This window comes from Nicotiana tomentosiformis, chromosome 2, assembly GCF_000390325.3.
Source record: "Nicotiana tomentosiformis chromosome 2, ASM39032v3, whole genome shotgun sequence".
Classification (NCBI taxonomy): Eukaryota; Viridiplantae; Streptophyta; class Magnoliopsida; order Solanales; family Solanaceae; genus Nicotiana; species Nicotiana tomentosiformis.
In genome coordinates, this window is record NC_090813.1 from 143,561,112 (window position 1) to 143,705,290 (window position 144,179).

General features: G+C 38.7%; 5 protein-coding genes and 3 long non-coding RNA genes across 8 annotated transcripts; 5 read left to right on the plus strand and 3 right to left on the minus strand.

Moving 5' to 3' along the window:
* The first annotated feature begins 37,166 nt into the window (after positions 1-37,166).
* Positions 37,167-37,721, plus strand: LOC117273269 (uncharacterized). Its single transcript, XM_033652384.2, has one exon. It carries the CDS (start codon positions 37,167-37,169, stop codon positions 37,719-37,721), a length of 555 nt encoding a protein of 184 aa, XP_033508275.2.
* A 50-nt stretch (positions 37,722-37,771) lies between these two features.
* On the plus strand, positions 37,772-40,797 carry LOC138905773 (uncharacterized). Its single transcript, XM_070194293.1, has 6 exons — positions 37,772-37,955; positions 38,024-38,403; positions 38,491-39,015; positions 39,272-39,408; positions 39,493-39,586; positions 39,700-40,797. The coding sequence occupies exons 1-6, from the start codon at positions 37,772-37,774 to the stop codon at positions 40,795-40,797; spliced, it is 2,418 nt and encodes an 805-aa protein (XP_070050394.1).
* Positions 40,798-41,745: 948 nt separating this feature from the next.
* LOC138905774 (secreted RxLR effector protein 161-like) lies at positions 41,746-42,336 on the plus strand. Its single transcript, XM_070194294.1, has one exon. It carries the CDS (start codon positions 41,746-41,748, stop codon positions 42,334-42,336), a length of 591 nt encoding a protein of 196 aa, XP_070050395.1.
* Positions 42,337-50,129: 7,793 nt separating this feature from the next.
* On the minus strand, positions 50,130-51,320 carry LOC108945639 (uncharacterized). The gene is made up of 3 exons (XR_011414298.1): positions 51,120-51,320; positions 50,943-51,039; positions 50,130-50,862 (listed from the first exon to the last, which is right to left on the minus strand). It is a non-coding gene; the product is annotated as an uncharacterized lncRNA (long non-coding RNA).
* Positions 51,321-51,788: 468 nt separating this feature from the next.
* LOC117277425 (uncharacterized) lies at positions 51,789-81,809 on the minus strand. Its single transcript, XR_004507715.2, has 4 exons — positions 81,696-81,809; positions 52,519-52,833; positions 52,185-52,432; positions 51,789-51,868 (listed from the first exon to the last, which is right to left on the minus strand). It is a non-coding gene; the product is annotated as an uncharacterized lncRNA (long non-coding RNA).
* A 26,187-nt stretch (positions 81,810-107,996) lies between these two features.
* Positions 107,997-111,292, plus strand: LOC138905775 (uncharacterized). Its single transcript, XM_070194295.1, has 6 exons — positions 107,997-108,638; positions 109,185-109,389; positions 109,761-109,767; positions 109,855-110,021; positions 110,124-110,801; positions 111,114-111,292. The coding sequence occupies exons 1-6, from the start codon at positions 107,997-107,999 to the stop codon at positions 111,290-111,292; spliced, it is 1,878 nt and encodes a 625-aa protein (XP_070050396.1).
* Positions 111,293-116,860: 5,568 nt separating this feature from the next.
* On the minus strand, positions 116,861-120,428 carry LOC104096414 (3-hydroxy-3-methylglutaryl-coenzyme A reductase). Its single transcript, XM_009602774.4, has 4 exons — positions 119,271-120,428; positions 118,997-119,178; positions 118,128-118,474; positions 116,861-117,575 (listed from the first exon to the last, which is right to left on the minus strand). Exons 1-4 carry the CDS (start codon positions 120,314-120,316, stop codon positions 117,333-117,335), a joined length of 1,818 nt encoding a protein of 605 aa, XP_009601069.1. The 5' UTR covers positions 120,317-120,428; the 3' UTR covers positions 116,861-117,332.
* LOC138906713 (uncharacterized) lies at positions 118,458-119,965 on the plus strand. Its single transcript, XR_011414299.1, has 2 exons — positions 118,458-118,588; positions 118,626-119,965. It is a non-coding gene; the product is annotated as an uncharacterized lncRNA (long non-coding RNA).
* Positions 120,429-144,179: the final 23,751 nt, after the last annotated feature.

A 144,179-nucleotide genomic window follows, 5' to 3' on the forward strand; every position in this document is an offset into this window, starting at 1 on the left:
CAACTTGTTCTGATTTATACAGTATATAGGTGTGAGATTCGGGTCTTGTAAGGAATTCTGGATGATGGAAATTGGGTTCTAAGGCTTGCGGGCTAAGGTTAAAGTAATGATCTTCAATTATGTGGTGTTGTCTGATGTCGTCCAAATCCACTACTAAAAAGTAAATGGACACGGTCCTATGCAATATAATATACCCAACTATGAGTCGGGGTCGAATCCAACAGAAAATAATATGTAGGCGATTAGGCTTGTAAGAGAATTATCACTTATTATGTTAAGCCAAACACTTAGAAAGGTTTTGAGAAAATATTTATAACTAAATGCTAAAATATAAACTAACCTAGGCATTACACTCAAGTAACGATCCAATGTATTTTATGATTTTACAAATATGAGCGAGTTTATGTTAATTAGCTGCAGTTAATAATTCTTTATTAGCTTTTTTCGAAGACTAACAGGACTTCCTAATTGAATTATCCCTAAAACACTAAGAGATTAAGATCACCCGATTATGGCTACAAGTTGTTCAATCCTATCCCTAGGTAGAATCTATAAAATGAGGGTTAACGCCTCAAGTTCTTGTTAATTAATCTTTTTCAACCCCAAATTATCTTTTCCAAAATTAATTCGAAGTTAATGGGTGAGTCCTAGGATTAGCTAATCCCTTTGGAAACATTAAAGAACAAGAATAATTAAAGAAACAATAACTCAGTTCAATATTGTGGTGTCCGACATGTGCTGATGAAGCTTAATTCATTATTAGTTGGCCCAGCTTAATAGAACCCCATAGTTTCTTTATTTACTCATTAGTCCTTAAGTTGCATAGGATATAGTTAAGTCCTTTTGTCATTTTTCTAGTCTTTTACTCTTTCTTGAAGGTGGACACTTGTCTACTAATGAGGTAGGTTGTTACAATTCCTTAGCTGGCCCTTTTTTCTCTGAACACTATTTAGGATTCCAATCATTGTAATCAGAGATATGAATGAAATGAATCCCTTTTTCCTTATCTAAATTCTTTACTATTTTATTGAATTTTTTATTTTCCTTTGAATCAGTAGCGAATCACTACAATTTTGGTATCAGAGCCCCGTTCTTGGCAACAGGAAATGGGGGATAAACAAAATAATTTAACCCCTGATGATGGGTTGAAGAGAGTCAAAGCTCAGTTACAAGTTTTCATGGAGGAATCGATGAAACGGATGGATAAATTAGAAGATAAGCAAGAGAATTTTGAAAAAAAAATGATGGAATTTTCAGGCTCTACCAAGCGAATAGAAGAAATGCTCTTAGCTATGCACAACCAAAATCAAGTCGGACTTGGACCATCGGAAAAATTAGACGTCGCCGGAATCCATGGTGGCTCACCGTCAGAAACGGGCCAGTCCTCTGTTGGAGGTAACATACGAAACCAAACCCCACCTTTCTCTCCTCTTCAGATTGGTAGTGCTCCAGCTCACTCTAAAGCTTCTAATGAAGTCTCTTTTAGCACACCCCTGAACCCTTCAGTCGCAGCATTTCGACCACCTATGAGATCCAACCCAGTAAATACTCAATCCTCAATGCCACACCTTTCCTCTACCACCACCCAACCTTTTGTTTCACAAATGGGAACCTACCCTGTTTCTACCCAACCTTTCTTTTCTCATATGAGTTCGTACCCAATGTCGACTCAACCATACCTTCCCCAAGCCTATCCTATGTTAAACCTTAACTCCGCTAATTCCTTAAATCAGCCCACCACTTACCCCCTGATAATGAACCCAATGGAACAACCCTTTTCAGTACCTCTTGGATCTTTCCAAATGGGATTTATTCAGCCCACCCCCTTAGGAGGAATTTCACACTCTAACACGGGCCCTAGTTGGAGTGGGTTGCAGTCCAAACTTCCAAAAGCTAAGCTGACCTTCCCCGAATTTGATGTAAACAATCCAAGGAGTTGGCTTCGTCGTTGTGAAAAATACTTCGATTTGTATCAAGTGGTGGATAATGAAAAGATCGATTATGTGGCAATCCATTTGAAAGATTTTGCAGATTATTGGTTGGATGGCTACTTAGCTGACCAAGGTGGCTATGTTTCATGGGCCCAGTTTTGTAGTGATATTTGTGAACAATTTGGAAATAACATGCCCATCAAAATTGTTAAAGAATTCAATCGCCTTGATCAAACCACTGATGTTGAGAGTTATAAGCGCATGTTTGATGAGCTTAAGTGCCTCATGGTCCTAATTAACCCTGTTTTAAAAGAGCCACATTTTGTATCATGCTTTATTGGCGGACTTAAGCCTGATATTATGCCCTTAGTACAATTTGTCAGGCCCAAAACATTGTTAGAAGCTTATACTTGTGCGAAATAACACGAAAGTTCCTGCAATGCACTTTACCAACAAATGGACAAATAATTATCCTACAAACCTCCTCCCAGAATAAATCAACCACCCTACAAATCCAACGCTTCCCACCCTCCACCCAAAAACCCTACTGTTGTAAACACCCGCAACCCAAATCAAAAGAACATGACATGAGAAATGATACGAAAAAAGAATTTGTGATACAAATGCCTTGACAAATATCACCCGGGGCACCAATGTAAAAACAAGGCCATTAACACCATGGATATTGAGGAATTTGTAGATGCTCATGAGAAAGTCCTAGAACTGAAAATAATTGAGGTTGTGGACACTGACCAAGCAGAAGTTACTCTAAATATGATTCTTGGAAGGAGTAAAACCCCTTCAACTATTAAAATTATGGGCTGGATTAAGGGTCAGCAAGTTGTAGGGTTAATTGATAGTGGGTCAACCAACAGTTTTATTGACCCTCAAGTGGCAAAGACAAGTTCCATTTTTGTGGAAGAGTTGGGCCGGCCCATGCGAGTTAAAGTGGCCAATGGGCAGTATTTGTTGTGCAAAACAAAGTGCCATAATCTGGGATGGAAAATGCAGGATAGGGAATTTAAATTCAACTTTGGGATTTTAAAAGTAGGTGGTTGTGACATGGTGTTGGGCATGGATTGGGTTGACACCGTATCTCCAATTATACTTCATACACACTCATTGAGTATAACATTCCTTCACAATAAGGAATGGGTTACTTTATGGAGTTGTCCAAATGATGGTAAGGTGTCCAACGTGGAGACAAAGGTGATATCCAAGCTGATGAACAAAGGGCAATGGAATTTTATGGCCCAAGTGTTCTTAATGGGTTGTTCTCGTGATGGTAAGGAGGCGATACCTCCACCAGTGGAGAAATTATTGGGCCGCTATAATGAATTGTTCCAGGAGCCCAAGGAATTACCTCCCAGTAGAGAATGTGATCATGCGATTGAGCTTGTGCCGGGTGCCAAACCCATTAACTTAAGACCTTATCGCTATTCTTTTGACCAGAAGAATGCTATTGAAGAGATTGTGGCCGAAATGTTCAAGGCCCAAACTATAACCAAGAGTGTGTCCCCTTTTGCCTCCCAAGTTCTCTTAGTAAAAAAGAAAGATTCGAATTGGCGAATGTGTGTTGACTACAGGAAATTAAATGATATTACAGTCAAAAATAAGTATCTTATACCGGTTATGGAAGACTTATTAGATGAATTACACGGGGCTCGATTTTATTCTAAGTTAGATTTAAGATCGGGTTATCATCAAATTTGTATGAAGAAGGGAGATGAGTACAAGACAGCTTTCCGCACCCACCATGGGCTTTGGGAAGTTAGAGTCATGCCCTTTGGGCTGACTAATGCGCCGGCAACATTTCAAGCCCTCATGCATCAAATCTTTGGGCCTTTTCTAAGGCAATTTGTGCTAGTGTTTTTCGATGATATCTTAGTATATAGTGCTTCATTGTAGGAGTATCTTAAATACTTGTAGCTCATATTCGACTTATTAAAGGCCAATCAGTTGTTTGTCAAGAAATCAAAATGCAGTTTTGGCCAAGATAAAGTTGAATAATTAGGTCATATCATTTCAAGTGAAGGAGTTAGCACTGATGGTGCTAAGGTTGAAGCCATGCTGAATTGGTCAAGGCCCAAGACCGTAAAAGAACTACGAGGATTCCTTGGCCTTACAGGATATTATCGAAGATTTATCAAAGACATTGCTATCATTAGCAAACCTTTGACTAATCTGTTAAAGAAGGGGGGATTCAACTGGACCATCGAAGCCACTCAAGCTTTTGAGGAGCTAAAACAAGCAATGTCTAGGGCACCTGTGTTAGCCTTACCTGATTTTTCATCACCTTTTGTAGTGGAAGTGGATGCTAGTGGTAAAGGAATTGGAGCAGTGTTGATGCAAAATGGTAGGCCCCTTGCATTCATCAGTCAAGCATTAAGTCCTAGATATTTGGGACTTTCTACGTATGAGAAGGAATTAATTGCTCTATTTCATGCTGTGGAGAAGTGGCGTCACTACTTGCAACCTAACTATTTCATCATTAAAACAGATCATTTCAGCCTTAAGTTCTTAAAAGATCAGAGAATCACTACTTCATTATAGCATAAAGGGATTACTAAGTTGCTTGGGCTTAACTATGAAATTCAATATCGCAAGGGTGTCAAGAATGTAGCTTCTGATGCACTTTCTAGACAATTCGAGGAAGGGGAATGTTATGGTATTACAGTAGTTCAGCCCAAATGGATTGAAGAAGTCGTAGACAGCTACCAAAATGACCCAATAGCACAAGAATTTATCACCCAGTTGAGCATTGATCCTAATGGAATTCAAGGGATGCAACTGCAAAATGGGATTCTCAGACAAAATGATAAAGTTTGGGTTGGTAGCTACGGTTCTCTTAGAAAGAAATTGATTGATGATATGCATTCCACACCTTGGGGTGGCCACTCAGGCATACTTGGCACTCAACAGAGAATCAAGGCACTATTTTATTGGCCCACTCTATTGCAAGATGTCAAGAAACAAATTACTGAATGTGAGACTTGTCAAAGAAACAAATAAGAAAGTGTAGCTTATCGTGGACTTCTACAGCCCCTGCCTACACCATCAAGAGCTTGGGAACATATTACAATGGACTTTATAAGTGGGCTGCCTAAATCGAATGGGAAGGACTCAGTGCTTGTAGTGATCGATAGGTATACTAAATTTGTGCACTTCTTTGCCTTGACTCATCCTTATTCTGTGAACCAAATTGCTCCGTTGTTTCTAGCTAATGTTTGCAAGCTACATGGTATGCCTAGTTCAATTGTTTCAGACAGAGACCCAATCTTTGTAAGTAATTTTTGGAAGGAATTATTCAAAGGATTGCAAGTCCAGCTTAAGCCTAGCACTGCTTACCACCCCCAAACCGATGGACAATCAAAGAGATTAAATCGATGTTTGGAAACCTACCTTCGATGTATGACAGGCCATAAACCTTCAGATTGGAACAGATGGTTGTCACTAGTAGAATTTTGGTACAATTCTAATTTCCAATCGGCAATATGCATGACTCTGTTCAAAGCCTTGTACGGTTATGATCCACCACAACCCACATTTGATTTGATAGCTCAATCTAAATTGGAAGTGGCAGATGTAATCTTGAGGGAACGTCAGTTGATGTCCAAGATATTGCACGACAACCTCTCAAAAGCACAAGCACGGATGAAGCTGTATGCTGATGGTAAAAGAAAAGAACGAAAGTTTCAAGTGGGAGATTGGGCGTTCTTTCAAGAACGAAAATTGCAGCCTTACCGTCAATCGTCCGTAGCAGTTCGCAAAACTCTGAACCTCTCTGCTCGATTCTTTGGGCCATATGAGGTCATTCGAAAAATTGGAATTGTAGCCTATGAACTCAAGCTACCAGAGGGATCAAAAATCCATCCCGTCTTCCATGTGTCACAATTGAAGAAGAAAGTCGGGAAAGAGCTTTTGTGACCCAGGATCCCCCTTACTGCACTTCTGATGGGCATATTTTGACAGAGCCTTTGAGGATTCTAGATCGTCGGATGGTAAAGAAGAGGAACAAAGTAGTCGCTGAGGTTTTGGTTCAATGGGCTAATCTTTCTCCTGAAGAAGCAACTTGGGAGGAGTATTCATTTCTAAGAAGTCAATTTCCAGATTTTTATCCTTGATCAAAATTCCTTAAGGAGAGTGGAATGTGGTGTCCGACATGTGCTGATGAAGCTTAATTCATTATTAGTTAGCCCAGCTTAATGCCATAGTTTCTTTATTTACTCATTAGTCCTTAAGTTGCATAGGATATAGTTAAGTCCTTTTGTCATTTTTCTAGTCTTTTACTCTTTCTTGAAGGTGAACACTTGTCTACTAATGAGGTAGGTTGTTACAATTCCTTAGCTGGCCTTTTTTTCTCTGAACACTATTTAGGATTCCAATCATTGTAATCAGAGATATGAATAAAATGAATCCCTTTTTCCTTATCTAAATTCTTTACTATTTTATTGCATTTTTCATTTTCCTTTGAATCAGTAGCGAATCACTACAAATATAAATAAAAATCATTTAATATATAAGCACAATAAGATATTTAATTCATATTTTAAATACGAATATTCCCATAAACAAGATTTAAGTGTTAGAAAAAATACTACACTTAGATATACAATACAAAGTAAGGAAATAAAGAAATGAACATAAATGAGTAAGAAATTCTCAACCAAAGCTTCAAATCTTCAAGACCCAAGTGTGTGTGCAAGAACCCTAGCTTCAAAACTTGTCTTCTCTAGTCAAGAGACTGAAAAATAAGCCAAAGATATCTTACAAATGAGCTAGGTCGTGTATTTGTGGGTTTGGAATGGAGAAAATGTGAAATGCCTAAGTTGCCCAGGTGTGATGCCCGTTGGCCCCCCAAGTGCGGTTCCGCAGAAGCGGATTCTAGCTCGCAGAAGCGACAATGAGTAGACAATTGGAGTTCTGTAGACGCAGACGATGAGGCGCCGAAGAGCATGCGCAGTTGCAGACTATTTTGCACAGGAGCGCTTCCGCAGATGCGGATAACCTAACGCAGATGCGATTCCAGCGGAGGATTGGGCTTTCCGCAGATGCGGCCCTATACTTGCAGATGCGAGCTCGCAGAAGCGAACAGTGTTCCGCAGATGCGGAATCATTGAAGGAATTTATGCTTCTTTAACTCTTTTTTGCTCAATTCCACTTCAATTGACTTTAACTCTCTTCATGACATCATTTACCTAAAAATCTAGCAATACACAGCATAAACAATCTCATATTATAATTAAAGGACACAAAAACTAAAGAAAAGAGACTAAAATAAATGGTAAAATCATCACTCATCAACACCCCCAACTTAAAGCTTTTGCTTATCCTCAAGCAAATTAAAATCAAATACTCAATGAGGCTCTACCATTTAAATCTCAATTAGCATCTCTATCATCTTCAATTCACATTCTCCAATTAAGCACAATACTTATGATTTTGGTTGATACTAATAATTAGGCTCAATTATGTGAACTTCAACCAAACAACTCCCTCATTTAAAACAATTTGAAGAATACAATGGAGTTTTAAAATAATCAAGTGACAACAGCCAAGACTCAAGAACTGACTCAAAGCACTAGTCTACTACATATGCTCAATTTACTCAATTCAGAATCTATCAATGTCACCAATCCATCATAATCCATGTGTCCTCACAAGAAAGAAAGTCCCAAAATCACTATATTTATAATAACAACACAAGGGACAAATGCACAGAGACACTCACTCTCAACAAAGAATTTCAAGTGTTATAAAATATCATGCCATAAGCTTGCCCTTATTTTAATTCGCCACCTATTCAAGAACATTCGGTTGGAGATTCCATAAGGACTTTTTAAGCTTATAATGTAGGCTTAGGGAAGGGTAGGATAAGTATTTGGGATACAACTGACAACACCCTCCTTGAACACTACTCACATTTATCTTTATTTTTACACTTTGCTTCTTTTTATACCACATAGCCCTTATTGACATCTAGTTACCAACATAGAACCACCTTAAAGTACCTCTCTAATTTTCTCAAGACTCAGTATTTTTTTTAGACAACTATTTTCTTTTGGAGTTTGAGTATCTTCATATAAATAACTTTGAGATATATGTTTCTACACACAATGTACATCTTCACCATTTTCCAATTAATACCAACACCCCCAACTTAGGCTTTTAGCCTTATCTTCAATATTCAAGGAGGGACAGGTTAAAAGGAGGAAATTATTTCACAAAAAGGGTAAAGGTTTGTAATGAGGTAACTAAAGAAAAGGTTAAAGGCTCAAATGGGGTTAACTAGTGATAATATTTATGTAATGGTAGGCTCGAAATGCTAACGAGACTTTTTCAAAGATCACAAAGAATGCCTAAGGTCATTCCTCCAACCAAACATAATTAACATTAGCATTGAAAGATAAACCGGGTAAGTTCTAAATGATAAAAGTAAACAGAAGAATTATATTTAACAAAAACTATACACACATGGAACATGAACTAATCAAGACAGATCAGTTTCACTTTTTAATAAGACCAATTAGAGCAATATCATGCCAACTAGTTGACAAAGAGTCACAAATGAGCAAAAATGTTATCACAAAAATTATTCTTCCCCATGCAACTTACTTTTTTAATTTATAACCAAAATTCGGAAGGGTATTCTTAATTCACACTTCACATACAAGAGACTAGTTTTATTAGTACCAAACAATCCAAAAGTCTCCACATAACAAAACAAGACTAATTCCCTTAAGAAAGTCATCACGCCATCCATCATAGGGAAAAGTCACCCGGTTCAACACAAAAATATTCCTCGGAAAAGAACCGTAGCACAAAGAAAACCCAAAAATATTTATTGAAAAGTATATTAATACTAAAGATATAAAAATAATATAAACTAAAAACTACTAAAGAAAATAAAATAAACACTAAAGGAATTAAAATAAAATAACTAAAAACTACTAAAGAAAGTTAAAAAAACAAAAGCAACTAATACTAAAGGAATAAAAATAACATAAACTAAAACTACTAAAGAAAATAAGTAAATAAAAATAAAATAGAATAATAAAAGCGACTAATCCGCAATTATCACATGATAAACAATAGTAAAACAAGCCCGGCAAGGGCACACAATGTCCATACAAAAGCATAAGCCCGACAAGGACACAAGTTAAGCATCAATGTATGAATAAAGTATACTCCCTAAAGCCACTCCCAACTAAAAACACTATAGTGTCCTCACTGCACAATGTCAAGATAAAATAAAAGTAGTTTGAGGGTCTCCCTGAGGTCTGCATCAGACTAGCAGAATGCGGGAAAAGGCTAATCACTGTCGTGTAGTGCTCTCGGCCTCATCATCATCAGTATCATCAGTATTAACATCAACAACATTCGACAAGAAGTAATACTCTTCACTATCATCTTTCTCCTCGACCAGTATCTTTCTATTCGGCTGCCCCCATTTGAAGATGGCCTTGATGCCTCTCCACATCGTTATCATGAACTTGCCCTTCTTCTTGTTTCTCTCTTTCTCATTTTGGAAGTATGCCTGAAGATCTAGATGTGCCTTGGCCATATTACCATAGGCTGCCTCGAGCCTGCTAATAGAAGTTGTCAACTTCTCATGAGACTCTGCCTGGTTTTTTTGGCCCTCCAGGTAGGTCTTCATTTCTTCCCTGGTAAAATAGTCGGGCATAGTCTGGGAGTGTGAGGGATCACTAGGGAGCTGTGACACTAAGTCACGAATGGAAGCAAGATGGGAATTTAGCATCCTAAATGGTCCCTCAGCCCGAGTAGCTTGTGAGGAGGATCCCTCACCTACAACAATCTCCATTTTCCTCTTCTTGCTCTTTACCACACTGCCTTCTCCTGTCACTCTCAATGGGTGGAAGGGCTTGTCCGCAGGTATCATATGATCTCTATCCCATTCCTCAACCTTCACACGCCGGCACAACTGTGTAATCAATGATGGAAATATCAATGTCGAGCCACCTTGAAGCACATACTCCTTTAGCTCCTGAACGATGTAGTAACCGATATTCACTGGAATGACATCAAGGATGCAAGCAATTATCAGGTCCCTAGTATATGTGATATCAGACACGTTCCCACATGGAGACACTCTATTCGCAATGATATACAACCATATTTTTTCTTCAGCCGTGAAATCACCACATTTGATGCCTATTGTTTTTAGCCCAAGTCACTATTTGACCTGTAGGACAAAGCTTTGAGACTAGCCAATCACCATTTTCGCATGTATCTCTTTCTCGCATTGGCTCGAGCGGATGATTTTGAAGTCCATAGACATCATTTATCTCTTGAACTCCAAATTTCACAATCTTTACCCTTATTGTAAGTTCATGATTTTGGAAATGTGTACGCTTTAAGTTTGCATAAAATTTCCGCACCCATTCCTCATTTGGCCTTGTATGGAGTGGGGATGAAATAGGTCCAGCCGCTTGAAACTAGCCGGCCATGGAAATCCGGAAGGAGCTCGACCACTGTATTATCGGCAATTCCTTTCTCAAGTTTGAGCTTCTTCGTGAGGAGATTATCATAATACCGGTTTTGACAATCGGAAGACATAAATCTGCTGGTATCATAGTTCAAATCTTCATCCACTTCTTCAATTTCGTGATCAAACGCCGCATTTTTATTCATGTTCGGATCCATTTTAAGCTCAAAATACCTTAAAAAATCAAAACAAAGTTAGTCGGGAATTAGAGTTATGTTAAGCAATTAAAAACACATAAAGTAGGCTAAAGAACCGAGCCAAACGGGCCCAGCAAGCCAAAGTTGTATAGCTACTATTTTTGCAAAAACTGCCCAGTCACCGCACATGAAGAAAAACCATCGCAAGTGCGGTTCCGCTTCTGCAGAAATTTCTTTGCTTCTGCGAACATTCACAGTTGACCAAACATCGCACCTGCGGAAAGGGCATCGCAGGTGCGAGGCCGCATCTGCGGCCCTTTTTTCGCTTCTGCGACTGTGCATCAGGGTTTTCAAAATCCCAGCAACTGCAGTTTGTTTTTTCAATTACAAACATTATTTTTGCACAAAATTTATACTCAAGACTTCTAAATTAGTGCACTACATGAACATACGACTTGATTCCTCATGATGTTAAGGCACATAGCAGCAAAAGTTCTTTCAGACAATTTGTCGAACATATGACAAGCACAAAGTGATTTTTGATTATTTGAAGCAATTGAGTACTCGGACTTCCCCAATTCTTTTCAACAATAACAACACACAAAACTACACTCAACCAATTTCCTTCATCCCTAAAATGCATGTTGATTAAATCGGGGGGAGGGGGACTATGGAAATTCTGCCATGGAGAAGAGTATATGATGATGAGAGAAGAAATCAAGAAGAAGAGAGAGCAGTTAAGAGACATAAGGAACAAGATGATTACCTGATTTCCTTGTGTGTGGGCAATAGGATTCGAGCAGTAGTGATGAGAGGGGTTTTTGAGTTTGGGGGAAAAAGGTTAGAATGTTACCTGTTTAAGAGAGGCCTTTTCTTTAAACTTACCCGATAGGTCGCTTCTGCGGGATTTTAACCACTTCTGCGACTATGCTTTTGCGGCTGGTGAATCGCTTCTGCGATGTTTCCGCATCTGCACTTCATTTGTCGCTTCTGCGAGGCCACATCTGCGAGCTAAGTTTCGCAGATGCGGTTGCACCGGATGACTGATGCACACACTGGGCAGCCACTATTTTTGTTCACTCCAACACTTCAAACTCCTCAATTCAACTCCAAAAAAATCTGAAACTTTGCATATTAGTGAAAAGCAATATACTAAACTATTCTAAAAAAGAAAATTTCAAAAACGACTTCAAAATTTGAAAATGATGGTTGTGTGCTTGGCCAATGTGCGGCCGCATTTTCGGTCGCATAACCATTATGCGGTCCACAGAATTTGCATTCCGCCGCATTTTTGTGCGACCATAGCTTACGAACTTCTGACTCATTCCATGACCAATATGCGGTATGCATAATCACTATGCGATCGCATTATTATTTCCGCAGAGAAGCAAGCTTAGCCACTTGTTCTTCCTGCACTCTAAGACACACTCATATCAAAATGTTCAACAAAAATAAATAACCTGCAAACATAAAAATCTAACAACAACATTTGAAAAGGATGAGTTGTCTCCCACCAAATGCCGTATCTAACGTCATGGAGCGACACGAATCAACTTTACCTTTTTTCTCTCCATTTGGAAGATATGTATTAGGCACCTAACTTGGAATCAAGCTTGTGACCACGAGCGGCGGGGGGTGGTAAGTAGATGATCAAGCCAAACTTTAATTTCCTCATTTTGTATTTCTTGGCTTTCATGTGAGGACTGTCATTTTGCCTTCTTGTAACTTCAAATTGTAAGATGTATGGTCCTTGCCTCTCCTCTTCGCAATGCCTCATTAACTCGTATAGTTAAATTCCCATATCACCACACAATTCTAATGTTGAGAAATGCTTAGAATGTGACATCAAGCCTCCTCTTGGTCCCCCAAACTAGAGTCAAATTCAACCATTTTTTCAACTATACCGGTTGACTCTAATTCTATTTTTTCCTCGGCATCACCAACAAGCATCAAGTCGGTTGGCGGATGTTCAATTCTTGATTCCTCAAAATAAAGCTCACTTTCTTCCTCGAAGTTGGACTCTTCTTGACCTCTTTTCACACTCTCGAGTTGGTGGGCATAGTGAGCCTCAACCAATATTTTCATTTGATCTTCCAAAGTACAGATATTCTCATCATTTTGAGTCAAAACTTGTTTCATTTCCTCGAGTACCAAGTTGTGCTTCTCCTCATTTTCAAGAATGGCCTCCAACATCAGCATCATCCTCTCATTTTGAGCATTTGAGAGTTCTTCTTGGTGTTGATCAAGTGCCAAAGAAAGATTTTCGGCTTCAACCTATATGGAAGGTTCTTGGCTATCATTCACTATCGAGGCTTTTTGAACCTCTAAAGCTTCAAGCATGTCTCCCATTTGTGAGTTCAACCTTTCAAGCGGCAAATCATTTTGGTGACTATTTTTCAAAAGCTCCTTCAAGGCATTTTGCTCTTTGTTTCCTCCCTCAAGTAGGCATTCAATCATGAGCTTAAACTCTTCATTTTGACCATGCTCAATTTCTTCCACTTCCATATCCCTATAATTGTCATCACAAAAAGAAGAATTATATAGCGGGGGTTGGGGGAAGGGAAGGACAAATATGCACAATTAGCCCAATGGCCATTTTGACCACCACACTTCTCACAAATACTTCATTCATGGATTTGAGATTTTGTGCACAATCCGCCCCTGGGAGAATTTAAATAATTTTGCCACAAGTGTGGTCCTCCACAATAAGAACAAGGGTCATAGAAGTAGGAACAACTACCATCCGACCAATTTTTATTACATGATGCCATTTTTCAAAAACTAAGAAAATATACAAGAAAATCAACAAGAAAACAAACAAAGATAAGAAAAATAACTATACAATTATTCATAAATTTGGACCAAAGCACGTACGCTTACTTCTCAAACAACCTAAATACGCCAAATTGTTCCCCGGCAACGGCGCCAAAATTTTATAAGCTCAAATTACACCTATATAAATGGTGTAAGGCGGTCGATGTCAAATATAATAAGCCAACTAGGTTGGGGTCGAATCCCACAGGGAATAGGTGTGAAAAGGTTACTTAAATAGTGTGAAACTTGACTTAAGCCGTAGTTCTACTCCTTTAGTTTAAAAAGAGTTTTGTAATTGTGAATTGCCAAGAAAAGCTATTTTGTTAAGAGAATTTGATTAATTTGATTAAGAAACCAAAGATGTTTCTCCATTAATGGAATGTAATGCTATCAGTGTTAATAGGATATATTTCTAATAGAAGGTCCTTTGATATGCAAATGGTTCCTAAATAACTACCCAATATTTACCAATAAATAGGTAGTATTTCCTCTTTATGATTTTTCCAAATATAAAAGAGTTACAATTGAGAACAACCAATTTATGCCAAGTAAAACCCACTTATCCCTAAGCGATTCTATTAAACAAGGTTTAAAGCCTTGAGTTCTTGCTATTCAATTCTACCAAACCCTCACCCACTTTTCCAAGTAAAGATAGAGTGAAATGGCACTAGTCAATATTTGCAACCATCAACCATGAATGAAGCATGAGAAATGAATAGAAATCAACCAACCATTATATATATATATTCAATGGTAAACACCCATTAACATTACACCCACTTAGGGTCCACAACCTTAGTATTTAAAGTTAGCTATTCATACTAGAATACAAGAACAAAGTAATAAATAAAGTTATAAAACTTACAAAGGGGACAAAGTCTTGGATTCTCTCTCCAAAGCTTCCAAAATAATGGTGTATTCAATGCTCTAAGTGTAGCCTCTTTTTCAGACAAGATGGTCTACAAAAATCCTAGTCATTCTATTTATAATGGTCCAAAAGTCGTGGACAAAAAGTGACAAATATGATCCTGCTTATAAAGTCTGCGACCGCAGAATGGGCCACAGAACGCATTCGCGGTCCGCACATCTCCCTTTTTCATCGCATATCTGATCACAGAGTTTTCCAGTTGTTCGTCGCATTTTGGTTGTGCGGTCCGCATGTTGGTTTCGCGGCCGCATATTGTACCGTAAAATCATCTTCACATGAAACCCTTTTACATTTGTGCGATCACTATGCGGTCCGCATATAAATTGTGTGACCGCAAAATAAATCGTAGATTTGACTCTCAGATACTGGTGTGGTCTATTTCACTCTGCAATGGGTCTGCGGTCCGCACATCACTTTTGCGATCGCAGACCTACCGCATTTCTACCTTTCCATGGGTTTTTGTCATATTTTTCCTGTTCTTGGTTCTTCAAGTCCGGCTTCCTGCAAAACACCAAAACTACATAAGAAATGACTTATAATGTTTTAAAAGATGAGCTAAAGTCTATGTAATTAGCATCAAAAGTGTCGCATTTCTACGACATAACAACACCCTCAACTTAGACTCTTACTTGCCCTCAAGCAACTAAAAGGAAATACTAATCTACTTCCGACTGATCACAAAACAGCAATGACTATGGATGGTGCTAAATGTTAGCTAACAAGCATGTAAATTCCTTTATTCACCCTTCTTTGAAGACAAAGAACATTTAACTGTTCAAATAATCAGTTTGTGAGCGTCGAGCCTCAATAGCAATGACAGAGTGCTACCAATAGCTAGATATGAACTTGTATCCTACTTCAAGAAGCCTAACTTCTGCTAAATCTTATAATTCAAGCATGATCACTGCAAAGAAAATCCCCAACTCAACAAATATGTATAGGGGATACAATCAAACACTCTTGCACTCAGAAAGAAGGCTAAGTGTTTGTCACGACCCAAAACCAACCCGTGACACCTATCATGGTACTAGGCAAGCCGACTATTCAGACATTTCTAACACTTTAAATCTTTGAAAGATACTAAAAAAATTTAAATAAAGGAAAATCTCTTAAAACAGGATAGGAAATTATAACTCAATACATAAATTCTTCCCAAAATTGGGGTGTCACTGAGTTTATAAGCGTCTATACAACACAAGTCTGAAAATACTATCTGTGAACAGATGAAACTAAATACATAAAACTGAAAGATAGGAAGGGAAAGTCAAGGTCTGCGAACGCCGGGCAGCTACCTTGAAATCTCCAAATGATCAGGCTGCGGATAATCAACACCCACCGTGACCAAAAGCACATGGATCTGCATATGAAGTGCAGGGTGTAGCGTAAGTAAAACCAACTCAGTAAGTAACAAGACTAACTATTGGTCTGAAAGTAGTGACGAGCTTCACAGATGCAGTTCAATTTATAGAAAATATAATACATGAAAAATAGGCATACTTCCAAGTTTTACATTTAAAGCCAAAATAGTTAATTCATATCAAGTTCAATTGAAACATGATATAGTATCTCTCAGAAATTTCATGACAGTGATATATGCCAGCTGAAGTACAACAATAATGAAATCAAGTGCATATACTCAGAGTAACAGTCACTAAGTCCTCCCATTCACTCCAACCTCACAGTCACGCATTCCTCGCAATCTCTCATTTTTCTGTGTCGGCACTCGCACTCGCGCTTGGCACTCGCACTAAGTAGGTACCTGAGCTCATTGAGTTGTACAGACTCAGGAGGGGCTCCTTCAGCCCAAGCGCTATAACAAGCCAATCATGGCATAAATCAATAAAATATATTGCGGTGTGCAGCCCGTTCCTATAAATATCCTCACAATCAGGCCCTCGGCCTCACTCAGTCATCAATATCTCCAGTCTCCCGGGCTCTCAATAATCATGATAATTAGCCCAAACAACGATGATATAATGTATCAATAAAGAACAATAGAGACTGGGATATAATATGTAAGTAAAATTGTGACTTAGTACGAAACAATAATTTAGCAGATAATTCAATGTGTACCATGACTTCTTTGGGTCCCTGCAGTACCAACACATAGCCTAAACATGATTTCTAACATGATTTTGCAGTTCAATTTTGATAACACATGGAAAGTATACGGATAACAACAGATTATTCAACTATATGGTTCCAGGGAATTGACCAAGTCACAAATTCCAATGGTGCACAGCCACACGCCTGTCACCTAGCATGTGTGTCACCTCAAAACCAATCACATGACACATAATACGGGGTTTCATACCCTCAGAACCAAATTTAGAACTGTTACTTACCTCAATCCGTGCAAATCCCTACTCCAACACGCCCTTGCCTCACGAATCGGCCTCCAAATGCCCCGAAACTAGCCACAAACAGTTCGATACAATCAACACGAGCTAAAGGAATCAATTCCGTAAGAAAATACTAAGTTATTAATCAAAAGTCAAAAGTCGACTCAAAAGCTGGCCCCCAGGCCCATGTCTCGAAATCCGAGAAAATCATAAAATACGAAAGCCCATTCAACCACAAGTCTAACTTTACCAAATTTAGCAAAATCTGACACCAAATAATCACTTAAATCCCCAAATTAAACTCTCAAAATCCCTAGCCTCAAACTCCCAAATTATACTTGAAAACCACACAATCTAAGTGGGAAAATCAATGGATAAACATAATTATTGAATGAATTAAACCACAAGTGACTTACCTCAAGAATCCTTTCGAAATCCCTCTCAAACATCGCCTAAGCCCGAGCTTGAAATGTCCAAAACGAAGAAAATCTCGGAAACCCTCGAATTTAAACACTGCCCAGTACTTTCGCACATGCGGCCAAATATCTGCACCTACGGTACCTCTTTTGCAGTCATCCATCCGCATCTGCGGAAACCACTTAATGTTGACCAACTACTTCTGCGGTCAGAAATCCCGCTCCTTCGCGTGCGCATCTGCGGACTAGTGACTCCAAGCTCCTCTCCGCTTCTGCGATCCTCCACGCGCAGGTGCGAGTCTACACCTGCGGAAATGCTTCTGCATCCACGCTCCACAGCCCCCAATCCAAACTCCGCTTCTGCGCTTCCCAGCTCGCACCTGCGATCAAAGCTCCGCAGGTGCGATTACACCAGCAGACTCCCAAACTCTAAATTCTATCAGTTAACCATCCGAACTCCACCTGAGGCCCCCAGGACCTCAACCAATTATACCAACAAGTCCTAAAATACAATACGAACTTAGTCGAGCCCTCAAACTACATCGAACAACATCAACAACATGAATCGCACTCCAATTCTAGCCTAATGAAAACTAAGAAATTTCAACTTCTACAAACGATGCCGAAACCTATCAAATCATGTCCGATTGACCTAAAATTTTGTACACAAGTCACAAATGACACCACGGACCTACTCCAACTCCCGGAACCCCAATCTGAGCCTAGTATCTACAAAGTCCAATCTCGGTCAAACTTCCAAATTTCCAACTTTTGCCATTTCAAGTCTAATTCCACTACAGACCTCCAAATCACAATCCGGACATGCTCCCAAGTCCAAAATCACCCAACGGAGCTAACAAAACTATCAAAACTTCATTCCAGAGTTGTCTACACATAACTCCACATCCGGTTAACCTTTTCAACTTAAGCTTTCGACCTTATGACTAAGTTTCTCAATTCATTTCGAAACTTTTCCGGATCCGAACCAACTACCACGACAAGTCATATAACAACTGTAAAATACAAAATGAGCAGTAAATGGGGGAACGGGGCTACAACTTTCAAAACAACCAGCCGGGTCATTACATCCTCCACCTCTTAAACAAACGTTCGTCCTCGAACAAGTCTAGAAATGTACCTGGAGTCTCAAATAGGCGTGGATATTTGCTCTGCATCTCCCGCTCGGTCTCCCAAGTAGCCTCCTCAACTGGCTGACCTCTCCACTGCACCTTCACTGAAGCTATGTCCTTTGACCTCAGCCTTCAAAACTGCCGATCCAAAATAGCTACCGGCTCCACACCATAAGTTAAATCACCATCAAACCAAACCGTGCTGAAATCAAAAACATGAGACGGATCATCGACATACTTCCAGAGCATAGAAACATGAAATACTGGATGCACACTCGACAAACTAGGTGGCAAGGCAAGCTTGTAATCTAACTCTCCAATCCTTTGAAGTACCTCAAACGTCCCAATATACCGAGGGCTCAACTTTCCATTCCTCATGAATTTCATAACATCCTTCATGGGTGAAACCTTGAGCAATACCTTTTCTCCAACCATGAAAGCAACATCACGAACCTTCTTATCGGTGTAACTCTTCTGTCTGGACTGCGCCGTGCGAAGCCGATCCTGAATCAATTTAACCTTGTCCAAAGCATCCTGAACCAAGTCAGTACCCAATAGCCTAGCCTCACCCGGATCAAACCAACCAACCAGAGATCGACACCGTCTCCCATACAAAGCCTCATACAGAGCCATCTGAATGCTCGACCGGTTGCTGTTGTTGTAGGCAAACTCCATAAGCGGCATAAACTGTTCACAAGAACCCACAAAATCTATTACACAAGTGCGTAGCATATCCTCCAATATCTGAATAGTGCGTTTGGACTGTCCGTCCGTCTGAGGGTGAAATGCTGTATTCAACTCAACATGGGTGCCCAACTCTCGCTGCATGGCTCTCCAAAACTGCGATGTAAACTGCGTGCCCTGATCTTAAATGATGGACACATGCACGCTGTGAAGGTGAACAATCTCCCAGATGTAAATCTCAGTCATTCGCTCCGAAGAATAGGTAGTCCCAACTGGAATAAAGTGCGCGGACTTGATCAGCCGATCCATAATCACATAAATAGCATCAAACTTCCTCGAAGTCCGTGGGAGCCCAACTACAAAATCCATAGTGATACGCTCCCATTTCCACTCTAGAATCTCTAGCCTCTAAAGCAATCCACCAAGTCTCTGATGCTCATACTTCACCTATTGACAGTTAAGGAACAGAGCTACAAACCCCACTATATCCTTCTTCATTCTCCTCCACCAATAATGCTGCCTCAAGTCCTGGTACATTTTCGCGGCACCTGGATGAATGGAATACCATGAACTGTGGGCCTCCTCAAGAATCAACTCACATAGCCCATCTACATTAGGCACACAAATCCGACCCTGTATCCTCAACACCCCATCATCCCTAATAGTAACATCCCTGGCATCACCGTGCTGAACTGTGTCCTTAAGGACAAGAAAATATGGATCATCATACTGGCGCTCTCTGATGCGATCATATAAGGAAGACCGAGAAACCACACAAGCTAGAACCCGGCTGGGCTCCGAAATATCTAATCTCACAAAATGGTTGGCCAAGGCCTGAACATCAACTACAAGAGGTCTCTCACCAACTGGAATGAATGCATGGCTACCCATACTCACCGCCTTTCTACTCAAGGCATCGGCCACCATATTGGCCTTCCCGAGATGATACAGAATAGTAATATCATAGTCCTTTAGCAACTCTAACCATCTCCATTGCCTCAAATTTAGATCCTTTTGTTTGAATTAAGTGTTGGAGGCTCCGATGATCCGTAAATACCTCACAAGACACACCGTAGAGATAATGCCTCAAAATCTTCAATGCATGAACTATGGAAGCCAACTCCAAATCATGAATAGGGTAGTTCTTCTCATAAGGCTTCAACTGACGTGAAGCATAAGCAATCACTCTACCTCCCTGCATCAAGACGCACCCAATACCAATCCGAGAAGCATCACAATACACTATATAAGAACCTGAAGCTGAAGGCAAAACTAGAACTGGAGTTGTGGTCAAGACAGTGTTGAGCTTCTGAAAGCTCTCTTCACACTCATCTGACAACCTAAAAGTAGCACCCTTCTAGGTCAATTTGGTCAAAGGCGATGCAATAGACAAGAAACCCTCCACGAAGCGATGATAATAACCGGCCAAGCCAAGAAAGCTCTGAATCTCCGTAGTTGAGGACCATCTGGGGCAACTCTAAACCGCCTCAATCTTTTTCGGATCCACCTGCATCCTCTCACTGGACACCACATGCCCCCAAGAACGCCACTGAACTAAGCCAAAACTCACATTTGGAGAACTTAGCATAAAGCTTCTCCTCCCTCAACCGCTGCAACACAATCCTCAAATGTTGGGCATGCTCCTCCTGGATACAGGAGTACACCAGGAAATCATCAATGAATTCTATGACAAATGAGTCGAGATAAGGCTGAAATACACTGTTCATCAGATGCATGAATATTGCTAGGGTATTGGTCAGCCCAAAATATATCACAAGGAACTCATAATTACTATAACGGGTCCTGAATGCTGTCTTTAGAATATCTGAGTTCCGAATCTTCAACTGGTGATACCCAGACCTCAAATCAATCTTAGAGAACACCCTCGCTCCTTGAAGCTGGTCAAATAGATCATCAATGCGCAGCAAAGGATACTTGTTTTTAATTGTAACTTTGTTCAACTGCCTATAGTCGATGCATATCCGCATAGTGCCATCCTTCATCTTCACAAATAGAACTAGTGCACCCTAAGGAGACACACTAGGCCTAATAAACCCCTTAACAAGAAGTTCCTGAAGTTGTTCTTTCAATTCCTTCAACTCAGTCTGTGCCATACGATACGGCGGAATAGAAATGGACTGAGTGCCCGGCACCAAGTCAATACCAAAGTCAATATCCATGTCGGGCGGCATGCCCGACAAGTCTGCAGGAAACACATCTGGAAAGTCTCGTACCACCGGAACAGAATCAATAGTAGGGGTATCAGCACCAACATCCCTCTCAAAGGAAAAATAAGATAAACAACCCTTCCCAATCACCCGTTGGGCCTTCAAATATGAAATTACTCTGCTGGGTACATAGTCTAAAGAACCTCTCCACTCGATCCTTGGCAACCTCAGCATTGCCAACGTCACGGTCTTAGCATGACAATCCAGCATAGCATGACATGGAGAAAACTAATCCATACCCAAGATCACGTCGAAATCAACCATACTAAACAATAAGAGGTCAACTCTAGTCTCCAATCCCTCAATAGTCACTACACATGACCGATATACACGGTCCACAACAATAGTATCACCCACTGGCATAGATACGTGAACAGATGAGACTAAGGACTCTCAGGGCATGTCCAGATAATGATCAAAATACGATGATACATACGAATAAGTGAAACCAGGGTCAAATAATACAGAAGCATCCTTGTGGCGTACTAAGACAATACCTATGATCCATGTATCTGAAGTAATAGCATTTGGCCTGGCAGGAATAGCATAGAATCGGGCCTGACCGCCACTTGATCGTCCTCCCCCTCTTGGGCGACCTCTAGCTGCCTGGGCCCCACCCCGAGCTGGCTGGGCGGTTGGTGAAGTAACTGGTGTAGAAGTCAAATTCTGACTCCTCTGCTTCACTGAACCTCTCGGGCGACGAGGACACTGCCTCCACATATGCCCAAACTCCCCGCACTCGAAGCAACTCCCCGGTTGTGGTGGTGGTGGGGACTGAACGGGGCCCCGAGTACTAGAATAACTACTAAAAGGAACTGACATAGATGAACCCTGAACCGATGTAGCACGGGACGAGCTCTGAGCTGGAAGGGAATTGAAAGATGACTGACCCTAACGAGAACTATATGAACCATGGCTGGATGATTCACCATGAGGAACTGGACGGGCTATCTGAGCGTGCCTGTGAGGATGACCCCTGCTGTGGTAGAACTGACCCCCAGAAGGAACACCGCTGAAACCACCCAATCCATGAGGCTTCTTGGCCTCCCTCTCCTCACGCTACTGATGACGGACCATCTCTAGTCACCGAGCAATGTAAACCACCTCGTCGAACCGAGCACCAGATACACTCTCCCGAGTCATAGCAAAACGTAAGTGGTAGGTGAGGCCATCAATGAACCTCCTTATCCTCTCCCTCTCAGTGGGAACTAACCAAACTGCATGACGAGCCAACTCTAAAAACCTCATCCTGACGTAGCTGCTCGAACTGCCTGCGCAGCTCCTCCCTGCAGGTCGGTGGCACAAACTTCTACAAGAATATCACGAAGAACTCGTACCACGAAAGTGGTGTAGCACCGACTGGCCTGCTCTTCTTACAGGCCTCCCACCATCTGAAGGCAGCCCCAGCTAACTGAAAAGTAGTGAACGAGATCCCACTGGTCTCTAGAATACCCGCGGTATGAAGGATCTGCTGACACCTATGCAAAATATCCTGGGCATCCTCTGCCTCATCCCCATTGAATGATGGAGGTTGGAGTCTCCCAAACCTCTCAAGTCTCTTCTGCTCATACTTACTTATAACGGGATCCACCTGGGCCTGAGCAGCTGCAACCGGCTGGGCTGGTAGCACTCCTGGTGTCTGAAGTCCCTGCATCACCTGTTCGGGAGTACGGGCGGTGAGAGTCTGAGTACCTCCCCCAGCCTGAGAAGTGGCTAGCGCAAGCTGAATAGAAACTGTCTGAGCAAGGCTAGTGCACACAGTCAAAATCTGAGCCAAAGCCTCCTGAAGGCCTGGAATCACAATGGGCACAACTGGTGCCTGAGCTGGCCCTACTGGCTCAACCACATCTGGAACCTGCTCCTAAACTGGAGCAACTAGTGGATCTGCAGGTGCTGCTCTAGCTGCTGTACGAGCTGCACCTTTGCCCCTACCGCGACCTCAGCCTCTCATGGCCCTAGCTGGTGGTACTGGTGGCTATCCGTCCTGTCCGACAGCATATGTCCTCACCATTTGTGAGAGAATAGAACAACAAAAGTTTAGTTTCCGGAATCAACAAATCCGCACGACAAGCATACCAGAATGTGAAGTTTCGTAAGGGTTTGGTAGCCTCTCGAAGATATGTACAGACATCTCTGTACCGATCCGCAAAGACTCTACTGAACCTGCTCATGACTCGTGAGACCTATGTAACCTAGGTTTTGATACCAACTTGTCACGACCCAAAACCAACCCGTCGTGATGGCGCCTATCATGGTACTAAGCAAGCCGACTATTCAGACATTTCAACCACTTTAAATCTTTGAAAGATACTAAAACAGTTTAAATAAAGGAAAATCTCTTAAAACAGGATAGGAAATCATAACTCAATACATAAATTTTTCCCAAAACCGGGGTGTCACTCAGTACATGAGCATCTGTACAACACAAGTCTGAAAATACTATTTGTAAAAAGATGAAACTAAATGCATAAAACTGAACGATAGGAAGGGAGAGTCAAGGTCTGCGAACGTCGGACAACTACCTTTAAATCTCCAAATGATCAGGCAGCGGATAATCAACACCCACCGTGACCAGAAACACCTGAATCTGCACACGAAGTGCAGGGTGTAGTGTGAGTACAACTAACGCAGTAAGTAACAAGACTAACTATTGGTCTGAAAGTAGTGACGAGCTTCACGGATGCAGTTCAATTTACATAAAATACAGTGCAGGAAAAATAGGCATGCTTCCAAGTTTGACATTTAAAGCCAAAATAGTTAATTCATGTCAAGTTCTATTAAAATAGGATATAGTATCTCTCAGAAATTTCATGATAGTGATATATGCTAGCTGCAGTACAACAATAATGAAATCAAGTGCATATACTCAGAGTAACAGCCACTCAGTCCTTCCATTCACTCTAACCTCATAGTTACTCATTCCTTGCAATCTCTCATTTCTTCCTGACACTCGGCACTCGCTCTCGGTACTCGCACTCGCACACAGTAGGTATATGCGCTCACTGGGGGTGTTCAGACTCCAGAGGGGCTCCTTTAGCCCAAGCGTTATAACAAGTCAATCATGGCATAAATCAATAAAACATGTTGCGGCATGCAGCCCGCTCCCATCAATATCCTCACAATCAGGCCCTCGGCCTCACTCAGTCATCAATCTCTCCAGTCTCTCGGGCTCTCAATAATCATGATAATCAGCCCAAACAGCGATGATATAATGTATCAATAAAGAACAATAGAGACTAAGATATAATATGTAAGTAAAACTGTGACTGAGTATGAAATAATAATTTAGTAGATAATTCAACATATACCACGACCTCTGTGGGTCCCTACATTACGAACACATAGCCTAAACATGATTTCGAACATGATTTGCAGTTCAATTTCTATGCCACATGGATATATACGGATAATAATAGATTATTCAACTATACGGTTTCATGGAATTGACCAAGTCACAAACTCCTACAGTGCACGCCCACACGCCCGTCACCTAGCATGTGAGTCACCTCAAAATGAATCACATGACATATAATACGAGGTTTTATACCCTCAAAACAAAATTTAGAACTGTTACTTACCTCAATCCGTGCAAATCCCAACTCCAACATGCCCTTGCCTCACGAATCGGCCTCCAAATGCCCCGAATCTAGCCACAAACAGTTCGATACAATCAACACGAGCTAAAGGAATCAATTCCGTAAGAAAATGCTAAGTTATTAATCAAAAGTCAAAAGTCGACTGAAAAGCCGCCGCCCCGGGCCCATGTCTTGAAATCTGAGAAAAATCATAAAATCTGAAAACCCATTCAACCACGAGTCTAACTATACCAAATTTAGCAAAATCCGACACCAAATCATCACTCAAATCCCCAAATTAAGCTCTCAAAATCCCTAGCCTCAAACTCCCAAATTACACCTCAAAACCACACAATCTAGGTGGGAAAATCAATGGGGAAACATAATTATTGAATGAATTAAACCACAAGTGACTTACCTCAAGAATTCTTTAGAAATCCCTCTCAAAAATTGCCTAAGCCCGAGCTTGAAATGTCCAAAATGAAGAAAATCTCGGAAACCCTCGAATTTAAACACTGCACAGTGCTTTCGCACCTGCGGTACCGCTTTTGCGATCATACATACGCATCTGCATAAACCATTTAATGTTGGCCAACCGCTTCTGCGGTCGCAAATCCTGCTCCTGCGGGTGAGCATCTGCGCAAATCCATCCGTATCTACGGACCAGTGACTCCAAGCTCCTCTCCGCTTCTGCGATCCTCCACACGCAGGTGTGAGTCTGCACATGCGGAAATGCTTCCGCATCCGCGCTCCACAGCCCCAATTCATACTCCAATTCTGCGCTTCCCAGCTCGCACCTGCGATCAAAGCTCTGCAGGTGCGATTACACTAGCAGACTCCCAGCTTCAGCAATCATCCAAACTCTACCTAAAGCCCCGGGACCTCAACCAATTATACCAACAAGTCCTAAAATACGATACGAACTTAGTCGAGCCCTCAAACCAAATCGAACAACATCAACAACACGAATCGCACCCCAATTCAAGCCTAATAAAAACTAAAAAATTCTAACTTCTACAAACGATGTCGAAACCTATCAAATCATGTTCGATTGACCTCACATTTTGTACACAAGTCACAAATGACACCACGGACCTACTCTAACTCCTGGAACCCTAATGCAATCTCGGTATCCACAAAGTCCACTCTCGGTCAAACTTCCAAATTTTCAACTTTTGCCATTTCAAGCCTAATTCCACTACGGACCTCCAAATCATAATCCGGACACGCTCTTAATTCCAAAATCACCCAACGGAGCAAACAGAACCATCAAAACTCCATTATGGAGTCGTCTACACATAAGTCCACATCCGGTCAACCTTTTCAACTTAAGCTTTCGACCTTGAGACTAAGTGTCTCAATTCATTCCGAAACCTTTCCGGACCCGAACCAACTACCCCGACAAGTCATATAACATTACATATGCTTGCCCTTATTTTAACTCATTGCTATCTCAGGAATAATTGGTTGTAGATCAACACGGACATTTTACGGGTTGTAGTGTAGGCTTCGGGACAAGTTGGATGAATATTTGGGTTTATAGTGACTGTACCCTCCTTGAACGCTACACACATTCTTCCTCGAATAGAACACAATGCCCTTGTTGATATCTAATTGCTACTATCCGCCCACCTTGTAGTTCATGACAACTACCTAGTTGCTTGCTTACCATTTTCTCTCACCACTCCATTTTCTTTTTTTTTTTTTTTTTGAAGTGAGTATTTCATGGTTTAAGGGAACATGAAGCATTTTATTTTTTGGGTACGATGGCTCTAGACTTAGCCGTTCGCTTCACACGCCACAACCTCAAAAAGCTTATCTTTTCCACACACTACCTTCTTCTATTGTTTCCCAATTTACATCAACACCCCCCAACTTGGGCTTAAAGTCTCATTCATAAAATTCAAGGAGGGATGGGTTCAAAAGAGGGAGTAATTTCACAAAAAGGGTTAACGATTTGTAATGTGATAACCAAAGGAAAGGTTAAAGGCTCGATGGGGGACAACTAGGATAATATGCACCAGGGAGGTCAATTTGGCCAAACATTAGTTAGCAATCACAAAGATAGCCTAAGATCATTCAACAACCTATTATCAACCTGAAACTTTCATTAAGAAACCAACCGGGCAAGTTCTAGACATTACAAGTTGAGCACATGCATTATTTAGACAAATTCTCACCACTCACGACACATGAAGTGCTTGAATCAGCATAATTTCAGCCCTCAAATGAATACAAGGCAATTCAAAGTTTCATCACATGATATTTGAGATTTTAAGTAAGCACAAAGTCAAAGAGTGAGCCTCGATTTCACAAAAATGACTGACTATTTATTTACAAAATTTGAAGGGTGCAATTTTTTTCACAAAAACTTATCACATGCTTGAATCTAGAACAAAAGCACTAAACAAGTCAAAACGCTTCATGCTACGGCTAGGGGTGTACATGGGTCGGGTTGGTTCGAATTTCCTAATTACCAAACCAAACTAAACCAATTGTATCAAGCTATTAAATCTAAATACCAAACCAAACAAATAAAAGTCGGGTTTTTTAATCTCGAATTTTTCGGGTTTCGAGTTTTTTTGTTTTTTTTTCTTCATAAAGTCTTCATAGCACAAAGCGTAAAATTTGTGCTCCAAATATTTCTTTAATCCTAGTAAGACAGAACTATATAAGGTATTTTTTAATAAAATAGCATAGATATGAGATGAATCATGGCATTGTACTCAAATATTCAACAATAAAAATAATAAAATCACATAAAATAAATATTATTAATAAACCATAATGAAAACAAACATAATTTAAAATTATGACTCATAAGTACTATTATTTATATGACTAACTACTAAAAGAAAAATAAGTTATACATTTTATCTAAATCATAGAAAAACTAAAAAATAGATATCCAACATTATTTTTATCCATAGTACAGTTGAATTGAATGTCTTTTATTAGCATTATTGTTGATTTGATTTTGGTTTAGGATTTATTTGAGTTACTAATATTTATGGACTATAAAACTTATTGGAGCATCCAAAAATTATAAGCCCAAGCTTGAAATAATACGTTAAAAGATAAAACTATGAAAAAGCATAAAAATATTTATAAACTACACTACCATAAATATTTTTATGTATTAAATATATTTAAAAATTCTATACATATAATGTCGGGTTAGTTTGGTTTCGGTTTGACTTTTTTTAGTTAAAACCAAACCAAACCAAATATGGTCGGATTTTTTTTCCAACACCAAACCAAATCAAACCAAATCATAGTCGGATTTTTTTTCTCGATTTGACTCGGATTATCGGATTGGTGCGGTTTGTCAGTTTTATTTGTACACCCCTAGCTACAGTCATGGTTCTACTATTACACCCTTGGAAAAGAACCCGACAAAGAAAAACCATGGAGAATTCATTACTATATACAAATCTACACTATTAAGACTAAGAGTTTCTATACAAGTTGCAAAAGTCGACTTGCTACCCCACCCCCAACCTAAGAGCATGCATTGTTCCCAATGCATTGAAAAAGTAAGAGCAAAGTTTAGGGGCTTCCTGGGGCGCACTAGGCGCTTGGATGGGTTGGAATGTCTGAGGCGGTCGTGAGGCCGGGAGCTGACAATGTGGAGGCGGTAGGTGGATCCTCTTACTGGGCTGTGGGTGGAGCCTCTGACTGGAAAGTGGTGTCTGAGACCAAAGTAGGAAGCTCCTCCAGTTGCGGAGCCGAGTCCTGGACCTGGGAGCTGTTGGCCTCACTTGATGATAGTTGTGTGGTCGTGATGGTAGCCCTGACAACCATATCTGCAAGGGAGTGTGCGATAGTTGTCTGCACACCCGCCTCCTCATCCAGTTCCTCTGTAGAAATAGCAACTTGTTTTCCTCTGTTGTCCCTCTGATCATCACCCTCCTCCAATATCTGCTCCTCATCTGTCTCATCACGAGACTGTCCAGATTCCTCATCTGAATGATCATTGGTGTGTGCAACAGAATCCGAAGCTTGTGAGATGCCAGTACCATATGCCTCCTCAGCTGACAGAAGGTTTGTGAAATCCATATCAAGGCTTGGTATGTGGGAGGTGCTGATGCCATGCTCCCCCTCCATCGGAAGAAGGGTGGTCAAGTTAAACTCCAGTGTCTACATCTTATGCAGCTCCAACTTGAGCTCAGCTACATCCCTTTTTAGTTGAGGCATGTCCCAAGCTCTACCTCACTCAACCTTCTCAAGGCGAGCTTCAAACTTCTTGAGTCGATCCTCATATGATAGATGTTGCTTTTGAAGATCACTTACGGAGGTTTGAAGCGGGGCCAATGCTTGCCGGATGAGCGATAGAAGTTTTTTTGTCAGTTTGTCTACTTCGGCATTTGCATGTTGTGCTAGTAGACCAAGCTTGGAGAGTGCGGGCAGTGAGACAGGTGGTGTCGTAGTGGCTGGTCTAGGAGTAGATGTGGAGGTAGCTGGTGTAGAAGAAATGTCTGGCACTGATGAGGTAGCAGGTTCTGCTTAAGCAGACGAGGCCGGAGGGAGAGTGAGTGATTGCTCTGGTGGATCATCGACCACCTTCTCTGAAGCATCATTGTGCCGAGTGATGTCAATGTCCTGAACAACATTTAGTATGCGGTCATGTTTGGGGAACGGAGGAACCTCTGTGTCTTCAAACAAAGCATGGATTAAGCATGGAAAAGGGAGCGAGGTTTCTTTCTGGTTTGCCCAGACCCCAATCTCGGGGAATATGAGCTGTCCCAAATCAATCCTGATACCCAACATGATGGAATCAATGAGAATCTCCTTCTCTAGACTAATGTCGGTCTCATTTCTTGTAGGTATTTTACGAGAACGGACAAAACTTAGCCAATACCTGTCTTCTAGGGTGAAATCCCTCTTATGAATCTTCTTGTGTGGTGCAATCCGGGGTGGAGTTCCCTTGGCTATGATAGAGGCTACCCAAGCACGCTCAGATTCCTTATTTTCAATCTTTGCATCAAATTCTGCCATGTCTGGTTCCCAAGATTTGATATATGCATCATTGATTGATTAGGGATCACAGAATATTTCAACTCCTCGGACTGTGACAGAGTTCAAGTATATACGATTTCTCTTTTGTTCTGAGGTCCTGGATGCGACATATGCAGCATAAATTCCCTAACAAGTGTCTCATGGTACTCCCTCGGAACCTTAGTGAAGAACTCCCATCCCCTCTTTTGGATGTTTTCTAGCACATGGGGGTAGTGTTCTTTAAGACCGTTCAAACTCAGCTGCTTTTCTTTGAGGATTTTTCTTTTTGCCAGGCCATCTTTGTACAGAGTCCAAGAGCCGGTGATCCTAAACCCGATGCCAATTTTGATGACATCCAAATCCACTACTAAAAAGTAAATGGACACATTCACATGCAATATAATATACCCAACTATGAGTCGGGGTCGAATCCCATAGAAAATAATATGTAAGCGATTAGGCGTGTAAGAAAATTATTATTTATTATGCTTAGTCAAACACTTAGAAAGGTTTTGAGAAAATATTTATAATTAAATGAGAAAATATAAACTAACCTATAAAGCAAGTGAAATGATCAATGGCTACAAGCATGGATGCAATGGGAATTACACTCAAGTAACGAGCCAATGTATTTAACGATTTTACAAATATAAGCGAATTTATATTAATTAGTCGCGGGTAATAATTCTTTATTAGCTTCTTCTGAAGACTAACAAGACTTCCTAATTAAATTATCCTTAAAATAATTTAGAGATTAAGAGCACCCGATTATGGCTACAAGTAGTTTAATCATATCCCTAGGTAGAATCTATAAAATGAGGGTTAACGCCTCAAGTTCTTGTTAATTAATCTTTCCCAACCCCAAATTATCTTTTTCAAAATTAATTCGAAGTTAATGGGTGAGTCCTAGGGTTAGCTAATCCCTTTGGAAACATTAATGAACAAGAATAATTAAAGAAATAATAACTCAGTTCAATATAAATAAAAATCGTTCAATACATAAGCACAACAAGATATTTAATCTAAATTTTAAATACGAATATTCCCATAAACAAGATTCAAGTGTTGGAAAAAATACTACACACTTAGATATACAATACAAAGCAAGTAAATGAAGAAATAAACATAAATGGGTAAGAAATTCTCAACCAAAAGCTTCAAATCTTCAAGACCCAAGTGTGTGTGCAAGAACTCTACCTCCAAAACATGTCTTCTCTAGTTAAGAGACTGAAAAATAAGCCAAAGATATCTTACAAATGAGCTAGGTCATGTATTTGTGGGTTTGGAATGGAGAAAATGTGAAATGCCTAAGTTGATCAGGTCTGATGCCCGTTGGCCGCACCTGCGGAAGAATCCCCTCAAGTGCGGGTCTGCAGAAGCAGATTCCAGCTCGCAGAAGTGACAATGAGTAGACAATTGGAGTTCCGCAGTAGCGGACGATGATGCGCAGAAGCGCATGCGCAAATGCGAACTATTTTGCACATGAGCGCTTTCGTAGATGCGGATAACCTAACATAGATGCGATTCCAGCAGAGGATTGGCTTTTCCATAGATACGGCCCTATACTCGTAGATGCGAGCTCGTAGAAGCGAACAGTGTTCCGCATATGCAGAATCACTGAAGGAATTTTTTCTTCTTTAACTATTTTTTTGCTCAATTCCACTTCAATTGACTTCAACTCTCTTCATGACTTCATTTACCTGAAAATCTAGCAATACACACCATAAACAACCTCATATTATAATTAAAGGACACAAAAATTAAAGAAAAGAGACTAAAATAAATGGTAAAATCAACACTCTTCATTGTTAGACTTACATGGATTGGGGTGACGTGGGATCACCCCGGGTATGTGCATAGTAAGGTTACACCGCGATTTGATGGCTTTGGAATGACTCTTGGCACATTCGAGGACGAACGCATGTTTAAGTGGGGGAGAATGTAATGACCCGACTGATCGCTTTGAGTATTTGCATTCCGTTCAGTAGTTGAAGTCTTGCATAGCTTCATTTGATGTATTATGACATGTGTGTATCATCAGTTTTGGTTTTTAGGTGATCCAAAATTGATTTGGAAGAATGATTCTCAGCTAGGAGCTTCAAGTTGGAAGAGTTGATCAAGTTTAAATTTTGAGTATTTGACCTCAGATCAGAGTTTTGATAGTTCTGTTAGGTCCGGATGGTGATCTTGGACTTGCGGATTTGCATTTGGATATTTCTAGAAGGTTTCGGCACTAATTGGCAAATGTTAGCAATTTGGAGGTTTGGAATGTTTATAAGTTTGACCGAGAGTTGACTTTGATGATATCAGGTTTGGATTGTGGTTCCAGGAATTAAAATAGATTCGTTATGTCATTTGGGACTTGTGTGCAAAATTTGCGTTTATTTCGAGTTGATTTGATAAGGTTCGGTACGAGTTTTGGAAGTTGAAAGATTCAAAGTTCATTAAGTTCGATTTGAGGCATGCTTCATGATTTTGATGCTGTTATGTGTGATTTGAGGCCTCGAGCAGATCCGTGTTATATTATGGGACTTGTTGGTATGTTCGGACGGGGCCCCGAGGTTCGGATCATTTTTGGTCATGTTGGCAGTTCTGGTGCTCGTTCTTCGCACTTGCGCATATTTGGCCGCAGGTACGGATGCGCTTGTGCAATTTCTCGCTTCTGCGAAGAGGAGGTGTTGTGGTGAGTTCCACTTCTGCAGAGGGGTAAGCGCAGATGCGCAAGCGCTTCTGCGGAGTCGGGACGCTTCTGCGAGAATGGGTGCGACCTGGGTGTCCGCTTCTGCAGTAGGGCAGGCGCTTCTGCGGAGTCGCAGATGCGGAAGATGCTCCGCAGGTGCGGTCTTGGTTCTTTAAGTTGTAATCGCAGATGCGACGTTTTGGCTCGCGAACGCGAGGCCGCAGGTGCGGTAATTTTGTCCGCAAATGCGAAAAGGTATATATAGAAGCATATATTTCGAGGGTTTGTTGATTTATTCACATCTTGAGTTGGGGAGCTCGGATTTGGGAAATTTTGGAGGCGATTTTCACCACATGGATTGGGGTAAGTATTTTCTACTCGGTTTTTATTTTATTTCATGAATCTATCAGTGTTTATTGCATTTGGATAATGAATTTCAAAGAGAAATTTGGGGGTTTTGTCTAAAGGTTCATAAAGTGATTTTTTTGAGTTTTGAACATCGATTCAGAGTCGGATTTGAGTGAAACTAGTATGGTTGGACTCATAATTGAATGGGTTATTGGATTTTATGAGTTTTGTCGGGTTCTGAGGTGCGGGCCTGGGTTTGACTTTTTGGTTGACTTTGGGGCTTTTGATTAAAGGTTCAACCTTTATTGATTGGGTTTGTTTCCTTTGGCATTATTTGATGTACTTTTGGCTAGTTTCGAGATGCTCGAAAGTCGGTACGCGCGGGATGGCATTTCTAGAGTATTGTTTGGCTTGCTCGATATTGGATTCGGCTTGTTCGAGGTAAGTAACACTTCTAAACTTGGTGCTAAGGGTATGAATCCATGAATATATGTGATGAATCCATGAATATATGTGTTATGTGTTGGTGTTGAGGTGACGCTCATGTGAGGTGACGAGCGTATGGGCGTGCACTATGTGAATTAAACTCGGTTGATTCTATGGTAGTTTGTAGTTACCCAATATTGTTTCTATCCATGAAATTTCTACGTGCTACAGTAATTGAGCCGTGATCCATGTTAGAAACGATGTTTAGGCAATATGCTTATTCTGTTGGGACCCACTGAGGTCATATTTGTTTGTTGAGTTATTTGCTTAAATTGTAATTACATACTCAGTCATATTCATTCATTTGCATATCATATCTCAGTTTCTATTATCATTTATTGCTACATCATGTATCATTGTTTGGGCTGATTGGCATATGATTTGTGAGCCCGAGAGACTTGAGAGATTGATGACTGAGTGAGGCCGAGGGCCTGATTGTGAGTGATATTTATGGGATTGGGTTGGACGCTGCAACATGCCATATTGGCTTATATTTAGCGCTTGGGCAGGATCCGCCCCTTCGGAGTCTGACATATATCAGCAGTGAGCGCATACCGAGTGCCGAGTGCAAGTGCTGAGTGATTGAAAGTGCTGAGTAATTGGGAGGTGCTGAGTGATTGAGAGTGTTAAGTGATTGGAATGTGCTGAGTAATTGAGCGTGCTGAGTGAGGTTGAATACTCCGAGAGCATGAGTTTATCACTATGGTGCATTACATTTGACATGCATACTTGGCATGTAGGTATAGAGATGCATTTTCTCATGCTATACGGTATTGTGACATTTATGACTTCTCATATACATTGACATGTAGGCATAGAGATGTCCTTTCCGCATGTTATCTGATAATGGGGCATCTTATCTGTTGTTGAAAGTTTTTGGGAAAAATTACAGTTTTTCTGACATACTCACATTTTGGTGACTTCGGTAAAAGATTTAGATTTTACTGTTATACCTGAAAAGCATGCCTATTTTCCATAACTATAAATGAGTTAAGCATCATATCTTTGAGTATTACTTGTACTATTTTTATTATATTGTTATGGGTTGTTCTTGACTGTTGGTGTTGGACTTTGACCGTTGTCCAAGCTCGTTAATACTTTCAACCTAAGATTAGGTTTGTTACTTATTGAGTATATGGGGACGGTTGTACTCATACTACACTTCTGCACCTTGCGTGCAGATTTTGGAGCTGATGTTGTTGTGTATGGCGGAAGCTGGTATTGAAGATGTACATGCATTATGATTGTAGCTGCCTCTTGTTTAAGGTAGCTTTAGATTTACAAAAAATTATTTATGTACATTTCAAACAGATGATGTATTTATTTCATACTAGCTTGTAAACTCTAAATCATAAAAGCTCATGATTTATACTACCAGTCCTTGGGGAGTTGTAAAACAAATTCAGTTATTTCATTCTTGACTCTTATCATTATCATTATAATGTGGTTTATTGTTAATTGGCTTACCTAGCGGGTTGGGTTAGGTGCAATCACGACTAGTTGGATTTTGGGTCGTCACAGTTTTTAGCCCAGCGTTTAGTTTGTAATTAAGAAACACAACAATATTACTTCATTAACCTTAAAAATCACTTGTATTCATAAGTGATCTTGTCAGCCAGTGATGCTACAATATTCAGTTTATTACCATGCATACTCTAAACACTTCCACTATATGTCGAGCCCTTATGAAGTGGTCAAGCAATAAAATATGACAAAGTAGGCATCATGCAATCTACGTAGTTCTCTATGAAAAGGATTGACAAATGATTGGAAAAATGTTAACAAATTCAATTGCAGATGCGTTGCTCATTTGTTTCAAGCTCCTAGCTCTTTCACCCTAACAAACAGACTGACTTAGAATTTGGGTCTTGGAACTCAACTTCCCGACATTTCTTCTTTGTTTTGACATTTTGATATTTTACAAATTTGCTTCATAGTCGTCTATATTGTTTATATATACAAGTGACAGTTTCCTAGGGTTGCCACTTCATGATTAACGAGAAATGTGATGTACGTACAAAGGACCTAGACCTTTTAGTTAGAGCTGACCATTATTAAAGAAATACGAAAAAAGAATATTAATTAGAAGGGAAATAGTCGTATCGTGAGCTTGAAGAAGGTAACCTACATCATACTCATACATGTGCTTTGAGGTTAGACTAATATGGTATTGATTCTCTCTCTCTCTCTCTATGTTATCGTTACGGCTTACCACTTTGAATTTCAATTTTCACCGCAAAAATTCATGACTTGGTCGTTCACTTTGTTTACAAGTTAGAGAAGTGAGTTGCATGGAGTCTTGCAAAAAGTAGATGATCGAATATGTTAAAGGAGTCTAGCATTGAGACGTGGAATAGGTCTTCTTATATTATCTTGGATAATTCTATGCTCGTTTTGAGGTTAAATTATGTCCAAGATCTAATTCTTATATAGTATCAAAGTCAGATTCATCTCAATACTTAATTTATCCGATATGAGGCCCCATATTATATTATTTATGTTCTAGTTGGCAATATTATATTGCTAATACTCCAATTAGCAGGATTAAACGTGCAATTTTTACCCTATAAGCTAGTTAATTAATTTGGGCTTAATTTAGGCTCAAAGTTCTTTACCGATTCTAAAATATAATTGTAGGTGAAGTTATAAAGTCATAAACACATGCTACTACGTCGTCAGATGAAATCAACAATTGTAAATGCTTGCAGAAAGATTGACCAACTCTTGTCAACCGGCTATGAGAATGTGAAGTACACCATACATGTTAATCATTAGTACTCTTTGTAGCAAAGATGCAAACTTAATGTATATAAATACTTTTTCCTTATTGGAGTAATTAAATTATAAATGTAATTTTGACCAAGAAGTAATGAATGAAACCTCATTGTTAATATATGTTAAGAAACAGCCTAGGGAACAAGTTTGAAGATTAAAGCATGCAGCTTGCTTGCATTTGTCACATAGCTTTTCCAATTAATTACTGATTAAAATTGATGGGTTTAAAGTATCTTAGATTTATGTTTTGATGATCTAACAAACTCATTGTTAAGAACAAGATAAAGGACATGATGTACACTTGGTATATATCTCTATCAACGGACTCAAGCTAATGTGTGTTGTATGACTTCAGACAGAAAAGAATCAACTCAGGGACCTGATCCCTTTGAGTTTCCCTGACAGCAGTACGAAGTCAACTCTACAGTTGAAAAGTGACTGCCTGTATTGTACATGCTACAGTGCAGAAACAGTGCAGCATTCACTTCCCATTGGGAAGGGCTTTTTTACCAACCAAGTGTTTACATCATCCAAGTGATGTCATCCAAAGGATATTAACAAGAAGCATTACAACAATACATCAATTGAACACTTGTGAAATAATTCAAGCACTCAAGATCTGATAATCAAGCATTGAAGTCACAAGTGCATCAAGAACAAAGTACAACACTACTATGGACCAGTTCCTACAACAAGTCTTTTGTATGTCATTAGTTGAGTTGTATCTTTGTATTAGTTTTTCATTGTAATTCCTACTTTGCTTATTTAGAAGCTTTTACTAGGAACCTCCAAAAACCATAAACCCTTAGAGTTTGTGTCGTGACTAGAGTTAGTCATGAGTTGAAGTCTTTGTAATAGGTGTATTGCAAAGTGGCTTGTAATAGGTGTATTACAAGTTAGTAAGGGATTGAGAGTTTAATTCTGAGATTACAATAGGTTGTAATCTAAAGATTGCTCAAGTAGTGAAGTTGAAATCCTACAAGTATAGGTCGTGGTTTTTTATCCCCTTGAGCAGAGATTTTTTCACGTAAAATATCCTGTGTCATTTACTTACTGGTTCATTAGCTATTTCTGTGGGAACTGGTATAGGACCAGGTCTCTATACAGTTTAGTGGACTCATACATTCTATCAATTGGTACCAGAGTAGGTTCTTTCTAAAAGGTTAACATCTAGAGAGGATCCTCACCATGGCTGCTCCACCAAACTTTGAAGAAGGACAACCAACCTATAGGCCCCCAAGATTCAACGGCCAATACTATAACTGGTGGAAAACTCGAATGCATGACTTCAAAATGGCATTAGACTCCGAGTTATGGGATGTTATTTGTGATGGTCCATACGTCCCAACAAAGAAGGTAGGAGAACCTGCTGTAATGGTGCCAAAAACCAGGAAAGAGTACAATGATGCCGACAGGAAAGCTGTAGAAAAGAACTTTCGCGCCAAAAAGATTTTGGTGTGTGGCATAGGACCTGATGAATATAATAGGATCTCATCCTGTCAATCCGCCAAGGAGATATGGGAAGCTCTACAAACGGCACATGAGGGAACCACTCAAGTAAAGCAGTCCAAGATCGACATGCTCACCACTGAGTGTGAGCTCTTTAAAATGAAGGATGATGAATCCATTAAAGATATGCATACTCGATTCACTTCCATTATAAATGAGCTACACTCTCTTGGAGAAATCATTCCGAGGAACAAGCTCGTGAGGAAAGTTCTTAGCGTTTTACCCAGCTCCTAGAGTGTAAGGTGAACGCTATTACTGAAGCCAAGGATCTGCAAACACTGACTATGGACGAGCTAGTTGGAAATCTGAAGACCTATGAGATGAAGACAAAGAAGGACAACGAAAGAAAAGAACCAAAGAAGGAGAAAAACCTGGTACTCAAAGCTGAAAACAATGATTCGAGTGAGGAGGATAGTGATATGGCATACCTTACCAGGAGGTTTCAGAAAATGGTTCGAAGGAATGGAGGTATACCAAAGAGAGAAGTTCCAGCAAACTAAATAATTATGACCTCTGTCATAAGTATGGAAAGCCAGGGCATTTCATCAAGGACTATCCTCTTTTGAAGCAAGAACATTTCAAGCATAACTCTGATAAAGCAGCCAAGAGGAACCCGGTTCCTAAAAAATGCTTCAAAAGAAAAAGCGCAGCTGACAATGTTGTGAAGCAAGCTCTTGCAGCATGGGGAGACTCCTCAAGTAAGTCTGAAGAAGAAAATGATGCAGGGGATAGCTCCATGTTGGCAGTTGAAAGTGAAGCAAATGAATATGATTCAATATTCTCCTTGATGGCTCAATCAGATGATGATGAAGACGATGAGGTAAATTTTAGGGATGTTCAGAGAAATCTGAAATCCTATTCTCCTAAAAAACTCATGTCATTGGCTAATGTATTGATTGATGCATATCATAGTATGGTGAGTGATAAGGATGCCTTAACCATATAGTTAGGAGATGCTGAGCAGACTAGAGATGACTTGGTTATTTGTATAGTTGACCTGAAGGAAACCATAGAAAATCTGAAAAATGAAAAGGAGGTTCTAACAAACAAAATTGCTAGTGTAGAACATGAAAGAGATGATTTGATGGTAGTTGTAGTTGACTTGAAAGAAACCACTGAGAACCTTAGTAAAGAAAAGAATGCCTTAGTGGAGAAAGTTGCTATCACTGAGCAAGAAAGAGATGATCTCCTAGTGGTGATTGCAAACCTAGAGGAAACAATTGAGGAACTTAAAGCAGACTCTAGGCCTGGAAATTCTGAAAAAGGAAAGGAAATTGCTAGTGAGGCACATATTAAACTTGAAAATGAGCTGAATATTGTGAAAACTAGTTTATGTGTTGAGCTTGAGAAAAATAGGCAGCTTCAAGCAGAATTGGAAAAAGTAAAAAATGATCTTGAGAAATCTCTTAAGTGGACCTGGTCCTCAGATGCTATTACTGCTATGTATTTTAACAATGGTGGAAACAGGCAGGGAATAGGGTTCCAAAGGGAGAAAGTTCCCTATAACCCTCATAGCAAGTACGTCATTGTACCTGATAACTGGCTTTGTACCCACAGTGGGAACAATGGGCATTTCAAGAAAAATTGCTAAGCCAGAGTCCAGTCTGTTCAAAAAAACAAAGTTTTTGCTGAAAAAGTAACTACTATTAGAGGACCAGGTGCTACTCATAAAAAACACATATTGCATGCATGGACTAGAAGAGCTCTCATTCATCCCTTTTCTCATTACAAGGGACCCAAACTTGTTTGGGTTCCTAAATCTAACCCTTGAATTCCTTGTGCAGGGAACATTGAGAGGAAGCAGTCAACAATGGATCATGGACAGCGGATGCTCTAAGCACATGACTGGAAATACCATGGACTTCCTTTCACTGAAAGCCCTGCAAGGAGGGAATGTATCCTTTGGAAATGGGAAAAAGGGGTAAATTCTTGGTGTTGGAAAAATTAGAAAGTCTCTCTCACACTCAATCGAGAACGTGTATTATGTCAATGGTCTGAAGTACAGTCTCTTAAGTGTTTCTCAAATTTGTGATAAGGGAAACAAAGTGGAGTTTTTGTCAAAGATATGCACAATTACTAATTTGGTAACTAGTGAAGTGGTACTTGTGGCCAAAAGATACAAGAACATCTACGTTGCTGATTTCAAGTCCCTACAAAGTGGTGACATGAGCTACCTGAAAGCTATTGATGATGATGCCGAGCTGTGGCACAGAACGCTGGGACATGCAAGCTTCTCTCTTCTGAACAAGCTGATACAGAAGGACCTAGTTCGTGGCTTGCCAAATTCAAAGTTCAAAGAGCACAAGCTTGTGCTAGAGGGAATCATGTGAAATCTTTATTCAAGTCAAAGAAAGATGTTAGAACATTAAAGCCACTTGAACTACTTCATATGGATCTATGTGGCCCTATGAGAGTGCCAAGCACGGGAGGAAAAAGATACATTTTTGTGATAGTAGATGACTACTCAAGATTCACTTGGACGCTATTTCTCAGAACAAAGGATGAGACCTTCGAAGTATTTGTAGCCTTTGTGAAGAAAATTCAAGTGAAGATGGAATCAAAAGTGGCTTGCATCAGATCCGATCATGGAACAAAATTTGACAATGCCAAGTTTGATGAATTCTGCAGTAAAAATAGCATCACCCACAACTTCTCAGCTCTAAGAACTCCACAACAAAATGGAGTTGTAGGAAGGAAGAACAGAACCCTTGAAGATATGGCCAGAACAATGCTTATTGACAGTGGGATAGCCAAAAACTTCTGGGCAGAAGCCATAAATACTGCCTGCTACTTAGTGAACAGGTGCATGATCAGATTCTTCTTGAACAAAACTCCATATGAGCTATTAAATGGAAGGAAGCCCAAGCTGACTCACTTAAGAACGTTCGGGTGCAAGTGCTATGTTCTCAACCATGGAAAGGATCAGCTTGGAAAATTTAATGCCAAAAGCGATGAAGGAATTTTTTTGGGGTATTCTTCTCAAAGCAAAGCTTACAAAGTTTACAATAAAATGACTCGGTGTGTGGAAGAAAGTTTTCATGTAATCTTTTATGAGTCCCCTTCATCTGGTGAGAAGAGCAACAAGGATGATCAAGACAGTGAGCCACTGCTGGTTCCAAGAGAAATCATTGATATGGCAAATGGAAAGGCAGATATGATGAGTCAAGTGAAGGAGACAAATGAAGGCAATACAACCTCCTCCACTCCAACTCAAGAGGAACCAGGTACCCAAATCACAACCACTGAAGCTGAAGAAATAGTGGTTGATGCAGTTCAAAGTACTCCACAAGTAGCAGAAAGAAGAATGTAAGGGAACCAGTCAGGATTACCTAGTTCCTCCACTAATGATATTCAAGTGCCAAACTGGAAACACAAAAGCTCCCATTCTCTCGATAATATAATCACCCCCCTTGATTCTGGAGTCCAAACTAGATCAAAAGCAAGAAATTCACTTGCCTTCTCAGCCTTTCTCTCCCAAAAATAACCCAAAAATATTAAGGAAGCCTTGAAGGATGCAGAATGGATCACATCTATGCAAGAAGAGTTGCATCAATTTGAAAGGAACAAAGTATGGCACCTGATACCTAGACCCTCGGATAGAACCATCATAGGGACCAGGTGGGTGTTCAGAAACAAGATTGATGAGCATGGAAACACTACAAGGAACAAGGCAAGGCTAGTTGTTCAGGGCTACAATCAGGAGAAAGAGATTGATTATGATGAGACTTTCGCTCCAGCTGCTCGTATGGAAGCCATCAGAATTCTCATTGCCTTTGCATCACATATGGAATTCACCTTGTTCCAAATGGATGTCAAAAGTGCATTTCTGAATGGTTTTCTCAAGGAAGAAGTCTATGTTAAGCAACCTCCAAGTTTTGAATGTCATGAACATCCTGAATATGTGTTCAAATTGGACAAGGCATTGTATGGTTTGAAGCAGACTCCTCGAGCTTGGTATGAAAGGTTGTCAAAGTTTCTCTTAGAAAATGGCTTTACAAGAGGATTAATTCACAACACACTGTTTCTGAAGAAACGAGGAAGGAACCTGCTCATTGTTCAGGTATACGTTGATGATATTATCTTTGGGGCAACAACTGACTCACTTTGTGAGAAATTTGCAAAACTCATGGGAAGTGAGTTTGAGATGAGCATGATGGGGGAGCTGAACGTTTTCTTGGGTCTTCAAGTGAAGCAGTCCACGAAGGGAACCTGTATCAGTCAGTAGAAATACATCAAGGAGCTTTTGAAGAGGTTCGATATGGAAGCATCAAAAGTGATGGACACTTCCATTGCTACTGCTACTCGACTGGACTTGGATAAATCTAGCTCTTCTATAAATCAAACAATGTATCGAGATATTATTGGATCTCTCCTCTATCTCACTGCCAGTAGACCGTATATTGTATTCAGTGTGGGGCTATGTGCAAGGTTCCAGTCAAACCCCAAGGAATCTAACCTAAAGGCTTCCAAAAAGATTTTGAGAGATCTTCAGGGAACACAGGACATGGTTCTGTATTACCCTTCATGTGACAATTTTAATCTTGTTGGGTACGCTGATGCAGATTATGTAGGTTATCTGGTGGACTGGAAAAACACATCCGGAATGGCTCACTTCCTAAGATCCTGTCTGATTTCATGGGGCACAAGGAAGCAAAACTCTATAGCTCTCTCAACAGCTGAAGCAGAATATGTTGCTGCAGCTTCTTGCTGTGCCCAGCTCTTGTGGATCAAACAACAATTGGAGGATTTTGGAGTGTACACTGACTGTATACCTCTTCTATATGACAACACCAGTGCACTCAACATGGAAAAGAAACCCGGTCCAGCACAAGAGAACCAAGCACATTGATGTGAGACATCATTTTCTCAGAGACAATGTGGAGAAGGGGCTTATTTGCATGAAGTTTTGTAGTACAGAAGACTAAATTGCAGACATCTTCACCAAAGCTCTGAGCAGGGAACATTTTGAGAAAAACAGGATGGCACTGGGGTTAATCAAGCCTAATTGAGAACCTGATTCCTTTCCATGTGGCTATGAAAGTTACATTCATGTAAATCTAGCTAAAGTCTTTTCCGGCCAAGCCTAACTTACCTCTATACTGTTGCAGATAGACACGCATAATGATCATAGAAGCTGAAGAAACAATGCATGAGCGGTAAAAGAGAGTTGAAAAATCTTTTCCGAAAGACCGATCAAGAACCTGGTTCTTGTACCACAGGTTAGTAGTCTTGTGTTTTTTCATGCATATCTCAAAAGAAACAAAATTAACTGCCACATCATCCACCTTTTCAGACCCTGTATATCACGTCTTTTATTTCTTATCTTTTTACTTTCCTCTGCAACGTTGCATCTTCCCACAAACCTACAGCCGTTTCAGAACCCGTTTTTCTTCCCTCATAATTATCCTTTCCCTCTTTAAAACCCCTACACCTCCTAACTTTACCACTCTTCCAGAACCTTCTACCCAACTATCTACCATGGCTGAAGAGCAAGCAAACCTACCCACCTCTGAAGAGAAAACCCTTGACTCATCCGCCATGTTAGAAACACCACCAAACGTCCCCTCTTCCACCATTGCTGACCCAGAAACACCCAAACCTGATTCACTTTCACCCCTATCTCTCTCATCACTCCCTCTGTCAATACTCATTCCTTAAGTGTTGAGGACTCAGAAGCACCAAAAATAGATAGTGTTTCTTCTCTGTTGCTTGATACTCTCAAAGTACAGAACAAGGATGACGAAAAGGGTGAAACTCAACAAGGAAAAGGGGTGTTTGAGGAAGATACTGATCAATGTGCTAGTCCTATGGTTACTGCTGCTGCTATGAAACCTCAGGAAAAGGAGGCCATCGAAAACATATTAGCCATTACTGCCGAGAGACTGGTGAATAAGGTAACTTCTTCCATGCTTGAGTCTTAGGGGGAAGGGACTCCGCTCTTAGGAGAAGAAGGAACAATGGTGCTCTTCGGATCTTCTACACCTGAAGAAGCTACTATGAACCCTACTGATGAACCTGATCCCCTCCCTGAGAAAACAGATCAGGAATCATCTTCCCAGGTCAGCTTCGATCCTTCTCCATCTCCTCACTTTGATGCTGAATCGTTGGAGTCCATCCCTCCCGTTGTAAGATCTAGTGATGAGGATGAACAGGATGATGTGGTTCTCAGTGCACGCTTTAAGATTAGAAAACCCGTGGTCACTCCTGAGCCCCCTCCTAAGCGACCTACCACAAGGTTGCAACAAAATGATGCTTTTGAGTCTGCCTTAAAGAAAAGCAAAAGGAGTAGCAAGAAAAAGAAGAAGAGGCTGGTGAAGGACGGGGAAATTGTGTGTGGAAAAAGTATACATGTAGTGGAAGTGGATGAGGATGCTCAAGAGGAACCAAGTTCCCTTGTTAAAAGATCTCAGAAAAAGAAACAATCTGTTGAGAGTGCTTCAAAGAAAGCTATTGAAACATCAAGTAAAATATTTGTGAAAGGTAGTATCAAGTCTAAGCACGTTGTGGAGGAAAGATCAGTGTCTGATGATGATATTCTGGTGAAATCAAGTATCAAGGGTAAGTCCATTGAGAAGTCTGGTAAAAGGAAGTTGGAAACTGTTGGGGCACCCGGTTCTGTCAAAAGGGTGAAAAGTGTAAGTGTGCCTGGGCAAGAAAGGCTGCGGTACCAGAAGGTACTATGGGGTCGCACGTTTGACCCAGAGATTTCTGAAATGGCGGGTATGAGAAAAATTCTTGAGATGGTGGAATTTCAGCAGCGGGGCCATCTGTTCAAAGAGGATGTGCCCAAGGTGTATGAGGAAGGTCCAAAGTTTCTATGCTGAACTCTTCACTGTTGAAGATGACCACATATGTGTCCTAGTGAATGATGTGGATATTTGTTATAGATGCTACTGTGTTGGGAAACATTCTCAGGGTTCCATCTGAAGGGTTGTCATCTGTGAGAGGCGCTTGTGGATCTAATTTTAGGCGCGCCATTGTGAAAGAGAAAGCTATCCAGCATGGGGAACGGGTATACAAGAAGGCTCTGCTTCCTGTGTACCAACTGTTATTTGAGTTGGTTAATAAGGTTCTGCTCCCTCGTGCTGAAAGAAGGTCCATTACATCCCGGTCTGATCTATACTTAATGGAAGCATTGGATGAGTTCCTCTCTATCAATTTGCCTGCCATTATGATTGAACATATGCAGAAAGTAACAGCTTTCAAGGATGGGAACCATGGACTCCCTTATGGATTTCTTCTCACGCGTGTCTTCAAGTTCTTTAATGTGCCCTTAGGACGGCCCAAGATGGGAACCAGGAAACAGACCTTCTCGAAAATTACACTGGAGGAATGTGAATGTGTTGAAAAGGTTGGAGGAATGGGCAGCACTTCGACGATCTCCAAGCTGATCAATGCCCAGAATAGTGCTACAGAGGAGATCAGGAAGCTGAAGGAAAGGAATGCCATTCTCGAGACTCAGCTAAGTCAGGCTATAGGGGCACCAGGACCATCCAGTTCATCAAGTGAAGAAGTTGCTCATCTGTCAAAAGAAAATGCTGAGCTCAGGCAACAGGTGGAGACCCTACGAGAGAAAATGCTCGTAGAGCAGATGTCCGCAAATGCTTGGATTGACCTTGTTCTCAACATTCTTGTGGCCTCCTCCAAGCCTTCTTCCTCTAGTGCTCCCTAGGAATATCTTCCAGTGACCAGTGCCAGTGAACAGTGTAAAGTTTCTCTCTTTTGTTTTGATGACTTGTGGTAGTTTTTTTTTTTTTTTTCTGATGTGGATGGATTTCACCTGAACTGCTCCCGCTTTCAATAGTCCAAACTTGCCTCTACTTTCTTGACAGAGGCTTATGTCTTATAAATCAATGAAGACTCTCTTTTTGCTGTTAAATACTTGTGTTTTTCTGCATCTCTTTTCTATCATATTGTGTGCACACATGTGACATGAGTTAGCTAGGCTAGACTTCTTTATGCTGATTACTTGCTTGTGTATTTTTAATGATGCCAAAAGGGGGAAGATAAATTGAAGCAGGGGCATCTGAGTAAGGGGAAAGCATAGAGTCAGGGGGAACTTGTGAAATTCCTGGTACTTTATCTGGTTATTATGTTCTACAAATGGTTTTCAATTTTTAAGTTTGTCATCATAAAAAATGGGGAAATTGATGGGTTTAAAGTATCTTAGATTTATGTTTTGATGATCTAACAAACTCATTATTAAGAACAAGATAAAGGACCTGATGTACACTTGGTATATATCTCTATCAACGGACTCAAGCTAATGTGTGTTGTATGACTTCAGACAGAAAAGAATCAACTCAGGGACCTGATCCCTTTGAGTTTCTCTGACAGCAGTACGAAGTCAACTCTACAGTTGGAAAGTGACTGCCTGTATTGTACATGCTACAGTGCAGAAACAGTGCAGCATTCACTTCCCATTGGGAAGGGCTTTTTTACCAACCAAGTGTTTACATCATCCAAGTGATGTCATCCAAAGGATATTAACAAGAAGCATTACAACAAAACATCACTTGAACACTTGTGAAATAATTCAAGCACTCAAGATCTGATAATCAAGCATTGAAGTCACAAGTGCATCAAGAACAAAGTACAACACTACTATGGACCAGTTCCTACAACAAGTCTTTTGTATGTCATTAGTTGAGTTGTATCTTTGTATTAGTTTTTCATTGTAATTCCTACTTTGCTTATTTAGAAGCTTTTACTAGGAACCTCCAAAAACCATAAACCCTTAGAGTTTGTGATTAGAGTTAGTCATGAGTTGAAGTCTTTGTAATAGGTGTATTGCAAAGTGGCTTGTAATAGGTGTATTACAAGTTAGTAAGTGATTAATAGCTTAATTTCGAGGTTACAATAGGTTGTAATCTAAAGATTGCTCAAGTAGTGAAGCTAAAATCCTACAAGTGTAGGTCGTGGTTTTTTATCCCCTTGAGCAGGAATTTTTCCACGTAAAATCTCCTGTGTCATTACTTACCGGCTCATTAGCTATTTCTGTGGGAACTAGTATAGGATCAGGTCTCTATACAGTTTGTTGGACTAATATATTCTATCAAAAACGCTCATATTTTGTAAGAGATTGAACAAGTAACACAGAAACAAAATCTTACTATCAAAAGAGAACATTCATGATTTCCAATATTGTATAAGGAATACCATGCAGTCATCACCATCCACGAATTTTCTTTTCATTTGCCCTGGCATAAATTGTTCTACCGCTTTAAAGATACGTGTTTCGGTAGTATTATTATATACCAACATATCTGGAAAAGTACTCAGACAGTTCTACCTTCCAATATATGATAAAGCACAGAAATATTTTGGAGTAATATATGTAAACATTCATTTCCAGTGGTGTACACATAGGCATTCCGTAAAGTCTAATTTTGTGTATATATTCTACAAAATAGAATTTACCAACTGACACGTTATCATTCAAAAAAATAAAAGAAGGCCACTGTGTTGGAAAATAGGTCATTAATAAGACAAAAATGTGATATTTAGACTTGAGGAATCAAGCTTGTTAAAATTGACCTTGTGTATAGGGTAAGGGCTAACGAGTTTTCAGCTTTCATATTTTTCTTTGTTATGCCTATATAAAATCTTATAACCACTCCAGTTACTTGATTTTTTATATAAAGACATGGTCTTTCCATATTTCTCTTTCCTTTAATTACCACCCCATAAATATCCAAAATTTTACACAAACAATATCTGTCTATTTTGTCAATTCAAGTGGGGAGGGTTTCTACCATAAATTGATATTATTACACAAAAATGATGTTTATTTATATTATTTTCAAGCGTCGGGAAAAAAAAGAAAGTATATTATTTACAAATATACACTTTATATAAATTTTTTAGTGAGTGTTGTTTCATGACGATCCTTGATGAAAGCTGTAATCTCCACCATACTAGTCTTGAATTCCCAACTTTTCTTTCTAGTTTAATTAACCCCACTACACTGTTCCTTATAAATACTTTAATTATTTAATCAAGGACGGATGCTTGATTTTATATATAATCTCCTTGATCATACATAATTCACACCACATTTTTATGCTGTCTAAATATATACTCTTTTTTCCAAGTCTTACCTCCGCGTTAGACCATTTAAATATCCCTCACACCAACTTATCATTTTCCGAGTTCTTTCCTTCCACCACTACACCAACTTGAAATCATTGCTTTAATTTGCTTCTACCAAAACGCCTTTTTTGATTCCTTTTCTACTCTTTATAAGCTGCTTGCCCTGTTCATTTGCAGCAAAACCCTATTCATTTCTTGACATGGGTGAAATACTTAGTTATCACATAGTTGGAAGAAGATGCCATGGAATGAGAGGTATTAAGCTAAATCCAAGAAAATTCTCAGTGCAGCGGCTACGTGTAAAGTTCTTGTATTTGTTCAGAATTTTCAGCAGATCCTGGCGATCATCTTTTGGTAACATTCTTCGTTTATTGAAGAGAAATAATAATTCTATAAATTTGGTGAGGAAAAAGGCAGATTATGCTATGTATGGAGGCAAAACTGATTATAGGTTGAAGTCTTTTGCACGTTCAAATTCATTTTACGCTGAAGCTATAGCAGATTGCTTGGACTTTATCAAGAGGAATTCTCTTTCATTAGAGGAAAACCCAGTTCTTGGCCGTGAAAGTTAAAAGGTTGATAAGAGAAAGTCAGATATGCGTGCAAACTGATTCAAACATCATTGATACGTATATGAGATCGGGGACCCTAAGTTTTTATGTAGAAATTAGCTGGAGGAGTATATTACCACGTTCTCTACCTATTTTCTTTATTTTCTCGCTCTTCTTTCATCTTTGGTTGTTTCATCATATGATATCTTAGCATTAGTTCAGGTGGAAATTGCCTTAGTACTGATTCGAGAGAGAACAATTTTGAGATTTTCATTGTCTTTTTTCGTTTCTGTTTCCCAATATGTCCTTTTTTACATTGGACAGAGTTCTGTCTGTCCTTGTGTTTGCTCCTCTTGAAAGCTTAGAGGTATAGTGGACATTTCTAGGGAAAAAAAGAGATTGTATATTATTTGAAAATTTAGTACTTAAGTAATTATCGCTAACTTTGGCTTTTGTGTTCTGGCACTAATGTTGTGGAGCTGTGGCTTGATTATTTGACATTTAATTTGCACGTTAGCAATTGCATTTTTGGTTATACCAACTCTTTTGTGACCAAATTTCCCCTAGTTATTTGTCATCCGATCATTAAAGCTCTTTAAAAGCAATCGCAAATTTGATTACTATAATTATTTTTAGCGACCCGAATTCCCCGTCGTTAATTTTATGTTACTTTTAACAATAATATTTTTAATGACCAAATTTGTTTTCGCTAACCTATTTAATAATTCAGTCGTTGCTATTATGAAAGTTTAATAAATGCAATTAGATAATATCATAATTTTTCCGGTGTTTGCACAATAATATTCATTATTCCATATACCTTCACACACGCATCAGAAAAATTAATAAGTAATCAATATGTATTCACATAAAATTAATATGTTAATTAGAAAGAACTAAAAAAACAACACATTACTAGAATATATACCTATGACTTTCTCACTATCAACTCGTAAAAGAGAGAAAATGAATCTATTATGCATCAACTTGCTTTGCACTTTTTTCAATGACGTCTTCATACTTCAAATTTTTGATCGGCTAAAAGAACAAGTTCATGTCAGTTTAGTAAAAACTTCTTTAGCTACTTTATTTGAAAAATAAATGAACAAATTTAATTAGCATATTGATTGAACAATTGAAGTAAATAAATCGAGCTTGGCCATTATAAATATAAATGATAAGAGATTTCCTGGAATTCAAATAACTATGACCGGAAAGTCCCAAAAAGCTAAACTACAGTCAAGTGTAAGCACCATCTCCAGTAATGGTGTATCTTTGTTGACACTTTTTTCTTTTTTCCCTAATACCAAAGAGGGGGAGGGGGCAGACAAAAACAATGAAGAGACAAATTCCTAAAAAAGGAATCTTAAAAAGCAAACAAAACATATTAGTACACATAATTACATTGAGAAAAAAATACCAAAAAAACTAATTTATAAAATTTCTGTCATCTTTTTCCTACTATTGTTCTGTCTATTTGTATCTTGAATGAGACTATCTAACACTTATCAATATCAATAAAGAGTCGAAAAGGAAAATGAAAAATGGCGCAACTACATATGGTAGAGACACTACCATTTAATTTTGTACCTAGAAGTAGTTGCTACTAATATTTTATATAGTACTGATAAAACAATATGCTAAAGCATATAAGAAAGTGACACTTCTAAAGAACAAAATAGAGATCTCTGCAGAAATCCAGGAGCAGAGGTATCTGACTAGTTGACTGCTATCCACTAATATGCCAGTGAATTAGAATTCTCTGGATACTTGAAATAAGCTCATTGTCTATGCAAAAATATTTACAGAATTTTTATAGCACATTGTTGAGTATAGAAAAGTATCAAAATTAGATAAAATAACATATAATCTTGTTGATTTAACCGAAAAGAAAAGGGAAAAGTTCAGCAAAGGACAAATAGGTTCTATAAGTGATCAAGAAAAATGAATTAAGAAATATAGAAGGCTTTCACAGTGAAGTAGGATGGTGATCACTCAGTTCATGAAGAGCGGTTATTTATTTATTTCATCCTTCAACAAAAAAGAGCGAGGCACATGAGTTGTTGACATGAAAAATAGAAGAAAGTTTTGTTTATTCATTTGATTAAGAAATACTCATCATATCATAAGTGGAATTATAATTTGCATAAAGAAAGATATGGCAGTAGAAAGTGGCAGGGTGACTAGCTAAATAAATGAATATGACATGTGATAATTGTAGAAGGTTGGTAAAAAGTTTACTAACATGTCAGATGCATGTATCTGATTCACTTGAAGATGGTGTTGATAAAGACTGACCAGAAAATTTGCTTGCAAGTCGTGCAACTGTACTCTCTAAGTTATCTAGGCGTCTTTTTAGTGATAGATTTTCTTTTCGAGTTGCATTTAACTCATCCAACAATGCAGCCTTAGAGGAGTTACCGCCTTTCAACTCCTTAGCGGTTATTCCACCTACAAATCCAATCATATGACTCTTGCATTGAGGTCCAAAGCACCTTTCTATAATCTCAATGTTTGTAAGAGACGTCTCAGATCGTACCAGTTTTTGAATTTCAACCTAAAAAATTATAAGCTTTGAGATAATGCAATGCTTTTAGTCAAAGGAAGGGGTAAAATAAAATTTATCAATAAACATACATATTTTTCATTGGTTTTAGGTTCGACAAGTTTGTTGTCCTTCTTATGAGTCTCAAAGAAAATAGTTGCCATATCTGGTGGATTACCATCTTTGCCTCCTTTCGCGTTTAAATAAACAAGTCAAATGAATCATTTAAACAAAGATGGGATTTCTTAACACAATGGCACGATTTACATACCGGTTCATAAATAATCTCTCTGATAGACTTGTTGCCCGTACGATGAGGCATAATCAACTTAGACCTATTCATTGAGTTTCTTGTACTTTTTTCCTATAATAACAACATAACATAGAAGGTGTGGTCTGCCTCTTAAAAAAACTAAGATGCTATAAATTGTTATGAAGCCATACCTTAAACTTTTCAGATAAGAAGTGCTCCTTGACCAACCATTCCCAATCACTCTTGTCGACTCCTCTGGCCCATCCTTTAGAACGTCGCGCAATGGCTTAGATTTCACAATCATATGCAATGATCCTCTCCAATTATTCCATTACCTTCTCATATGTTTCAAGACATGATCTCTTTGACCATTTATGTCAGCACTATTAAATTTGTCCCATAATATTTTAAGAATATCATCAAATATAAAACTCAAAGAGTTTTAACTAAATAAAAAAGAAAATTTTAACCAACAATATTAATTTAAACATTGAGCGTCACTAGTGACAAATTAATTGTTAGAACCAAAACACCTTAAGATGAAATCTTTAATCTTTTAAATAATAATTATTTTCTTTTGAATGTTATATGAAAGAATTAAACTATAATACTAGTATTCTGGATGTAGCCATACATGCCAGAAACGACGCCAACAACTTTAAATTACTGTATCCAAAGATTAAAGAAGAAAAAAAAATACACCTTATGCCTGAATGGAGATAAAACCTCCCAAACATTTACTTTAGTTTTTTACGCCGCAAAAGAGCTTCCTTTGCCTATCTTGATTTCATTCTTCCTTATTTATTTTAACACACAAAATCTTAGTGATCTAACTTCAACCAAAACAACAATCTTCTAGTGGCATATAAATAGAAATCTTATGTCGCAAAGCGGCAGTACACCTTAAAGAGGCCATGCCTCCATTCCCGGCGATCTCATGCTGTAGATGTGCCAATCAAACTTTCATTACTATTATTAAAATTAACAGCAATAAAAAAGATTAAAACTAAAAAGTCAAATTCTTTTCTAGCAGCAAGCATAAAGAGGCGAACATCAAACCTTTATTCTGGAAGTATCTGTAAGCTGCAAAATTAGCGGCTCTAACATATATTTTCTTTTTATTACGCTTAAACTAAAACTCAAAGATTTAACATGATTATTATGTAAGATTATAAGGTTCAAAATTAATTTTCTTTTCATTTGTGAAAGAAGAAAAGAAAAAGGCAAAACAACAAAGTAATACTTTAAATTCTTACAGTAACAGGTTCCCACATGTGGTCTAGCTTATGTTCTTCGATATCCGCCCATGAGTGTACGCGCAATGGACACATATTACGATCACGAACTAATATACCTAAGTGTCTCACAAATGTGACTGAATGCTTCCCAACAGCTCGATTATGGTAGAAAATGACGCTCAACTTTTCTCCAACTTTGAGTCATAGAACATTTTTACATCTGTTCTTTCCTCTCACTTTTTTTGCCTTTTCAGATTCACATGGACCTGCTAATTTCAAATTTAAGTTAATCACAAAAAAGGGCCAGTCCAATAACAACAAAAACATATTACAAACTTAGAAAGAAAAATACTTATTTTGCTTCTTTGAGTATCTTGCATCACTTCAACTTCTTGAGGGAGGGAAACATCATCTTCTAGTGGATCAAAATCAGGAGGTGCAAGATTCGTATTCTGAGCTAGCTCATTCAGATAAAAAGTTGTTGCATTAGATTTTTACTATTTCCAATCGGGAGTCTCTGTTCAGCATGTACCCTTACCGAACCCAAAGATCTAAAGCTTTTCCCTCGTCCCCTTGCTACGGCACCTGGCGCAACGTATGAATGCTGAACAGTCTTTGAAGTTGATTGCATTTCAAACTTCCGAGATTTTGATGGATTTATGTCAACCTAATACAGCAAAAGAAAGAAGAGTATTATTAAGCTACCCCAACAAGAAAAATATTTTAGCAAGTTGTCAATAAGAAAAGGGATGCCAACTAGCACATTGACTATTTTTGAGACATGAGAGCAGATTCCGACCTAAATGTATTAACTAGAAAAAATATCCGGAAGATACAATATTCAAATAAGTTTTATATTTCGATGAACTTCGATCTTGGAAGATGCTTCTTCAGATGAATCATCTTTATGTGAATGGCTTGAAAATAAGATAGAAGGTTGGCAGGCAATAAACATAGTTAGAAAAAATTAGCAGAAACAAATAACACATAAAAACTTAGAGATACGGATAGTTAGCAAGATAATTTTATCATAAGTGAATATATAATCAGTTAATAAGAAATAACTTAATGGAGTTTTAAAGACCTTTCCCTATCATGCTATTGAACTTGTTAATCAGATGAGTCCAGTATGAACATCATAAAGAATTTAACAAATTAAAAGCATACAAAATAAAGTTCCAAACCTTAATGAGTTCTTTTTTTTTTCATTTGTGTACAATTGTCTAACTCCTCGTAATCACCATCCTCTTTTTGCATAATGTCAAAACAATCATGAGGTTGAACATTTCGTACAACATGCCACCCTTTATTGAAAAGATCATCAGCATACAATACTTGTGATACTTGGCTAGCTAATACAAAACGCTCATTTGTTTTCAGAAAGCGCTTGCGGTTAACCCTTACAAATCCATATTCATCTATTTTAGTTCCCTTTTCTTGATCATATATATCAAACCACTTACATCGAAACAAAACCAGTCTTCTTTCTCCAACAAATTGTAACTCAAGAATCTCAGTTAGTTCTCCATAGTAATCTATATTTTTATTTTCTGCATCTGTCTCACCAACTACAATCACCCTACAATTCTGAGTTCTTAAACCTTCATCATAGTCTTGAACATGAAACCTATATCTATTAACAACGTAGCCACAAAAACTTGTTACATATGGCGTAGGATCACGTAACAATGAGAGCAAATCTGCCATTTTCTTAGTATTATCGTGTTTGTACAGACCTGCAACCTATCACGACCAAGTAAATAATTAGCAAATACTATTTGCATACTTGGTTGGAAAAATAATAATATCTTATTAGTACTCACCAATTCTTTTAACAAGCTAATGAATTGTCGATCCGAATTTTCTTGAGAGTCATTACCTGGAGTTTGTAAAAACTCTCTACAAAGAATTGAAGGACAATATGTCATTTTAAATGAAAATGTTAGAGACTGTATAAGTAAATTATTTGGACAAGTCATTACTTACTCGAAAAATAGTTGAACTTCATCACAGTTCTTCAAAATATAAATATGTGCTTGCTCAAATTCATGTGAATCAAGTCTGCATGGTTTTCCACCTCTGAAAGCTCTTCCAGATTCAGAAAATATTGATAGACCTCTATCACATTCTATAACACTACCATTATAATTTCGTTCAAGGCGATTAAATTTTGTTTCCATTGTATGCAAATACCTTGAACATAAGGTCAAATATTCAGTTACTAAGTACCCCTCCGCAATAGAACCTTCTGGGAAATCCCTATAACCAATAAAAGATTTCATAAAGTATATATATCTCTCCATTGGATACATATGTTGATATTGAGTAGGTCCAGCAATCTCAGCTTTATTAGCTAAATGAATTGGTAAGTGCTCCATGACATCAAAAAAAGTAGGAAGGAAGACTTTTTCTAACTTGCACTCAGTTGTACGAATTAGGCCGTCTATCTGTTCTAATTCTTCCATTCTTAAACATTTCGCTCCAAGAATATTGAAAAATACAGAAAACTCAATAAGTGGTTCACTTACAGATTTGCAGAGCATTTCACGTACCGCAAGTGGGAGTAAATATTATAGAATAATATGGCAATCATGACTTTTTAAGCCTGAAATTTTACAATCTTTAAGGTTGATACACTAAGAAATATTTGATAAAAATTCATCTGGAACCTTTACATTTTTTAAGAACTCGCAAAATTTCTGCTTCTCTTCAGGAGATAATGTGTAACATGCTGTTGGTAACTCATATTTATCCCCATTTTTCGTTGGATGCAATTCTTTCCTTATGTTCATCGCTTGCAAATCCAGCCGAGTTTTTATGGTGTCTTTGATTTTTCCTTTGATATTCAAGAGTTCCCCCAAAATATTATCACATATGTTCTTCTCAATGTGCATCACATCTAAATTATGACACAATAATAGAGTTTTCCAATATGGAAGATCAAAGAAAATACTCTTCTTATTTCAATTATCACCTCTGCTTTTATATCATATTTTAATCTCCTTCTTTGGATCCTTTGTTAGTTGTAACCCATTCAAATCAGTCACTTGACCAAGTATATCATCACCGGACAATATTTTTGGTGGTAATCACCGCTCTTTAGTACCATCAAATGACTCTTTATCATTCCTCCATTTATGATCAAGAGGAAAAAAGCGTCTATGGCCCATATAGCACTGCTTTTTACCATTTTCTAACCTAATTGAGAAAGTTTCTTTATTGCAACAGGGGCAAGCCAATTTTCCTTTTGTACTCCATCCAGACAAATTTGTATATGCAGGAAAGTCATTAATGGTCCATAACAAAGCTGCATGTAACGTTCTTTCTAGCCGATGCATCAAAGGACTCCACTCCAGTTTTCCATAATTTCTTTAATTCCTCAATCAAAGGTTGGAGATAAACATCAATTGCATATCTAGGACTCTCCGAACCAGGGATAAGCATCGATAAGATAAAATTCTCTTTTTTCATGCATAACCAAGGTGGTAAATTATAAGGAATAAGTACCACATGCCAAATGCTATACGGAGTTTTGGAATTTTCAAATGGTTGAAAACCATCAGTAGCAAGTCCAAGTCGAACATTACAAGGCTCAGCAGCAAAAGATTGGTGCAGTTCATCAAATGATTTCCATGCTACTGAATCAGCTAGGTGTCTCATTATACTATCGTCAACTCTTTTGTCATGATGCCATGTCATTAGAGAAGATGTCTTGGAGGATATAAACAATCTTTGAAGTCTTGGCTTTAGAGAAAAATAACGTAAAATCTTATATGGAATCTTTTTCCACTTTTAAATTTTATTTTCCCACTACGTTTATCCTCTTTCCATCTAGCCGCACCACAAACTTTGCAAAATTTAAGAAACTCATCATCCTTCCGATATAACATGCAATCATTCTTACATGCATCAATCTTCTTGTAAGAAAGCCCAAGGTCCCGAATTATCTTCTTTGATTCATAATATGAAGCTGGCAAGTTTGATTCATGAGGAAAAACATTGTCACGATCCAAAATTCTAACCTGGCGTGATGGCGCCTATCTCGATACTAGGCAAGTCGACAATCTCAATAAACCACAATTTCTTTTAAGTTTGAAAATATAATATTTAAACGCAATCCACAAATCTCAAAAATACCTATACAAACACTCCCAAAATCTGGTGTCACTAAGTACATAAGCATCTAATATAAATACAAGTTTGGAAAATACGGTCCATAACAGTCTGACACCAAATACAGTAAATAAGGAAATAGAGAAGGAGAGGCAAGGTCTGCGAAATACGGCAGCTACCTCAGAATCTCCAAAAAATAAACAGTGTGAAAGAATCAACACCCGCTATGTACGAGAATACCTGGATCTGCAAACAAAGTACAAGGTGTAGTATGAGTACAACCAATTCAGCAAGTAACAATAATAAATAAGGAATTGAAGATAGTGATGAGCTATATATTTACAGTTCATTTTCAGTAATTCCAGCAGAGAGTAGACATGCTTTCAATTCCAGCACTTTTAGTCAAATCAGTTTTATACAATTCAAGTTCATGTAATCCGGATATAAAATCTTTTAGAGAATTTCACAACAATGACAGATAGCTACTAAGTGCAACAACAAATGAAAAGCAAGTACATCCTCTCAGGGCAACAGTTACTCAACTCGTCACAACAGCTCAACCACTCGGCTCTCAGCCCTCAGCACTCAAACTCAATGGGTACTCGCGCTCACTGGGGTGTACAGACTCCGGAGGGGCTCCTACATCCCAAGCGCTATAATCTGCACGGACAACATACATGATGCACGTACAACTCACGTGCCATAGTATAAATATCTGGATCCGCACGGACAACTCATATGTTGCACGGACAACTCACGTGCTATAGTATAATATAAAGATCCACACGGACAACTCAGATGCTGCACGGATAACTCACGTGCTATAGTATAATATCTCACAATCAGGTCCTCGGCCTTAATCAGTCATAAATCTCTCCAGTCTCTCGGGCTCTCAATAGTCATGATACTCATCCCAAATAACAATAATATGATGCATCAATAATGAACAATAAAGACTGAGATAAAATAAACAAGTAAACTATGACTGGGTACAAAAAAATAATTTAGCAGATAATTCAACATGTACAAGACCTCTGTGGTCTTTACAGCACCAATACATAGCCTAAGCATGCTTCACTGTCAAATTTTTATAGTACAGAAAGGGCACATAGCTAACAACAAGCTTATTCAACTTTTTAGTTTCACGGAATAGACCAAGTCCCAATTCCCACGGTGCACACCCACACGCCCGTCACCTAGCATGTGCGTCACCTCCAACATACTCACATAATACAATAATCTGGGGTTTCATACCCTCAAGGCCAGATTTAAAACTATTACTTACTCAAACCGTGAGATTCTTATTCCGCTAAGCCTTTGCCTCGTGAATGGGCATCCAAACACCTCAAATATAGCCACAAATAATTCGATTCAGTCAATAAAATTTATTGGAATTAATTCCATAAGAAAATACAAATTTTCCATAAAAATCCAAAATTTAACTCAAAAATCGCCTGTGGGACCCACGTCTCGGAATCTGACGTAACTCACAAAATCTGACAACTCATTCAATTACGAGTCCACCCATACCAATTTTATTAAATTCCGATAACAACTCGACCTGCAAATCTAAAATTTTTGTTCTTCAAAATTTTTGCAAAAAATTTGATTTCTTCCATTTAAATCCGAAATAAATGATGAATATAACCATGGATTTATGAAATATAATTATTTTTGGATATAGGACACTTACTCAAGTTGAAGTCGTGAAAAATCCCTTTGGAATCGCCCAAATCCAAGACTCAAAACTCAGAAATGAGTAAAAATGGCTAACTCCCGTTTTTGAGTATTCTGCCCAGGCAAGTCGCATGTGTGAAATGCGAATTTGCCTGATTTTCGGGCCAATATAAACTGCTACCAGCCTTCATTCAGTCGAACATAACTTTCTGTACAAATGCCCAAATGATGAATGTTTTAACTTTCTCAAAACTAGAATCAATGGTCTACAATTTTTATGTTTTAAAATTTTCAGATTCCTTATAGATTTTTAGATATAAGCTTCCAAAGTCAGCTCCACGTATCAGAATTTCTGGCAAAACTGCTTTACCAACCTTCATTCAGCCGACCATAACTTTCTATACAAATGTCCAAATGATGAATGGGTTAACTTTCGGGAACCCAGAGTCAAAGGACTACAACTTTCATGTTTTGAAAGTTTTTGGATATCTTATAGATTTTGAGATATAAGCCTTCAAAGTCAGCTCCACGTATCAGAATTTCTAGCGAAACTGCTTTACTAGCCTTCATTCAGTCGACCATATCATTTTTTACAAATGTCCAAATGATGAATGATTTAACTTTCCGAAAACTAGAATCAAAGTGCTACAACTTTTATGTCTTCATAATTTTCAGATTCCTTATAGATTTTGAGATATAAGCTTCCAAATTCAGCTCTGCGATTGCACCAGTTGTTGTTCAAAAACTGCTTATGCAGTTCAACAATTTCAGCAGCTCCTTTTGTCCGAAATCCATTCCGTTAACCTTCCGAAATCCACCTGAGTCCCTCGGGACCTTAACCAAATATACCAACATGTCCCAAAATACAATACGAACTTAGTTGATGCTTCAAACCATGCCAAACAACGCCGAAATTACGAATCGCTCATCGAATCGAATTATGAGTTTTTAAATCTTCCAACTTCTATATTTTGCACCGAAACGTATCAAATCAATTATGAATGACCTCAAATTTTGCACACAAGTGATAAATGACATAACGGATCTATGAAAATTTTCAGAACTAAATTCCAACTCTGATATCAAAAAGTCAACTCCCCGGTCAAACTTCCCAAAACTTCATCTTTCGCCATTTCAAGCCTAATTCCTCTACCGACTTCCAAATAATTTTCCGGAATTGAAATCATCAAAACTCTATTCCGGGGTCGTTTATACATAAGTCAACATCCGGTTAACTATTTCAACTTAAGCTTCCAACATGAAATTCATTCTTTCAAGCTAACTCCAAAATACCTTAAATCCAAAACTGGCAATTCACACAAGTCATAATACCTCGTAGGAAGTTATTCAAGACTTCAAATTGTTGAAAGGAGCGTAAATGCTCAAAACGACCGGCCGGATCGTTACAATCTCTCCCACTTAAATATACGTTCGTCCTCGAACGTGCCAAGAGTTGTTCCTAAGACTTTAAATTATTGTTCCTCCTTACCATGCACATAACCGGGGGTGATCCCACATCACCCTATTCTATATAGGCCTGACAACATAACACAACTAAAAATCATTAATTTAGCCTTAGCCCAAAATTTGGAGCCCAATTTCTAACACCCAAAATTCTTTCCAAGATCTAAATCTCACACACCATATAAGTCTGAACAAGCTGTATCAAGCCATAGCCATAACCCCCGATATAATCAAATTACATACTACACAACTTACATGCTCGCAGCATCATTCCCGATCACAGTAATTACTCCAAACCAACCAAGTACAAGTATTAAACCTCATATCAAGCCAAACCTCATTCCAAAACCTTCGTACACTGCTGATAATAAAAGAAACATGCAAAAATATCATGACCCCTTATCAGAGCAACAAGTCATGGAGCTCTCTCGCCCCAACCAGAACCATAATCACTTTCTAAGCTAACTTTCAATATTATCCTCCCGAATATACCGTAATCAAATCTGATAGTACCCATTCTAGGTCTAATGACCTTATATTATTAAATACAACTATCCCACAGACACGCCACATCAATATAACTCAAGCCACAACTGCGCAATCCGTGTACCCAAATAAGGGAGATGTCTCAAGGAAGAGAACCGTATTGCAAGTTCAACAAGCACCACCACAACCACAATGTTACAACCAACTCCTCAAATTTCGTGAAGAGGATAACCGTAGGCGCATATGCATAATTGTAGAGGAAGGAAATTAATAAATAAGATAAATTATCATAGAAATATAATTCCTACACACGGCACGAACAACTCACGTGCCAATAATATAAATCGCCTGGCATGGTCACATGCCTCCTGTCCCAGCATATCATACATGAGCAATTAAACAAGTATACATGTATATGATAATGAAATAAGATTCTCATGCTCCTGGACTGGCATAAATAACATGCCATAATGTAAGCATGTGCAAAGTCTACTATCACACTCCAAATCGGCAAGTTAACGTAGAAATAGTAATTACCCCATTTATTCAGGGGAATTAGCCTCTTTGTAACCTCAAATGTAGCCCGGATAGTTCTCAACAAAGGTACAACACGAGAAATGTTATAACTTTACACTTAACAGTCAATTCTAGGCATATCATAGCCTAAGAATTCTTTCGAGTATGAATACTTGCTGCCTGCACATTGGCTCAAACCTCACATATATGCACACGTATAGTGCGTAGCTATCACAAATAATTAACGCAACTAGTGCCTCCACTGAGTTAAAATAAAATACTCACCTCAAACAGGCAGCAACTCGAAATAATATACTTCTGAGAACTCCCAGTCTCCAAATTCATCAAACACATGAATCACCGTAACTGATCCCAACTCCAACACTAGAATGACTAACACATCTTCCATTCACAATCTTCCCATAAGGAATACTTTCATAATTCTTCCGTGCCACATAGCAATAATTTGAATGTCAGCAGTCTATCAACCAGATGAGTACTGCAATACCAATGAACATCTGTAAGTCAAAATACAATGCGCCTTTTGAAATGCGCACCCTTCTCAGGAATTACTGAGCAGTTATAACATTCATCCAATTATCTGAAATTGACCATTCTGTCCAAAATTCGTGATCTTCCTTTCAAGAATGAACTGCCACCTTGTACATATAAATCTTAATCCAGCGCCACACACCACATCTATTATGACATCATGTGACAAGCACGAGACTCATTATCAACTTTGGGTAACCAGCAAATTACATACCTGGTCATTCAGTAACCTTCATCTTGCTTCTTTCTAGGAGGAATTCATAATACACAACACGTTCCCTACACCGGTAGAATATATCTGGTTTAACCCATGGTAGAAACCATTAAGAACACTTTGAAATCCATTTGCACATAACCAAGCTATCAGAACTGAATCCCTCTAACTCGACCAAGTCACGTAGGTTACCAAACCTAAGAATATTGCCACCAAAATTTCTGTAAAGTCTCACAACATCATAATTACCCCATAAATACCACAACTGGAACACTCACTCTGAAAACTCACTCTGAAAATATCTTATGTGAATTTAAAATTGTTCCTCTTTCCTTTCTTATACTGAAATGTAGAATCCATAGTCATACAAAATTACCGCAAGTCCCGACACCTTCAAATGCAAATCTCAGATTTTATCCATACACAAGTCCAGAAACATTCTCAATTGCTATATATAATTCTCAAACCCATTAGATTTTCTCGGGAGTCACCCACTTTGCTCAAATGTAAATTGCACCACCCAAACGGGCCGAAAGACACAAGCCCCATTAGCACAACAACCCCCAAAGAAGTTACATGCCTTAACACCACCAATCAAATTCATACTTCCTGCGTACTACGTTCTTCAAATTAACAATTTAATCATTCCATGATTTCCGTATTTCTATAAAGTGCCATATAACCCGTATTCAGGAATTTCCTTACTCGAGTCATCCTTGATCTCCATCTCTGCAAGTCATAACTTATCCATAAGTATGTCTCTGACCAAAACTAAAATTTAACACATAACCATGAAATCAAATTGTCAATAGCAGGCTCCCCCACTTAGCTTTAAGCTGCAATTATATAAACTTAGAACCCGCAAGGATTTTACCTTCTCAATTACCATGATCGCGCATCGTTAACCCGCCAGACTTCTCGAAGTCTTTTGTTAATATTTTCATGAATATTCTGAATCACCAGCCACAGTCACACACTTGACCTCTTATCGGGTAGTAAATAATGTTCCTTGCAGAAGCTTCATCAACATCACGCCACCGCTAACTGCTCACAAGAGATAACCACCTGTGGAATTCCATACTGACATCTTCTAACGACGCTGCACTAGGTGCAACTACCATGTAATCAGTAAATTCTCATGAGCTCATGCTCGCCCACCATTTGTATAAGTCTGAACTTTCCCTATTGACATCAACTGAAAGTTCAACAATACCTTCCGAACTCAAGTCATATTGCACCTAAAACGATAATCAGATCTTCACATCCCTCTTCATTTCAAACAAACTCCTTTCTGCTATATTTAATCTTTCTTCGTACTGTAACCATCACTCCAAATAAAGTCCGTAGGCCAAATCACATTCTATCACGATTCCAAACTGTTCTATACTTTCTCAAGGAGTGCGACTACCATACCACAGAATCCATATGCTAATCTTCCACTCTTACTTCGGTTAACCCATCTCCTTTAAGCAACTTCTCAACCTCTACTTCTCCTACTTGACCTGCTAGTACTTCAACCACCGCAAAACACTTCCCGTCATGTCTTCCCTCATACTTTGCTGCCCAACTGTTGCATCAAATCAAAATGCATCTCTATAGCATCTGAATCAATAAATTGTTACTGACTATAAGCCTCTTTGAAGATCATCTTTCTCGAGCCATCAACATTAGAAATACCTGTTTGATTCTGAACCGCTGCACACAACTATCTCTAGCAACCATCCCTCATGCACCATTTCATAGCACCCTGCCCTGAAGGCGAAACCCAAGAAGACCGTAACACCGGCAGACCATAATGCGTTCAAACAAGGATGGCGACACCGCATCACAATGAAAATTCGACCATGCTTGCAAATACCAAGTCTTGTTACTTTAACAACCAAACTTGGACATCTATAGTCCGATTGCCTTTCTTCCGCTGGAATTAATTGCTGAACCCCTTAGTCATGCACTGAGAAATCCTCTCTTCGACCCATTCACCACCTCAACACATAACGAGCACCTTACCATTACACTAATATTGTGCGATAACAACGCATAGCCATCATAGCAACCCATGCACAGTCTCGAAATCATAGAAAATACAGATACTGAGCTGGAATAAAAGAACATTCTTCTACAAGGCAACGATAATATCCTGCCCGAACATGCAGGAAAAAATATCCTGCACCACGTTTGCAATACCACTACAACTCCTCGATGCCCAATTGATAACAAGCTCTTCGCGTCGCATAAGATTGAGTAGGAAGGAAATAAAGGCACAAGCCTCAATAGAATCAAATCGCATGATGAAGAAATCAAGAAGGGAAGTTCTCCTAACAGCCCTGTAGCCTCTCGAAGATAAGTACATACGTCTCTGTACCGATCCGCAAGAATCTACTAGACATGCTCATGACCCATGAGACCTATGTAACCTAGGCTCTGATACCAACTTGTCACGACCCAAAATTCTAACCTGTCGTGATGGCGCCTATCTCGATACTAGGCAAGCCGACAATCTCAATAAACCAAAATTTCTTTTAAGTTTGAAAATATAATATTTAAACAAAATCCACAAATATCGCAAATACCAATACAAATACTCCCAAAACCTAGTGTCATTGAGTACATGAGCATCTAATATGAATACAAGTTTGGAAAATACGGTCCATAACAGTCTGAGACCAAATACAGTAAATAAGAAGATAGAGAAGGAGAGGCAAGGTCTGCGAAACACGGCAGCTACCTCAGAATCTCTGAAAAATCAATTGTGCAAAAGAATCAACACCCGCTCTGTTCGGGAACACCTGGATCTGCACACGAAGTGCAGGGTATAGTATGAGTACAACCAACTCAGCAAGTAACAATAATAAATAAGGAACTGAAGATAGTGACGAACTACACAATTACAGTTCATTTTCAGTAATTCCAGCAGAGAGTAGACATGCTTTCAATTCCAACAGTTTAAGTCAAATTTGTTTTACACAGTTTAAGTTCATGTAATCCAGATATAAAAGCATTCAGAGAATTTTACAACACTGAAAGATAGCAAATAAGTGCAACAACAAATGAAAAGCAAGTACAACCTCTTAGGGCAACAGTTACTCAACTCATCACAACAGCTCAACCACTCGGCTCTTAGCCCTCAGCACTCACACTCAATGGGTACCCGCGCTCACTGGGGGTGTACAGACTCCGGAGGGGCTCCTACAACCCAAGTACTATAATCTGCATCGACAACTCACGTGCTGCACGTACAACTCACGTGCTATAGTATAAATATCTGGATCCGCACGGATAACTCACATGCTGTACGGAAAACTCACATGTTGCACGGACAACTCACGTGCTATACTATAATATAAAGATCTGCACGGACAACTCACGTGTTGCACGGACAACTCACATGCTATAGTATAATATAAGGATTCGCACGGATAACTTACGTGCTGCACGGACAACTCACGTGCTATAGTATAATATCTCACAATCAGGCCCTCGGCCTCACTCAGTCATAAATCTCTTCAGTCTCTCGGGCTCTCAATAGTCATGATACTCAGCCCAAATAACAATAATATGATGCATCAATAATGAACAATAAAGACTGAGATAAAATAAACAAGTAAACTGTGACTGAGTACAAAAAAATAATTTAGCAGATAATTCAACATGTACAAGACCTCTGTGATCTTTACAGTACCAACACATAGCCTAAGCATGCTTCACTATCAAAATTTTATAGCATAGAAAAGGCACATAGCTAACGACAAGCTTATTCAACTTTCTAGTTTCACGGAATGGACCAAGTCCCAATTTTCACGGTGCACGCCCACATGCCCGTCACCTAGCATGTGTGTCACCTCCAAAATACTCACATAAAACAATAATATGGGATTTCATACTCTTAGGACTAGATTTAAAACTGTTGCTTACTCAAACCGTGAAATTCTTATTCTGCTAAGCCTTTGCCTCGTGAATTGGCCTCCAAACGCCTCAAATCTAGCCACAAATAATTCGATTCAGTCAATAAAATTTATTGGAATTAATTTTATAAGAAAATGCAAATTTTCCATAAAAATCTGAAATTTAACTCAAAAGTCGCATGTGGGGCACACATCTCGGAATCTGACGAAACTCACAAAATCCGACAACTCATTCAATTACGAGTCCACCCATACTAATTTTATCAAATTCCGATAACAACTCAACCTCCAAATCTAAAATTTTCGTTTTTGAAATGTTTTGCAAAAATCTTGATTTCTTCCATTTAAATCCGAAATAAATGATGAATATAACCATGGATTTATGAAATATAATCACTTTTGGATATAGGACACTTACTCAAATTGAAGTCGTGAAAAATCCCTTTGGAATGGCCCAAATCCAAGACTCAAAACTCAGAAATGAGTAAAAATGGCTAACTCCCGTTTTTGAGTATTCTTCCCAGGCAAGTCGCATGTGTGAAATGCGAATTTGCCTGATTTTCGGGCAAATATAAATTGCTACCAACCTCCATTCAGTCGAACATAACTTTCTATACAAATGCCCAAATGATGAATATTTTAACTTTCTGGAAACTAGAATCAATGGTCTACAATTTTTATGTTTTGAAACTTTTCAGATTCCTTATAGATTTTTAGATATAAGCTTCCAAAGTCAGCTCCACGCATCAGAATTTCTGGCAAAACTGCTTTACCAGCCTTTATTCAGTCGACCATAACTTTCTATACAAATGTCCAACTAATGAATGGGTTAACTTTCGAGAACCCAGAGTCAAAGGACTACAACTTTCATGTTTTGAATGTTTTTGGATTTCTTATAGATTTTGAGATATAAGCTTCCAAAGTCAGCTTCACGCATTAGAATTTCTAGCGAAACTGCTTTACCAGCCTTCATTCAGTCAACCATAACGTTTCTTACAAATGTTCAAATGAAGAATGGTTTAACTTTATGGAAACTAGAATCAAAGGTCTACAACTTTTATGTTTTGATATTTTTTTGATTCCTTATATATTTTGAGATATAATTTTCGAAAGTCAGCTCTGCGATTGCACCAGTTGCTGTCAAAAAACAGCTTCTGCAGTTCAAAAATTCCAGCAGCTCCTTTTGTCCGAAATCTATTCCGTTAACCTTTCGAAATTCACCCTCGACCCTCGGAATCTTAACCAAATATACCAAAATATCCCAAAACACAATACCAACTTAGTTGAGGCTTCAAACCATGCCAAACAATGCCGAAATTATGAATCGCTCATCGAATCGAATTATTAGTTTTCAAATCTTCCAACTCCTATATTTTGCGCCAAAACATATCAAATCAATTCCGATTGATCTCAAATTTTTCACACAAGTCATAAATAAGATAACGGATCTATAAAAATTTTCAGAACTGAATTCTGACTGCGATATCAAAAAATTATTTCCCCGGTCAAACTTCTCAAAAATTCAACTTTCACCATTTCAAGCACAGGGGTGATTTTAGGCGCTCGAATTCCGTCCGAGTTTCACCTCTGTGCAACAGTCAAGCCCAGCTTTAACTACAACCTTTCCAACACTTAGAATTATTTTCGGGATGTTTGGGACTTGGAAGAATTTAGGCAGCAATAAAAGTAAAGGCAGACACAATTTACAAGAATTGCTTCCCAACTCGTATTAATATGTGAATACAAAAACACAATAAATCCAACCCTATTGATAAGGACAAAGAACTCCCTAGTTCCCTGCTCTAAAATGATTTCCTACCCTTAGGAATTACACTTAGATGTTTTTGGCTAACTTCTTAACCACAAGACTAAGTTCTGCCTCTTTGGCCAGACTTATGCACATATTTATAGTGCAAGCTACCCAATTACTCTAGCAGAATCTAAAGCAATAAGTTGACAAGCCCCAACTGATGAGCAAACGTGGAAAACATACGCCACAAAATCATCCATGATTAAAGCGGTGTGCCCCGCACACTAAACGTGTCTGCCAATAAAATTGTGAGCCCAACACACTAAACATGTCTTCCACTTAGCCCAGTTGTCATGCACCCAAGGCTGGCATTGCGCCCAGCCTGGCCATTTTGGCACTACTCTGTTAGTGCAATGTTAGGCCCACAGCTCGCCGCCCATTGACTTGGTCATACATGCCCATTACCTTGGCTGTCCGCTTATGTCAAGTCGCCCTCAACTTGATCGAATCTGCCCACATCAATATCATTTCTTGACATGACTTGCCTCACTATGTCTTGGCCCTTGCCTTTACATGGATTTCATCTTGCCATTTAATCTGGCACCCCACACGTCAATGTGAAATGCGCCTTGCCTCCGTCAAGGTGCTTTGTGAACCCCGCATAGTCTGTCATGCCGAGCTGCCCTTACATGATGTTACCCCATTTTTCGGGTTTTATGCCAAGGCCGTCATGTAAAACCTTATCACAACCCACATCTGCCGAGGAAATTTGTTAAGGGGCTAACAAACCACCCCCACTATAAGAATTTGTCGTCTTCGATGAAATAGTTTCAGCATTTTTCAGCACCACCATAGGCCCCAAATATGTGGTCTCTTGTACATGATCTTCCTCGTTTGGCTTGTCTTAACCCTTTTCATCGGCAAACAAAGTTGTAAGCCGTTCCAGTTTCGGACAATCCCTCGCCTTGTGTGGTCCCTTGCAAATAAAACAACCATCAAACTTTTTGTTTTGTCCCTTGGTTGTCGAAGGTCCAGCATATTGCCTTTCCTTCTAATTGCCATTACCCTCAACAACACTTCCCTTGTCATTCTTGTTTTTCCTCCAATCTTTCGCCTTGTCCTTATTGCCATTTTTGGACTTCGAAGTAGTAGGGAAATCAAAGTTGTCTTGTCCCAGCCGGAAATCACCTAAAGCATCCGCAACAACGATGGCATTAGGAAGGTCTTTCACATTCTGCCTTCGGAGTTCCATCTGCGCCCACGTCTGCAACCCGTACAAGAAATTGTGTTGCTTGTCTTCCTCAGACATGTTGCTTATATCCAACATCAAAGAACTGAAATCTTTGACATAATCCCTGACCGTTCCAGTTTGTTTCAACTTTTTCAAAAGATCTCTAGCAATGCAGCCCGCATTGATAGGAAAGAATTGATCTTTCAACTCTTTCTTTAGCCCTTCCCAAGAGTCAATCTTAGGCCTACCAGCACTTAGATTATTTTCCACGCACGTCCTCCACCAGAGCTTTGCATCGTCCACCAAGTACATAGTCGTAATGGTGACTTTATCTTCATCTCTCACGTGGGCAGCATAGAAGTACTGCTCCATATCCCATAGGAAATTTTCGAGTTTCTTGGCACTCCTTGTACCATTAAACTCTTTAGGCTCAGGTATTTTGACCTTGGTACGATCTGCTCCACGCTGTACATCATCGTTGCTAATAGCACGTTGCAATAACCCATTTTCCACTTTCAGATCTGTGCACTCCTCGCTCGGTATGTTCATCTCGGACTCAAGATAGGCGAGACAAGTTAGCACAGTCAGAAATGATCACCATCAGTAGTTCCGACAAGTGCCTCTAATACAACAACTCTTTCCCTCAGTTCTGCGTTGCCACTACCCATCCTACACGAAATTCAAGCACTGAACATCGTGTCTTTCTCTTGATCCAGCCACGCTCTGATACTAGTTATCACAGGGGTGAGTTTAGGCACTCGGATTCCGTCCGAGTTTCACCTCTGTGTGGCAGTCAATCCCAGCTTTGACTTCAGCCTTTCCAACACTTAGAATTATTTTCGGGACGTTTGGGACTTAGAAGAATTTAGGTAGCAATAAAAGTAAAGGCAGACACAATTTACAGGAATTGCTTCCCAACTCGTATTAATATGTGAATATAAGAACAAAATAAAGCCAACCCTATGGCCAAGAACAAAGAACTCCCTAGTTCCCTCCTCTAAAATAATTTCCTACCCTTAGGAATTACACTTAGACGTTTTTGGCTAACCTTTTAACCACAAGACTAAGTTCTGCCTCTTTGGCCAGACTTATGCACATATTTATAGTGCAAGCTGCCCAATCCCTCTAGCAGAATCTAAAGCAATCAGTTGACAAGCCCCAACTTATGAGCAAACGTGGAAAACATAAGCCACAAAATCATCCATGATTAAACTGGTGTGCCCCGCACACTAAACGTGTCTGCCAATAAAATTGTGAGCCCAGCACACTAAACATGTTTGCCACTTAGCCCAGTTGTCATGCACCCAAGGATGGCATTGCGCCCAGCCTGGCCATTTTGGCACTACTCTATTAGTGCAATGTTAGGCCCACAGCTTGCCGCCCATTGACTTGGTCATACACGCCCATTACCTTGACTGTTCGCTTATGTCAAGTCGCCCTCAACTTGATCGAATCTGCCCACATCAATATCATTGCATGCCTTGCCTTGACTCACCATGTCTTGGCCCCTGCCTTTTCATGGATTTCGTCTTGCCATTTATTCTGCCACCCCACACATCAATGTGAAATGCGCCTTGCCTCTGTCAAGGTGCTTTGTGAACCCCGCATAGTCCGTCATGCCGAGCTTCCCTTTCATGAGGTTACACAATTTTTCAAGTTGTATGCCAAGGCCGTCATGTAAATCCTTGTCACAACCCGCATATGCAGAGGAAATTTGTTAAGGGGATAACAAACCACCCCCACTAGAAGAATTCGTCGTCCTCGACGAAACAATTTCCGCATTTTTCAGCACCACCATAGGCCCCAAATATGCGGTCTCTTGTACATGATCTACCTCGTTTGGCTTGACTTAACCCTTTTCATCGGCAATTAAAGTTGTAAGCCATTCCAATTTCGGACAGTCCCTCGCCATGTGTGGTCCCTTGCAAATAAAATAGCCATCAAACGTCCTGTTTTGTCCCTTGGTTGTCGAAGGTCCAGCATATTGCCTTTCCTTCCAATTGCCATTACCCTCAACAACACTTCCCTTGTCATTCTTGTTTTTCCTCCACTCTTTTGCCTTGTCCTTGTTCCCATTTTTGGACTTCGAAGTAGTAGGGAAATCAGAGTTGTCTTGTCCCAACCGAAAATAACCTAAAGCATCCGCAACAACGACGGCACTAGGAAGGTCTTTCACATTCTGCCTTCGGAGTACCATCTGCGCCCACGTCTGCAAACCGTGCAAGATATTGTGCAGCTTGTCTTCCTCAGACATGTTGCTTATATCCAACATCAAAGAAGTGAAATCTTTGACATAATCCCTGACCGTTCCAATTTGTTTTAACTTTTTCAAAAGATCTCTAGCAATGCAGCTCGCATTGCTAGGAAAGAATTGATCTTTCAACTCTTTCTTTATCCCTTCCCAAGAGTCAATCTTAGGCCTACCAGCACTTAGATTATTTGCCACGCGCGTCCTCCACCAGAGCTTTGTATCGTCCACTAAGTACATAGTCATAATGGCGACTTTATCTTCATCTCACACGTGGGCAGAATAGAAGTACTGATCCATATCCCAGAGGAAATTTTGGAGTTTCTTGGCACTCCTTGTACCGTTAAACTTTTTAGGCTCAGGTATTTTGACCTTGGTATGATCTGCTCCATACTGTACATCATCGTTACCAACAGCACGACGCAGTAACTTATTTTTCGCTTTCAGATTTCTGCAATCCTCGCTCAGTCTGCTCATCTCGGCCTCAAGATAGGCGAGACGAGTTAGCACAGTCAGAAATAATCACCATCAGTAGTTCCAACAAGTGCCTCTAATGCAACAACTCTTTCCCTCAGTTATGCATTGCCACTAGCCATCCTTCACGAAATTCAAGTACTAAACATCGTGTCTTTGTCCCGATCCAGCCACGCTCTGATACCCGTTATCACAGAGGTGATTTTAGGCACTGGAATTCCGTCCGAGTTTCACCTTAGTGCTGCAGTCAAGCATAGCTTTGACTTCAGCCTTTCCAACACTTAGAACTATTTTCGGGACATTTGGACTTAGAAGAATTTAGGCAGCAATAAAAGTAAAGGCAGACACAATTTACAGGAATTGCTTCCCAACTCGTATATTAATATGTGAATACAAGAACACAATAAAGCCAACCCTATGGCCAAGAACAAAGAACTCCCTAGTTCCATGTTCTAAAATGATTTCCTACCCTTAGGAATTACACTTAGACATTTTTGGCTAACTCTTTAACCACAACACTAAGTTCTGCCTCTTTGGCTAGACTTATGCACATATTTATAGTGCAAGCTGCCCAATCCCTCTAGTAGAATCTAAAGCAATTAGTTGACCATCCCTAAATGATGAATAGTTTAACTTTCTGGAAACTAGAATCAAAGGGCTACAAACTTCATGTTTTGAAAATTTTCAGATTCTTTATAGATTTCGAGATATAAGCTTCCAAAATAAGCTCCACGCATCAGAATTTCTTGCGAAACTCCTTTACCTACCTTTATTCAGTTGACCATAACTATCTTTACAAATGTCTAAATGATGAATGGTTTAACTTTCTGGAAACTAAAATCAAAAGGCTACAACTTTCATGTTTTGATAATTTTCTGATTCAGAATTATGCAGATAGTTATAGTGCAAGATACCCAATCCCTCTAGCAGAATCTAAAGAAATCAGTTGACAAGCCTCAAATGATGAATGGTTTATCATTCTGGAAACTAGAATCAAAGGGCTACAATTTTTATGTTTTGAAAATTTTCAGATTCCTTATAGATTTCGAGATATAAGCTTCCAAAGTCAGCTCCACGCATCAGAATTTCTGGCGAAACTGCTTTACCTGCCTTTATTTAGTTGACCATAACTTTCTTTACAAATGTCCAAATGATGAATGGTTTATTTTTCTGGAAATTACAATCGAAGATCTACAACTTTCATGTTTTGATACTTTTCTGATTCCATAGTATTTCGAGATTTAAGCTTTCAAAGTCAGCTCTGCGTCTGCATCAATTGCCGTCCAAAAATAGCTTCTGCAGTTCAAATATTCCAGCAGCTCCTTTTGTGTGAAATCCATTCCGTTAACCTTCCGAAATCCACCCGAGGCCCTCGGGACCTTAACCAAATATACCAAGTTGTCCCAAAAGCCAGTACGAACTCAGTTGAGGCTTCAAACCATCCCAAACAACGCCAAAATTACGAATCACTCATCGAATCGAATTATGAGTTTTCAAATCTTCCAACTTCTATATTTTACACTGAAATATATCAAATCAATTCAGATTGACCTCTAATTTTGCACACAAGTCATAAATGACATAACGGATCTATGAAAAGTTTTAGAATTGAATTCTAACTCCGATATCAAAAAGTCAACTCCCCGGTCATACTTTCCAAAAATTCAACATTCGTCATTTCAAGCATAGGGGTGATTTTAGGCACTCGAATTCCATCCGAGTTTCACCTCTGTGCGGCAGTCAAGCCCAGCTTTGACTTCAGCTTTTCCAACACTTAGAACTATTTTCGGGACGTTTGGGACTTAGAAAAATTTAGGCAAATGATGCAAGTAAAGGTACACACAATTTAAAGGAATTTTTTCCCAACTCGTATTAATATGTGAATACAAGAACACAATAAAACCAACCCTATGGCCAAGAATAAAGAACTCCCTAGTTCCCTGCTCTATAATGATTTCCTACCCTTAGGAATTACCCTTAGATATTTTTGGCTAACTTTTTAACCACAAGACTAAGTTCTACCTCTTTGGCCAGACTTATGCACATATTTATAGTGCAAATTGTCTAATCCCTCTAGCAGAATCTAAAGCAATCAGTTAACAAGCCCCAACTGATGAGCAAACGTGGAAAACATAAGCCACAAAATTAGCCATGATTAAAGCGGTGTGCCCCGCACACTAAACGTGTCTTCCAATAAAATTCTGAGCCCAACACACTAAACATGTCTGCCACTTAGCCCAGTTGTCATGCACCCAAGGCTGGCATTAAGCCCAACCTGGCCATTTTGGCACTACTATGTTAGTGCAATGTTAGGCCCACAGCTACCCGTACAAGAAATTGTGCAGCTTGTCTTCCTCAGACATGTTGCTTATATCCAACATAAAAGAAGTGAAATCTTTGACATAATCCCTGACCGTTCCAATTTGTTTCAACTTTTTCAAAAGATCTCTAGCAATGCGGCCCGCATTGCTAGGAAAGAATTGATCTTTCAACTCTTTCTTTAGCCTTTCCTAAGAGTCAATCTTAGGCCTACCAGCACTTAGATTATTTGCCACGCGCGTCCTCTATCAGAGCTTTGTATCGTCCACCAAGTACATAGTCATAATGGTGACTTTATCTTCATCTCACACATGGGCAGAATAGAAGTACTGCTCCATATCCCAGAGGAAATTTTGGAGTTTCTTGGCACTCCTTGTACCGTTAAACTTTTTAGGCTAATATATTTTGACCTTGGTATGATCTGCTCCATGCTGTACATCATCATTGCAAATAGCATGACGGAGTAACTTATTTTCTGCTTTCAGATTTCTGCAATCCTCGCTCAGTCTGCTCATCTCGGCCTCAAGATAGGCGAGACGAGTTAGCACAGTCAGAAATGATCACCATCAGTAGTTCCGACAAGTGCCTCTAATGCAGCAACTCTTTCCCTCAGTTCTGCGTTGCCACTAGCCATCCTTCACGAAATTCAAGCACTAAACATTGTGTCTTTGTCCCGATCCAGCCACGCTCTGATACCCGTTATCACAGAGGTGATATTAGGCACTCGAATTCCGTCCGAGTTTCACCTTAGTGCTGCAGTCAAGCATAGCTTTGACTTCAGCCTTTCCAACACTTAGAACTATTTTCGGGACATTTGGACTTAGAACAATTTAGGCAGCAATAAAAGTAAAGGCAGACACAATTTACAATAATTGCTTCCCAACTCGTATTAATATGTGAATACAAGAACACAATAAAACCAACCCTATGGCCAAGAATAAAGAACTCCCTAGTTCCCTGTTCTAAAATAATTTTCTACCCTTAGGAATTACACTTAGACATTTTTGGCTAACTCTTTAACCACAACACTAAGTTCTGGCTCTTTGGCTAGACTTATGCACATATTTATAGTGCAAGCTGCCCAATCCCTCTAGTAGAATCTAAAGCAATTAGTTGACCATCCCTAAATGATGAATGGTTTAACTTTCTGAAAACTAGAATCAAAGGGCTACAAACTTCATGTTTTGAAAATTTTCAGATTCCTTATAGATTTTGAGATATAAGCTTCCAAAGTCAGCTCCACGCATCAGAATTTCTTGCGAAACTCATTTTCCTGCCTTTATTCAGTCGACCATAACTATCTTTACAAATGTCTAAATGATGAATGGTTAACTTTCTTGAAACTAAAATCAAAAGGTAACAACTTTCATATTTTGATAATTTTCTGATTCAGAATTATGCAGATAGTTATAGCGCAAGCTGCCCAATCCCTCTAGCAGAATCTAAAGCAATCAGTTGACAAGCCTCAAATGATGAATGGTTTATCATTCTGGAAACTTGAATCAAAGGGCTACAATTTTCATGTTTTAAAAATTTTCAGATTCCTTATATATTTCGAGATATAAGCTTCCAAAGTCAGCTCCACGCATCAGAATTTCTGGCGAAACTGCTTTACCTGCCTTCATTTAGTTGACCATAACTTTCTTTACAAATGTCCAAATGATGTATGGTTTATTTTTCTGGAAATTACAATCGAAGATCTATAACTTTCATGTTTTGATACTTTTCTGATTCCATAATATTTCGAGATTTAAGCTTCCAAAGTCAGCTCTGCGTCTGCATCAATTGTCGTCCAAAAATAGCTTCTGCAATTCAAATATTCCTGCAGCTCCTTTTGTCCGAAATCCATTCCGTTAACCTTCCGAAATCCACCCGAGGCCCTCGGGACCTTAACCAAATTTACCAACTTGTCCCAAAAGCCAGTCCGAACTCAGTTGAGGCTTCAAACCATCCCAAACAATGCCAAAATTACGAATCACTCATCGAATCTAATTATGAGTTTTCAAATCATCCAACTTCTGTATTTTGCACTGAAACGTATCAAATCAATTCCGATTGACCTCTAATTTTGTACACAAGTCATAAATAACATAACGGATCTATGAAAAGTTTTAGAATTGAATTCTAACTCCGATATCAAAAAATCAACTCCCCGATCAAACTTCCCAAAAATTCAACATTCGTCATTTCAAGCATAGGGGTGATTTTAGGCACTCGAATTCCGTCCGAGTTTCACCTATGTGCGGCAGTCAAGCCCAGCTTTGACTTCAGCTTTTCCAATACTTAGAACTATTTTCGGGACGTTTGGGACTTAGAAGAATTTAGGCAAATGATACAAGTAAAGGTATACACAATTTAAAGGAATTTTTTCCCAACTAGTATTAATATGTGAATACAAGAACACAATAAAACCAACCCTATGGCCAAGAATAAAGAACTCCCTAGTTCCCTACTCTATAATGATTTCCTACCCTTAGGAATTACACTTAAACATTTTTGGCTCACTTTTTAACTACAAGACTAAGTTCTACCTCTTTGGCAAGACTTATGCACATATTACACTAAACGTGTCTTCCAATAAAATTGTGAGCCCAACACACTAAACATGTCTGCCACTTAGCCCAGTTGTTATGCACCCAAGGCTGGCATTAAGCCCAACCTGGCCATTTTGGCACTAATATGTTAGTGCAATGTTAGGCTCACATCTACCCGTACAAGAAATTGTGCAGCTTTTCTTCCTCAGACATGTTGCTTATATCCAACATAAAAGAACTGAAATCTTTGACATATTCCCTGACCGTTCCGGTTTGTTTTAACTTTTTCAAAAGATCTCTAGAAATCCAGCCCGCATTGCTAGGAAAAAATTGATCTTTCAACTCTTTCCTGCGCCCTTCCCAAGAGTCAATCTTAGGCCTACCAGCACTTAGATTATTTTCCACGCGCGTCCTCCACCAGAGCTTTACATCGTCCACCAAGAACATAGTCGTAATGGCGACTTTATCTTCATCTCGCATGTGGGCAGCATAGAAGTACTGTTCCATATCCCACATGAAATTTATGAGTTTTTGGCACTCCTTGTACCATTAAACTCTTTAGGCTCAGGTATTTTGACCTTGGTACGATATGCTCCACGTTATACATCATCGTTGCCAACAGCACGATGCAATAACCTATTTTCCGCTTTCAGATCTGTGCACTCCTTGCTCAGTCTGCTCATCTCGGCCTCAAGATAGGCGAGACGAGTTAGCATAGTCAGAAATGATCACCATCAGTAGTTCCGACAAGTGCCTCTAATGTATCAACTCTTTCCCTCAGTTCTGCGTTGCCACTAGCCATCCTTCACGAAATTCAAGCATTGAACTTCGTGTCTTTGTCCGGATCCAGCCACGCTCCCATACCAGTTATCACATGGGTAATTTTAGGCACTCGAATTCCGTCCAGGTTTCACCTTAGTGCGGCAGTCAAGCCCAGCTTTGACTTCAGCCTTTCCAACACTTAGAATTATTTTTGGGACGTTTGGGAATTAGAAGAATTTAGGCAGCAATAAAAGTAAAGGCATACACAATTTACATGAATTTCTTCCCAACTTGTATTAATATGTGAATACAAGAACACAATAAAGCCAACCATATGGCCAAGAACAAAGAACTCCCTAGTTCCCATCTCTAAAATGATTTCCTACCCTTAGGAATTACAGTTAGACATTTTTGGCTAACTCTTTAACCAAAAGACTAAGTTTTGCCTCTTTGACCACACTTATGCACATATTTATAGTGCAAGCTGCCCATTCCCTCTAGCAGAATTTAAAGCAATTCGTTGACAAACCCCAAATGATGAATGGTTTAATTTTCTGAAAACTAAAATCAAAGGGCTACACTTTTCATGTTTTGAAAATTTTCAGATTCCTTATAGATTTCGAGATATAAGCTTCCAAAGCTCCACACATCAGAATTTCAGCAAAACTGCTTTACCAGCCTTCATTCAGTCGACCATAACTTTTATTACAAATGTCCAAATGATGAATGGTTTAATTTTCTGGAAACTAGATTCAAAGGGCTACAACTTTAATGTTTTGATAATTTTCTGATTCCTTATATATTTAGAGATATAAGGTTCCAAAATCAGCTCTACGATTACACCAGTTGCTGTCCAAAAACAGCTTCTGTAGTTAAAAAATTCCCGCAGCTCCTTTTGTCCTAAATTCATTCCGTTAACCTTCCGAAATCTACCCGAGACCCTCGGGACCTTAATCAAATATACCAACATGTCCCAAAATATAATAAGAATTTAGTTGAGGCTTCAAACCATGCCAAACCACGCCGAAATTACGAATCGCTCATCGAATCGAATTATGAGTTTTAAAATCTTCCAACTTCTATATTTTGCGCCGAAACGTAACAAATCAATTCTGATTTACTTCAAATTTTGCATACAAGTCATAAATAATATAACGGATCTATAAAAAATTTCAGAACTGAATTCTGACTTCGATATCAAAAAGTCAACTCCCGGTCAAACTTCCTAAAAATTCACATTTCGCCATTTCAAGCCTAATTCCTCTACCGACCTCCAAATAATTTTTCGGACATACTCCTAAGTCCAAAATCACCATACGGAGCTATTGGAATCATTAAAACTTTATTCTTGGGTCGTTTATACATAAGTCAATATTCGGTCAACTATTTCAACTTAAGCTTCCAACATGAAATTCATTCTTTCAAGCTAACTCGGAAATACCTTAAAACCAAAATCGACAATTCACACAAGTCATAATACCTCATAGGAAGTTATTCAAGATTTCAAATAGTTGAAAGCAGCGTGAATGCTCAAAACGACCGGTCGGGTCGTTACATAAATCTTCCTTCAACATCTTCAACAACATTGACTCATTACTCCAACAGCCGATACTTTTAATGTGAAGCAATTTAATCACAGTAGAAAGTTTAAATTTTGTTTAACCTTGGTACAGTGGTTGATCAAAATCTTTTAAGAGCCTATAGAATGTTTATGCTTCAGGACTTGGTTCCTCCTCAACAAAATCATCACCACCAGTTTTCATATTGTCTCTATAGAAATTGTGGTATAAATCTCTTAAAATCCCATGGATTTCATCATCACCATCACTATCTTCAATGTCAACATCATCTGCAAGTTCAGAATCTAACTGCGGCTCACCTAACCTCTCCCTATGGTGATACCATAAAGTATAATTTTGTATTATTTCATATACTATTAAATGTGACTTAACCAACTCACATGTTCTTGAATATGCATTATCACATTTGACGCATGGACACCGTATTTTATGTGTTTCTCCTAGTCTTGTAAAAGCATAATCCAAGAATTTCTCCACCCCGAATTTGTAAGAATCATCAAGTCGATCATGAACAAGTTGCATCCATTGTTTGTGAGGTGCAATAATCTAGTACATGCATAATATATATAAAACAAAAATATATTAAGAAAATAATGCAAAAGGAGCAAAAAGTAAATGGAATGACATTCGTTTATTATTTAGAAGATTAATTAAGAATTTATGAATATTCATATAGTTTTATTAATTAATTTAATAGATCAATTAAGAATATACGAATACATCAGATGTCAATTAACGTATGTGCAATCTAACATGACTTGCACTCTTTGCAGTTTATGCAAATATTGGCTTGGTTTTTCATATTTTTGGTTTTTCTTGCACCAATTCCGGCATAACTGATAATGTTCTTGCCATGGTTATATACGTTCGTAACAGAGTTAACTTTTTCTTTTTCCCTAGTTAGAAAATCTTGCTCTTTGTCATTAATAGCTTAAAACTAGCAATACTTTCACAAGTTTTATTTTTAAAATAAAGATGAAAATTCATTTGTCAGCCACTAATTCTTTACTGTTTAATTAGTTTTGCAAGATATGAAGCTTCACTTTTGAGATAAACACACAGCTCCCTCAATGAGATTTGATGCCTATTATGTAATAAACATCTTTGTTGTCTATTGAGTAGTAACCTGATAAAGACATATTTGACTTCCATAAAGCTTCATTATTTTTTAATGTTCTGCTTGTTTATTTGGATTATTCAGGAAGTTAGTCGATAAAATAGCAGCTATAGGGTACTGTATGTTATTCCTTATTTCTTCTAATTCAAAAACTTTTAGTATTGACAATAAGTAGAAATAGCAAAAAATGCAGACCAATATTTTTTAAAAGCACCATAGTGGTGTCTCAAACATCCAAGTACACTAGCACAACCGAAAGCATTATACTAAATAAAGCAGAAAGAATGTTTTTTTTACAGCAAAGAAAAAACTAAATATTTTCCAGCTTTCAAATTGATCGATCATAAATAACTAGATAATGATAATGGAAAATGGCAGAACTAGTGCCTAACAACCAAAACTAAAGAGCATCTAAGTGAAATCACCAAACAATTGTTATACGATACAATTACCACATTAGCAGGAACATGAAGATGGAAAAAAAAGAACTACTAGTGTCACAATTACAGTTGGTTTAGACAAAAGATTCAAATTAATAACACAACTATAATCTTAATTATTCATTATGTCCCCGATTTCCTTTTTTTAAATTTTTTTGGTTAATTAGGTTAGATTAAGTCTTGTGATGAATTTGAGAATCATGAGTAGCTAACTGAGTGGGTTGCTCTAGTGGTGAGCACCCTCCACTTCCAACCAAGAAGTTGTGAGTTCGAGTCACCCCAAGAGCAAGGTGGAGAGTTCTTGGAGGGAGGGATGTTGAGGGTCTATCGGAAACAGCCTCTCTACCCCAGGGTATGTGTAAGGTCTGCATACACACTACCCTCCCCAGACCCCACTGGTAAAATTATACTGGGTTGTTGTTGTTGAGTAGCTAACTGAGATTAATATAATAAAATAAGTCTGTATGTTCCCAACATATACAAGAAGTAGTGCTTCGAGTTATCTTTCGGCACTTTGTTATAGTAGATATACATAGGACATAAAATAGTTAAGAAAATAAACTAAATTTTCTATTTGAAATGCTATCTAGCTGATGTTTTCCTATCGAGTTTGTGAGCAAAATATTTCTAGGATTTCCATTATGTCCATACCTTATACAAAAGTAAGAGGGATAACACCATATTTATTCACATTAAGAGAACAAGGAGAAGGAAAATAACATAGCAGGAGGATCCAAAATCAATGCATAACCTTAGCTTTGTCGATATGACGATAATGATGACCCAAATACTTATGTGGTTTCTAATGGAACTGTATTTCTCCTAATTTTGCTTTAAAAATATATTACTTTTGCACACCATAATGTAGACTTCTCCTACAATAATAATCTTATTTAAAATAGAAAGGCAACTAAAGTATTGGTTAAATTCATGGACAAAACTATCTTTTTAGTTGAAATACTCAAATCCAGCAACTAAAGTTTGTAACTACTAAAAGTAATGTTTGGATGAGGGTGTATTTTTTTTTTTAATGTGGAGACAGAGGGGATCCCACTCCAGGAATTAATTTGACAGTGCATTAATCTAAAGTTCTAAACATATACAATTCCACTCTTATAAAAATTAGTACCATTTGCTTTATAGTATAGAAAACAAACGTGATCATGGTGAGCTCTACATACTAGTTCGATTCTTTTACAATATAATAAGAGAAGAACTAGAAAGTCAAAAAGAAGATCGCTAAAAAACATGAAAATCCAGAAAACGAACTACAATTAATTCATACAATGTGGGAATATCTTCAGATGAAATTAGTCCATCAAGAGGTGAGGAGAGGTGAGGAAACAGGGGATTTGACCATGATTTGATTGCTTTGGTAAGGTGGAGCTAATATAAGTGATCTTATTGCAGGCGTAACCTTTTTAATCTTACAAGTATCCTAACAGAACTATCATTGTCCTTTTGATTAGCGAATTCTTATTTCACATGAAAATTTTACAATAGAATCACGATCAGATATTGAGAAACCTTTTGTACCAATAATAATATGCAATCAAACCCAATTCCAAAAAATAATCTGCTCTACAAAACGAATACACACAATTGATCTATAACGATGCAATATTCAATGAAAATAAAGAACCAACTTCTGTGAATTTATCAGCAATGTCATAAAACGTACATTTAATTATAAGTTTGGAGCATATGTAATTATAAGATGCAACCCAATATTTGAAAAACAGAGAGAGAATTCGATAACATAAAAAGATACCCAATTTCAAACCACAAAAATAATTAATTCTTACAAAGCACCCTTCAATAATTCCGTAGAGATGCTTTAGAATCAGCTCTAATGAATTTATGGAACAAGGATTAAAGAAATTTCCAATGATTTCCGGTTAATCCTATCATGAATAAGGCTCTGACGGGGTGATTTAGACATTCCTTCAACAACTAAAATGCAAATTTGGCAGCACACTATACTTGGTATAAACACAAACATAATTTTAAGAGATTCTTTCAACAACTTCAATCCAAATTTGGACAGCATGTTATACTCCGTATGAAAAAATAAGATAATTTTAAGTCACTCCTTCAATAACTTATATGCAAATTTGGACAAAATTATTGACTGCAAGTTTAAAGCTTACCTTGACGAGAAGGAGATTGAAATCCTAGGTTGCAGAGAAGAACCCAAATTGTGATTCTTTGAAGAGCTCAATTTGTGAGATACTAGCTCTCTGCTCTTTACATAACTGTACGTTTTCTCGTTCTACAATATAAAGATATACCTTTTTTTTTGGGGGGGGAGCGGGAAGGGGGGAGGGAAGAGAGTTGAGGGGGTGCGTGGGTTGATTGTGGGTTGCAGAAAAAGAGGAAAAAATTAGCGCCCAATAGTTTATATTTAACGTCCGGATTTTATGATTTTTAAAGACCAAATATTATCCTTTCGTTAATATTACACTAAAAATTGATTTTGATGATCGGAAAATAAAATTGATCGTCATAAATACACTTATAATGACCGGATTCAAATCTTTTCGTTAGAATTTGATCGCTAAAAGTCAATATTCTTGTAGTGTTAGAATTTGATCGCTAAAAGTCAATATTCTTGTAGTGTTAGTCAATAGGGAAAGAAGAGTTAGTTATGCAGTTAGTTGTTAGTTAGATAGTTAGTGGTCGTTAGCTAACTGATCAGATGTTAACTGAGTAGTTAAGAAAGGGGATTAGGAGATGTTAAAAGGGAAAACATAAGATTGTAAATGGCATTGTATGAATATTGAATAAACTCCCTCCCCCCCTCTATATTTTCTCTAGTTCATCTCTATTCATCTAACCTGTTTAGATTGTTCAGAAGCTATTCCATTCTTAGCTTTTTAGATCTTTACATTTCAATATTCAAACTCTTCCAGTCTATTTCATTGGTATCAGAGTGATGCACTCTTGGTCTGAAATCAAGTCGGAGACAACGATAAAAAGTGAATTAAGGCGAGAAAATGACGAAATCAGAGAACAAATGCGGACGATAGGGGAAAATCATGGTCATGCTTTTGAGAGGATTCATCAATTGCTGACAACCATGGCCGTTAACACCCCAGCTCTAGGTCTGCTAGTAGCAACTCCAGTGAACAAAAATAGGGATCGAGAACTAGGAAACCCCAATCAGAGGTATTCTAGGGTGGAATTTCCTAATTTTGATAGGGAAGATTTAAGTGGTTGGATATATAAGTGTGAGCAATTCTTTTATTATGAGGGAATGACAAAGGAGAAGAAAGGTAAGATTGCCTCAATTAATCTGGAATATAGAGCTTTGCAATGGCATCAAGCCATGATGAAAACTCGAGTGAGAAGGGAATTACCCAATTGGAATGATTAGCTAAGAGCCCTGCATCATAAATTTGGCCATAAGCTGCAAGAGGACCCAATCGCTAAATTAATTGGATTGAAATAGACGAGAGTTGTTCAAGGATTTCTAAATCAATTTTATGGGTTACTCAATCAAGTAGAATTACCCGAAAAGTATTCCATCAGTTGTTTATTGAAAGGCTTAAAGCTAGAAATCGAAGCTCAAGTTAGGATGTTGGCACCTAGAACTTTTATGGAAGCTTAAAGTTTAGCTAAATTAGCTGAGCATTCCTTGAACCTACAAAGAGAACATAGTCAAGTTGTTATGAGGAATTATCGATCATTGGTACCTACTCCCACTATTTGGAGCTCCAATTACAGGAACTATCATAAGAATAGAAAGGGACTAGAGGGAAGCAAGTCCTTTAGAAATAATAGACCAACACTAAAGGGATCAAGGAGACTGAAAGGGGCATAAATGGATGAGAAGAGGGGAAAAGGGCTATGTTTTTGGTGCGATGAGTTGTATTATAACGACCCGATCGATTGTTTTGAGTATTTGCATTCCGTTCAGTGGTTTGAGGTCTTGAGTAGCTTTGCATGATATATTATGACTTGCGTGTATGGTCGGTTTTGGTTCTCGAGTGGTTCAAGATTGATTTTGAACGATGATTCTCAATTTAGAGCCTTTACATTGGAAGAGTTGACCATGTTTTACTTTTTCGTATTTGATCTCGGATCAGAGTTTTGATGGTCCTGTTAGGTCCGGATGGTGAATTTGGACTTAGGCGTATGTCCAAAATTTGACATGGAGGTTCCTAGGTTGTTATGGCTTGAATTGGCGAAAGTTGGATAGTTGAAGGTTTGGAAGGTTGATAGGTTTGATGGAGACTTGAATTTGTGGATATCGTGTTCAGATTATAGTTCCTAACGTTAATATAGGTCTGTTGTATCATTTGAGACTTGCGTAAAAATTGTAAGGTCTTTCCGAGTTGATTTGATCCGATTCGGCATAAGTTTTAGAAGTTGAAAGTTTATTAGTTCAATAGGATATTTTTTTGATTGAAGCAAATTATGTCGAATTTGTCAATTTAAGATGTTATACAATAATCATCAATGGTTGATTCGGTTAGTGAGAGCAACATGGAATATATTTGGTGAAGAAGGTGATCATTAAAGGCAGTATGGAGTTGAACAGGGAATATTTTGGGGATGATCTTCCGTACAACTATCGGTGAATCACGTATTTGTAGGTTTATTTTCACTAAGCATGGTGCTGAAAGTATTTTTGAAGACTTTTGTATACAAATCTGTTTGAAGACTTCTGTATACAATTTGTAAAATAACCAAGATACTTTTTGAAAATTAAAAAACCAAAATATATCGGGTATATAACTTCTTAATATAGTATATATACGAAAAAAGTCCTAAATTTGTTGTTTTCTCTGTTGCTTGGTTAAGAACTATAAGGTAAAGCAAAAAAATAATAAACCCAGTGTATTTCTATAAATGAGGTATGGGGAGAGTAGTGTGTATGCAGACATTACCCCTACCTTATATAAATAGAGAGGTTGTTTCTGATAGACCCTCGGCTCAAGAAACAGTGAAGATAAAGCAACAAATAGCAAACAATAATAACAACACTGTATTATAGTAACAGACACGAATAACATAACATGCAATAGTAAAGAACCATGAATTAAGAACTATAAGGTCCATAGGCATAATATATGTTCAGGCTAGCAATGTAAAACTCGGACATCTAATTTTGGGTTGAACCTACAATATTGAAGAGCAAATAAATGAAGTGGAAAAGGGGTATCTGCACAAATAGACCTTTTGAGTCTACTATATTAAATTATTGTCGTAATTAACTTAGTAAAACTTTTTGGCATTAAATAATAATTACTTTCAAAGACAAAATTCACTGTACGAACTAACATAAGAGAAATACAGAATTTAAGAATTGGCCCCCCAAAAAAGGCATACAGTGCAAATAATCATGTGTTTTGAGCCATAATAGAGGCATTTGTTAAGAGGCCACGTATGTCACCCAGCTGTAAGTTATAGAGAAAATTACCCACTATAACCCCTCAAAAGTTTAATAACTCATGTTTTTCACCCATTGACATGAAATGGCCCTCCGGTCAAAACATATTACATCTAATAGCCCGAAATGTCTATTTTATATATTATTTGTATAGTGACAGTCTATTTTATATATTATTTGTATAGTGACAGTCTATTTTGTATATATTTTGTATAGTGACAGTCTATTTTATATTGTGGCAGTCTATTTAGTATATTTTTATATAGTGACAGTCTATTTTGTATATATTTTGTATAGTGATACTTAAAAAATCCACTGCCACTCTTTTCGAGTGCAGGACTTGTAAGAAGCAATTTAAATGTTTCCAAGCTTTGGGAGGCCATAGAGCAAGTCACAAGAAAACAAAATTCAACAGAGTCGCAGATCCAATTAAACCTAACAAGAAAAAACATGAATGTGCCTTTTGTGGAGAGGAATTCTCTCTTGGACAAACTTTAGGTGGTCACATGAGAAAGCACCGCGATAAAGTGGGTGAATTGCAGAAACATAAACAGCAGGAACATAAACAGCTGTAAGTTATAGAGAAAACTACCATTTATAGCCCCTCAAAATTTTAATAACCCATGTTTTTCACCCATTGACATAAAATGGCCCTCCGGCCCAAACATATTACATCTAATAGTCCGAAATATCTATTTTGTATATTATTTGTATAGTAACAGTCTATTTTGTATATTTTTTGTATAGTGATAGTCTATTTTGTATATATTTTGTATAGTAACAGTCTATTTTGTATTGTGGCAGTCTATTTAGTATATTTTTGTATAGTTACAGTCTATTTTGTATATATTTTGTATAGTGATACTTAAAAAATCCACTGCCACTCTTTTCGAGGGCAGGACTTGTAAGAAGCAATTTAAATCTTTCCAAGCTTTGGGAGGCCATAGAGCAAGTCACAAGAAAATAAAATTCAACAGAGTCGCAGATCCAATTAAACCTAACAAGAAGAAACATGAATGTGCCTTTTGTGGAGAGGAATTCTCTCTTGGACAAGCTTTAGGTGGTCACATGAGAAAGCACCGCGATAAAGTGGGTGAATTGCAGAAACATAAACAGCAGGAACATAAATAGCTGTAAGTTATAGAGAAAACTACCCTCTATAGCCCCTCAAAATTTTAATAACCCATATTTTTCACCCATTGACATGAAATGGCCCTCCGGCCCAAACATATTACATCTAATAGCCCGAAATATCTATTTTATATATTATTTGTATAGTGACAGTCTATTTTGTATATTTTTTGTATAGTGACAGTCTATTTTGTATATATTTTGTATAGTGATAGTCTATTTTGTATTGTAGCTGTCTATTTAGTATATTTTTGTATAGTGACAGTCTATTTTGTATATATTTTGTATAATGATACTTAAAAAATCCACTGCCACTCTTTTCGAGGGTAGGACTTGTAAGAAGCAATTTAAATCTTTCCAAGCTTTGGGAGGCCATAGAACAAGTCGCGCAGATCCAATTAAACCTAACAAAAAGAACCATGAATGTGCCTTTTGTGGAGAGGAATTCTCTCTTGGACAAGCTTTAGGTGGTCACATGAGAAAGCATCGCGATAAAGTGGGTGAATTGCAGAAACATAAACAGCAGGAACATAAACAGCTGTAAGTTATAGAGAAAACTACCCTCTATAACCCCTCAAAATTTTAATAACCCATATTTTTCACCCATTGACATGAAATGGCCCTCCGGCACAAACATATTATATCTAATAGTCCGAAATATCTATTTTGTATATTATTTGTATAGTGACAGTCTATTTTATATATTTTTTGTATAGTGACAGTCTATTTTGTATATATTTTGTATAGTGACAGTCTATTTTGTATTGTGGCAGTCTATTTAGTATATTTTTGTATAGTTACAGTCTATTTTGTATATATTTTGTATAGTGATACTTAAAAAATTCACTGCCACTCTTTTCGAGGGCAGGACTTGTAAGAAGCAATTTAAATCTTTACAAGCTTTGGGAGGCCATAGAGCAAGTCACAAGAAAATAAAATTCAACAGAGTCACAGATCCAATTAAACCTAACAAGAAGAAATATGAATGTGCCTTTTGTGGAGAGGAATTCTCTCTTGGACAAGCTTTAGGTGGTCATATGAGAAAGCACCGCGATAAAGTGGGTGAATTGCAGAAACATAAACAGCAGGATAGTGAAGAAAATTCTGCTGGTGAAGTTGTAGAGACGACAGAGAAAAAGATTCCGGGTGCTGAAAAGGCTTTGTTCTTGGATATGAATTTGACACTATATGAGAATGAGTTGATGTTGGGGATTATCCCGCTTAGAGTAGTTCAACATTCTTGGTTATAACCTTTTGAATTGTTTCCGCTAATTATAGTAGTTTTGTGATTTATTTTTTAGAGTAGATAAATTCTATGATTTCGATTGATTTGTGGCTAGTCTTTGTATAGAAAAACCTACAGTCTAGGTTACAGAGTAAGGGGAAGGTATGGATTAAAGAAGATTTACGGAGCTGAAAAGTTTGAAATTTGAAGAGGGAAGAATGGCATTGGTTTTGGGTTAGCCCTTTAATTGGCTTTTGGCTGTTAATTATATAGTTTATTTTGTGGCTACCTATTGTCATTAGTTTTTCCCGAATGGCTACAAATGAAGTTTGCTCTAAGTTATATGTCCGTCCAACAACGACTACTTCAGGCTCCTATTGGGCCACGTTCATCTCTAGGCCCAGCCATTTGAAGTTACAGAGAGAAATGGTAAAATTACACGGCTGAGCATTACTAAAAAGAATATTTAAGAAAATAATATCATTTGTTGTTTATTCCAAAAAGGCAGTATTTTTTATAATAATAGCATATTGTATAACAAATCATGGAATCTATTACACTCTCTTCTTATGTACTATCCTTAATTTCACTATCTCTCTTATTTTATTCATTTTTATAGAAAATATATTCTAAATATATCCTAATCATATATATCTATTGAAATTATCTATTTTCACTCAAAATTTATCCTCTCTTTTGCCTGTATCTTTGAACTATGTTCTCTCAAAATCTCTCCACTCTCAAAAACATAATTCGCTTGCGAACCCAAACACCAATTCGCACAAATTTCCCTGCTTTGTTGAAATCAAAATTACTTTGGAATTATGAAACACACTAAACCCTACAATATTCTTACATTTTGTAGAAAGAAATATTTGGGGTTCTGACAACAAGTTAGTGATTTTCGCAACTGCATCCTAAATGGAGATAATGAAGGGAAAGGGAACTAATAAGAGTAGAAGTAAGATCGATCATGTGTAGACCAAGCATAGTATTATTTATTGTTCTTGCTAATAGATGAATTTCATATTCATTCATTTTTCGCCATTTTCATTTTTTTTAATTAATTTTGCTATAGCAACTAGAATAGATAAATGTAAGCTACAAGTATGTGACGACCCGGTCGGTCGTCTTATGTATTGTTGTAGCCTAGTTCCCCTTTTTATTGCTTATTCTATGTTTACTTGTGGTTGCATGACTTGTCGGAGTAGTTGGTTTGGTTTCAGGGATGTTTCGAACTGAATTGGAACACTTAGTTCCAAGGTTGGAAGCTTAAGTAGGAAGAGTTGACCAGATGTTGACTTTTGTGTAAACGACCCTGGAATGGAGTTTTGATGGTTCCTATAGATTCGTATGGTGATTTTAGACTTAGGCGTATGTCTGGATTTGGATTAAGAGATCCGTAGATCATTTTGGCTTGAATTGGCGAAAGTTGAAAAGTTGAAAGTTTGGAAGGTTGAGAAGTTTGACTGAGAGTTGACTTTGTTAATACTGGGCTCGGATCATGGTTTAGGAGTTGGAATAGGTCGGTTATGTTATTTATGACTTGTGTTCAAAATTTGAGGTCAATCGGAGTTGGTTTGATATATTTCGGCATTAGTTTTAAAAGTTGAAAGTTCATTAGGCTTGAATTGGGGTCCGATTCGTAATTGTGATATTGTTTGATATGATTTGAGACTTCGACTAAGTTCGTATCGTGTTTTAGTACATGTTGGTATGTTTGGATGGGGTCCTGAGGGCCTCCGGTGTGTTCGGATCAAGCTCGGCTTCATTTGGACTTTGTTAGACTACTGATTTTCTTTATCTGGTTTTCTCATACGCTATCGCAAGGGAAGGATCGTGATTGCTAAGGGTCTTTTGTGACTGGTGGAATTTTGTGCAATGCGTTCGCGATGTGGGGCACGCGTTCGCAAAGCTTTGAGGTCTCAGGTCATCGCGGACGCGAGAAGGATCATACGTTCGCATAAGAGGAGTGGTCAGATGGGGTGTCAGGTTTCCAGCCTATGCGATCGCGGTATTGGGAACGCGTTCGCTAAGAGTTAGATTTGGTAACCATCGCGTTAGCGACAGTGGCTTCACGTTCGCGAAGTGTATTTTGGAGGGCAGTGATTTTTGTTCTTCGCGGTCACGAGGGACTTTCCGCGGTCGCGAGGAGGAATATCTAGGCAGAACATTAAATCGAGTGTTAGAGTATTATTTTTATATTTTGAGTTGTAGAGCTCGTTTTTGGGCAATTTTGGAGGGAATTTTCACGTCTTGGATCGGGGTAAGTATTGTTTTACTCGGATTTGTCATTATTCCATGATTCCATATTTGTTTTAGCATTTAATTAGTGAATTAAAGTGTAGAAATGGGGAATTTTGGGTAAACTTTACAAAAAATAAAAAATAGAGGTTTGAAGGTCGATTTGAGGTCGGAATTGGATGATTTTGGTATGGTTGGACTCGTAATTGAATGGATGTCCGGAATTTATAAATTTTATCAGGTTCCGAGGTACGGGTCCGAGGTTGACTTTTTGGGTTGACATTTGCCTTGAGGTAAAGATCTTAGCTTTATCTTTTGAAATCACTTTCTATAGCTTTTATTGATAGTATTATATTATTTTGGCTAGATTCGAGCCTTTTGGAGGTTGAAATGCATGGGAAGGGCTTGGTAGCGTAGTGATTTGATTTGTTAGAGGTAAGTATCTAAACTTGGTTGAGGCATTAGTTGCCTGAATTATTTATGATAGCTATGTGCTATGGATGGCGCGTATGTGTGGGATTGGGCACATATATATGTACCGAGGTACTATTTCTATGCTCGGGGTAGTGCTTAGGCTATGACGTGCCTTGCAATGATTTCTAAGCTTCAATTTGAGATGTTTCTCCTATTTGTACCCCTCTGTGATCTATTTGAACCATATTTGGGATTTCGTAAAGGTTATTCTTCCGGTTGAACCTGATAAACTGATATTTCTTGATGGAAATTATATGTTTTAGCTGTAATAGTACACATTGTGCATGCCTACACTATAGCATCTTATTTATACCAGTCCAGAAGTATGAAACTTGATAATCATTAATCATGTTCATGTATTCCAGCATAATTTCTTTTCTCTATGTTATGAGCAGGACTGGTAGCCTGTGACCACGCTGGGTGGATTGTGATTATTAGCACGTGAGCTGTTCATACGGTTGATTCTATTAGCATGTGAGACTTGTGAGTTGTCCGTGCAGTTGGTTCTATTAGCACGTGAGTTGTCCATGCAGCGTGTGGATATGGATCCATCCCCCTAAGGTCACCCTTTCATGTTTCTCTCTTGATGGTGTACACACAGTTATTGAGAAAAACTGATCAATGGTTTGGTACGGATATGGAAAGGTTGAGGAAAGTCTGACTAGTGTATTTTGGAATTGCATTTCATCTTTACTTGCAACTTCCATGGTTTATTATATGATTGTCTGCATATCATCTTATATGATTTACCCGTGACCGAACAAAGATTTTGAGTAATTGTACATACACAAATAGTCCTTTTAGTATCATATACATGTTCACATTATTGTTAAGTACTTGTTGGATTTTATGAAACTCTATAGGTTATAGCATGTATCATTTATAATTCTAGTTTCTTTTACCTCACCAAGGTTAGTTACGATACTTATTGAGTACATTGGGTCGGTTGTACTCATAATACACTCTGCAATTAATTATGCAGATCCAGGTATGGGGACCAGTTATCAGCAGTAAGCTTGCTTATTGGATTATCTTCGAGAGGCAAGGTAGATCGCAGTTTTGACTTGACTTTCCTTACATACTATTGTTACAGTTTAGACAGTGTTTTTATTATTCAGTTTCATACTTGTATTTCATTATAGAGCTCATGACTCCATATTTACCAATTTCTGGGGGATTTACCTTGTGTTAGCAGTATTTGGTTTTATTGAGATATTCAGACTTATGCTATTTCTATAAGTTCTGTTGTTCTATTTCCTTTATTGTTATGTTTTGGCTTTCCTAGTTGGTGTGTTAGGCGCCATTACGACAGGTTGTGATTTTGGGTCGTGACAAGTTGATATCAAAGCCTTAGGTTCATAAGTATTACGAGTCATGAGAAAGTTTAGTAGAGTCTTGCGGATCGGTATAGAGACGTCTGTACTTATCTTTGAGAGACTACCGAACTGTTAAGAAACTTCACATTCTGGTATTCTTGTCGTGCGGATTTCTTATTTCTGCAATTTGAACTTGACTCTTATATTCTCTCATTGATGGTGAGGACATGTGCGACCGGATCAGGCGAACGGCTACTAATACCACCAATTAGGGCCGCGAAAGGCTGAGGCTACGGTAGAGGCCGGGGTGTGGCTCGTACTACAACCCCAACACCTGTGGAGCCAGTAATTGCTCCAGCTCAAGAGCAGGTACCAGATGTGGTTGAGCCAGTGGGACCAGCTCAGGCACTATCTATACCCATTATGATTCCTGGACTTCAGGAGGCCATAGCCCAGATTTTGACTGTGTGCACGAGCCTGGCTCAGGCAGTCTCAGTTCCAGCTGCACCAGCCACTTCACAAGCCAGGGGAGGTAACCAAACTCCTACCGCCCGTACTCTAGAGCAGCTAGCTCAGGGTAACAAGACACTGGGAGTATTGCCAGTTCAGTCGGTTGCTGCTGATCGGGCCGAGTTGGTCCCCATATGAGTGGTGAGTAGCAGAAGAGACTGGAGCGGTTTGGGAGGCTTAAGCCTCCAGAGTTCAGTGGAGCAGAGTCAAAGGATGCCTAGGATTTCATAGATCGGTATCTACTCTGCATATCGGACTCGGACTCTCACATAGCTGCCTCGATCAGCTGACCTCTCCACTGCACTCTAACAGAAGGATAACTCTTAGACATAAACTCCCGGACCTTCCGTGCTAGAATAACCACTGACTCATCCTCACATGTCAAATCATTGTCCAATTGGACTGAGCTGAAATCTAATGCATAGGACGGATCACTGTGATACTTCTGTAGCATGGAATCTTGGAACTCCGGTGAACTTCCGATAAACTGGGTAGCAATGCAAGTCTGTAGGCCACCTCACCAACTCTTTCAAGGATCTCAAAGGGACCTATATACCTAGGGCTCAACTTGCCCTTCTTCCCGAACCTCATCAGACCCTTCATGGGTGATACTCGCAGCAAAACCCTCTCTCCCACCATGAATGCTACATCACGAGCCCTCCGATCAGCGTAACTCTTCTGCTTAGATTGGGCTGCACGAAGTCGATCTTGAATCAACTTGACTTTCTCCAAGGCATCACGAACCAAATCAGTGCCCAACAACCTAGGCTCTCCCGGCTCAAATCAACCAACTGGAGAACAACACTGTCTTCCATATAAGGCCTCATAAGAAGCCATCTGAATACTCGATTGGTAGCTGTTATTGTAGGAAAACTCCACAACCCGTAAGAATTGATCCCAAGAACGCCCTGCCACTAGGATCATGGATATAGGCCAAATATACTAAGCATCCCTTCTCGGCCATATGTCGAGCCTTTACATAAGAAATAACCCTGCTAGTAGAATGGCCAAGAGTCTCTCTCCACTCTAATCGAGGCAACCCTGGCATGGGTAAAGTCACCGTCTTGGCGTGACAGTCCAAAATAGCGTCATAAGGTGAGAGCCAATCAATGCCAAAATTAACATCAAAGTCCACCATATCAAGAAGTAGAAGATCAACACTAGTCTCAAGGCCCCCACTAGAAACCACACACGAGCGATAGACACGATCTATAATAATAGAATCTCCCACATGCGTGGACACATATACAGGGGCATTCAAAGAATCACGAGGCAAAACCAAATATAAAGCAAAATAGGATAACACGTATGAATAAGTAGAGCCCGGATCAAATAGAACTGAGGCATCTCTATGGCAAACTGGAACAATACCTGTGATGACGGCGTCAGATGACTTTGCCTCAGGTCTAGCTGGAAATGCATAAAAATGGGGTTGGGCCCCACCACTCTGACCTCCGTCTCTCGGACGGCCTCTAGCTAGCTGACTTTCACCTCTAATGGCCTGACCTCAACCTCTAATGGCCTAACCTCCATCTCTAGCATCCTGACCCCCGCCTCTAGTTGGCTGAGCGGGTGATCGAGCAACAGGTGCTGGAACCATGGTACGAGAAACCTGCTATGGCAAGCCGCCCTGTGACCTAGGGCAAAATCTCGCGACGTGCCTCGGATCTCCATAAGTATAACAAGTCCTTGGCTGCTATGACTGCTTACTCTGGAACTGGCCATGTCAACCTGAATAACCACCATGATAACTCTGGATCTGAGGTTCGCTAATAAGAGCTAAAGGTGTACTGTAGGCTAGCTACTCAAGGTGAAAGCTATAAGAACCACGACTACCCGAAGCACCATGGGATGCCTGAAGCACTGACTGAATCATCCTGGGAGGATAGCCTCTACCAAACGAACCTTTACCTCCATATAAGGCACCAATGAAACCATCGAAATGATGAGGTCTCATCTCATATACCGCCTTCCTATCCTGACCCTGAACCATCTCGATCTGTCTAGCAATCTCTACGTCCCTCTAGAACAAAATATCATCTCCGGTCTCCTTGGCCATCTATAGCCTGATACTGAAAGTACGTCCATCAAGGAATCTCCTCACTCTCTCCCTCTCAATAGGGAATAAGATAACTACATAGCGAGCTAAGTCTGCAAATAGAGTCTCGTACTGGGTAACACTCATGATACCCTACTGAAGGTGCTCGAATTGCCAGCAGTACTCCTCCCTTAGTGTGACGGGAATAAACTTCTCCAGAAAAAGCTGCGAAAACTAATCCCAAGTGAGGGGTTGTGAACCTGTTGATCTACACCGCTCATAATCCTACCACCACCTCTTGGCAAAACTGGTCATCTAAAACATTGCAAAGTCTACTCCATTGAACTCAACAATACCCATGTTGTGTAATACCTCGTAAAATCAGTCCAAATAATCTTGTGGGTCCTCAGAAGGTGCACCACTGAAATAAATAGGGGAGATATTTGTGTAACTTATCCAACCTTATCAATCCCTCAGAAAACACCGCGGGCCTCTCCCCGGTCTGTGTAGCAACAATAGGCTAAACTACCCCAACTGGCGAAACTACTAGAGTCTGATATATAGGAGTCATCTGCTCCGGAGTGTGAGTAGATAGAATCTGTGCTTCTCCCCCAACCTGAGAGACAGCTGGTACCACCAGGAAATGCACCGGTCTGGACCACGCTCTCCATGAGGCCCACTCAGCGGACTAGAGCATTCTGGAGCAGGGGAGTAGCTATAAATCCTTGCGGTACTTGAGCGGGTCCGACTGGTGCGGTCTGAGCTGGGATCTCCTCCTCATAATCAATTTGAGGCTCACAAGGGTGCTGCTGCATGTGCTCTAGGCTGAGATCTACCTCTGCCTCGGTCCCTACCTCGGCCCCGGCCCCTACCCCTAGTAGTGGCTGTAATAGGGGGCTTTGGCTCCTGCCCGGTTGTAGATGTTGTGCGTGTTCTCACCATCTCTGAGAGAACAAGAATGGAATGATTCAAATATCAATGATAGAATAAAATCGCACAATAGGGAAAGAAAGAAGTGAAATTTTCCTAAGGCTCCATAGCCTCTAGAAGATAAGTACAGACATCTCTGTACCGATCCTCTAGACTTTACTAAGATTGCTTATGACTCGTGAGACCTAAGTAACCTAGTGCTCTGATACCAACTTGTCACAACCCAGAATCTCACCCTCGTGACCGTGATGGCTCCAAACACTTCACTTGCTAGGCAATCCAACGTTAGCTAGATTATTTAACAAATTTTACTAATTCAAAAGAAAACATTAATAGATAAACTGAAATAGTCTGAAGTGGAATAAATAAATACATATGACGATATCCAAACATCTCACAAAATTCGGAGTCACAAATACATGAGCAACTAGAGTACTGCATATATGGTCTGAAAAAATATACAACTGTCTAAGACTAGGTAAACAGTAAAATAGAGAAAGAAGGGGAATTCAGGATTGCCAACGCCGTGCAACTATGCCTCAAGTCTCCAAATGTGACTGTATCTGAGTAGAACCCCACTAGACGCCGTTGGTATTGACACCAGTATCCGCACAATAAGTACATAAGTATAGCATGAGTAAACCCGACCCAATGTACTACGTAAATATCGAGCCTAACCTTGACGAGGTGGTGAAAAGGCTATGACAAGACACCTACGTAAAATCTTGTACATATATATATAAAGCAACAAAATAACAAGTGAAACAATAAAATATTAACTGGGAGGGGACATGCAAAAGGGAAAATATCATAAGAACGACAAGTATGAAATCACCAAATAACATCTTTCGAAATAAGCAACAATATAACCAAGTAATTTACCAATCTAGGAATCAAATAACGCAATGAAATAAAGATGGAACGACATCACCCTTCATGCTTTTACTCTCGTCATCGCCACATAATATTATCAATAAAATGGCACGGCATCACCCTTCGCGCTTTTCACTCTTCCTCACCAATCAACAATACAAATTCGAATAACAAATGCAAGGCGGAAAGCAATTTCACTTCAATTATAGTACCAAGATAACAAACTCAACTTTCAAAATTTCCAACATATTCAAAATAAATAATAAATATGAGGCGAATAATTAAAAAGTAATAATCTAAGCTAAGCATGGAGGACATAGCAAATGAAACAATATAAGACAAAGAAATAATTTTCACCCCCATGCTTTAACCCAATGTTCACGCATATATACCCGTCACCTCATATATACGTCGTTCCCACACATAATACACGTAGCAAATAGACCAAAAAGTCCTAATCTCTCAAGTCAAGGTTAACCACGACACTTACCTCGCTCTGCAACCAAATCAAGGCACAATTGCCGCTTTTCCTCTAGAAGTAGCCTCCAAACCAATCAAATCAAGCCAAATATAGTTCAAATAATTTAAAATAGACTTTAGAAACTACCATGAGTGAAAAAGATTCAATCTTTCATGATTTTGGAAAATGTCAACAAAAGTCAACCTCGGGCCTGCTTGGTCAAAATCTGAGATTCAGACAAAAATCCTATTAATCATTCACCTCCGAGTCCGATTATGTAATTAGTTTCGAAATCCGACCTCAATTTGAGGTCTAAATCTCAATATCTCAAAATTCCTCAATTTCTACCTAAATTCCTAATTTATACCATAAAAATTCATAGATTAAAGATTAAAATCAACAGGTGTTCATGGAAATGTAATGAAACAAGTTAAAATATACTAACCAATAAAGTTTAAACTTGAAAATGGTGAAAAATGGTGAAATCCCGATTTTTGGAATGTTTTAATACCTGCGCGTCAGGTGCTCTTCGCGTTCGTGAAGAATACTGGCCAAATGGCCATCGCGATAGCGATCAACCCTACGTGTTCGCGAATGCTTAGCTCCCCCCTTGCCTTTACGTTCGCGATCCAAAGCACGCGTTCGCGTAGAGTCTCTGCCCAGCCTAGCCCCAGATCCCACAACCTATCGCATTCGCGATGGGAAACCCCCCGCTACTTCGCGTTCATGACCAAGTCCCCGTGTTCACGTAGAAGAAATTCCTCCCTAACCCCATTTCCTATTCACGATGGCAAGAGTAGCTTCGCGATCGCGAAGCACAAAGTACTAAACACTAGAAAACAATTGAAACCAATAACTTTCTAAGTCCAAAATAGTCTGTAGCCTATCCGAAACTCACTCGAGCCCTCGGGCTCCAAACCAAACATGCACATAAGTGTAATAACATCATACGAACTCGCTTGCGCAATCAAAATACCAAAATAACACCTAGGACTATAAATAGGACATCAAAATGCATGAAACTTTCAAAGAAACTCAAGAACTTCAAAAATCACAATTAAGCGTCTAAATCCTATCAAACTAACTCCGATTTGTACCAAATTTTGCAGACAAGCTTCAAATAAAAATGAATCTATACCAAGTCCCGGAACCAAAATCCAAACCCGATAACCACAAAGTACGATCAAACCTAAAAAATTTCCAAACCTTCAAATTACTAGCATTCGGCAAAACAAGTCAAATCAAGTTAGGGACTTTCGAATTCAATTCTGGGCATATACCCAAGTCTAAAATCACGATACGGACCTATCGGAATCGTCAAAATACCGATCTGGGATTGTTTACACAAAATATTGACCGTAGTCAACTCAAATTATTTTTAAAGCCAAAAATCATGTTCTCTTCAGATTTTCACATAAAATCATTTCGGAAAAAGACACAGACTGCACATGCAAATCAAGAAATATTAAATGGAGCTAATAGAGGTCTCGAAATATGAAAATAAGGGCTAGTACTCAAAATGACCTATCAGGTGGTCACGACTATATAAATTATACTTATTATTTTTAGGAGTATAAAAGGAATCAAATACAACAAAAAATAAACATGTAAAGAAAACCTTCCATCACGTTCCCATATTTCAAAATAACCATTTTTCTTCATTCAAAAAAGATAAATTAAAAGGGGCAAACCAAAAAGGAAAAATAATAAAATAAAATAAAAAGGCAATAGGAAATGAAAAGTAATGTGGTCCGACGATTGTGCAATCTGGTTCCCTATAAATCAGCTAAATGCAGTAACTTATCACATTAATTACCTTTTAGCACTTTTAGGACTTCACTATACGAGCCGAACGACTTGTGATCCATTAGCACATGAACACCCAAAGAAGTAACCCAACCTTTCAGCAACCAAGTGACTCTCTTCTCCCTGCACACTACATCTACCACGAATAACAAACCTGAATTATTCCAAGATCTCCATATATCCATAAAGTGTAATATATCATGCATACAGCGATTTTCTTCCCCGCACCATCCTCGAAGTCAGCCTCCTTCAAGTCATAACTAATCCACAAATATGCCTCAAACCCAGACTAATATAACACATGATCATGCAATCTGATCATCGATAGAAACCTCCCCTACTTAGCTTGAAGCCATAGAATATAACATCTGATAACCCACAATGTCCTTACTCCATAAGTGTTATGATCTTGCATTGTAATTCATCTAAATCCCGCATAAGCTCATGTAGCACCAGTCATAAAATACCTCAAATCTTCTTCCAAGCGCATATCCACTCTCGTGACAACCATGCGAAACCCCCCCCCCCCCAAGCAATCTGATCTCTAAGTGCACATACACCCTACTGGATAGAAGGAAAACTCTTCACAAAAACTTCATAAGGATCACACAACCTTAGAAAATCCCGTAGAAGAATATCTGAGGCCCCCGGGGCCCCATCCAAACATACTAACACATCCTAAGACATTATACGAACTTAGTAGAAACTTCAAATCACATCAAACAATATCACAAATACGAATCGCACCCCAATTCAAGCCTATTGAAACTAATGGATTTCCAACTTCTAAAACCAAATGACGAAACCTATCAAACCAATTCCGATTGACCTTAAATATTGCACACAAGTCATAAATGACACAACGGACCTACTCCAACTTTCAAAACCAAAATCTGAGCCCGGTACCAACAGAGTCAACTCTCGGTCAAACTTCTCAACTTTTTAACTTTTGCCAATTCAAGCCAAAACGACCTACGAACCTCCAAATCAATATCCGGACATACTCTTAAGCCATAAATAACCATACGAAGCTATTCGAACCATCAAAATTCCATTCCGGAGTCGTTTACACATAAGTCAACATCCGATCAACTCTTTCAACTTAAGCTTTCAACCTTGGGACTAAGTGTCCCAATTCATTTTGAAACATCCCCGGAACCAAACCAACTACCCCGGAAAGTCACATAACCAAAATTAAATATTAAATAAGCAATAAATGGGGGTATGGGGCTACAATACTCAAAATAACCGGTCGGGTCGTTCACCCTGCTTAAACAAATATTTGTTCTCGAACGAGTCTAGAATCATACCTGGAGTCTCAAATAGGTGTGGATATCTGCTCCGCATCTCCCGCTCGGTCTCCCAAGTATCCTCCTCGACTGGATGGCCTCTCCACTGAACTTTCACTAAAGCTATATTCTTTAACCTCAACTTTCGAACCTGCCAATCTAAAATGACCATCGGCTCCATATCATAAGTCAAATCCCTATCTAACTGAACTATGCTGAAATCCAAAATATGAGACGGATCACCGTAATACTTCCGGAGCATGGAAACATGAAACACTGGGTGAACACCCTATAGACTAGGCAACAATGCAGGCTTGTAGGCCACCTCTCCAATCCTCTTAAGCACCTCAAAAGGGCCAATATATCGAGGGCTCAACTTGCCTTTCTTTCTGAACCTCATCACACCCTTCATGAGCGATACAATGAGCAATACCTTATCTCTCACCATATATGCAACATTATGAACCTTTCGATGGGCGTAACTCTTATGTCTAGACTGTGCCGTGCGAAAATGATCCTAAATCAAAGGCGTCGCTTTTGCGATGCCTTTTTCCCATTTGCGAACCCAATGTCACATTTGCGACATCCGCAGCTGAACAAAAGGATGGGATTTCAAGACTTTTTCTCATTTTATCACAATTTGGAGCCCTAGACTCGGTGGGAGGCAATTTAGGAGGAGATTTTTATACAAAGCGATTGGGTAAGTGATTTTGACTCAATTTTGATTATATAACATGATTGCTTATGAATTTTAACATCTAAATCATGAGATTTGAATAGAAATATTAGGGATTTTTACTATGTTTTGAAAAATAAAAATTTGAAATTTGAGAGTCAAATTTGACTCGGATTTGAAAACCAAACACATATATGGACTCATGGTTAATGGGTAGTTGAGATCCACCTTTTGACTCGAGTTTTGACCTGGCGGGCCCGGAGTTGACTTTTGGAGAATTGTGTAAAGATCTTAACTTTATTAATCGAAATTGATTTTTCTTGCATTGTTTATAAGTCGTTTTTGGTTAGATTTGAGCCGAACGGAGGTGAATTTTAAAAGAAAAATATTTTTAGAGTATGGAATTGGCCTAATTGATGTACGTATCTTGCCTAACTTTGTGTGTAGTAATTAACCGGATTAGACCTTAGGCTATTCATATGCCTTGACTTGGAGTCATTTGTTTTATGAAGCACGTTTTATTATTGTCCACTCCTCGCACCCTTGTGCATGGGAAGGACGGAGAGGTCCATTAATTAATTGATTATGTTTCTACTAGAAAATGTACTCCTTTCGTTCACTTTTACTTGTCCAGTATTATAAAAATAGATTTTCACTTTTACTTGTCACTTTTAGCATATCAAGAGAAGACAATTTCCTTTTTTTTGTTATACCCACAACATTAATTATTCATTTCAAATCATGTTCTCAAAACCATTAAAAATATGCATCAATTAATATGAGTATCATAGTAAATTATGCACTTCATTTATTATTTCTTAAGGGCGTGAAAAGTCAAAACGTGACAAGTAAAAGTGAACGGAGGGAGTAGTTAATTAGCTGCCAATTTTATTAATCATCCCCAAGAAAGGAAGTTTCAGGTAACTTGGGTCAATTATCCAGGGGGTGGGGAGATAAACGAGGATGTCACTCACCGAGTAGGGGTGAGGTGGATGAAATGGAGGTTAGCCTCTAGATTCCTGTGTGACAAGAATGTGCCACCAAAAATTAAAGGTAAGTTCTATAGAGCGGTAGTTAGACCGGCCATGTTGTATGGGGCTGAGTGTTGGCTAGTCAAGAAGTCGCATATTCAGAGATTGGAAGTAGCAGAAACGAAGATGTTGAGATGGATTTACGGGCGCACTAGGCTGGATAGAATTAGGAATGAGGTTATTCAGGAGAACGTGGGCATGGCTCCCTTGGACGACAAGATGAGGGAAGTGAGGCTCGAATGGTTTGGGCACGTGCGAAGGAGAAGCCTTGATGCTCCCGAAAGTGTGAGCGGTTGGCTTTGGCGGGCGTAAGAAGCGGCCTAAGAATTATTGAGGCTAGTTGATCCGGCAAGACATGACGAGACTTCAGATCTCCAAGGACATGGCTCTTGATAGGAAGGTGTGGAGGTCGAGCATTAGGGTTGAAGGGTAGGGGTGGGCCGAGCATTTTTCTTTTTTATTCTGGGGGTGAGACTAGTGTGATAGTGTTTTGTCTTAGTTTGCTAGTGGCGTATGTTGTGTTCACATTATTTTTTCGTTTTCATAGTATTATGTTATTAGTAACGGCTTGTTCTATTGCCTTTCCACCTATTTTTCGTCTCTTACTATGTTGATATTATATCTCTCTGGTCTCTGATGCTGGTAAGGATATATTATCTCTGTTCGCCTTTTGAGCCGAGGGTCTCCCGGAAATAGCCTCTCTACTCTCTCGGGGTAGGAGTAAGGTCTGCGTATATTCTACCATCCCCAAACCCCACTTGGTGAGATTTTACTGGGTTGTTGTTGTTATATTTTTTCCCCGAGAGAAATTTGGCAGGAATATGAAAGAAGAAAAGATCTTCTGTCCTTCGTATTGAAAAATGTATTTTGAAAAACAAAATATATTCCAAAGGCCGTCTTAGCTCAGTGGTAGAGCGCTTAACCACGTGGTCGTGGGTTCGATCCCCATAGACGGCGCATTCTTTTTCTTTTTATGTATTGTGTTTCTCTCTGTCTCTGATAAGTAGTGTAATTATCTTTTGAAAAATAAATCTGCAGACGTAGAGAAGCTTATCGGAATTGAACCAATAGAAATAGTAATCAAGGGTGGTGGCAGATTCAAATTCTCCACCAATAATTCAACACTTGTTGCAAATTTGGCTCTAATCTTCAAGTCAACTTTCAGCAACTGGCACTACAAACAAAAGTGGAATGCTAGCTAGTTTTTTGTCATGAAATGATTATTGTCTGCATAATATTTGGCTACATGCGTCATTTCATATTTTGAATTGAATCTTCAGAAACATTTATTCCAAATTGGAGGCCCTACCATCCCCCATTCCCTATTTTCACATTGCCTGGAAAGACAGTAACCAAAGCCTATCTTGACTATCTTTCGAAATTTTAATAAACTTACAGATTCAATAACATCAGAATGAACATGACAAGCCATGCTTTTGACTTCTCATAGTGGCAAAAGTTACTTGAGAAACAAAATGATACTTGAGATTAATCATGAATGTAATTCGTTGCTACTGTTTCTTGGTAGACTAAAAAATACGGATAACTATACCTTTATTAAGTTGTTGAATAGCATACATGACCAAGACTTAGTGAAACAATTAGCCAGTGGAATGAAGCTAAAGGGGGAGGCAACTTTAGTTAGAGCTGTTAGTTTCTCGTATCACCTTCAGTCCTTCTGCTTATTGTAGTGTTAACATTACAAGTACATGATAAATAGAATTAAATGTAGCTTGAGGCTGTTGCTAATGCTGGACTGCTTTTTAAATCTGAGAATCTACCTCTTTGTAACTTGCGATTTGAGGCGTGGTGTTTCCTTTATAATACTAGTTGGATTGGCAAATGGATCGGCAATTTCCCCTGCTTAGCTTACTAGCTTGATTGAAAGAGTTATTCGGTAACTGGTTTTTTACATTTTGTACTTCCAAATTATACCTTGATCATTTGATTATTTTTCGATCTATTAGTGCCCCGTTTGTATAATAACTTGCCTTTCTACATTAAAATTAACCGATTCACGGTTTTTTTAGTATCATTTAACAACTTTGGTCTTTTCTGATCATTTGTCACATTGTAATTGTAATTAATAAGACTTGAGGACTGAGGTCTGGGGAGACCATATTAAATTTGAGAGCTCAATAATGTCTGACTATCAGTAACATCAAATTCATATTCGGGGGAAAGTTTGGTGAATTGCAACTCTTGACAAACCATTTCACCTAAATTAAGGCCACAAACCTGCTATTCATATTCTGCAGAGGCATATCACCATCCATTACATAATAGTATATTATAACCTATCGAGGATTCAGTCAAAATATAATTCAGCTTCCACTTATGGAAGACCAAAGATGCAATAGATTTTGCTAGACGATATATAAATATTATGACTATTACAAGTTTAATCTTTTGACTTCAATCGTCAAGAAAATACAGAAAGGCCAAATATTTAGATAACCCTTTAAACTTGACAGCGGTTAGTTAAACACTAACTATCCAAGTGACCAAATAGACACCTCTGGTTGGCATAATTAGTGTGTCTCGCAGATACCCCGTGCTGACATGGCTATTTAAGGGGCTATCTGTAAAATAACATGACTATTACAAGTTTAATCTTATGACTTCCATCGTTGAGAATATACAGATAATAATATGCTCCGTCTATGTTGTTAGAATATGTGCAGCGGAAGCAAGCATTCAATTCAGGCATCATATACATGTAAACTAGACAATGATATAATTACGAGATTAGGAACCACTAACCTCTTGAAAACGTTACACAGGTCCTCCTCAGAGCAATAATTCAGGGATGTAGTCTTTTGCTATGGTCCTAGTAAGACCTTGGACGAATTTGCTTTGATTGGGCAAGAACAATACAACTCTAAAAGCAAGTCATTGGGTGAAAAATATCTTCCTTATGTAGACTCGTTTTTCAACCAAAGAGGGCTCCAACAACGTATAGGATTCTGCTTGTGCAAGTAGAATCCTACTCTAACTCTACAGGATGACTTTTCTCCCAAGTCTCTTTTTTTACCCAAGTCAGTCAAGATTTTTACTAGGTATAGCAGGGACCACAAAAATAGTAAGAGGCTACCAATTATAGCATAATTCGAAAATTTTGATGAATTAATTCCTACTATAATTAATTGCAGTTTATTCCACACAAAAACTGCAATTGAACTCCTAAATATGAATTTCGAAAATTCACTAACACTTATTTTAACTCCTCATGTTAAGATCACAAATATCAGTTAATTAAATTAAATCACTAATAATTTAATTTAATCAATTAATTAAATCTTCTATAATTCCGCTTAAACTATTTCATGTGACGAATACAAAATTCACCGGTCGGGTTTTCACATGAAAACTTATAAACTTACATAAAGGGGTATCATCAAACTCAAAATCGAGTCATGGATTCTATCAACTAATTATTATTTCACAAATGTTATTCGTTAGTGTCCAATCTATTAGGCATACACTAACTCTGAATAGAGTAGTACTTTTTGATAAATCAAAACAATAAACAAATCACATTGATCATACTAATTATATCAAGATTAGGAGTATAAGCTCATTTAATGAATTAGAGAAAATATTTTATATATATTCAGTACAAAAATATATTTTTCCTACTTGGTCCGTTCAATATACACTAAGTATACTAGCACAAGAAGTCGGAGTAAAACTACTCCCATAATCAAGATAAATTATACTATAATCTTGTGCTACAATCATCAAGATATTTTTTCCAATAATATCTTCGATTGTGAACATAGTTTATTAATTATGAGAACCGACAATTTAATCTTCTGTGCATGAGCTAAGACTCCATACACTAAATTGTCTACTACATAACTAAAGGACACACATGTAACAAATAATCTATTTAAAATAGTACTTTATTGAATTAAATAAATTAAATAAATAATAGTTTCATAAAGAATAAAATACAATACTATGTCTAAACTGCATGGTTAATAGGATATCCCAACACATGTGTCATTCATGATAAGTGATAGTAGGCTATATTTATGCAATTTAGACACTACTTACACTCAAATTTAGCCGTACTTTATTGATATTTGAATGCTAAAAGATAACAAAATACTCTAATTAAGAATTTGATGCTTTGCAGGAGCTACTCCGAGCTAGGAGGGAGCTAACGAGTATTTTGGAGTCAACATGGAATGTGAAAGGGCAATCGAAGGTTAGCCCGGTCGAAAAGGAGCGAGAAAAGCAAGCGAAATGACCCTTCCAGGTGCGCGGCCATGGAGTGGGCCGCGAACTGGTCCGCGAACTCAAGGCAGTGAGGTAGTCCAAATCCGCGGCCGGATCCGCGGTCGAATCCGCAGCCGCAGACGGGCGGACGAAAACCAAACACGCAGGCTTAATTATGTAATTTCCTAGGCGACTAACCTAAACCTATATGAAACCTAAACTTGCCCAGAAGTGAGATATAGCTATTTTTAGAAGATTTTAGAGGCAAGAACGAGGGAGAGAAGACAGATAAATTCCTAAGATTTTTCATCTTTTTCTTCATACTTCTTATTTGTTGATTATGAATTATTTTAGTGATTTGTTCTCCATTAGTATGAGTAGCTAAATCTATTATCTAGGGTTGATGGAATCAATTGTTGGATGAAGTCTTGACTCTATTTTGTTATAATTGAGTCGTGTTTGTTCTATGATTGTTCAATTACGTATTGTATTGTGGTTAATTGAAAGGGCCCTCGATTAATCGTGTCTATTCACCTTGTGTTGCTTGAGAAAGAACACTTGGTTAGAGTGTTGTTAAACAACACCACTTTTGGGGAAGTTAAGAGATTAATTAATTGAATTTAAAAATGGGGTTAGAAATAACGAAACTTTGGTGGGATAATTCTGAGTAGCATAAATTGTTAACTAGAGTAGTTCGAGAGAATACTTCTAGTAAATTATCGTAATTAATCGAAAGGTAATTACGGTAGCCCGGAACTCATAATCCTCATAGAGTATTACGGTGAGATTATAGCTAAAGAGTTGAGAATTAATCTGGCAATTGGGAAAATCAATAGCTCTAGATCCTTTTACCCTTCAATTCAATTTTAGTATTGATTATTGGTAATTTTATTGTCATTTTTCCTTGGCTAAATAAATTCCCCTAATTATTCATAAACCTCTTGCATCCGGAAGTTGACTGAGCTTATCATTAGTATTATTTAAGTTTGTAGTAAATAGGTTAGTTCCCTGTGGGATTCGACTCCGGACTTGAACCGGGTTATATTCGCAGCGACCGCTTAGTCCTTTTTACAAGGCATAGTTGGGCGTGATCAAATTTTGGCGCCGTTTACGGGGAACTAACGGTGTTATTTATTACAATTTAGAAGAATTGCTAGGATTCTTAGTTTAGATCAATTTCTTACGGTGTTTAAATTTTTCCATTGAAATTCTCACGTTTTAATTCTCATGTGACTCAGGTGTATGTCTAGAAGCTCTTCGAGGACTGGTGAACTTTTTGAAGGACTCTCAGACCCCGAGAAAGCATTCAGGGCATTAAATCAAGCCAACAAGAAGAACAAACAGTTACAACAAAAACACACACTCGAAATTGAAATGGACAACGTGGACGATGTCAACGAAAACAATCGGAATAATCGAGTTGACCCAAACAATGGAGTGGTGGCACCTCTTGTGCCAGAAGCTGCTCTATATGATTGGGCACAACCAACTGTTGATAACTTAGCCGCCACCATTGTTGTACCTCAGATACAAGCGGAGACATTCTAGATTACCAACAATATACTGCATCTGTTGCAAAATAAGGGACTGTTCTCCGGGTCATATATTGAAGACCCATAACAACATCTAAAGAATTTCCTATCAATATGTGTGACCCAAAGACGGCCGAATGTGACTCCTAAAGCCATCAAGCTATTACTGTTTCCATTCTCTATGACTGGAGAGGCTTAAACTTGGTTGAATTCACTCCCAATAAACTCCATTGCCACTTGGGAAGAATTAGTCAAACAGTTCTTAAACAAGTTTTATCCTCCCAACAAGACTGCAAGGCAGATTGATGAGATATTGCAGTTCAAGCAGAAACCAACTGAGTCCTTGCAAGACACCTGGGAGAGGTTCAAGGGTATGCTAGTGAAGTGTCCACACCATGGTATTCCAGATCAGATGCTGGGACAGAGATTCTACATGAGTTTAGCAGATAGTTTGAAGGCCAATGTATATGCTTCAGCTGGGGGTGCATTTTTGAGCAAGACATTCACAGAGTGCAAGATTCTTCTTGACAAGATGGCTCAAAATTCAGGCTGGATGGCTAGAGGTACGACACTTACACCAATAGTGCATTCTGTTGCTCTTGACCCAAACAATTCCCATGCAGATAACATATCCACTCTCATGACTCAGATGAGCATACTAACAAAGAAAATTGATGATATGGGTACAAAGCAAGTGCACATTGTTGATACAACAAATGAAGGATTGTGCACTCCTTGCAAAACCAGTCATATGTGTGCTCGTGGAGTGGAGAGAATGACAATCAGGGCTTCAGAGAAGACATGAATTATGTCAATAAATTTGGAGGTCAGAAGCAAGGTGGGCAACAATGGGGACCAGCACCAAACCAGCAGTACAGACCCAACCTGCCACAACACAACCCCAATTCTGGAGGCGCACGATCACAAGGTCAAGTTGTGCCTTATCAAAGGCAGTAGGGCTATAATCAGCAGCACCAACAACAGTTGGCCTACCAACCACCTCATCAATAGTAGGACAACAATATGGTAGAAATCAGGGGTATGCTGCAACAACTCATTGGAACAAATGGTAAGATGCAAGAAAAGTTAGCAGCACTTGATTCAGCAATCAAAGGCATTGAAACTCAACTGGGACAACTGTCTATGGCCTTGAACAATCGCCCCCAAGGAACATTGCCTGCAGATACAAATATTAACCCAAAGGAACAGAACCCAAATCAGCTAATGACAGTGAGTCTCAGGAAATGGAAGAGATTTAGATAGAGAGCAAGAAGTTGCTCAATTTAGGAGAGAGACTATGCCAACTACTCCAGTTACATTAGAGGCAGATGAGTCAGTAGAGCTCACCGAGGTTGTAATTGAACAAGCACAGGTTGACAAGGGTAAGGAGAAGGACGGTGAACAAGTCTTAGAACAGGTGGCACCTCTTGTGCCAGAAGCTTCCAGCAAAGAAAATACATCAAGTAATGGACAGAGATTGACTCCTGCACCATTCCCTCAGAGAGTGGCAAAACAAAAGAAAGATGATCAATATAGGAAATTCATGAAAATGCTTCGACATATTCAATTGAATATTTCACTGATGGATGTTTTAAAGGAAATGCCAGGGTATGCAAAAACAATGAAGGACCTGATGTTGCGGAAATTTGACTTCCAAGACCTGTCCACTGTAACTCTGACACATACCTGCAGCACGGTAGTGACAAGACCTATGGCCCAAAAGGTGTCTGATCCAGGTAGCTTCACTATCCCATGCACTATTGGGAGTTATGCTTTTGCTAAAGCATTGTGTGACTTGGGAGCCAGCATAAACTTGATGCCTTTGGCAATCTATATGAAACTGGCCATTGGCAGAGCTAGACCGACCTCAATGTTGCTGCAACTGGCTGATCGCACAGTCAAAAGACCGACAGGAATTCTTGATGATGTGCTTGTGCAAGTGGGAAAATTTGTATTTCCCGCAGACTTTGTTATTCTTGATTGTCAGGTGGATGAAGAGATACCCATCATTCTGGGAAGGCCATTCTTAGCCACTGGGAGAGCATTAATTGATTGTGAGACTGGAGAGTTGAAAATAAGGTTGAACAATGAATAAATAATATTTAACGTTCAACAATCCATGAGGAGACCTAGTGAATTTGCAAACTGCTCACTAGTGGAGGCCGTAGATGTGATGCTGCAAGAAGAGGATGAGACCCTTAATGTCAAGGATCCACTAGAAGCCTGCTTGATGAATTTGGAAGAGATGGACGGTGAAGGGTTGGCAGAGTAGGTCATGGCTCTCGAAGGTCAAGGATTCTGGAAAAGGGAACCTCAGTTCGAGCCCCTACGCTTAGAAGAGAGAGCAACACCACCTGCAAAACCATCAATAGAGGACCCACCACAGCTGAACTTGAAACCGCTTCCATTCCACCTTAGGTACGCTTTCTTGGGGCCTAATTCTACTTTGATTGTTATTATATCATCCGGTTTGCTAGTTGTGCAGGTAGAGAAACTATTGAAGGTATTGCAAGAATGTAAGACTGCCATTAGTTGGACCATGGCAGACATAAAGGGTATCAGTCCAGCCTTTTGCATGCACAAGATTCTTCCGAAAGAGGGGCACAAACCTTCCAGGGAACATCAACGACGTCTGAACCCAAATATGAAGGCAGTAGTAAAGAAGGAAGTGATCAAGTGGCTGGATGCGGGTATCATCTTCCCCATCTCTGACAGCAACTAGGTCAGTCCTATCCAATGTATGCCGAAAATGGGAGGAATGACGGTCGTACAAAATGAGAATAACGAGTTGATCTCGACTCGTACAGTCACGGGGTGGCGGATTTGCATGGACTATCGGAAACTGAACATAGCCACTCGAAAGGACCATTTCCCATTGCCTTTTATTGACCAAATGTTGGATAGGCTAGCTGGGCAGTCCCACTTTTATTTCGTGGATGGATACTCGGGGTATAACCAGATCTCAATAGCCCCGGAAGATAGAGAGAAAACATCTTTCACTTGTCCATATTCAGGTCATACTTAATTGGTTCAAAAGTTATTGTTTATACTGACCATGCAGCAATTAGGTACTTGATAGCAAAGAAGGAGTCAAAGCCACGCTTGATTCGCTGGGTTCTTTTGCTATAAGAATTCGATCTGGAAATTCATGACAGAAAGGGGACGGACAATCAAGTGGCAGACCACCTCTCAAGATTGGAAGGAGCTAAAAAGAGAATGGAGGTTGAATACATAACGGAGACATTCCCGGATGAACAGTTACTTGTTGTGACAATGGAGGAGACGTCATGGTATGCTGATATTGCTAACTATTTAGCAAGCAGTATTGTACCTTATGAACTCTCCTTAATTCAAAAGAAAAAGTTCTTCCGCGATTGTCGAGCCTTTTATTAGGACGAACCTCTATTGTTTAAAATATGTGTAGATAACATGATCCGGAGGTGTATCCCCGAGAAAGATCAACATCCTGTTTTGCAGGCTTGTCATGCTTCACCATATGGTGGACACTTTGGAGGAATCCGGATAGCAGCAAAAGTGTTGGAATCTGGATTGTATTGGCCTACTCTGTTCAAGGATGCCCATGCTTGGGTCAAAAGTTGCGATGAATTCCAAAGGACATGCAATATATCTCGCCATCACAAGATGTCAATGACCACAATTCAAGAGGTGGAGGTTTTTGACATGTGGGGGATCAACTTTTTGGGGTCGTTTGTCAGCTCGTATGGTAACAAATATATATTGGTAGCGGTTGACTATGTCTCCAAGTGGGTCAAAGCGGTGGCTCTCCCAACCAATGATGCAAAAGGGGTAACAAGTTTCCTAAAGAAAAACATCTTCACATGTTTTGGCACCCCGAGAGCTATAATCAATGATGGTGGAACCCCTTTTTGCAATAGAGCGTTCACACGTCTGTTGGAAAAGTATGGAGTTCTCCACAAAGTAGCCACATCGTACCACCCACAGACGAGCGGGCAAGTTGAAGTGTCCAATAGAGAAATTAAAAGTGTCCTGACAAAGATAATGAATGCAACAAGGACCGATTGGGCGAAGAAGTTGGATGATGCATTATGGGCATACCGCACAGCATTCAAAACTCCAATTGGTATGTCACCGTACAAGTTGGTATTTGGAAAGGCATGCCACCTTCCGGTAGAGCTCGAACATAAAGCACTTTGGGCACTGCGGTAGCTGAATCTGGATATAGAAACCACAGGCACCAGCAGAGTCACTGAGTTACATGAGCTCGAGGAATTCAGGTTCCATGCATTTTAAAATGCTAGATTATACAAAGAAAAGATGAAAATGATCCATGATAAGCACATCTTAGATCGGAACTTCAAGCCCGGAGATCTAGTGTTGTTATACAACTCGAGATTGAGATTGTTTCCGGGTAAGTTGAAGTCCCGATGGTCAGGACCCTTCAGAGTGGTGCAAGTGTTCTCAAGTGGAGCTGTGGAGATTGAATTCGAAGATGGGACAAACAAGTTCACGGTAAATGGGCAAAGGTTGAAACATTACCTTGGAATGGTCGAAGAGAAAGGTGATATAGTGGTGATAACTTTGGAAGAGCCCCAGTATGCTAACGAGGAGTGAAAATGAAAGCCTACATCGTGCCGTGACGTTAAATCAGGAACTTCCTGGGAGGCAACCCATGGTTTGTTGTAAATCGTCGTGCCGCAACGTTAACTTAGGCGCTTTTTGGGAGGCAACCCATTATTTTTCTTACTTTGGTTGTTGTAATTGAATTTGAATGGCTTTGACCGACCTACTAGTGTGAAGGGCAAAGATCATGCACATCGGAAGGATTCGGAGGTCGAAATTAACCCAAGAATAGGTAAAAATGCGGCAAACACAAAAATTGGATGTAGAGATCTGCGTTTGCGGATTGGACCGCGGATATGGCCGCGGATTTTGGCCTGTGTTCTGCCCCCCGTCCGTGGCCGCAGATCGGACTGCAGTTTGGGGTGCGGATTTTGGGACCCCCCTCAGCCCAGAATCCGCGGCCGCAGATTGGGGCACAGATGCGCGGGCATGTCCAGGTAAGTTTTTTATTTTTAATCCCTAACCCCCTTCTTTTCCTTAACCCAAACCCTCACTTCCCCCACTTCTCTTATTCCCTTCCTAACTTCAAGAACCCTAACCCCTCACTTCCCCCCACTTCTCTTCTTCCCTTCCTAACTTCAAGAACCCAAACTCCTCACTCCCCCCTCCCCCCTCCCCCCCCAACTTCTCTTCTTCCCTCCCTAACTTTAAGAACCCAAAACCCTCCCTTCCCCCATATTTTCCTTTTAACATAAGACTCTTCTCCTTCCTTCTCTTCTCCACTCAACCGATCTCCAACCTCCGTTCTTCTCAAGATCTCCAAGTAAGTACATGATTTTATTCCTCTTTCTTAGTATTTTTCTTCTTTTTTTTTCCTTTTCTGTATAGGGTAGTAAAATCATAAGTACTTTGTCTAGGATTTGGATTGTGGTTTATATGTGGTATATGGAGGCTATTTGAATTGATTGATTTGGAGGAAGTCATTGTTGGGTTTGTGAGGAATAGTAGTCTGATTGGGTCTTTTGGTGACTTAGGGGTACATATGCACCCTACCTGTTTGTTGATTTGCCTTAATGAGTGTTGAAGATAAATTGTGACCAATTGTGCGAGTGAAATCTGAGTAACCGCCATTGGGACACATATTTCTCTCTCCACTGATAGTAGTATTTATTGTATAGGTAACATGCAACCTTCAAAGAAGAGACGCGCTATCGGGGCCTCATCAAGTGGTCATGGACGCTCATCTCTGGGACGGGCACCGACCAGTGCAGCTCAGTTTGATCGTACCAGGTTTGTCTCCAGAGCTGCCCAAGACCGTTTCAGTTTGAAGGACACTAAAAAACCTGTACCGAAATAGGGTATTGATAGGGCGTCCCTCCAGGATGAATTCCCTAATATGTATCAGGGGTTGATCAGGCACAGATATGATAGCTTTTTCGAAGAGCCGGAGGAGGGTAACTTGATACTTGTTCGGGAGTTCTATGCCAACAGCCCCGAACATGAGGATAGAATATGCATTGTGCGACACACGAGGGTGGATGCCTCGTTAGAAGCCATCAGGAGAGTGTATCGATTGCCTGAATTCAATGGGGAAGGGGATTTATATGATACTTACAGGAGAGAACCCATCATATGGAAAAGGTTTTTCAAAACTATCTGTGCACCAGACAAAGAGGTAGTGTGGGTTGTGCCGGGATCGAAGCTACACTCTTCCTCACTCACTTTTGAAGGAAAATATTGGTTGTACATCATCAACAGTTGCTTACTGCTGTCCCACAACACCACAGAGGTAAATGGTCCCAGAGCTGCCTTGATATGGTGCTTCGTGAATGGCCACGACTTTGATGTGGCCAAGGTTCTTCAGTCTAAGATGTTCGTCCGTTCAACACAGAAGAGGTATGGGTTCTTTTCCCCCTATCTGATCACTATATTGTGCCGGGCAAAAAGGGTGCCTGAGAACCCAAATGCGGATGGCATGGTAAAGAAAGAAGCAAAGTTCCGGGAAGACAAAGTGACCATCGGGAAAGACCCGGTGGCACCAGGGGCAACTCATAGTGACGATTCTAATGCGTCGGAAGAGGGCAACGAAGGGCAGGAGGAGGTTGAACCTGCCTCACCCCACAGGAACAAGCTGTAGTGGCTGAAGGACCATCCCAGGGCAGACGGAGCACGCGAATGACAGCCCTAAAATAAGACATGGCAGGACTGTGCACTTCCGTCACGGAATTGGGGACCAGAGTTGATGCTTTGGCAACCCAAAATGCGAAGTCAGAAAAGAAAATCAAGGGTTGGCTGCGTGCGCTGGGGAGAGCATATCATCTCGACCCTGGCACTGTCTCCGATCAAGACTGATCCACCAGGGAAGTTCCTTTACCTCATATTACTTTACTTTGTATGACATGGGGTCATGCCATCTTTTTAAGTGTGGGGTGGGGGATACTTTGTTGTATGTAGATAGTTTCGTAGTCTATTTGTATAAATCAATTTTGACTTGGCCCAATGATGGATATCATTCGACGGGTTTCTTGAGGGACTAAAGTCGAAAGAAAAAAAAAGATTTTCTTTTGTAGTAGTGTATCAATTCCCCCTTGGTTTTTCTTCAAACCGCAGTTCTTTTTCAAGGGTTTTGTTTGAACCGGTGTAGTTAGCTTTTTATTTTTTAGTTAGAAACTTATGGGCTATGGGCAGAATTAAAATAGGAAGCCTTGTTTGATTTCGTAATGCCTTGAATATACCAGTTACTTTAGTGTGACACTTAGGCTCATTTGTTGACTCTTGTAAGAAGGCCTTAAAATGTATGTTCTTAATTTGGCTGAAGTACCCTGATCTGAGTGTTTGATGATCTAATCTGGAATGAGTCATGTGCCATGTATGTGGGAGGCTTGTTATATTCTGTGCACGACATTTAACGCCTAGAATTTGCCATGTGTGTCTGCAAAGCAAAATGGTAGTCTTGTTTAGTTTGGAAAGTGATATAGGCATTTCTTTATTGAACCATATATATACATACTCCACCCACCTATTTGCTATGTACCATAGTTAACCCCGTTAAGCCTGTAATCCTGTTTCCTTGGCAACCACATTACAAGCCCTATCCCTTGTTTGAATTGACCATCTTTTTGAATCATTTACCTCTCGTAAGCACTGAAAATACTATGAATTTACAAAGGATAAAGCGTGGGGTAGTTGATGGAGCTTTTGAGTGGAACTAGGAAATAAGGAGAAAGGTATATCTTGTTGGAAAAGGCCACTTGTTAAAAAAAAAAAAGAGAAGAACATTGTTAATAGTGTATCATGTTGATTGGTAATAAATCTTTGATGGATTTTAAGGTGATTGTGCTTAAAGAAGAAGTGTGGGGTGGTATATGTGGTGTTAAAAATGAAAATATTGGTTTAACTTAGGTGTGGATTTGATTGTAAAATAAATGTATTAAAGTGCTTAGGGAGGTATAGTCACTATTATATATCCAAATATATCCTACCCAACCTACAACCTACATTACATCCAAATAAAGTCCTACTTGATCCTAGACTGAGTGAGCTCAATTAGTAGAGTCGTACACTACGGGCAAGCCTATAGTGCGTTTTCTGTGGCACAAGAATGTCATTTCTGAGGGTGAGTGAATTCTGTTCCTTTTAAAGTTCCTCAGTGTGTGTGAATTTTACTGATTGTGAAATGAGTCTCTTTTGTTGTGAGTAGGCACTTGATTCATGAAGGAGAGGTAAGTCTGGACCTTTGATATAGAGTAAGTAAGTCGGTTAGGAACATTGCGTGGCTAGAGGGAGTCAACTCTTAAGGTGTAGATGTTGCACTAATGTACTCAATTTATGTGAAATATTCTTGGTGTGACGAGTAGGGAAGTTGCTCAGTGAAGTTAGGCCTCTTAGAGTGTGGTTTGATTGCTCGGGGACGAGCAATGGTTAAAGTGTGGGGTGTTGATAGTAGGCTATATTTATGAAATTTAGACACTACTTACACTCTAATTTAGCCGCACTTTATTGATATTTGAATGCCAAAAGATAACAAAATGCTCTAATTAAGAATTTGATGCTTTGCAGGAGCTACTCCGAGTTAGGAAGGAGCTAACGAGTGTTTTGGAGTCAACATGGAATGTGAAAGGGCAATCGAAGGTTAGCCCGGTCGAAAAGGAGCGAGAAAAGCAAGCGAAACGACCCCTCCAGGTGCGCGGCTGCGAACTGGTCCGCGAACTCAAGATAGTGAGGCAGTCAAAATCTGCGGCCGGATCCGCGGTCGAATCCGCGGCCGCGGACGGGCGGACGAAAGCCAAACACGCAGGGTTAATTATGTAATTTTCTAGGCGACTAACCTAAACCTATATGAAACCTAAACTCGCCCAGAAGTGAGATATAGCTATTTTTAGAAGATTTTAGAGGCAAGGACGAGGGAGAGAAGACGGATAAATTCTTAAGAGTTTTCATCTTCTTCTTCATACTTCTATTTGTTGATTATGAATTATTTTAGTGATTTGTTTTCCATTAGTATGAGTAGCTAAATCTATTATCTAGGGTTGATAGAATCAATTGTTGGATGAAGTCTTGACTCTATTTTGTTATAATTGAGTCGTGTTTGTTCTATGATTGTTCAATTACGTATTGTATTGTGGTTAATTGAAAGGGCCCTTGATTAATCGTGTCTATTCACCTTGTGTTGCTTGAGAAAGAACACTTGGTTAGAGTGTTGTTGAACAACACCACTTTTGGGGAAGTTAAGAGATTAATTACTTGAATTTAAAAGTGGGGTTAGAAATAACGAAGCATTGGTGGGATAATTCTGAGTTGCATAAATTGTTAACTAGAGTAGTTCGAGAGAATGCTTCTAGTAAATTATCGTAATTAATCGAAAGGTAATTACGGTAGTCCGGAACTCATAATCCTCATAGAGTATTACGGCGAGATTATAGCTAAAGAGTTGAGAATTAATCCGGCAATTGGGGAAATCAATAGCCCTAGATCCTTTTACCCTTGAATTCAATTTTAGTCCTGATTATTGCTAATTTTATTGTCATTTTTCCTTGGCTAAATAAATTCCACTGATTATTCATAAAACTCTTGCATCCGGAAGTTGTCTGAGCTTATCATTAGCATTATTTTAGGTTGTAGTAAATAGGTTAGTTCCCTGTGGGTTTCGACTCCGGACTTGAACTGAGTTATATTTGCAGTGACCACTTAGTCCTTTTTACAAGGCATAGTTGGGCGTGATCATTAAGCTATAGAAGATCATCATCGTCCTCTCTATTAGGTTGTATTGGCTTTAAATTGGTATTCTCTAGACAGATTAGCACTTCAGCCCAATATACATGTCATTTAGTTCATCTCAAGAGTAAAAGTTCCCTATTCTGTGTATTTGGCAAATTAAGTTCCACTTTGACAATGTACATGAAATGCAGATACAAAGATGTCGCGCAAATGAACTTTACTTTCATCCTTAGTTGGCCAATGTTGTGTTAATCTTGATCTACAACCCTTAATTAAAATGGTTTAAGTTAATTAAATACTAGTCATGTTGAGATCTATGTATCCGGCCTTTAAGCAAATATGTTTAAGTAAATGGGTGCATCCGTGCATGAACAAACACTTCAACAAAGCCACAACAGTTCATTTGAATAAAGGAAATTTATTTTCATATACAAGATCACACTTTCTGGTCAGATCCAAACAACCCCAGCAGAAATTACAAACAAATGACAAATTGACAAACAAAAGAACAGTACAACAGAAATGAAAAGGGTAACCCCTAATGGCAGCCCATTGAATGATACCAAGTGTTGGCAGCTAACAAATGGCATCAGGAATTACTGAGACAACAGACAGCCCAGCAAACTTCCCCTAACGGATCTTCACAATACATTTTCAGGTTTCTTTACCCTAACTATAAGGAAAAGAGACCCTACATGACTTCACCAAAAACAAGAAGTTGGCTGCATTTGTCTCCTGACTTCTATTATAGGTTTTTTTGCTTTGTCAAATTTATTTATTCCTACTTTTGAACATTCTTAAATGGAAGCTACTTGTTGGAGCACCTGTGTACAGCTTCAAATACAAGGTGGGGAATTGAATTGTCTTCCCCTGATTAGGAGGATGCCTTGGTGACATCTTTGGTAGATCTGTTGTATTTCATGTGGCTCTTAACCAGCTGCCCAGCTGAGATAGCTGACATGAGGGATAGCTCCCCAGCAAGAACAGAACCAGCTACTATTGTGGCCAAGAGTCTTGCATTTGACCCTGGTGCCTCTCTGTTGGCACCTTTCACTCCCAATAAGTTCAAGCAAGCTGACTGAGAAGCAAGCTGAGTTCCACCTCCAACAGTACCAACCTGTATCCCATTAAATACACAATAAATACAACAAGAAATTGAAAGATTCCAGAGTAACACTTTAAATTGAACTGACGACAGGTCACATGTATGAGATTGTCTATATATGTCCAAGTGATCATAAAAATCTCTGATAGAGGACTCTGTTGCAACGTGAAAAGAAAAGGGTCCCAAAGACTAACACCAAATTGAAGATTCTGGTACCACCTGACCTGCTTCAGACTACAGTATTGTTCACAATATTAAATGTTTCTGCAACCTTTCATTATCTTGTTTTTCCTTTAAAGTGATTCAACTACTAAATTGAGATTTGAAGAATCCTTTCACTATCTTTTTCTATCAAAGTGATTCAACTAATAAATTGAGATTAGAAGAATCCAAAGCTGCACCAGGATGCACTACCTTAGGAAGCACTATATCACGACTAAATCAATTTAAGCTGGACCTCTGTAATGTTTTCTCTTTTGCATAACACTCATTAGTTTTGATGATTTAGAAAGAAGGACGATGACAGAATCAGAAATTTGTATTAAAAAAATATTAATCACATACCTCAATGGAAGGCATTGTAACAGAAACATGGAGGTCCTTGCCATCATTTACAGCCTCCATCATAGTGATACAATGAGAGCTCTCTATGTTCTGAGCTGGGTCCTGACCAGTTGCTATAAACACAGCTGAGACGATATTGCTGGCGTGGGCATTGAAACCACCAAGCGCACCAGCCATGGCAGAGCCAGTAAGATTTTTAAGCATGTTCAGCTCCACAAGAGCAGCAACCTCAGTTTTCAGAACTTTCTTCACCACCTCTTCCGTGATAATTGCCTCACAAACTACAGACTTTCCTCTCCCCTCAATCCAGTTAACTGCTGCTGGCTTCTTGTCCGAGCAAAAGTTCCCTGTCACAGTTATAGATAACTTCAATTAGACAAACATCTCCATTTCGGTGGGAACAAAAGCGGGTAAAATATTTTGGTGATATTCTTAGGTATTAAAGATCACAATAATGTCAAGTTTTTATTGAAACAAGTTACTCCATATAAATAAGAGTTAAGATACCTGTATGGAAACATTATTTTTCCTTTATGGTGGAAAATATTTTTCAGAAAGAAAAAAACATTTTCTTTGGAGACAATATTTACTACACTTCAAGAAACCAAACGCTAGATAAAAAAACATTTTCCACCCGTGCGAAACACACAATTACAATAACCAGAGACTTCTGATAAATTCCATTAGCATTTAACAGAGACCATGCACAGCAGAAAAATAAAGTGCATTACATGTTTCATGCAGTGAATATACAGCTTTTTTCATGGATTTAATTTACAATAATCATATGAAGTGGTATAATTAAGCTAGCAGTGGGTGTAAAATACGTGGGATATCTTTAATGAAAAACTAAACGGTAGGTGGAATACCAGATATGCCGATGACATCCATGTCGGGATATTCATTCTGGAGGTAATCAAGAACATTTTGTACACCTTTGGACACCATGTTCATTCCCATTGCATCACCAGTGCTACACACAAATCGCATGTACAGATTCTTTCCCGCAATTGCGCATTGAATCCTTTGTAATCTGGCAAATCTGCTTGACCTGGAATATCCAATTCAAACGCAAAAATTACATAACCATACAACACAATATTCAAATGCACGCTGAGAAATATAATAACGGCATGCACTCACTGGTTGAAAACAGCAGCAAGTGTCTCAAATTTCACAGGATCTTCAACAAAGAACTTCAACTCCGCGGCCCTTTTGGCAGTGCCAAACCTGACACAAGGTGCTCTGGTCATCCCATCGCGGAGCAACACGCTAGTGGCGCCGCCAGAAGCATAGATAGCCTTACAACCCCTGTTGGTGCTAGCCACTAAACATCCTTCAGTGGTTGCCATTGGCACCGAATACTCTCTCCCGTCAAGCAACAATGGCCCGGCTATTCCAACGGGTATCTGAACGTAACCGATTGGCATCTCACAGCACTGCCCAAGAATGGATTCATAATCAAATCCCTCCAATGGGAGCCCTTCTAGAGACTTCCCCGTAATCCTCTGCAATGCCTCTTTACGAATAGAAGCAGCTCTCTTACAATCACCGAGTTTCGATTCCAAAGAGTAGGACGGCATTTTCCCCTGCACCACGGATTTTATGATCTCCTCGTCTTCCTCAGAGGCTGCTGGTGTAACCAACGGCGCAGGTTTTTCAGACATAGCTGCGACCTTGGCGGGTTGCGGTGGTACCATTGGGACAACTTGTCGAGCAGGTGGTGGTGGAACAGCAGTGCAGCCAAGAGTAGTGGCAGGTCCACGACGACTATCTTCTTCCAAAAGAAATTGCTCATCGTTTTCATCCTCAACATCCCAAGAATCATCATTGTTATCCCTGGAAACGAACGACTGAACAAATCCGATCCCGAAGAACCCCAGAAGATAAATCACGGAAGCGATCAATGAAACAATGGCAACTAATTCAGAAAAAGTAACCACGTGGAGAGGAGTGGAGTTCCTGATTTTCTCACGCCACCTGCTGAGAAGATAATACATAACGGAGAAAAACATGGTGAAAAACAACCCATTTGTGAGGTACAAAGGGAGTGGGAGGGCATCGGAGGCAATAAGAAGGGAGTTGTCCTGTTGTTGTTGTTGTTGTTTGTGGGGTTTGAGAGGTTTTTCGCCGGCGGCAAATTCTTTGGTTGGATATGCAGGCTTCTCAGATCTCCGGCGAACGTCCATTTTCACCGGTAAGAGTGCCGCCGGCCGGGAAGTGAAGGGAGAGAAAAGAGGAATAGGGGAACTGTGGGATTGTTGTGTGTGATTTGAGAAGTATTGTTTGAGGAATGAATGTGAGGAAAAGCGAAGAAGTAGGAAATGTATTTATAGAGAAAACCGGTTGGCGCGCTGGACTTTTGGGCCACACGTACCGTGTGCTTCCCCCTCCTTTCTCTTTATGTTTCAAACAATAAAAGAAGTCTTAAATTTGAATTATCTTCTAAGGTGATCAATTATACTTTGGTGAAATTATATTTGAGAAAAAAAAGACTTCTTTTTAAAAAACAGTTTTATATAGTCAAGTTGACTTATGTTTTGGGTAGAAATGTAAGGGTCGTTTGGTACATATGTGATAAAGATAATAATCACGAGATCTCATGTTTGGTTTGGAGTATTAGCTAATATCTAGATAATTTTTACACTTAAATGGTGTGATTAACTATTACATATAGAAGATGGGATAACTGATCTCATAGAATATCCAACATCATGCGATATCATGGGATATCCCATCATTGTATTTCAATAATCAAAAATTTAACTTTGAACTATAGTACACGATCTATAATTTCACACATTGAGAAAAGTTTAGCTTTTATACACTAACACTATAATATTTCATATCATTAGGTTAAAAAAATTTACAATAACATATAACTGTCTATAATATGTTTAATTTAGTAAACTAGAAAATAAGATAAATAACATGTTATGTAATAGGTAAAAATTCACTGACAAATGTAAACAAGTTTATATTATTTGTCTATATAAGTTGAATCGTAATGAGAATAATATTGAGAGAGATAGAGCGATAATTATTACTCCCTTGGTTTTATTTTGTATTGCGGTTTCTTCTATTTTAAGAGAGAAAGAATTTTTTTTTTGCACATATCAAAGAAAATTTAAATGTGTCATGATATTTTTATGACAATATAAAAAACAAAAGCATGTCACTAAAAATAAATAAGAATTTTTAAAGTTAAAAAGTTTCTAATTATAAATAGGTATCATGCTTCTCTAAGCAGTCTAACAAGCAAAAAATATCAAATAAAATGGACCAAGGAATAACAAAATAGTGAATTTAGCTCTTTAGCTTTTAATTTTAAATATTATACATTTGTTTTTAAAAAATAGTTTTTAGAAACTAGCAAACTTAACTTGTTTTCGAAATTATTTTCTTAAAATTTTCAAAACTAAATGCAAATATTAATATACACCGACAATATAAAAAATTTATATATATATACTAGTGTAATTTAATCTGTTGTTACAGATTCTCAGACTTGTTTTTCTAATTATTAGTTCCACTTATTATTAACGGTAATTTATAGTATTACTTTTAGGTCTTCTAATAGCATAACGATTAGTTTACACCGTAAATATATAAAACTGAACTCTATTAAAATATAACTAGAGCATGATGGGTACATTTATTGGAATATGATCTATCCAAATAGGGTAGCATAGGTATATCTGAAGTCCTGATGGCGTACACAAGTTTTCTCATGAGCATACATTAGTCCACATAGGACAGCAATTGAAAAAGAACAGAGGAGGTATCTTGCCACCTTACTTTGAGAAAAGTTGAATTATTATTAAACTAAAATCCAATGTACCTGTCCTTGTTTTTCTTTTATTAATATTATTATATTCCCACCCTTATTTTTAATTTGTGAAAGTTGAACAGACTTGACTTTTGATTTTATCACGTTGATCTGCAATTTGGTGTTTGATAGTCAATTTATGTATCCCAATATAAACTATGTATTAAGTATTATAGGGAAAAAAATAGTGAAAAATTATTTAAATGCAGTTTTCTCATTTTTATTGGGGTTGTATTGGAAAAAAAGTTTAAGTATATGCCCCGTGATAGATTAAATCTTTGAATTGATGGATATGATCTCTCTACGTTTAATAAGAGGTCTATGTTCCAATCCTGAAAATGAAAAACTTAATTTCTCCTTTAATAAATCTTACTTGAAGTAAATTTGAATTCGTTAGTACCCAAAAGGTGATCGAATATCGAAAGAAACGAAAAAAAAAATCTATGCTTAAAAAAGAGCGAAATAAAAATAAAATTAAGGCTACGAAGGGATCAACAGTGGGAACATAGGAACCTATTTTTTCCTTGTACAAACTTTTCTTCTTGTTTCAAGTTTCTTCTTTTTTTAGTCTTTTCTTTTTACATCGTGGAGTCGTAAAATAGACCAGTTCATTAGAACTTACAAGTTGAATTGCAAACGACAAAAAACATTTATTTTGGTTCTGCATTATTTAGGACCAATTAACTATATGCTATTAGCTAAAGCACTTGTCATCAATAGTTCATCGCCATTGTTTCCTGAACCGTTTTGATATAATAAAATGTATATATTCAGTTACTTTATTTACTCTAATTTTATGCTTAGATAACCAGCTCTGTTATCAAAGAAATAAGTAACACATTGCTGAAACAATTGTAACAACTCCTGCACTGCACCCCTTAGAATTAAATGAATAATTTTCTTAATTTTCAACTTTTGATCACGATTTTGCTAATCTATCTAGCAATAATCTTGAATTGAAAAAGCAGAACTTTTGTAACTTAAGTTATTCCATCTGTTTCAATTTATGCGAACATATTTTCTTTTTAGTCTGTTTCAAAAGAATTAACCTTTTTCTAAATTTAAAATAATTTAACTTAAACTTCCTACTATACCCTTAATGAGCTGCCTTTAGAACCACACAAATACTATAACATGTTTAAGAGCATTGGCGGACGTAGAGTATAGTTACTGGGTTTCCGGGAACCCAGTAACTTTTGCGGATACCCTGTATTTTTATTAAAAAATTCATTAAATATCTATAAATATATAACGGTGAACCCAGTTATTGTTGTATATTAATCTAAGATTACAATAGGAATCTATAAACTTCAAATCCTGGATCCGCCTCTGTTTAAGAGCACGAGTTTCAAAAAAGTTATATCCACACAAATGTTATGACTTGTTCAGGATCACATATTTAAAAAGTTTTTAGTGTTTTTTAAATTATGTACTCAATCAAATAAATTTATATAAATTAAAATAGAGAGTATAAAGTAGGTAGGTAGCTCTATGATTTTCTACCTTTATTTAATTGGAATCTGAGAGATGCAAGTAATACTCGAGGGGGGCTAATTGGACGAGCAAGCAGCAAGCACGGTAACACTGGGGACTGCCTGCCCCGGCTGCCCATATATAAATAACAGGCAGAATAATTGGGACTCATCTTTAATTTACTGTAACTTGATAATTTTTGTTTAGTTGCCTCTTAAATTTTATGTACTCTTTAATATTTTCTTAAACTTGACAATTTTATAGCCTCGAGTCGACTCAGTCCTTTCTCGGGACGCTGACAATCTATGAGAATGTGACACACGCGCTACCATATTAATTTTATTTATTCATGTGACATTTTTGATAATAAAATATAATTTTTTATCTTTTTAAGTCCACAAACTATTTAAATCATTTGTTTCGTGCCAATATATATATATAAAAAAAAACTTAAAACAAGTTATTTTGACTATAATTTTTTTATTTGGCTAAAGATAATGATATTTTTATTAAGTTACTTTTACATATTTGTTAAGGAAAAGAAGGAATGCATAGTTAGAATATATTATCATTGCATCTACAAAAATAAAATTAAAAATAAGTTGTTGGAACTCCATATATTGGCTAAATAAATTTTTTAGCTAAGAATAGTAAAATTCCGACAAAATATTTGCGAATTTGACTCGAAAAAGAAAAATGAATAGTTTAAATTAATAGTCATTGCATGATAATAAAAATAAAAATACACAATACGTTTTTCTTTTTGTAGAAAATATACTATTTGAACTTCACTACTTTGGCTAAATCTTCTTTTTATTTGACTAAATAAATGGAGTTTCAACTAACTTTTATAGATTTGAACCGAAAAAAAAGATAAGAAATACATAATTGAAATATATATTCATTGTATTTAAAGAAATACAATTGGGAAAAAGTATGCAATGTATATTAAGAAAAAATAACGAGAAATACAATTGGATCAAATAAATCGTTATATTTGATTATGTGGCAATTAATATTTGAAAAATTCCCCATTTGGAAGCTAATTTTTCGGTTTTTCTTTCCTCCCACGCGCCTAAAAGAGAGTGTATTCACGCTCTTTGCTGAATCAGCATCTAGGAGGGTCAAGACTATTAAATTTTCAAGTTCAGGGGTATTAAAAACCACATGAAATTTAAATGGGAACTAGATAAAAGTTGCCAAGTATAGGAGGGTCCGAACATTTCTTCATAAATAATAATTAGGACGTTCAAAGTAGGTTATGCCGACCAAATTAATAACATGAAAATTCTTTACATTAAGAACTTTTTATGTAGGGAGCACTTTACGATTCCCTTAAAAGGATTTATTCGGCGCGAATCTAGATTATGTGAGTTAGCTAACTTTAGATACCAGCTAAACGGTTAAACTCAACAAAAGGAGAAATTCTTTTAGATACCGAATACTGTTTACCCGTAAAACGGTACAGTTGAATTTATACGTGGTTTCTAGATAAGTGAACTAATTTGATCTTGAAATAATGCAATAATTGAAGAAATGTACAATACTTAGCCTTGAAATATAGACGAAACAACAGAGATGATGGTTCCGGGAATAAGGTTTCCGGGCACAGCAATGATGAGATTAAAAAGCAAGAAAGTAAGATTGTATTAAGTTTCGTATATAATATAGTATAAGTTTTGTAAAAAAATTTGTGTCTTTTACAATGATAACTGAGCTCACTATTTATAGCTATGTCTAGGGGAAGGAGGTCCTAGGATCGTGTCCTCCTTTAATGTCAATTATGAGAGTCATTGATGAAGACGTAACGGTGAATGACTGCGTTCGGTCTTCGGTCATCCCTGTCTTGGGTTCCACGTGTCCTCCCTTTAGACGACCATGTGTCATATCATATTTCACCCTATACAGATAGTCCCCCTGCTTTCCGGTGACATAAATTTGTGTTACGGGAAAATTGGTAAAAATACTTTTTTGGCGGGAATTACTATAACTCCCTCTGTAGGTCCCTGACAGTTGATTAGTCGCAAGTCTCTCCGCATTTAATGCCCCGAACACGCGTCATTCCATGATTCAGCATATCTTTTGCTGATTATCGAGGTAATCATGGCCATGAATTTAGCCGCCAGAATTTTACTTATACGCAACATTCTTTTCCTTTGCGTTTCACAATTTCTCGAGCTTCTGATTTCTATCTTTGTTTTCCATCCTTTCTCTAATTCTCTTCAAACACAAAACCTTGTTCTTCTTTTTCAATGGCTTCTTCCTCCAAGCGTGTTGGTCCTTCAAAGAACAAGAACAAAGCCGAGGACTTTGCTCCTCCATCGGTGGGTTCCATCATCCCAAGAAAACTCAGTACCACAAAGTACCTTGAAGAGAAATTCCCTACTGCCAACCCTCGTACATAAGTTATTAGTAAGTACTCTTCTTCCATTCGTCCTTCCAGTATTCCTGTTGTGTGGGAAGATTGTTGCTGCCATGAGTTAGATATCATTGCTCTTGATTTATCGGAGCGAGTGATCCTTCCGAAGGAATATTTTACATACTTTTACATATGTCCCTTTACTTTGGGTGCGTATTCTTTTAGTGGAGAACTTGATTTCGTGATTGCAGAGTTTTGCCTTCGCTACCAAGTGTGTTTAGCACAGGTAAGTCCTTCAGTGTGGAGGACGATCGCCTATCTTCGACGCTTGTGCCAGAAAACTGGAGAGGAGCTAACCTTAGCTCATATGATGAACCTCTATTCCTCCAAAATCTTCCGCGGGGGAATGATAAATCTCTGCAAGCGTGGCCAACATGCTTTGCTGTCTAGCATGGATGATGACAACGAACGTGGGTGGATAGAACGGTTCTTTGTAGTCGCCACCAATGACATCATTCCGACAACGGCTTCATCCTTTCCGGTTGCTTAGAACCACACTCGTAAGCTCTTTGTTTAGTATTTCTTTCTACTAGATATTCTTTTATTGTTGTATCAACTCTTCACCCTTCACATGTTTCAACAACTCGATGGATCCCACCGGTGGTGGAAGGTTTGGTCCGGTAGGTTCAGAAGATCTTGGACGTCATGACGTCCGAAACTCGTTTGTGGAAAGAACTGGCCCTTAAATACGGGTGGAAGGCGAAAAAAATCATGATAATTTTAATTTACCTTGCTTCCATTTTTTTTACATATGGAAAACTTAGTTGAACTCTTCTGACTTGTTCACGAAGTTAGGTCTACCTGCGGGCTCTGTTGTTGTCCCCGAGGAGGACGTATTGGCTGATCCTGCTGATGCAACGAGGCTGATTCAGGAAGCACTTACTCGAATAGGTATATCCAGACTTGTTTCGGGTGCAAACACTTCTTTACGGAGTCCCCGATCAGAGGATAAGCAACCAAAGAGAAGACGTTCCTCCGCGGTCGGGGGAAAAGAATAAGAGGGCAAAGACTGATGCCCCCAAGTCATCTCCGGTGGCGATGATGACTGGTCCTCTTCCGGGCCGGTCATAGACACCGTGATGATTGATGATGATGAAGAAGCTGTTGATGAGGGAGCTTCTTTACATAGAAGGAGACGATCCTCATCATCTTAACAGGATGCTCGACCTGTTGAGATAGTTACACCAACGGAAGACGATGTCTCGACACTTTGGAGAAAATCTGATTTTGTAGAAAATGCCAACTCCCATTTCGGGCCTCAATTGCTGTAACCGGTGGTGCGGGGCTGAGTACCGGGTCCTTTCCATCTTTAGTTGGCAAGCATCCAACAGCCAGCACTGCATTTGATGCATCTGCTTCTCATTCTTCAACTCCATCAGCTTCATCTCCACCTTCACCAACACCAGTAACTGCTATATCACTTCCATCTTCATGTACTCTTTCATCAACAGTTGCTATATCACCTTCATCGGCCGCATCTGACCATGAAGAAGGTGTTCCTCTTCCACAGTCCCCAGTTCATGGGAATCTGGGGCAAAATTATGCTGCCCCTTCTGAAGATCCAAAAAGGAGGAGGAACGTTACTCTTTCGGTCTCTACCGGATGCAATTTGCTATCCCGGCTGGTGGAGCTTGCTAATTATCTGAAGCCTTTGACTTCAGAAAAAGGCTGGGAAAAGATTCAGGCACTCTCGGGAGAGTGCTTCTTGAACAATGCCATGCACAACGCCGCAGCGGTGCATCCTTCTCTTCCTTCTTTACTTCTTCTACTTTTGTATGAATGTATTCTAAGTTTTACTTCTTCTTGTCTTGTAGGCCAACTTTCTTGCTTCTAAGGGCCTTCAAAGGTTGATTCGTAAAAAGGAAGAACTTACTTCTGAACAGAATCAGCTTTTGGTGGAACGAGACCAAATTGTTCTCCGCCTCTCGGAACTGGAAACCAAAGCTACTGAGGCCGTTATTTTGGAGACTCGCTTGCAGCAAAGTGAACAAGAAGTGATAACCCTTAGCTAAGAAATTGGCCCACTGAGTGTTAGATTTGATGAAGTTAAGGCCAAATGGGTTGAAGTCCAGGACGCCGTTCTTGCTGCAACCGAGCGCGAGGCTGCTACTGCCGAAAAAGTGACTAACTTAGAAGCAGCCCTGAATTCCAAACTCGAAGAGCTTGCTATTGTGTGGGCGACACAAGCCCAGCTAGAAGAGAAGTACAAGAAAACTATCGAGCATAATAGGCTCTTTAGTTCAACTGTCTGCGACCTTGACGCCAGCTTTAAATATGTTAGGTCCGTCCGGGAAAGCCTTTCTGCCAAGGTTACCCGACTCAAAGAATAACTTAAGCACCGAGCGACTTCCCTCGTTATTGAAAAAACCTACGTCATGTCCAGCATAAGGAGAAAAACCTTGGAGGAGGCCAAAGCTGGTATCATCGACTTTGATGCCGAAATTGCTAAGGCCCGAGAGCTTGAGTTAGCTGCTAAAAATGGACTCCTGGTGCAGTTTGATGCTCCTTGTTCTTCTGGTTCCGGTTTAAAGTTTTTGAAAATCGAAGAGTGATCTGAAAGTGAAGATGCTGAAGACCAAACCGGGGAAAACGTCTAGCCATCGGTGGAACCACCTACTTCTCCCGGGAATGCGGATACTTCTCTTCCTCCTGGTTCCAGAGGCGCTGCAGTTTAGCTTTTCTTTTATTTTTCCTATTTTGAATTTTTACCGTTTTGGCACATTTTTGTAAATAAAGACATACTTTTGCTCAAGTATCGTTTGAGTCTTACTTTCGTTTGAATATCCATGCAAATTTTTAATCTTTGCATTTTCTCAAGAATTCTGCCCATGTTTTCTTGTTCGCGCTTTACTATGTGTAGTCTCGAATGTATTTCCCTCAAACCAGTTTGGTTCTGAGCATTATCTCTTTTACGTGAGGGTTTCTATAAGTATTTGCGCAAGTTTACTTTTTGCGTCATTTTCATATGTGGCTTTGGGTGTATTTTCCCCCGAAGGCATTTTTGATTTCGGGCATAAATTCTTCCGAAACCAACCCTTTAACGTGAGGGTTTTTATAAGAGAGGGCCCTCTTATGTTTACGGTGCTCTTGAAGAAGACGTCTCATATTCATTACGGCACTAACATTTGAAGTACCTGTTTAACTTTCAAATGACAAAGTTTATTCATCGTTCAGACAAGAAACAAGATAAAAATAAAAGGATTTCATTTTATTCCTTCTATTTTCAAAAAATACATAAGCATTTGCTATGCTGAAAAGAAATTGCCATTACTTGTGGCTATCTTGTACAACTTGTTTCTACGGGGCTGGCTGCGCAATTCTCAGTCCCGATGATGCGTTTAGTTTCCGGATTTTCGATCCCCGGTTGATGTGGCAGTCGTTGTTGCCGTATCCTCATATCATTCCCTCCAATGTTCGAATGCGAAGAGTGCGAAATGAACACTGGAAGTCTTGTATCTTCGAAGATCCCACTAATGAATTGCTAGATAATCCTCAACTTGGTAACATAACTTTACTTCCCCTCAGGAATTTATGCTATCGAGCGAAGGAATATCTAACAACCCTCTAGTAGTTTGTGCTCGTGAATGGGTGGGTAACCTTTGTTCGGTAGCTAACTTAACTTCCCAGTGGGAATTTGCTATCGAACCAAAGATTATCTAATAGTCCCCGAGTGTAAGCTTGCTTGTTTGCCTTGCTATCAAAGATCTTATTGTTGTTGTCTTCGGAGTATGATTTCTTCTGCTTCCTCGTTAAAAACCTTGCCAGAAAAACCCAATTGGGACAAAAATTGAACGAAGGGAAAAAGAGTACAATACATACTTTCTGCTTGATTAACGTTCATTAGCAATAATATCTTTTAAGGTGTGCCACGTTCCAGTTGCTAGGCAACTTGTCTCCATTCTGGTTCTCCAACTCGTATGAACCTTTCCCAGTGATAGCTAAAATCTGGTAGGGACCTTCCCACGTTGGACCTAGCTTTCCCGCGTTGAGCTCATGGGTATTTTGGGTTACTTTCCTCATAACCAAGTCTCCTACTTTGAAATAACGGAAGTTGGCTCTTCGATTATAATATCGCTCCATTCTCTGCTTTTGAGCTACCATTCTTACATCTGCTAAGTCCCTGTGTTCTTCGAGCAGTTCCAAGTTGATTAACATCGCTTCGTTGTTCGATTCTTCATCTGCCTGAAAATATCTCAAAGTGGGTTCACCTACTTCCACCGGGATTAGGGCTTCAGCACCATACACAAAGGAAAAAAGAGTTTCTCAGGTACTCGATTTGGCCGTTGTTCGGTAGGCCCATAGAACTCCGGGCAATTTTTCGGGTCATTTGCCCTTTGCTGCTTCCAACCTTTTCTTGAGGTTCTTAATAATCACTTTGTTTGTTGACTTCTCTTGATCGTTTGCGCTTGGATGACAAGGAGAAGATGTGATCCTCTTTATCTTCAAATCTTCGAGGAATTTTGTAACTTTTGCACCGATAAATTATGGCTCATTGTCGCATGCTGTATCTTTTGGTATTCCGAACCTATAAATTATATTCTCCCACAGGAAATTGACCACTTCGCGCTCTCCGATCTTCTGATAAGGACCTGCCTCCACCCATTTAGAAATATAGTCAGTCAAAATTAAAAGAAACCTTACCTTTTCGGGAGCCGGTGGCAGCGGTCCGACGATGTCCATCCCCCATTTCATGAACGGCCATGGGGACAAAACCGAATGTAAGGGTTCTATCGGTTAATATACTAGTGGTGCGTAGCGTTGGCACTTATCACATTTTCGTATGAAGTCTTTGACATCTTGTTCCATGCGAGGCCAGTAATATCCTGACCGTACCAACTTCAGCACAAAAGAATTTGCGCCCGAGTGATTGCCGCATATCCCTCCGTATACTTCTCTCATGACATAATTAGCCTCTGACGCTCCTAATCATCGGGCCAACGGGCCTTGGAAGGATTTTCTATACAATTGGCCTCTCTTGAAGCTATAACGTGCAGCTTTGGCGCGTAACGCCCGTGATGCTTTGGGGTCTTCGGGCAACTTCCCGTGCTCGAGATAGTTGATTATTCCATTTCTTCAATCCCAGACCAGACTATTTGAATTTACCTCATAGTAACCATCCGTATCCAGGACTGATCTCATCAGTTGTACAACCGTTCCCGATTCCGATCCCTTTATTTTTGTCGATGATCCTAAGTTTGCTAATGCATTCGCTTCTGCTTTATCCTCCCTCGGGATGTGAGTAATTGACCACTCCCGGAATCGCTCCAAAAGAGCCTGGACCTTTACCACATATTGTTTCATATGTTCTTCTTTGGTATCAAAGATCCCATAGACCTGATTTACCACCAGCTGTGAGTCACATTTAATTTCGATAACCTTGGAATCAAGTCCCCAGGCCAATTCGAGCCCTGCAATCAAAGCTTCATACTCTACTTCATTGTTAGTTAAAGGGATCGTTCTGATGGCTTGCCTTAGGGTTTCCCCCGAAGGCGTGATTAAGACTTACCGAGTCCATACCCCTTTACATTGGAAGATCCGTTCGTAAATAAGTTTCAGATCCCCGATGTCGATTAAGACATCATTATTGCCTCCTTGGTTGCCATAGGCAGTAGTCCCAGACTGAAATGGGCCACGAAGTAAACCAAGGCTTACGACTTAATTGCAGTCCTTGGTTTATATTCTATGTCGAACTCACTCATTTTGACGACCCATTTGGCCAATCTACCCGATAGCTCGGGTTTATAGAGGATGTTCCGCAACGGAAAAGTAGTCACCGCAGCTATCGGGTGACATTGGAAGTAGGGCCTCAGCTTCCGAATGGTGACTACAAAAAATAAGGCCAGTTTTTCCAAATGTGGGTAGCGAGTTTCTTCTCCCGTTAAAATTTTGCTAACATAATAAATGGGAAATTGCGTACCATCGTCCTCTCGGACTAAACCGCACTTACTGCAACTTCTGAAACCGCAAGGTAGACTAGAAATGTTTCACCTTCTTTTGGTTTTGAGAGCAATGGAGGGATCGATAAGTACTTCTTCAGATCCCTCAGAGCCTGCTAGCACTCCGGTGTCCATTCGAAATTCTTCTTTTTTTTAGCAGTGTGAAGAAGCGATGACATTTTTTCGATGACCGGGAAATGAACCTGCTCAAAGCTGCTAATCTTCCTATGAGCCTTTGGACTTCTTTTACGTTCGACAATTGATCCGGGATATCCTCTATGGCATTGATTTTGTTGGGGTTTACCTCAATTCCCCTTTGTGAGACTAGAAATCCCAGAAACTTACCAGAACTAACCTCGAGCGCGCACTTATCGGGATTAAGTTTTATGTTATGCTTCCTCAGGATGTCAAAAGTTTCTTGCAAATGCTTGAGATGGTCACCTGCATTCAAAGACTTAACGAGCATATAGTCTATATAAACTTACATAGTCTTTCCTATTTGGTTTTCGTACATCTTATTTATGAGCCATTGATAAGTGGCTCCGGCGTTTTTCAACTCGAAGGGCATTACATTGTAACAATATGTACCGGAATTCGTTATAAACGAAGTTGTTTCCTGATCTTCTGGGTTTATCTTGATTTGGTTATACCCGAAATAAGCATCGAGGAAACTCATCTACTCGTGACCGGCTGTGGCATCAATTATTTGATCGATATCTGGCAGTGGGAACGAGTCTTTCGGGCACGCCTTATTAAGGTCTTTATAGTCTACACACATGCAAAATTTATCGTTCTTTTTAGGAACTACTACTACATTGGCTAGCCAGTCCGAATATCTTACCTCTCGGACCGAACCGATTTTAAGCAAGCGGGTTACCTCTTCTTTGACGAATTTATTCCTAGCCTCGGCAATAGGTCATTTTTTTTGCCTTACCGAAGGTATGTTGGGATCCAAACTCAGCTTGTGCACGGCTATTTCCGTCAGGATACCTGTCATATCCTCGTGTGACCATGCAAAACAATCAGCATTAAATTTAAGGAATTCAATAAAACCAGACCTGAGCTCCGGGTGCAGTCCTGTCCCCAAAAGGAATTTTCTTTTTAGGAATTCCTCGAACAATGCAACTTTCTCAAGTTCCTCCGCCGCGGACTTCGTTGCGTCCGTCTCTTTTGGAACTTGGAAATATCTTGGCACCTGATATTGTTTTGATAACTCTGTTTCCAGGCTAACTCCTTCTAGTTCGGGAATAGGTGCCAGTTCCTGTAATTTCTATGCCAAGTATTCCTTCCCTTTTCTACGGGAAACTGAGAATTCATTCATCTCCCTTGCTGCCGGTTGATCACCTCTTATCTGCTTGATTCCTTCGATCGTTGAAAACTTCAGCAATTGGTGATATGTTGATGGTACAACTTTCATCTCGTGTAACAATGGCCTTCCTAGAATAATGTTGTATCCCATGTCACCATCTACTACGTCAAAGAGAGTTATTTTCATTACTCCTTTATCGTTTGTGAGCAGTAAAATCTCTCCCCGGGTCGTCACACTTGCAAGGTTGAATCCAGCAAGGAACTTTGTTGCCGGAATAATGCTTCATGTGAGTTTAGTTTGCTGCAATACTCTCCATTGTATGATATTAGCCGGACTTCCTGGATACACTAGAACACGTTTAATCTTAAAATCTAATACATTTAAAGAAATTACCAGTGCGTCATTGTGTGGTAACAACCATTCGACCGCGTCCTCCTCCGTGAAAGTGATATCATCTTCCCGGAGTCTTTTACTATGAGTTATTGATACTTTCGTCTTTTTCGCTGCCGAAAAGGTAACCCCGTTAATCTCATTCCCTCGAAGATCATATTGATCGTTTGGCGTGGGGGTTCTTCTCCTGCCTTCGGAAGTTCCGCGTGGTCTCTGTTATGACCATAATTGTTCTTAGCTCGGTCACGCAAGAATTCTTTGAGGTGACCATTCTTCAATAATGTTGCCACCTCCTCTCGGAGGTGTCGGCAGTCCCCTGTCCGGTGACCGTTCGTCCCATGGTACTCGCACCATAAGTTGGGATCTCTCTGGATGGAATCGGATCTCATAGGTCTTAGGAATCGTGCATCTTTAATGTTTCTCATGGATGACACCAACTCTATGATACTGACGTTAAAGTTATATTCCGATAAATTGGGGTAAGAACGATCCCGAGACCCCGACGTCTTCATATCCTGGAGTGATCTATTGTTTCGACCACGATTCGTCCCTCTATCAGCGATGAACTTGTTTGCTGCCCTGAAGTTTCTGCTATGGCCTTTGGTCCGCTCGCAGGGCAGCAACCAGTCCCTCAAAGTTCGTCTATCCGCGTCGTAGTCATCCTTTGATTTTTCTCTACTCTTCTCCCGTCCTTTGGCCGATGATGTGGAACCGATCTGGTCATCTTCAATCCTTATCTTTGACTCGTACCGGTTATGGATATCTGGCCAAGTTGTTGCTTGGAACTCAAACAGGCTCTCCTTTAGCTTCCAGGAAACGTCTGAGCTTCTCGGGTTCAATCCTTTGGTGAATGCTTCAGCTGCCCATTCATCTGGGACAGCCGGGAGCAACATTCTTTCTTTCTAGAATCGGGTAACGATTTCTCGTAATAATTCAAATTCTCCCTGTGCGATCCTGAATATATCGGCCTTCGAGGATTGTACTTTTCTGGCCCCGGCATGAGCATTGATGAAAGAATCCGCGAGTATCTCAAAGGAATCTATGGAATGCTCGGGTAATAATGAATACCATGTTAGGGCTCCCCTCGTGAGAGTTTCTCCAAATTTCTTTCGCAGCACAGATTCAATTTTGTGAGGAGCTAGATCGTTTCTTTTTACCGCCGTTGTGTAGGTGGTAATATGCTCATGTGGGTCTGAAGTCCCGTCATACTTTGGCATTTCAGGCATTTTGAACCGCTTCGGGATTAGTTCTGGTGCCGCACTCGGCTTGTACGACAATTGAGTATACTTCTTCGAGTCCAGGTCTTTCAATATTGGTGGCGCACCCGACATTTGGTCCATGCGGGCATATACTTCCCTCATAAACCGTAAAGTTCATTCTTGAACGGGTCGTTCTCGTTGTTCAGACCGGATCTGCTCCCCCCCAGCCCCGTCGGAACCAACTTCGCCCCCGGGAGTGTTGTTGTCGACTCTCTGCGTCGTTTGGTTTGCGGGAACACCATGAGCAATTGGATCTCGTCTGTTTGCATTATTTGAAGCCCCTGATAGTGCCTGCTTCAGTTCCATCATAACCTGGTCTTGCCGCGTGAGATGGTTTAGAATGATTGCTTGTTGTTCTCGCAGAACCCTCATCGTATCCACGACATGTTCCTCATCAGCATCATCGGGAGTTGTATCCCGAACCTGTCGAGGGTACTGCCTGTCATGCACCGGTGTGGCGTCATTCTCCTTATTGCGAGTGTCACTGATTGAATCCTCGAAATGAGGCTGATCCCCTCGAATTTCAGGGTTGTGCGTGTCGTTAACAGTGTTATCTGCCATTTTTATGATTTTTTATAAGACAAAATAATCAAATCGCATTAGTAAAAAAGGCAAGGATAAATTTAATTGCACGACTGTCTAGGCCCCACGGTGGGCGCCAAACTGTTTACTCGTAAAACGATATAGTTGAATTTCTATGTGATTTCTAGACAAGTGAACTAATTTGATCCTGAAATAATGCAATAATTGAAGAAATATACAATACTTAGCCTTGAAATATAGACGAAACAACAGAGATGACGGTTCCGGGAATAAGGTTTCTGGGCACAACAATGATAAGATCAAAAAGCAAGAAAGTAAGATTGTATTAAGCTACGTATAGAATATAGTATAAGTTTTGCCAAAATATTCGTGTTCTTTACAATGATAACTGAGCTTACTATTTATAGCTATGTATAGGGAAGGAGGTCCTAGGATCGTCCCCTCCTTTAATGTCAATTATGAGAGTCATTGATGAAGATGTAACGATGAACATAAATGCCGAATTCTTTATAACGGACCGTCGCTTTTAATGTTGCAAAATATTCTCTATTAAATGCTACCGGGCGCAGGGCATTTAACACACCTTTATGAACGTTATCCTTTCCGGTGACAAGCGGAATGACTGCGTTCGGTCTTCGGCCATCCTTGTCTTGGGTTCCACGTATCCTCCCTTTAGATGACCACGTGTCATATCATATTTCACCCTATACAAATAAGTGACAGTAAAACTTGAACTAGAATTTCGGTTTGTTCTGATAACATACTGAATAATATGGCTGTCTCATTTAAAATCTTAAACTGCTAAATATGATGCACTTTTATTTTATAATATCATCAGCGTTTACTCAAAAATAATTCTTAAAATATATGTACAAATGGTTCCTGAAGAGTTTTACATGCATGTCCGTCTACCTTTTTTTCTCTTAACAAGAAACAAACTTTTTTATCAAGTAGAGTCTCAACGAGTCATGCTATTTAGGGTAGAATGCAAATTCACTGAAGCATGAATGTAACCTAGTGCTACAGGCTAAACTGAATCCAAAAATTTTAAGTTAAATGTTCAGGAATTTTAAAGATTACATCATCCTATTAAAATCTTGAATCTGCTTCAGTGAATTTGCATTGCATCCAATGAACTGCTGCGCATTGCATCCAAACTTTCCCCTGCAAAGCTGGGGGGTCAATTAGTACAACTATAAATATCACTGATTTTTTCTGCCATTTTTATCAGAATTTGTGTAGCAAAGAATAAATTAATAAAAAGTGCATAAAAAAAATGCATATTCCAGTAGTATATAGGCCCAGCTTTTAACAATTATTTGCGAATTTATTACAATAATATCAACACCCCACTAGTGATGAGCACCCTCCACTTCCAACTAAGAGGTTGTGAGTTCGAGTCACCCCAAGAAGAAGGTGGGGAGTTCTTGGAGGAAGGGAGCTGAGAGTCTATCGGAAACAGGTTCTCTACCTTAGGGTAGGGGTAAGATCTGCGTACAAACTACCCACCTCTTATTCTACTAGTGGATTAACTGTGTTGTTGTTGTTGTTAATATCACCCACTACATACGTAGGCTTTAGCTTTTCAATACTCCATCTTGGACTCTTGGTGCATATATTTTCCAATATTGGCTACTTATTTCTTTATGCAATCATTTGTTGATGATTAGTAAACAAGAAGACTTGAAGGTGGGCTCATAAATCTATATCTATAGAATAAGATAGAAGTAGCAGCCGAAAAAGAAAAAAATGGTCATGCACGTGACATTGACTCGTACAGTCGTACTTACATGTATGGTGTACAAATTTGAAACTAAAGAGAATTCTCTTATTCCCTTACCAATATACGTAAGTCCAAATTGCACCACTTTAATGCATAGCCGTTTTGACTGAGAAGTACTACATTGCTATTTGGACTAATTAAACAGTTTAAATTCCTTAGTTTTTTTGTGAGTATTTGGAATTGGTGATTTTGGGATTAGATATTATTGTGAGATTTATTTTGTGGTTTGGGCGTTTTTACTTTAAAAAAACATGTCAAGGCAAGAAACAAAACAAACCAATTTAGAAAATAAATCTTATACTTTTTTTCCTTTCCTATACAATATTTGAAACTTATTTACTAAAATTGTCCAAATTTTATATATTACCAACAATAAACTTAGAATTCACAAACCTTAATGATAAATTCGAAAAACGTCGAGATCGACTAAGTGAATTAATTTCATAGGTAAGTGTATCTATGCTGTAATATCCATTATTTGCAATATAAACCCGACGATGATAAATTTATATAGTACAACAGTCAGTGGCGAAGCCAGAAAATTCAGTAAGGGTGTTCAAAATTATTTAATAAGGGTTTGAACACCTTTTGTCAGTGGGCTATGCAAGGATGTTCAAACTCTATTTTTAATCAATAACAAGTAATATTTTACCTTATACGTAGTATAATTTTTCGGCAAAGGGTGGTCAGTTGACCACCCTTGATCGAACATAGCTTCGCCCCTGACAACAACATACAAATTAAAAATAAATTTTGTACAAATTTGATAAATCTACAACAACATATAAACTAAAAATAAATTTTATATAAATAATTATATAGTATAAAACTTACTTATAACTTATCTACAACTTTCATTCATTATTTTTACCCAGTTAAATATAAGTACAACATCATACAACTTAAATACAATTTTCATGCAATTTTTATACAATATGTCTTTTATATGTATTTTGTATATGATTTGTATATATTTTGTATGTGGTGTGTTCTTCTTCCTCTCTGAAATTTTAATCAAAACTTTCTCTCTTAATATAATTTTGCTACATATCAACAACTTTATGTAAAAAGATAATATTTATATCTTAAATACAAATTTCATACAACGATTCATACATTATACAACTATTTTTTAACTTTCATACAACATTCAAATAAAAATATATATAATTATTACAGAATACAACTATAATACAATTTACATACACCTATAATATAATTTCGTGAGTATATTGTATGTCATATGTTCTTCTTCTTCTTCTTCTTCTTCTTCTTCTTCTTCTTCTTCTTCTTCTTCTTCTTCTTCTTCTTCTTCGTCGTCGTCGTCGTCGAGTTTCAATATGCAATTCATCCAAAATCAAGTCTAATCTTCACCAAATACCATAAAAACTGAGATATAAACTCCAAAGAATATTCTCAATTGTTTGCAACAACACTCAATCCAAAAAAATAATAGTTTTTGAAAACCCAAATTCGAATTTAAAGTTTTGAAGTTTTTTAATGGCTGTCAATGGTAAAAAGTCAAACACCTTCAAAATTTATTGATTGACAATTTTAATTCAAACACCAATTGTGCAACATAAAATTAAATCACTTGTTACTTTTCAGAAGATATTGAAATTCAAACCACTAAGAAAAAATTTGCAATAGAAAGGAAATAACTTATTAGGGAAAAATGGAGAGAGAGAGAGAGACGGAGAGAGAGAGTATAGGGAAATAACTTATATTTCTTATTCAATTCATAATATAAAGGGATATTTATTTAAACCTAATTTGTATACAATTGGTAATTCATATATGACCATGTAAATAAGTTAAAACTTGATTAGAAAGAGTAAATAAGTTTCCTATATAGTATAGATAGGTAAAAATCCATTTTAAAGAAGACATGGGGTTATGATGATCTTACTTTTAATTACTTGCGGATTTTCATGATGAAAGACTTGAATCACGTAAAGACGGTATAGACCTACAAATATAAGTTACAGTCAACCCTCTCTATAATAGTCTCGTTTGTTCCGATATTTTTTGGTTTTATAGTGAATGGATGTTATACACCTATAACTGTCATGTCCCAAACTACCCCTAGACGTGACTGGCACCCAGCTAACATCACCCGGTAGGCGAACCATACTATACCTTAGCCATTAATTTGCAGCATTTGATCAATTATATGAATATTCAAATAATTTGAAAACTAATTACGAACAATTAATATATCAAAATATTAAATTGAAACTCTTGCCCAAATCTCACACTAGACCATGGAGCATCTAAGAGAATTATAAAAAACATCATATGAATAAACGATAAAGACTCTTTTGGCAGCCTGATGGTAGGCTATAATCTTGTGTTTTAGTCGTTTATTGCACTCTAATTTACTGCACTTTTATTATGTTTGAGTTTTAATCGCCAGTGTTTTGTACTTATTGTGTGTTTTATGCCTTGTAGAAGTGATTCCAAGTGATGTAGATGTTATGGAGCCAATTCGAACTATGTGAAACTTTGAAGTTTAAGTAAAAGCCCAAGGGATTAAGCTGTAATCGAGTTCAAGGTCAAAAATTGAGTATACATATGAAAAATAAAAGAAAAAACGCTCTAGACCAATTGGATGGCCTATCACGGTGTGAAGCTGGTTGGGCATGACGAGGTTACTGCCAATTCAATTGTTAGGCAACAAAACTTGCAAGGAATTGAAATATTTTGATAAAGTGGCTTAGCACTTTGTGCTAGCCAACGTGGCCAACAAAGGGGACAAGTAAATTGTCATCACGAATTAAAGAACAACTTCCTCTTAATTTTTCCATTAGTACGGCGCACAGTGCGTCGCGCTGGGCGACACGTCAGTGCTATTGTGCTACTGTCCATCGGAACGTACTCTCTGAACTTCTCCACTATCGTGACGCATAGGGCAGCGTGCATATGTAATGTTTACAGAGTAAATATTCTATTTCGGTTAGAAAAAGGTAATTTCGTTCGGGGCCGACCCTATTTGGTATAAATACATAGAAAAATATTATTTCTGGACTTTTGACATAATTTAGACCTAAGGAAGTGTCACGACCCGAAATTTTCATCTTCGGACCGTGATGACGCCTAACATTTCACTTGCTAGGCAAGCCAACGTTAGAATAATATTATTCATTTTTAAAATAATTTTTAAATTTATTAATAAAAAAGAACAAATGCGGAAGTAAAATCTGAAATGTAGTAAATAATTCTTAAAAATAACGGTGTCTAAATACCATCCAAGAATTGGTGTCACAAGTGCACGAGCTTTTAGAATAATACAAATAAAGGTCTGAATAAAATAAAGCTGTCTGAAAACAAACACACGGCTAACATAAATTAGACGGGGACTTCAGAACTGTGAACGCCGTGCAGTTATACCTCAAGTCTCCTGATAGCTCCACGGACAAGGATAAAGCTTTAGAAGCACCAAGAAAGCCATTCACAAGGTCTCAAGCTAAGGAGAAGCAAGACAAGTTTGTTGGGCTTCAATGGGAGATCAAGAAGGCGCTAATGGTGGAAGAAGAGCTCAAGAATTATGGAGAGGATTTAGCTAAGTGCTACTCATTTCATGGTCCAAGTCCAAGTCCAAGATCTAGGAGGTAGATTGGTCCAAGCACTAGCCAAGGAGGGGCGGCCAAGACATAGGAAAAGGAGTCAAAGTTCCTTATTTTGTTTTCTATTTTGTTAGGACATATCTGATGCTTTCCTAGGTAGTTAAGGCTTTGTTTTTATTTTCCTAAGATTATTGAAATTACTTTCCAAGATTGACTTAGTTTTTATTTCTTAGAGTTTTACCTTTTCCTATGATAGTTGGACTGGTTGTCCAAAGTGTTTAGGACTTTATTTCCTTAATTTTTAGGTAGAATTTCGTGACCCCCTCCCTATATAAATGACTGTCTTCTTTGCTTTTAGATTATTATAGACTATTATCAATAAAAATTATGAGATTTTTCTTGCACTCTTGTATGTGGCTACTCTTGGATTTATTCTCCAACCTTCAAGACTCAACTTAAGGTGGTAAGATTAAACTCTTTCGAAATCTTAGATAACTTCTAGGTATTCAAGAAAGGTGATAAGTTTAGGCTTATTGTTGTTCTTGTTATTCTAAAGGGTCGGGTTTCACAATCTATCTCTTGTTTTTAATTCTCTACCAAAGGCGATTAGTTCTTTGTTAGCTAATTGTTGTTGTTAGGATTCAACTTCAAGAATAGACTTCTTGAATTCAAGAAACTCTTTCTTGAATTCAATCTATCTTTAATTTTCCGTTATTTTTTTGTTTCTTTATTTTCTTTTAGCTTCCGCACGTTTCTTGATTTTCTTTAGTAATTCTTGTACCCCTATCGGGTGTTGTTATCAAGTGGTATCAGAGCATAGGCTAATCAAGATTTTAATCTTGATAATCTTGGGAGGTTCTTGAGCAAAACAAAACCAAAAAAAAAAAAAAAAAAAGCCAAAAAAAAAGTGTTATTGCTCATTATTATTTTTAGAATTCAATTATTAGTTGGTTTCCAAGTCAAGAAAGGAAACAAGAAGAGGGGATCCTTGTTCTTGAAGATTAAGGAAACTCCTTCCCTTATTTTTGTGGGTTTTGGGTTTCCTAAAATTCTTTCCTTTTTCTTTTCTACTAACCAATTCCTATTCTTCCTAGGTTTGGTCATTCACTTTTCTTTCTTTTTCTAACTCCATATTCTTATCAGTAAGGGTTGTGACTAGTAAGATTTATTAATAAATCTAAAGATTAACGACCAAGAGTTGCATTGAGTGGAAAAAGGCAAGAGAGGTGAGAACATCAGATGGAAAAAGCTTTCTAGGGATAGATTGCAAGAAGGACAAACACTCGTTGCTACGTGGGCTGAGATGAAGAGGGTAATGAGGAAGAGATTTGTGCCATCACACTTTCAAAGAGATCTACAACAACGTCTTCAAACTTTGAGGCAAGGGTCCATGTTTGTAGATGAGTACTTTAAGGCTATGGATATGGCTATGATCCAAGCTAATTGTATGGAGGAAGAAGAGGCTATAATGGCTAGGTTTTTGAATAGTTTAAATAGGGAAATAGCTGATGTAGTCGAATTACAACAATATGTAACTTTAGATGAGTTAGTTGAATTAGCTGTAAAAGTAAAAAAACAAAACAAAAGGAGACAACAATCTAGCTCATGGAGAAGCCGACCAACTACTATTCCAAAGAAGCAATGGCCGAAATCTGAGGAGACACCAACTCTTAAATTCCATGAAGACAAGGGCAGGAGCAAATTGGAATCCAAGAATGGGGGTAAGCCTTTTACGCCTAAAACTTCTATTTCTACTTCTTCTATTCAATGTCTCAAGTGTCAAGGGAGAGGGCATAAGGCTTATGAATGCCCAAGTAGAAGAAACATTCTAATCAAAGAGGATGGGGGAGTGCTTTTCACGATGGGAGGAAAAATAGATACTCTCTTGAGCATAATGGCAAGAAGTACATTCTTGCACCTTTAACTCCTTCCCAAGTGTATGAAGATCAAAAAAAGATGAAAGAATCAATGGGGAAACATGGGGAGGGATCAAAACAAGATACTGAAAGGAAAGACAAAGAGGGAAAATATGAAGTGAGGTGTGAGGAGAGAGAGGGCAGCAAAGAGAGAAAGGAAAAGGCGGGGAAGAGTGAAAAAAAGAAAGCATTGGTGAGAGGAAGGAGGCTAAGATTGAAAAAAAAGTGAGCCTTGCAAAAGCCAAAGAGTGTTTAATTGCAAAAAACGAAGGGCTGCCTATTATCTTGCTTACTTATAAGGAAGTTCTGCTTAATAATGATTCACTAACATCCTCTTTGCCTAGTGTTATTTCTAATCTTTTGCAGGATTTTGAAGATGTTTTTCCTGAGGATCTTCCTAAAGGTTTACCACCTTTTAGAGGAATAGAGCATCAAATTGATTTTATGCCGGGATCACAAATACCTAATAGGCCTGCTTATAGGAGCAATCCCGAAGAAACAAAAGAATTGAAAAGACAAGTAGAGGAGCTACTTGATAAGGGATTTGTAAGAGAAAGCATGAGTCCCTGTTCTGTACCCGTGCTTTTGGTGCCAAAGAAGAATGGTACTTGGGGGATGTGCGTGGACTGCCGCGCCATTAATAAAATAACGGTAAAGTATCGCCATGTCATCCTATTCCCCATTTAGATGATATGTTTGACCAATTGCATGGTTCTCAAATATTCTCTAAAATTGATTTGAAGAGTGGATATCACCAAATTAGAATGAATCCTGGAGATGAGTGGAAAACTGCCTTTAAAACTAAATATGGATTGTATGAATTATTAGTGATGCTGTTTGGGTTAACTAATGCACCTAGTACATTCATGAGGTTAATGAACCATATCTTTAAGGATTTTCATGTAAAATTTTTAGTCGTTTATTTTGATGATATTCTGATCTTTTCTAAATCTTTAGAAGAGCATGTCGAACATTTGAAACAAGTTTGTAATGTGCTTAGGGAGCAACAATTATATGCAAATGTATCCAAGTGCACTTTTTGTGTAGATAAGGTAGTTTTCTTGGTTTTTGTTGTGAGTTCTAGAGGTGTAGAGATAGATGAAGATAAAATCAAGGCGATTAAATATTGGCCTACACCTAAGAGCATTACTGAAGTTAGAAGTTTTCAAGGACTTTCTAGCTTTTACAGGAGATTTGTGAGAGATTTTAGTTCAATTGCTGCACCTTTAACTGAAGTCATTAAGAAGGATAAGGCCTTTAATTGGGGAAAAGAACAAGAGCATGTATTTAATATTTTGAAGGATAAATTATGTTCTGCTCCTTTGTTACAATTACCTGATTTTAATAAGTCCTTTGAAATTGAATGTGATGCATCTGGTAGAGTTATTGGGGCTGTTTTAATGCAAGATTCAAAACCAATCGCTTATTTTAGTAAGAAGTTGAATGGTACTGCATTGAATTATTCTACTTATGATAAAGAATTATATGCCTTGGTAAGGGCTCTTGCTACATGGCAGCATTATTTGTGGCCAAAGAAGTTTGTGATAAAAACTGACCATGAGTCTTTAAGATACTTGAAAAGCCAAGGTAAATTGAGTAGAAGACATGCCAAATGGGTTGAATTCATTG

What these genes read in the sequence shown, in the direction of transcription:
- LOC117273269 (XM_033652384.2), top strand. Translation starts at nt 37,167, where the DNA reads ATGGCTGCTCCACCAAACTTTGAAGAAGGACAACCAACCTATAGGCCC.
- LOC138905773 (XM_070194293.1), top strand. Translation starts at nt 37,772, where the DNA reads ATGGACGAGCTAGTTGGAAATCTGAAGACCTATGAGATGAAGACAAAG. An exon ending in TTGATGCATATCATAGTATG is followed by an intron (nt 38,404 to 38,490) that starts GTGAGTGATAAG and finishes GTTGACCTGAAG; the next exon opens with GAAACCATAGAAAATCTGAA. An exon ending in CTCATAGCAAGTACGTCATT is followed by an intron (nt 39,016 to 39,271) that starts GTACCTGATAAC and finishes TTCCTTGTGCAG; the next exon opens with GGAACATTGAGAGGAAGCAG.
- LOC138905774 (XM_070194294.1), top strand. Translation starts at nt 41,746, where the DNA reads ATGGAAGCATCAAAAGTGATGGACACTTCCATTGCTACTGCTACTCGA.
- LOC138905775 (XM_070194295.1), top strand. Translation starts at nt 107,997, where the DNA reads ATGCCAACTACTCCAGTTACATTAGAGGCAGATGAGTCAGTAGAGCTC. An exon ending in TTGATGATGTGCTTGTGCAA is followed by an intron (nt 108,639 to 109,184) that starts GTGGGAAAATTT and finishes CTAGTTGTGCAG; the next exon opens with GTAGAGAAACTATTGAAGGT. An exon ending in AGCATTCAAAACTCCAATTG is followed by an intron (nt 110,802 to 111,113) that starts GTATGTCACCGT and finishes CCCGATGGTCAG; the next exon opens with GACCCTTCAGAGTGGTGCAA.
- LOC104096414 (XM_009602774.4), bottom strand. Translation starts at nt 120,316, where the DNA reads ATGGACGTTCGCCGGAGATCTGAGAAGCCTGCATATCCAACCAAAGAA. An exon ending in GGATGTCATCGGCATATCTG is followed by an intron (nt 118,475 to 118,996) that starts GTATTCCACCTA and finishes TAACTGTGACAG; the next exon opens with GGAACTTTTGCTCGGACAAG. An exon ending in TTACAATGCCTTCCATTGAG is followed by an intron (nt 117,576 to 118,127) that starts GTATGTGATTAA and finishes AATGGGATACAG; the next exon opens with GTTGGTACTGTTGGAGGTGG.